The 144,179-nt window shown below is 40.7% G+C and overlaps 2 protein-coding genes and 1 long non-coding RNA gene across 7 annotated transcripts; 1 reads left to right on the top strand and 2 right to left on the bottom strand.

Annotated features, from left to right (window-relative positions):
• Positions 1 to 49,416: 49,416 nt before the first annotated feature.
• Positions 49,417 to 142,872, bottom strand: LOC6578233. 4 transcript variants are annotated; one of them, XM_044008125.1, is made up of 9 exons: positions 142,017 to 142,871; positions 117,032 to 117,175; positions 99,937 to 100,867; positions 82,539 to 82,666; positions 80,195 to 80,302; positions 79,897 to 80,131; positions 79,674 to 79,804; positions 64,123 to 64,283; positions 49,417 to 49,630 (listed from the first exon to the last, which is right to left on the bottom strand). In XM_044008125.1, exons 1-9 carry the CDS (start codon positions 142,665 to 142,667, stop codon positions 49,615 to 49,617), a joined length of 2,505 nt encoding a protein of 834 aa, XP_043864060.1. In that variant the 5' UTR covers positions 142,668 to 142,871; the 3' UTR covers positions 49,417 to 49,614. The 4 variants fall into 4 exon arrangements, with proteins under 4 accessions (XP_043864060.1, XP_043864080.1, XP_032585166.1 ...); XM_044008145.1 differs by lacking the exon at positions 49,417 to 49,630 and having other exon boundaries at positions 63,565 to 64,283; positions 79,897 to 80,086; positions 142,017 to 142,872; XM_032729275.2 differs by lacking the exons at positions 49,417 to 49,630; positions 142,017 to 142,871 and adding an exon at positions 127,244 to 127,435 and having other exon boundaries at positions 63,565 to 64,283.
• LOC122757063 lies at positions 114,754 to 116,434 on the bottom strand. The gene is made up of 2 exons (XR_006356964.1): positions 115,061 to 116,434; positions 114,754 to 114,988 (listed from the first exon to the last, which is right to left on the bottom strand). It is a non-coding gene; the product is annotated as an uncharacterized LOC122757063 (long non-coding RNA).
• On the top strand, positions 124,613 to 126,078 carry LOC116803961. Of its 2 annotated transcripts, XM_044008301.1 has the most exons (4): positions 124,613 to 124,847; positions 125,431 to 125,454; positions 125,523 to 125,686; positions 125,805 to 126,078. In XM_044008301.1, exons 3-4 carry the CDS (start codon positions 125,549 to 125,551, stop codon positions 126,030 to 126,032), a joined length of 366 nt encoding a protein of 121 aa, XP_043864236.1. In that variant the 5' UTR covers positions 124,613 to 124,847; positions 125,431 to 125,454; positions 125,523 to 125,548; the 3' UTR covers positions 126,033 to 126,078. The 2 variants fall into 2 exon arrangements, with proteins under 2 accessions (XP_043864236.1, XP_032585172.1); XM_032729281.2 differs by lacking the exon at positions 124,613 to 124,847 and having other exon boundaries at positions 125,254 to 125,742.
• Positions 142,873 to 144,179: the final 1,307 nt, after the last annotated feature.

Genomic DNA, 144,179 nt, shown 5'->3' with positions numbered 1-144,179 from the left:
GGCGGCTATGTGTGGATTTTCGACAGCTAAACAGCAGATCCATCAAAGATGCATACCCTTTGCCGCGTGTGCATCACATTCTGGACCAGCTGCGAGAGGCGCGCTACATCAGCAGCCTGGATTTGAAGGATGGGTATTGGCAGATACCGATGGAGAAGGCCAGCAGACCACTGACAGCATTCACGGTGCCAGGAAAGGGGCTCTATCAGTGGAAGATGATGCCGTTTGGACTCCATTCTGCACCGGCGACATTTCAGCGAGCGCTGGACCAAGTGATCGGCCCAGAAATGATGCCCCATGCCTTTGCCTACCTGGACGACATCATCGTCATCGGCCGAACGCGACAGGAGCATATGAACAACCTACGAGAGGTGTTCCGGCGACTGCGGGCAGCCAACTTGAAAATCAACATCGACAAGTGCGATTTTTTCAAGAAAGAGTTGAAATATCTGGGTCACAAAGTCACGGAGGATGGCATTTGTACAGATCCAGAGAAAGTGGCCGCTATCGCCGAGCTGAAGCCACCCACAAACGTAAAAGAGTTACGTCAATACGTGGGCGTGGCTTCATGGTACCGCCGCTTTGTGCCAGATTTTGCAGCCACAGTGCATCCGCAAAACGCACTGCTCAAAAAGGGCACGAAGTGGGAGTGGACTGAGGAGCGGCAGAGAGCGTTCGAGACAGTGAAGGCCAAACTGACGGAGTCACTAGTGCTGGCGTGCCCAGATTTCTCGAAGCCGTTTTGCTTGCAAACGGACGCAAGCAATTATGGGCTTGGGGCAATCCTGACGCAGACCTCGGAGGACGGAGAGCGCGTCATTTCGTATGCCAGCCGGACACTGAACAGTGCTGAAAAGAACTATTCAGCTACTGAGAAAGAGTGTCTGGCTATAATCTGGGGCATACGAAAGCTCAGGCCATACCTGGAAGGCTACAAATTTGTAGTGGTCACTGACCATATGGCGCTGAAGTGGCTCAATTCCATTGAGAGCCCAACAGGAAGGATTGCCAGATGGGCACTGGAGCTGCAGCAATACGACTTCGAGATTCGCTACAGGAAGGGTAAGCAGAACGTGGTAGCCGATGCGCTCTCACGGCAGCCTCTGGGAGAGGAGGCGTGCCGTCTGGTCAAGAGCAAGGACATGCCAGCTGGGACAGGATGTCGCTGGCTCACCAAGCTTCGACAGGACATAAAGAAGGCGCCACATAAGTTTCCAGACTATATGGAAGAGTCTGGAAACTTATATCGGCACATCCCACATCAAGCCGGCCACGAGGATGTGGCTGCATGGAAGTTGTGCGTGCCGGCGGACCGGCGCAAACAAGTGCTGGAGGAGAACCACGACGCAGCCACCGCTGGCCACCTTGGGAGCCGAAAAACTATCACTCGGTATGAGGTATGTACCGGGATGTAAGAAAATACGTACAGCGCTGCGAAGTGTGTCAGCGATATAAACCCAGTCAGCTGCAAGCTGATGGGCAAATGCTGACGCAGGTGCCCGAGGAACCATGGGCAAGTTTGTGCCGATTTTGTTGGCCCACTGCCGAGATCAGAGCATGGTAACACTATGCTTTTGGTTTTCATAGACCGCTTCTCGAAATGGACGGAGATGGTGCCGCTGCGGAGTGCGAATAGCACAGCTCTCCAGAAGGCATTTCGAGAGCGGATCTTGGCGCGATTCGGCACGCCAAAGGTGCTCATTACGGATAATGGTACCCAATTCACCAGTCGGGCATTCAAGGCGTTTCTGGAGGAGCTTGGGTGCGTCACCAGTTGACAGCGCCATACACGCCTCAAGAGAATCCCACTGAGAGGGCAAATAGAACTGTGAAGACGATGATTGCGCAGTTCGCTGGAGATGACCAGAGATGCTTGGACGACGCATTGCCGGAGTTGACGTTGGCGGTCAACAGCAGCGTGTCAGCATCCACAGGATATTCGGCCGCCTTCATCACGCAAGGGCGAGAGCCAAGGCTGCCCAAATCACTGTTTGATGCGCAAACTATCGGCACAGGCCAGGAGGCACAGACCCCAGTCTAGAGAGCCAGCAAGATGCGCGAAGTGTTTGAGATCGTGCGTCGGAACCTGGAGAGAGCTGGACAGGATCAGGCGCGGCATTACAACCTACGGAGGCGGCAGTGGAAGCCGGCAGTAGGTGACAAGGTGTGGGCAAAGGAACGCCACTTGTCTAATGCCGCAGAGGGATTCGCAGCAAAACTGGCGCCACGCTGTGGAGGCCCATATATAGTGGCCAGTTTTGTGTTTCCAGTCATCTGCCGGATAAGGTCGGAGGCAGAAAAGCGGATCGTGAGGTGGGCACTGGAGCTACAACAATTCCAGTTCGACATCCGTTATCGACGAGGGAAATTGAATGTTGTGGCCGACGCACTCTCTCGACAACCTGTGGAAAGTTGCCAGCGAATGATGGAGGCCAATCCCCCTTGCAAGTGGATAACGAGAATGCGTGGGAGGATCAAAGAGGATCCAGAGAAATTCAAAGATTACGTTGAAGAGAATGGACAGCTGTACCGTAATCTTGGCCACCGGGCGGACGATGAGGACTATATTCCCTGGAAATTGTGCGTCCCGACTCACCAGCGAAAAAGGGTACTGCAGGAATGCCATGATGCTCCCACGGCGGGGCATCAAGGCGTGAGGAAAACGGTTATGAGGCTGGCGCAACGATACTACTGGCCAGGGATGTTCAGGGAAGCGGCCAGGTATGTGAGGCGATGCGAGGAATGCCAAAAGTTTAAGAGCGAGCAACACAAACCAGCGGGTCAGATGTTGACCAGGCAAGTAGCGGAGCCCATGGCGATTCTGTGCGCGGACTTCGTGGGTCCCATGCCTCGATCGAAGCGTGGGAACACAATGTTGCTTGTGTTCCATGATGCGTTCGCCAAGTGGGTGGAACTGGTGCCATTGAGAAGGGCCACCACAGCGTTGCTGCAAGCGGCGTTCAGAGAGCGCATTTTGGCTCGATTCGGAGTCCCTAAGATGTTCATCTGTGACAACGGCGCGCAATTTGCGAGCAAAGGATTTCGATCGTACATGGAATCCTTAGGAGTGCGGTTACAGTTCAGTGCCCCGTACTCCCCGCAGGAAAATCCTACCGAGAGGGCTAATCGCACCGTAAAAACGATGATAGCCCAGTACATCGAGAGACACCAGAGTTCGTGGGATGTGCTGCTGCCGGAGATATCGCTAGCGATCAACTCTAGTGTTGCAGATTCTACCGGATTCACGCCCGCTTTCTTGATGATGGGTAGAGAGCCTCGTCTCCCGTTTGCTCTCTACGACGAGGTCACTCCCGGGTCGGCAACGAGGGAAGTCGACTTAACAACAAGGAAAGAAACGATGAAAGAAATCTTCGAAGTGGCCCGCAACAATCTACAAAAGGCGTCGAAGGACCAAAGCAAGTATTACAATCTGCGCCGACGAGAGTGGAGACCCGCGCTAGGGTCGATGGTTCTGCTGCGGCAGCACCAGCTGTCCAGCGCAGCGGAGGGCTTCACGGCCAGGGTCGTCCATTTCATTTCCCCTAACGTGGTGTGGCTCGCTCGAGCGGGCGAACGGAGAAAGAGGGTGGCCAACCTTTCCCAGCTTAAGCCTTTTTACACCGAGGAGGAGGTGACCGGCGGAACGGCGTTGAGAGAGGAAACCGAGGAGGAAGAAGGATTCGATCGGCCCAAATCGAACCAAGACGCGCCGCTCAAAGACTAGAAGAAACTCGCATGAACCCCGCTATCCCCTTTACCATTTTTTTTTTTTGAGAAACCTCACTAATCTCATACTAACGCACTAACCGTTCTGGTCAAGAGGAGATCCGAGAGTGGGCGAGTATTAATATTCTGATTCACACAGATAATCGAAATGGAAGACGAAGTGATCGCGATCAGCAGCGACGAGGAGTGGGAGGAGGCACTTCCCCAAGAGCCGCCGCGGGAGGACCAGCCATGCACCGGTCAGGTCCACTCCATCCACCACTCCACTACAAACATCTCGGTGGCCTTGGAGGACATGATGATGGTGCTGAGAGGAGAGTTTACGACGATGTACATACCAGCGAGCGAAGTGCAACGGACTCCGCCGCACGTGGAGGAACCGACGTCCCTTCCCGGTTCGCCGACCCCATCCCAGCCGGAGAGTCGCGATATCCCGACGGACGAGGAGTTGGAGAGGTGGGTCAGCCCGACACCGTGGGTCGCGAAAGAAGAGATCCCTGACCAGCTCCCGCCACGCGAGGTAGGAGGCGGCAGGGAGCACTGTCCCTCCGCCCCTAATCCTGCCTCGAGGGTGGCGTCGCGAGCGGAGGCCGGGGAGCCGGAGGAGCTGTGGACGAGGAGGAGCAATCGGCACGAGGGTGCGGGGCCGCGTCGATTGGCCCAACCAGTCTATCGTTCAGAGCGGACGAGTGGACGGCCTCGGGTGGACCGCCGAGACCGGCGTGCTGCATCCCCGGACGTCACTGGAGCATCGGGCCGTGTTGGAGCCACCCGACGGAGGCGACGAGATAGCTTCGCCGAATCCCAAACCAAGTGGCGAAAGCTGGACGATTCTCGTCTGAGGGGATCAAGCCACCAAAGGGAGCTCGATGACGTTCTCGAGGGTTGGCAGTCGGACGAGGCGTCCCGGTCAAGCACGGAGGATAACACAGAACGGGAGGCGTTCCCATCCATCCCGCGGAATTGGACAGTGCGTCCGGATGGCACGGATTTGGCGGAGGAGGTTGTGGAGCTAGTGAAGAGGGAAGCTGATGCCTGCAGTCGACGACACCGCCGCACGCGGTTCAAAGTGTCGTCGGAGAACGGCGTGTATAATTTCACGGTGGCGGCCACAGGAGCCGTGGTCGTCTCCTTGTTAAGTAAGGGGGGGTGTGAGGCGACTCGCCGGTCACCGCCTCACAATGATTAACAAGTTGGAGTTGTAGTTCTTAGTTTAGTTAAATTAATGAGTAAATTGAATTGCTAGTTTTAAGTTGGATTAATATGATTATCAAGTTGAAGTTGTAGATTTTAGTTTAGTCGAAGTAATGAGAGAGAAAAAATGAAGTATTAAATTGCAATTTTGGTTATAGAATAAGTTGCTTACGTTAAATTAGAGTCGTAGATTTTCTTTTAAGTTTAGTTTGTTAAGATCTAGACGTAGTAATTAGAGATTAAGCTAGTGAATTAAGTAGTATTAGTATTAGTATTAGTAGTGTTATTGCATTTAAATCTGCATTTGAAAAGGCCACCCAAAGCGCTGATGATTTATCGGCGATCGGCGGCACAACCCTGCGCGGAGAGTTGCGTCGCCGATGCCGAGCGCTTTGGGCAAGGCAAAAAGAAAAGGGAGGGAGTCGGGATCGAGCAGTGGAAGCCGTCGGATGGAGGAAAAAGCTAAGACTAAATTGTGAAAGTTACGTTATCTTTAAGTGCGGTTAAGTTAGGCAAAAAGTGAAAAATAAAGCGACTTAGTGGAAAACAAATAAAACGTAGAAGAGTTTTCATTAAGAGAGGCGACGGCGGAGCTAGCAGAGGATCGGACGGCGGCGAGGCGACGGCGAGTGTGGGGCTGGACTACAAAGCAAGCGGTGCACGTGAGTGGCGGTTCTCATAGTGAATTCCCCCCCCTCTTTCCCTGTTCCCAGTCATATTACTAACATCCCATCCCCCCCCCTGGTGTCACCCGATTCAAATAAATTTCTTGTGAGTACACCCTGGGCAGACTGAATCTGTCCCCGGCTAAAATTTTCTACCTTACAATCTTAGGGAAATCACTCACAATGCCCAGGCATAAGCATTGGCATACGTTTTTGCTGCTAATGTTGTGTTAATGATTTCTCAATTCTATTTTTGGCTCTTCCCTTACTCTTTTCTTTTTACTGTTTCTTATTCTTTTTATTAACTTTTCTTGCAACTTCTTTTATTACCGCCCTTTTTTTTCTATACTATAACTCTTCTTACTTTATCTTTCTTTCTTTTTTTTATACCCTGAACCCATTGAAAATGGAAAATCAGGGGTATAATGGTTTTGTTGAAATGTATGAAGGAGGCGTGGCAGACCCCACAAAGTATATATATTCTTGATCAGGGCGACGAGCTGAGTCGATTTGGCCCTGTCCGTCTGTCTGTCTGTCCGTCCGTCCGTCTGTCCGTCTGTCCGCATGCTTGAACGCGTCGATTTCCGAAGATATAAGAGACTTGAATTTTTTTTTAAATGACCGTATATACAGCGCGGACGTCGAGTTTGCTTTTAAAATTCGATAAATCATCCCGTTATGTTTTTATCGAGTAAAAACATTCAAGTTCAAATCAGATGCCACTATAGGTAATTGTGAATGATTTTTCTTTTTTTTTTTAATTCTCAACTACAATATAACATGTAGATCATATGCTGAAAGTTTCATTAAATTCCGTTCAGTCAAAAATTAATAAAAAATAATCTAGTATTTGGCCAATTAACAAACGCACGTGCAGCAGCTATAACAGCATCGTATGCGTGTGCACACATACATTTAAACTTCTTCTAGAAATATTTGTTGAATCACATCAGCTGTTAGTTTCGCTTAGTTTTGGTAGATGGCGCAGCAGCAGTGAATCTATTTGAGTTTTTCCAGCGCCACTAGCAGGAGTCAGGTGGCCTAGTGTGTTAGCTGCATGACGCTCGATCGAGAAGTTGCGGTTCGAATCCCGATCGATGCAACTGATGTTAACTTTTTTTAATTGTTTCAAAATATTTTTATATTTTATTAAATGAGTTTGGTATTTTATTTATATTTTTTAAATACATCGAAATTGAAATTTCAGCCATACTAAATGGGCATTTTTATTTGTTGGGTTCAGGGTAGTATCTAGTCGAGAACTCTCGACTAGAGTTTTCTTACTTGTTATACCCTGAACCCATTGAAAATGGGAAATCAGGGTATAATGGTTTTGTTAAAAGTATGTAACAGGCAGAAGGAGGCGTGGCAGACCCCACAAAGTATATATATTCTTGATCAGGGCGACGAGCTGAATCGATTTGGCCCTGTCCGTCTGTCTGTCCGTCTGTCCGTATGTCCGTATGTATGAACGCGTCGATTTCAGAAGATATAAGAGCTAGAGACTTCAAATTTTTTTTTAAGTGTTCGTAATTACAGCGCGCATATCAAGTTTATCATTAAAAATCGATAACTCATCCCGATCTTTTTTTTATCGATAAAAAACCTTATCGAAAACCAGTTATAAAATTATATCTTCTACACCTTTATTGCTAGAGTCTCCAAATTTTTAATGTATGCCTATATGCAAATTATAGAATTTCGGTTTTTGTTAAAATTTACCCCCCACCCTTAAATTCACCCCCTCACCCACACTTTTGTAAAAAGCGTATTTCAAACACTAGAGACTTGTGCTTTGGAAATTACATGCATATCCATGTTATAATTATAATCTGAAAGTTTCATGAAGATCGTACGTCCACAAAAGTTATTAAGCAATTAAATTCTCATTGTAAGCGCTCACTGCCGCCCATGCGTGTTTATGCTTGTGTGTGTATATGTATGTAAATGTTTGTGTATGTGTGTGTATGTGTTTGTGTGTGTGTATGTGTATGTGTGTGTGTATGCGTTTGTGTGTGTATGCGTGTGTGTGTGTATGTGTGTGTATGTATGTGTGTGTATGTTTTTATACCCTGAACCCATTTTCAATGGGAAATCAGGGTATAATGGTTTTGTTGAAATGTATGTAACAGGCAGAAGGAGGCGTGGCAGACCCCACAAAGTATATATATTCTTGATCAGGGCGACGAGCTGAGTTGATTTGGCCCTGTCCGTCTGTCTGTCCGTCTGTCCGTCTGTCCGTATGTATGAACGCGTCGATTTCAGAAGATATAAGAGCTAGAGACTTCAAATTTTTTTTTAAAATGTTCGTAATTACAGCGCGCATATCAAGTTTATCATTAAAAATCGATAACTCATCCCGATCTTTTTTATCGATAAAAAACCTTATCGAAAACCAGTTATAAAATTATATCTTCTACACCTTTATTGCTAGAGTCTCCAAATTTTTAATGTATGCCTATAAGCAATTTATACAATTTCGGTTTTGTTTTAAAATTTACCCCCCCACCCTTAAATTCACCCCCTCACCCTCACTTTTGTAAAAAGCGTATTTCAAATACTAGAGACTTTTGTTTTTCGCAATTACATGCATATCCATGTTATAATCATAATCTGAAAGTTTCATGAAGATCGTACGTCCACAAAAAAAGTTATTAAGCAATTAAGTTCTCATAGTAAGCGCTCACTGCCGCCCATGCGTGTTTATGCTTGTGTGTGTATATGTATGTAATTGTTTGTGTATGTGGGTGTGTGTGTGTGTGTGTGTGTGTGTGTGTGTGTGTGTGTGTATGTATGTGTGTGTATGTATGCCTGTGTGTGCGTGCGTGCGTGCGTGTGTGTGTGTGTGTGTGCGTGTTTCTTGTGTAAGCTGAAAGACGCGAAAAATTATTGAAATAGCTATTACTCCAAGGGTTCAGGGGATCTCGTAGTCGAGTAGTCTCGACTAGAGCTTTCTTACTTGTTTTTATTTATTTTTTTTTTTATATTCATTTATTGACAAAATAACAAATTGCAAGTTGCGTGGTGGCTAGGATAGCGCGCGGTGCTTGCGGGACGGCCGTAAAGCATTGCTTTGCAAGCACTATGCGCTACCTTAGCCTGGGACAGCTCGTCTTCTCAGTCGCTCGACTCTGCGGAGCTCCATCATCACCGTGGCCGCGAAGATGCTTGTTAGTTCCCAAGCTTCCTCCGATTCCAGCATGGCGTTGACTAAGTTGTCCGCTCTGATGGAGCGGCCCACTGCCTCTTCCAGACGACGCCTCTCCTCCAGGAACCGTCCACATTCGAAAAGAATGTGGTTGACGTCTTCCACATGCCCTCGCTCGCACCAGGGGCACTCGTCAGATACCTCGAGGCCAAAGCGCTTCAAATAGCTCCGAAAGCATCCATGACCCGAGAGGATCTGCGTAAGGTAGAAGTTAACCTCGCCATGTTTGCGGTTAACCCATGGATCAAGCTCCGAGATGAGCTTGTGCGTCCACCGCCCTTTAGCTGAGCTATTCCACCTTCTTTGCCATCGTGCGATGCTGTTCGCCCTGACAGCGTTGAGTCGCGTAGGCCCGTGCGAATTCCGCTCCACGGCTTCGGCGACCAAATACTCCAGTGGCACCATACCGGCTATGACGAGCGCCGCGTCATGGGAGATAGTCCTGAAAGCGCAGCTGACTCTGATTGCGCTCAGCCTGTAGATCGCGCAAATGCCTCGGCTGTAGCTCGGCGTTGCCATCGCTCTTGCCCATATTGGCGCAGCATAGAGGATGACAGACCTAATGACGCTCATTAGGAGGAGACGTCGTTGCTGTTTAGGTCCCCGCGTGTTAAGCATGATTCTCGAGAGAGCTCTACAAGAATCAGCTGCCTTTTTATGCACATATTCTAGGTGCTCGCGGAAAGTTAATCTTGTGTCTATCATGACACCAAGATATCTTATCGCCCTCTTTGACGCAATGGTGACGCTGCCGATCTTTATTGGCAGTTTCCACTCTTTTGCGACTGCTGACTAGTACAACTTCGGTCTTGTGTGCCGCTAGCTCGAGCCCAGCTCCTGTCAACCAGCTTCGTATGCGATTGATACTTTCGCTGCACAAATCCTCTGTATCTTTGAGCTCCTTTCCTATGGCTACGACAACTACATCATCAGCAAAGCCAATGGTGTGCGCGCCTGCTGGTAGTTAATAGGAGAGGCCCCAGCACTGAGCCTTGGGGGTACTCCAGCTGACACTGTATGAGTTTGGGGACCCTCACTCGTGTTGTATACCAGTGTTCTTCCTCTGAAGTAGCTCTTTATTATCTCTCTTAGATATTTAGGGATATTATATTGTGACAGCGCATTCAGTATCATATCCCAACTAGCTGTGTTGAAGGCATTCCTTACATCCAGGGTCGCGATGATGCAGTATTCCTTCGTCCCGTGCCTCCATCTGGTGCCTTGAATAGCGGAAGTGGCCAGACCGACAACTTTGTTAAGCGCGTCCGTTGTTGACCGGGCCTTCCGGAATCCAAATTGGTTTGGTGACAGACCTCCGGCGCTTGCAATCGCAGTCTCCAGCCTAGAGCAGATCAGTTTCTCAAACACCTTTCCCATGGTGTCTAAGAGACAGATCGGTCTGTACGAAGATGGCTCATCTGGTGGTTTGCCAGCCTTGGGTAGCAATACCAGATTCTGGGCTTTCCATTTTGCCGGGAACGTCTCTTGGATCAGGCATTCGTTAAATAATTCGGCGAACGTACTAGGGTGCAAGGCGAGGGCTAGCTTTAGCGCACGATTTGGGATCCCGTCCGGCCCTGGAGCTGTGTTGGTTCTAAGACCTCGGAGAACTACTGATATTTCTTCCTCTGTAACTAAAACAATTTCAGTGCTCGTTGAGCCCTGATCAGCAGACTCGGACTCAGGGGCGTGAATGGAGCTTAAACTTTCTGGAAAGAGTGTTTCCACAATCGATTTAAGCTCCAGACGATCCGTAGGCTGCACCTGTCTACCTGCGTATAGTCTTTTAACTACTATCTTATATGCCCTGCCCCAAGGGTCATATTCGGCTGAGTCGCACAACTGTAAAAAACATTCTCTTTTGCGTGCCCGAATGGCCTTCTTCAGCTATCTTCTAGCTACCTGGTAAGCTAACTGTTTCTCAAGAAACGTTGGCCTACCCCGAGCCCGTTGGTTGCTTCATCTCGCCTGGATGCATTTGCGACGAATGTCACCTATTTGCGTATTCCACCAATACGTAGGCTCATGTTGTCGCGTGAACTGCTTGCGGCGTAACATGCTGCTATTGCAGGCACTCTGTATTTGGGCTACCATTTGGAATGCTCTGGCCTCTGAAAAGACCGCGGGATCAAAAGTATTTAGCCGATACGACTCCCTCCACAATGTTGACGCCCTGGCAGGTGGCTCACCTATTGTGAACAGAAGTGCCGTATGATCGCTGCCTGTATAGCTATCGCAATGGCTCCATGTTGCTCCCCGAAAGAGGGATGAAGTGACAAAAGTAATGTCGATAACAGACCCGTATCCCGCCCGACTGAAGGTGTACTCATGGCCAGTGTTGAGCAGTGCAACATCTAGTGTCGCGAAGATCTCCAGTAGGATACGACCTCTGGCATTTGTTGTGGGGCTACCCCATTCTAGCGCCCAGGAGTTAAAATCTCCAGCTATAATGGCCTTCCGACCCCTAGCATCCTCGGCAAGCTCGTCGAGCACCGTCGTGAATTCACTGAGCTGCATGCTGGGGGCCAGATAGCAACTGTAAAGCCATAAGCTACCATATCGGCCACGTACGAACCGTACGTAGATTGAATGACTTAACATTCGAAAGTAAGTTCGTTGAGTTGCCGCATACCCACAACGCAGCTTTGCCATTAACGTCTGTTGACCATGTCCTAGGGCAGCTGGTTCTACAGTGGTGAGGCTCACTGAGAAAAGCTACATCTATACATTTTTCCCTAATGGTCTGCTCTAGAAGATCTTGGGCAGCAACACAATGATTTAAGTTAAGCTGCAAAAACCTTAACATTTCATTTTACGAGCAGCTTCACGGTAAGATGGGCACTTGAAGCTGCCTGCTGAATGGTCCGTCTGCTTTTCACCTTTCCGGATGCAGAGGCTACATTTTGGTGGCTTGGTGCATGCTTTGGCACTGTGACCCATCTCTCCACACCTGAAACAGACGCCCTTTAAGTCACAGTCGCTGCCGCAGTTAGCTGCCATATGACCGTAATCGAGGCACTTGAAACAGCGTTTAGGCCGCTCCACGGCTCGGATACGGCAAACTACCCATCCTATTCTAATTTTGGACAGCTCGAGCAGAGTTTTAGCTTTCCCAATTGGAAGAGCAACCGTAGCTCTTTGCTGTCCACCAAAAGCTGGCCGAAGCGATTTGATAGCCTCAATGGGGAGTGAGCTATCCTTCAACTCCACCCTAATTGCCTCCAAGATCTCCTCTTTGGTCGCTAACTCATCTAGATCGCGAATCTCAACTTGCGCCGATTCGGTAAGTGTTTTAACTACCGCTCGGTCTCCCAAGGCCTTGCCTATAGCTTCGTGCAGAGCCTCAGCGCTATGCTCCGGCTTCCTACTCAGTTGCAATAAAAGGTCCCCCTTAGCTTTCTTCCTAATGCCTTGAACGTCGCTGCTCAGATGCTTCAAATTTGGGTCGCTTTTAACTACACGAAGCATGTCCGCATAGCTGCAACCCCCTACGCCTGAAATCGCAATAGCGTCAGTCCTGGGACGTTTTTGCATAGGCTTTCGCCCTTTAACGATTGTCCAGCTGCTCTGGTTTGTCTGTCGAGCGGCCTGGTTTGAAGTTTCAGCTGTAGCCCGTAGAGCCATTGGTTCTTTTGGGTTCGCTGCACTTCTATTGGGCCTCGGCTTTTCTGAGGGAGTTTTCCTCTGTTCGGAGGCAACTTCCCTCGACCGCTTGGGAGTATTGCTACCTACTGTAGCACTAATGCTCGCTGCCTTAACGTTTTCGCCTACTTTTTTGAGTGGCGTGGTCTGCACCTCACAGTTTTTAACCGAACGGTTGCAGAACGCTTCGGCCGTCTTGTGAAGGCTGACCAGCCTAGCCAGCTCCTCTCTCATTAAGGCATTTATATGCCGCTGACCCCCAAATAAGGCAAACAAACCCTCTAGTGTAGCTCCTATTTGAGCTAACGCTTCTTTTAGTGACTTGGGTGCCTGGCACTCAGCCACTGGAGCCTGGTTAGAAGTCGACGGCTGCGCCAACGCCCTCTGTTGTTGCTGCGGCGATCGCTGCAACGAGGAACGACGCGCATTTATGCTCCGACTACCACGGCGTGAAGCCTGTAGTGGCAATGGCTACTAAAATAATCTGAGTTTACAACCCGCAGTAACTTAAACTCAACTTGACTACAGCGAGAGCCCGAAAGTATGCACTACTTTTTAATAACTGCTACTTCACTCCAGCAGCTAGGTTGCTGTCTTTGCTAAGGCTTAGCAACTCACCAACGTTAGTGAGCAGCTGATTGCCCGATGCAATTTCCAGCACAACTAACAGCTGTTAGAGTGAATGCACCTGATTTTTATTATTGCGCAAGTGTGACGCCTAAAGTAACAAAATTTACGCGCCCACAAAAGACAAGGAAAGGAAGAAGCCCTGACGCCAAAACAATGACGCTATCGCCCCCCTCTCTTGCACCACCGAATTATACCGCTTGGGAATTCCACGAACCGCCGCGCAGTAAGTCTCTGGTAGTTTTTTTGAGGTCGCTGGGTACGCCGCGCCCACAGCAAACACGTTGACTTCAGTTCTTTCCACTTTCACAGGGGAAAACACAGTTCAAGCTATTTTCTACGATGGATCACGATGACATCGACCGCACTCCGTGAAAACGCAACTCGAACTCCTATATGTGTGTATGTATGCCTGTGTGTGCGTACGTGCGTGTGTGTGTGCGTGTTTCTTGTGTAAGCTGAAAGACGCGAAAAATTATTGAAATATATCTGCCAATCCCACCAAACACACAGCATTACCTTTCGAGGCGTCAATCCTGGCTTTGCGACCATTTCTTGAGCTTCACCACTCTTGCACCATGATCTTTTCCGCACATTATTGTCGTAGTTGATCCATTTTTCGTCTCCTGTTACCATTCGTTTCAGAAATGGCTCGATTTCATTTCGTTTCAGCAAAGAATCGCATATCTTAATTCGTTACAATAAATTTTTCACACACAATTCATGTGGAATCCATACATCGAGCTTCCTTTTGTAGCCAGCCTTTTCTAAATGGTTCAGAGCCGTTTGATGATGATTGTTTAGTTCATTGGCGATGGCATGGCTGCTTATGTGATGGAGGTCAATCCTTTCCATAATTTCATCGACTTTTTCAAAGAGTGATCGACCAGAGAGGGAAGCCTCTGTCACATCGAAATTTCCAGAACGGAAGCGAGCGAACCATTGTTTTGCTACACGAACTGATACAGCATCTTAACCATAAATATCACAAATTTCATTGGTGGCTTGCGTGGCATGCTTCCCATGTGATACTCATTCACGGAAGTGAATCAGTATATGGGTCTTGTGCAATGTCCGTCTTGCTGTCCGTCCGTCCGTCTGTCCGTCTGTCCGTATGAACGCAATCTATTTCAGCGCTATTGAAGCTAGAGACTTGAAATTTGGAACACATACTCGTGTATATCTCCGATTTATAAAGTGTTAAAATTTTCCCGATCCGCCCACTAGGGGCGTGGCAAATCGGAAAATGCATTTTCCGATATACCAGAAATCATGTTAGTTAAAGAGCTAGAAAGCTGAAATTCGGTATGTAGGTCCGCGTTGACCACCCAAGATCACGAGCTATGGCGGATATATCTACGCCCATTGGGGGCGTGGCAAATCGGATAAAACTGTATCTCCTAAAGTTGTAAACCTAGAAGCTGAAATTTTGCACGTCAGCTAATGTTATGATTCTATAAAGTCTAAAGATAAATTATAAGTCTACGCCCAATGGGGGCGTGGCAAATCGGACCTGAAGATATAGTGATTTTTTAAATTCTCCTATATTTTGGACACTATTGATGGCAGAGACCTCAAATTTTGTATATATACTCGGACTGATCACCCAAGACTAAAAAGTTTTGTCGGATATATGTCCGCCCACAGGGGGCGTGGCAAACCACAAAAGTTTATATCTCCTAAAGTATAATAGCTAGAAGCTTCAAATTTTGATAGTTGAGTTACTGGTAGCCTCCTCTATCGATTCCCCAAAAATAATTTTTACGCCTCTTTAGGGGCGTGGTATATCGAAAAATACCCTGGAATTTTCATATTTCTTGAGGGTAAGCATTCAAACTTTGCAGTTAGGGTACTGTTATCTTTTTCTAAAAACTGACCAAAAATGAGGTGTCTACGCCCAGTTGGGGCATGGCAAATCGGAAAACCCTGTATATTCTACAGTATTAGAGTATTCCGCAGTCGGTAACGCCCGACTGCAACGTTCTTACTTGTTTTTTTTTTTTTGGGGCAAATGATGGTACCGATCGAAACCCATATGGTAGTACATAATGTGATTGGTAGCACTGGAGATATACGATTCAAACGACATCTATTGGCAAAATACGAAAGGACTTACTTTGACTACACAATATTATAACATTAACCATAGAACACATAGACCGGACAAGTAGTGTAGAGCGTTTTGCACACTTTTTTTCGAGCATTAGTTCCCAGACCACTTCGTATTTGCTCGGCTCCTCACTTTTAAGGTCGGGCTACGAAAATATGGGAACACAAAATCATTTCTCTTCATGCGCTCGACCAAGATGGTTGAACAAAAGATCCCTCTACGCTGAATGTTTTCCTTGCTCTCTCTCTCACGATGCTCTCTGCTCTCTCAAATATGTCTATGTATGTATGCATGTGAGCACAAGTACCAGCTCAAAAAAATTGAAATTTCTTCGCAGCGAGAACCCATGCCTTCCCTTCTGTGTGAAGAGTATACCAAACTTTTCAAACCGTTTGCCAAGCGTTTTCGTTATTATTTGTGGGAAGGGTTGGTTGAAAGCGTTGGTGCGCGTAATGAAAATGTTTTCGCGACGAGCATGCACACACACATTTACAGTATGCTACATGTACTATGAGCATTTGTATGCCTGTTTGTGAAGTCTGTCTATAGCAATTTTAAATCCCAGCATTTGCATTTGTCGATCTTGTGCAGTGCTCACATACAAGTTAAGCGCTCCCACACTAGAGTACTAGTGATTGGGGACGCTGTGTTGGGTTCTTGTGAATATATAACAACTTTGTGTTCAATGAAATAATATATTTTATACAATTTGGAACAATAGGTCTAAACTCTCTCTAGTCCGAATATAAAACGAACTAAATCTGTTCTACTGGTTAGGTTCTCCCCTTGAATGTCTGACTGGACTCTCCAGCCTCCTTAGATTGTCGAAAGTCTTAACTTACATATGTATGTATACATATACATATATACATACGTATATACATCTGATTGTGTGTGCGCATGGGATGCGATGCTCACAATTATGGGATATCACTTGTAGAAGCATTTGTGTGCCTTTACATGTGCGTGTGTGTATGTATGCATTGGACATGAACATTGGCATGTGCCTCCCTCAACTTAGAATGGTGTGAGCGATTTTGGGTTTTAATTGAAGAGGCGCGCTAACATTTAAGTAGATGGTTTTATTTCAATGATCGTGGGTTGGCCTATCAGAATGATTCTTTTTTTATACCCTGAACCCATTGAAAATGGGAAATCAGGGTATAATGGTTTTATTAAAAGTATGTAACAGGCAGAAGGAGGCGTGGCAGACCCCACAAACTATATATATTCTTGATCAGGGCGACGAGCTGAATCGATTTGGCCCTGCCCGTCCGTCCGTATGTTTGAGCGCGTCGATCTCATAAGATATAAGAGCTAGAGAAATTTTGTTCCTAGGTCCGTATATATCACGCGCATATCAAGTTTTTCTCTATATATAGATAACTACTCCCGATATTTTATTATCGATAAAAAACCTTATCGAAAGCTAGTTATTTATTATATCTCCTACACCTTTAGAGCTAGAGCTTGCAAATTTTAAATGTAGAATTATATGTATTTTATATAATTTCGATTTTTGTTGTAATTTACCCCCCTATATCCACCCCCTCACCCTTACCTTTGTAAAAGGCGTATTTCAAGTACTAGAGACTTGTGCTTTGGAACATACATTACAACATTATGATTATGTTCTAAAAGTTGTAAGGTAGCTCGCCCACGGCCCACCTTAGATTGCGTCAGATTTGTAGTAGATAGGATTTTGTAGCCAATAGTTGGTAGCGAGTAAGTTAAGTAATAAGTAGAACAAGTTGTTAGTTTGTAAGACATTGTTAATTAGTCGGTAAGTAGTCGTAAGTGTCATATCAATTAGCTTTGTAGGGTAAGCGTAATTTGAATAGGGCGCGCGATCAGCAATGCAACGCTGAGAAAGCTGCGCCGGGAAAAGGAGAAGAGCAGCAAAAGCTGCGAGCGGAGTTTTAGTGAGTTTTAGGTACGCGATCAAGGTGAGATTTTAGGCGCGCGGCGCGAGCGGCCGCGTGCATTCGGTAGTAGAGGTGTCGATTTGGACTTGTAATAAATAAAGTAAGCTTATATGAGAAAATCGTGTACTCAGCAGTAATTAGTTCCTATCGCTTTATTAACCTTTGCTACTAACGATGGGCGTGGCCGGCAAGATGTGCCCCACTTGGCCACCTAACCTTCCCCCTCTCCCATTTCTCTAACTCTATATGTCCCGTAATGACTTATAAATATCTTGTAAGTTATGGCCCTGGGCAGACTGAGACTCTGACCCCAGCTAAAATAATGTAACCTTACAAGTGGCGCCCGAGCAGGGACACGGGGCTGGAGAGAATGTGGTGCGGGCGGCATAAAATCCCGCCGGCATACACAAATAGAGGTGCTGGGTAATATAGGTGATTGTGAAGTTGTTGGTGGCAGTTATTTTGGATATATATATATAGGCAGTGTGCATGTAAAAGCAGTGAAAAATCGAGAACATTCGTAGCAAGTGTAAAAATTAGAAACGTGTATACCCTACGACGGCCACGGTGTCGGGAAGCGTCAAGCGAAGATGCAAAAACAGTTACGGCGCCGAAAAGTACAGTGCGCGCGAAGAACATCGCGCAGAAGCGCAAGTCGAATACGCACATGCACAAGCATGAGCACGTGCGGGGGCAGCATAACGTGCGACGCCGGAATCTAGCAAAAGATGAAGAAGGATGAGCAACGAGTAGTGGTAAGAGCAGAGCGAGTATATATGCACACCCCAGGAGTAAGTAACAGGAAAAAAAAAGTGGTTAAAGTGAACGAGATGGAAAGATCATTGAGTATTGATGCCTCTGCAATTGCATCAAGAAACTGATAATAGAGTATAAAAGTGGTTATAAATGAACAAAACGAAAGAAAACAACTAAGAAAGCTCTAGTCGAGACTACTCGACTACGAGAACCCCTGAACCCTTGGAGTAATAGCTATTTCAATAATTTTTCGCGTCTTTCAGCTTACACAAGAAACACGCACACACACACACACGCACGCACGCACAGGCATACATACACACACCTACATACACACACATGCACACACACACACACACACATACACAAACATTAACATACATATACACACACAAGCATAAACACGCATGGGTGGCAGTGAGCGCTTCCTATGAGAACTTAATTGCTTAATAACTTTTTTGTGGACGTACGATCTTCATGAAACTTTCAGATTATGATTATAACATGAATATGCATGTAATTGCCAAAGCACAAGTCTCTAGTTATTGAAATACGCTTTTTACAAAAGTGATGGTGAGGGGGTGAATTTAAGGGTGGGGGTAAATTTTAACAAAAACAGAAATTGTATAAATTGCATATAGGCATACATTAAAAATTTGGAGACTCTAGCAATAAAGGTGTAGAAGATATAATTTTATAACTAGTTTTCGATAAGGTTTTTTATCGATAAAAAAGATCGAGAGGAGTTATCGATTTTTAATGATAAACTTGATATGCGCGCTGTAATTACGGACATTTAAAAAAAAAATTTGAAGTCTCTAGCTCTTATATCTTCTGAAATCGACGCGTTCATACATACGGACAGACGGACACACAGACGGACAGGGCCAAATCAACTCAGCTCGTCAACCTGATCAAGAATATATATACTTTGTGGGGTCTGCCACGCCTCCTTCTCCCTGTTACATACATTTCAACAAAACCATTATACCCTGATTTCCCATTGAAAAGGGATTCAGGGTATAAAAATCTATTCTTGCACAGTTTCAGTGTACAACATGATATTATTTTCGGTTCCGTCCCGAGAAACTAGACATTATCGTCTGCTTCATTTACCTGTGTGTACTAGGGATTATTCTTTGCACAGTCGTTTCATGTTCTTTGTGTTGATTTTAATAAATATTATCACGTTTTTATACCCTGAACCCATTGAAAATGGGAAATCAGGGTATAATGGTTTTGTTAAAAGTATGTAACAGGCAGAAGGAGGCGTGGCAGACCCCACAAAGTATATATATTTTTGATCAGGGCGACGAGCTGAGTTGATTTGGCCCTGTCTGTCTGTCTGTCCGTCTGTCCGTCCGTCCGTCTGTCCGTCCGTCCGTATGTATGAACGCGTCGATTTCAGAAGATATAAGAGCTAGAGACTTCAAATTTTTTTTAAAATGTCCGTAATTACAGCGCGCATATCAAGTTTATCATTAAATCGATAACTCATCCCGATATTTTTTATCGATAAAAAACCTTATCGAAAACCAGTTATAAAATTATATCTTCTACACCTTTATTGCTAGAGTCTCCAAATTTTTAATGTATGCTTATATGCAATTTATACAATTTCGGTTTTTGTTAAAATTTACCCCCACCCTTAAATTCACCCCCTCACCATCACTTTTGTAAAAAGCGTATTTCAAATACTAGAGACTTGTGCTTTGGCAATTACATGCATATCCATGTCATAATCATAATCTGAAAGTTTCATGAAGATCGTACGTCCACAAAAAAAGTTATTAAGCAATTAAGTTCTCATAGTAAGCGCACACTGCAGCCCATGCGTGTTTATGCTTGTGTGTATACACACATACATATACGTATGTAAATGTTTGTGTATGTGTGTGTGTGTGTGTATGTGTGTGTATGTATGTGTGTGTATGTATGCCTGTGTGTGCGTGCGTGCGTGCGTGCGTGTGTGTGCGTGTTTCTTGTGTAACCTGAAAGACGCGAAAAATTATTGAAATAGCTATTACTCAAAGGGTTCAGGGGATCTCGTAGTCGAGTAGTCTCGACTAGAGCTTTCTTACTTGTTAATTATACCCTGAACCCATTTTCAATGGGAAATCAGGGTATAATGGTTTTGTTGAAATGTATGTAACAGGCAGAAGGAGGCGTGGCAGACCCCACAAAGTATATATATTCTTGATCAGGGCGACGAGCTGAGTTGATTTGGCCCTGTCCGTCTGTCTGTCCGTCTGTCCGTCTGTCCGTCCGTCCGTCTGTCCGTCTGTCCGTATGTATGAACGCGTCGATTTCAGAAGATATAAGAGCTAGAGACTTCAAATTTTTTTTAAAATGTTCGTAATTACAGCGCGCATATCAAGTTTATCATTAAAAATCGATAACTCATCCCGATCTTTTTTTACCGATAAAAAACCTTATCGAAAACCAGTTATAAAATTATATCTTCTACACCTTTATTGCTAGAGTCTCCAAAATTTTAATGTATGCCTATATGCAATTTATACAATTTCGGTTTTTGTTAAAATTTACCCCCCACCCTTAAATTCACCCCCTCACCCACACTTTTGTAAAAAGCGTATTTCAAATACTAGAGACTTGTGCTTTGGCAATTACATGCATATCCATGTCATAATCATAATCTGAAAGTTTCATGAAGATCGTACGTCCACAAAAAAGTTATTAAGCAATTAAGTTCTCATAGTAAGCGCTCACTGCCGCCCATGCGTGTTTATGCTTGTGTGTATATGTATGTAATTGTTTGTGTATGTGTGTGTGTGTGTATGTTTGTATGTATGTGTGTATGTATGCCTGTGTGTGCGTGCGTGCGTGCGTGTGTGTGTGTGTGCGTGTTTCTTGTGTAAGCTGAAAGACGCGAAAAATGATTGAAATAGCTATTACTCCAAGGGTTCAGGGGATCTCGTAGTCGAGTAGTCTCGACTAGAGCTTTCTTACTTGTTTTTATTTTGTTTTTTGTTTTTTTATATTTTTTTTTTATACCCTGAACCCATTTTCAATGGGAAATCAGGGTATAATGGTTTTGTTGAAATGTATGTAACAGGGAGAAGGAGGCGTGGTAGACCCCACAAAGTATATATATTCTTGATCAGGGCGACGAGCTGAGTTGATTTGGCCCTGTCCGTCTGTCTGTCCGTCTGTCCGTCTGTCCGTCCGTCCGTCTGTCCGTCTGTCCGTATGTATGAACGCGTCGATTTCAGAAGATATAAGAGCTAGAGACTTCAAATTTTTTTTTAAATGTTCGTAAATATAGCGCGCATATCAAGTTTATCATTAACAAGTAAGAAGACTCTAGTCGAGACCGCTCGACTAGGAGATACCCTGAACCCTCTAATCTGATATTCTAATCAGTCTGCACTTCTTTTCGACACACATACATACACACACGTATTAGAATGCGCTCTGCTAACTGCGCTTGGGCTGCGCTGTAGTGTAGTAACATTATAAGAATTTATTTGTTGAATAATTTAATTTCTATACGTACAATCTTAATGAAAGTTTCAGATCGTAATTATATGGTGAAAATGTATGTACATTCCAAAGCACATGTCTCTAGTACTTGAAATACGCTTTTTACAAAGGTGAGGGTGAGGGGGTGGATATAGAGATGGGGGGTAAATTACAACAAAAATCGAAATTATATAAAATACATATAAGTCTACATTTAAAATTTGGAAGCTCTAGCTCTAAAGGTGTAGGAGATATAATTAAATAACTAGCTTTCGATAAGGTTTATGATCGATAATAAAATATCGGGAGTAGTTATCGATATATAAAGAAAAACTTGATATGCGCGTGATATGCACGGACCTAGGAAAAAAAATTTCAAGTCTCTAGCTCTTATATCTTCTGAAATCGACGCGTTCATACATACGGACGGACGGACGGACGGACGGACGGACGGACAGACAGACGGACAGGGCCAAATCGACTTAGCTCGTCGCCCTGATCAAGAATATATATACTTTGTGGGGTCTGCCACGCCTCCTTCTGCCTGTTACATACTTTTAACAAAACCATTATACCCTGATTTCCCATTTTCAATGGGTTCAGGGTATAAAAATCGATAACTCATCCCGATCTTTTTTTATCGATAAAAAACCTTATCGAAAACCAGTTAGAAAATTATATCTTCTACACCTTTATTGCTAGAGTCTCCAAATTTTTAATGTATGCCTATATGCAATTTATACAATTTCGGTTTTTGTTAAAATTTACCCCCCACCCTTAAATTCACCCCCTCACCCACACTTTTGTAAAAAGCGTATTTCAATAACTAGAGACTTGTGCTTTAGCAATTACATGCATGTCCATGTCATAATCATAATCTGAAAGTTTCATGAAGATCGTACGTCCACAAAAAAGTTATTAAGCAATTAAGTTCTCAGAGTAAGCGCTCACTGCCGCCCATGCGTGTTTATGCTTGTGTGTGTATATGTATGTAATTGTTTTTTTTTTTTTTTTTTTATATTCATTTATTGACAAAATTATAACAAATTGCAAGTTGCGTGGTGGCTAGGATAGCGCGCGGTGCTTGCGGGACGGCCGTAAAGCATTGCTTCGCAAGCACTATGCGCTACCTTAGACTGGGACAGCTCGTCTTCTCGATCGCTCGACTCTGCGGAGCTCCATCATCACCGTGGCCGCGAAGGTGCTTGTTAGTTCCCAAGCTTCCTCCGATTCCAGCATGGCGTTGACTAAGTTGTCCGCTCTGATGGAGCGGCCCACTGCCTCTTCCAGACGACGCCTCTCCTCCAGGAACCGTCCACATTCGAAAAGAATGTGGTTGGCGTCTTCCACATGCCCTCGCTCGCACCAAGGGCACTCGTCAGATTCCTCGTGGCCAAAGCGCTTCAAATAGCTCCGAAAGCATCCATGACCCGAGAGGATCTGCGTAAGGTAGAAGTTAACCTCGCCATGTTTGCGGTTAACCCATGGTTCAAGCTCCGGGATGAGCTTGTGCGTCCACCGCCCTTTAGCTGAGCTACTCCACCTTCTTTGCCATCGTGCGATGCTGTTCGCCCTGACAGCGTTGAGTCGCGTAGGCCCGTGCGAATTCCGCTCCACGTCTTCGGCGACCAAATACTCCAGTGGCACCATACCGGCTATGACGAGCGCCGCGTCATCAGAGATAGTCCTGAAAGCGCAGCTGACTCTGATTGCGCTCAGCCTGTAGATCGCGCAAATGCCTCGGCTGTAGCTCGGCGTTGCCATCGCTCTTGCCCATATTGGCGCAGCATAGAGGATGACAGACCTAATGACGCTCATTAGGAGGAGACGTCGTTGCTGTTTAGGTCCCCGCGTGTTAAGCATGATTCTCGAGAGAGCTCTACAAGAATCAGCTGCCTTTTTATGCACATATTCTAAGTGCTCGCGGAAAGTTTATCTTGTGTCTATCATGACACCAAGATATCTTATCGCCCTCTTTGACGCAATGGTGACGCTGCCGATCTTTATATTGGCAGTTTCCACTCTTTTGCGACTGCTGACTAGTACAACTTCGGTCTTGTGTGCCGCAAGCTCGAGCCCAGCTCCTGTCAACCAGCTTCGTATGCGATTGATACTTTCGCTGCACATATCCTCTGTATCTTTGAGCTCCTTTCCTATGGCTACGACAGCTACATCATCAGCAAAGCCAATGGTGTGCGCGCCTGCTGGTAGTTACAAGCGCAGTACGCCGTCGTACATGATGTTCCATAGGAGAGGCCCCAGCACTGAGCCTTGGGGTACTCCAGCTGACACTGTATGAGTTTGGGGACCCTCACTCGTGTTGTATACCAGTGTTCTTCCTCTGAAGTAGCTCTTTATTATCTCTCTTAGATATTTAGGGATATTATATTGTGACAGCGCATTCAGTATCATATCCCAACTAGCTGTGTTGAAGGCATTCCTTACATCCAGGGTCGCGATAATACAGTATTCCCTTCGTCCCGTGCCTCCATCTGGTGCCTTGAATAGCGGAAGTGGCCAGACCAACAACTTTGTTAAGCGCGTCCGTTGTTGACCGGGCCTTCCGGAATCCAAATTGGTTTGGTGACAGGCCTCCGGCGCTTGCAATCGCAGTCTCCAGCCTAAAGCAGATCAGTTTCTCAAACACCTTTCCCATGGTGTCTAAGAGACAGATCGGTCTGTACGAAGATGGCTCATCTGGTGGTTTGCCAGCCTTGGGTAGCAATACCAGATTCTGGGCTTTCCATTTTGCCGGGAACGTCTCTTGGATCAGGCATTCGTTAAATAATTCGGCGAACGTACTTGGGTGCAAGGCGAGGGCTAGCTTTAGCGCACGATTTGGGATCCCGTCCGGCCCCGGAGCTGTGTTGGTTCTAAGACCTCGGAGAACTACTGATATTTCTTCCTCTGTAACTAAAACAATTTCAGCAATTTCTGTGCTCGTTGAGCCCTGATCAGCAGACTCGGACTCAGGGGCGTGAATGGAGCTTAAACTTTCTGGAAAGAGTGTTTCCACAATCGATTTAAGCTCCAGACGATCCGTAGGCTGCACCTGTCTACCTGCGTATAGTCTTTTAACTACTATCTTATATGCCTTGCCCCAAGGGTCATATTCGGCTGAGTCGCACAACTGTAAAAAACATTCTCTTTTGCTTGCCCGAATGGCCTTCTTCAGCTGTCTTCTAGCTGCCTGGTAAGCTAACTGTTTCTCAAGGAACGTTGGCCTACCGCGAGCCCGTTGGTAGCTTCTTCTCGTCTGGATGCATTTGCGACGAATGTCACCTATTTGCGTATTCCACCAATACGTAGGCTCATGTTGTCGCGTGAACTGCTTGCGGCGTAACATGCTGCTATTGCAGGCACTCTGTATTTGGGCTACCATTTGGCATGCTCTGGCCTCAGCATTACCAATTGTACCCAGAGACTGAATGGCCTCTGAAAAGACCGCGGGATCAAAAGTATCTAGCCGATACGACTCCCTCCACAATGTTGACGCCCTGGCAGGTGGCTCACCTATTGTGAACAGAAGTGCCGTATGATCGCTGCCTGTATAGCTATCGCAATGGCTCCATGTTGCTCCCCGAAAGAGGGATGAAGTGACAAAAGTAATGTCGATAACAGACCCGTATCCCGCCCGACTGAAGGTGTACTCATGGCCAGTGTTGAGCAGTGCAACATCTAGTGTCGCGAAGATCTCCAGTAGGATACGACCTCTGGCATTTGTTGTTGGGCTACCCCATTCTAGCGCCCAGGAGTTAAAATCTCCAGCTATAATGGCCTTCCGACCCCTAGCATCCTCGGCAAGCTCGTCGAGCACCGTCGTGAATTCACTGAGCTGCATGCTGGGGGCCAGATAGCAACTGTAAAGCCACAAGCTACCATATCGGCCACGTACGAACCCATTGAATGACTTAACATTCGAAAGTACGTTCGTTGAGTTGCCGCATACCCACAACGCAGCTTTGCCATTAACGTCTGTTGACCATGTCCTAGGGCAGCTGGTTCTACAGTGGTGAGGCTCACTGAGAAAAGCTACATCTATACATTTTTCCCTAATGGTCTGCTCTAGAAGATCTTGGGCAGCAACACAATGATTTAAGTTAAGCTGCGAAAACCTTAACATTTCATTTTACGAGCAGCTTCACGGTAAGATGGGCACTTGAAGCTGCCTGCTGAATGGTCCGTCTGCTTTTCACCTTTCCGGATGCAGAGGCTACATTTTGGTGGCTTGGTGCATGCTTTGGCACTGTGACCCATTTCTCCACACCTGAAACAGGCGCCCTTTAAGTCACAGTCGCTGCCGCAGTTTGCTGCCATATGACCGTAATCGAGGCACTTGAAACAGCGTTTAGGCTGCTCCACGGCTCGGATACGGCAAACTACCCATCCTATTCTAATTTTGGACAGCTCGAGCAGAGTTTTAGCTTTCCCAATTGGAAGAGCAACCGTAGCTCTTTGCTGTCCACCAAAAGCTGGCCGAAGCGATTTGATAGCCTCAATGGGGAGTGAGCTATCCTTCAACTCCACCCTAATTGCCTCCAAGATCTCCTCTTTGGTCGCTAACTCATCTAGATCGCGAATCTCAACTTGCGCCGATTCGGTAAGTGTTTTAACTACCGCTCGGTCTCCCAAGGCCTTGCCTACAGCTTCGTGCAGAGCCTTAGCGCTATGCTCCGGCTTCCTACTCAGTTGCAGTAAAAGGTCCCCCTTAGCTGTCTTCCTAATGCCTTGAACGTCGCTGCTCAGATGCTTCAAATTTGGGTCGTTTTTAACTACACGAAGCATGTCCGCGTAGCTGCAACCCCCTACGCCTGAAATCGCAATCGCGTCAGTCCTGGGACGATTTTGCATAGGCTTTCGCCCTTTGACGACTGTCCAGCTGCTCTGGTTTGTCTGTCGGGCGGCCTGGTTTGAAGTTTCAGATTCAGCTGTAGCCCGTAGAGCCATTGGTTCTTTTGGGTTCGCTGCACTTCTATTGGGCCTCGGCTTTTTTGAGGGAGTTTTCCTCTGTTCGGAGGCAACTTCCCTCGACCGCTTGGGAGTATTGCTACCTACTGTAGCACTAATGCTCGCTGCCTTAACGATTTCGCCTACTTTTTTGAGTGGCGTGGTCTGCACCTCACAGTTTTTAACCGAACGGTTACAGAACGCTTCGGCCGTCTTGTGAAGGCTGACCAGCCTAGCCAGCTCCTCTCTCATTAAGGCATTTATATGCCGCTGACCCCCAAATAAGGCAGACAGACCCTCTAGTGTAGCTCCTATTTGAGCTAACGCTTCTTTTAGTGACTTGGGTGCCTGGCACTCAGCCACTGGAGCCTGGTTAGAAGTCGACGGCTGCGCCAACACCCTCTGTTGTTGCTGCGGCGATCGCTGCAACGAGGAACGACGCGCAAAAGCTTGCAGCTCGTCCTCCATTATGGCATCCATTTCTGCTCCGACTACAACGGCGTGAAGCCTGTAGTGGGCAATGGCTACTAATATAATCTGAGTTTACAACCCGCAGTAACTTAAACCCAACTTGACTACAGCGAGAGCCCGAAAGTATGCACTACTTTTAATAACTGCTACTTCACTCCAGCAGCTAGGTTGCTGTCACTAAAAGAAGCGTTAGCTCAAATAGGAGCTACACTAGAGGGTCTGTCTGCCTTATTTGGGGGTCAGCGGCATATAAATGCCTTAATGAGAGAGGAGCTGGCTAGGCTGGTCAGCCTTCACAAGACGGCCGAAGCGTTCTGTAACCGTTCGGTTAAAAACTGTGAGGTGCAGACCACGCCACTCAAAAAAGTAGGCGAAATCGTTAAGGCAGCGAGCATTAGTGCTACAGTAGGTAGCAATACTCCCAAGCGGTCGAGGGAAGTTGCCTCCGAACAGAGGAAAACTCCCTCAAAAAAGCCGAGGCCCAATAGAAGTGCAGCGAACCCAAAAGAACCAATGGCTCTACGGGCTACAGCTGAATCTGAAACTTCAAACCAGGCCGCCCGACAGACAAACCAGAGCAGCTGGACAGTCGTCAGAGGGCGAAAGCCTATGCAAAATCGTCCCAGGACTGACGCGATTGCGATTTCAGGCGTAGGGGGTTGCAGCTATGCGGACATGCTTCGTGTAGTTAAAAACGACCCAAATTTGAAGCATCTGAGCAGCGACGTTCAAGGCATTAGGAAGACAGCTAAGGGGGACCTTTTACTGCAACTGAGTAGGAAGCCGGAGCATAGCGCTAAGGCTCTGCACGAAGCTGTAGGCAAGGCCTTGGGAGACCGAGCGGTAGTTAAAACACTTACCGAATCGGCGCAAGTTGAGATTCGCGATCTAGATGAGTTAGCGACCAAAGAGGAGATCTTGGAGGCAATTAGGGTGGAGTTGAAGGATAGCTCACTCCCCATTGAGGCTATCAAATCGCATCGGCCAGCTTTTGGTGGACAGCAAAGAGCTACGGTTGCTCTTCCAATTGGGAAAGCTAAAAACTCTGCTCGAGCTGTCCAAAATTAGAATAGGATGGGTAGTTTGCCGTATCCGAGCCGTGGAGCAGCCTAAACGCTGTTTCAAGTGCCTCGATTACGGTCATATGGCAGCAAACTGCGGCAGCGACTGTGACTTAAAGGGCGCCTGTTTCAGGTGTGGAGAAATGGGTCACAGTGCCAAAGCATGCACCAAGCCACCAAAATGTAGCCTCTGCATCCGGAAAGGTGAAAAGCAGACGGACCATTCAGCAGGCAGCTTCAAGTGCCCATCTTACCGTGAAGCTGCTCGTAAAATGAAATGTTAAGGTTTTTGCAGCTTAACTTAAATCATTGTGTTGCTGCCCAAGATCTTCTAGAGCAGACCATTAGGGAAAAATGTATAGATGTAGCTTTTCTCAGTGAGCCTCACCACTTTAGAACCAGCTGCCCTAGGACATGGTCAACAGACGTTAATGGCAAAGCTGCGTTGTGGGTATGCGGCAACTCAACGAACGTACTTTCGAATGTTAAGTCATTCAATGGGTTCGTACGTGGCCGATATGGTAGCTTGTGGCTTTACAGTTGCTATCTGGCCCCCAGCATGCAGCTCAGTGAATTCACGACGGTGCTCGACGAGCTTGCCGAGGATGCTAGGGGTCGGAAGGCCATTATAGCTGGAGATTTTAACTCCTGGGCGCTAGAATGGGGTAGCCCAACAACAAATGCCAGAGGTCGTATCCTACTGGAGATCTTCGCGACACTAGATGTTGCACTGCTCAACACTGGCCATGAGTACACCTTCAGTCGGGCGGGATACGGGTCTGTTATCGACATTACTTTTGTCACTTCATCCCTCTTTCGGGGAGCAACATGGAGCCATTGCGATAGCTATACAGGCAGCGATCATACGGCACTTCTGTTCACAATAGGTGAGCCACCTGCCAGGGCGTCAACATTGTGGAGGGAGTCGTATCGGCTAGATACTTTTGATCCCGCGGTCTTTTCAGAGGCCATTCAGTCTCTGGGTACAATTGGTAATGCTGAGGCCAGAGCATGCCAAATGGTAGCCCAAATACAGAGTGCCTGCAATAGCAGCATGTTACGCCGCAAGCAGTTCACGCGACAACATGAGCCTACGTATTGGTGGAATACGCAAATAGGTGACATTCGTCGCAAATGCATCCAGACGAGAAGAAGCTACCAACGGGCTCGCGGTAGGCCAACGTTCCTTGAGAAACAGTTAGCTTACCAGGCAGCTAGAAGACAGCTGAAGAAGGCCATTCGGGCAAGCAAAAGAGAATGTTTTTTACAGTTGTGCGACTCAGCCGAATATGACCCTTGGGGCAAGGCATATAAGATAGTAGTTAAAAGACTATACGCAGGTAGACAGGTGCAGCCTACGGATCGTCTGGAGCTTAAATCGATTGTGGAAACACTCTTTCCAGAAAGTTTAAGCTCCATTCACGCCCCTGAGTCCGAGTCTGCTGATCAGGGCTCAACGAGCACAGAAATTGCTGAAATTGTTTTAGTTACAGAGGAAGAAATATCAGTAGTTCTCCGAGGTCTTAGAACCAACACAGCTCCGGGGCCGGACGGGATCCCAAATCGTGCGCTAAAGCTAGCCCTCGCCTTGCACCCAAGTACGTTCGCCGAATTATTTAACGAATGCCTGATCCAAGAGACGTTCCCGGCAAAATGGAAAGCCCAGAATCTGGTATTGCTACCCAAGGCTGGCAAACCACCAGATGAGCCATCTTCGTACAGACCGATCTGTCTCTTAGACACCATGGGAAAGGTGTTTGAGAAACTGATCTGCTTTAGGCTGGAGACTGCGATTGCAAGCGCCGGAGGCCTGTCACCAAACCAATTTGGATTCCGGAAGGCCCGGTCAACAACGGACGCGCTTAACAAAGTTGTTGGTCTGGCCACTTCCGCTATTCAAGGCACCAGATGGAGGCACGGGACGAAGGAATACTGTATTATCGCGACCCTGGATGTAAGGAATGCCTTCAACACAGCTAGTTGGGATATGATACTGAATGCGCTGTCACAATATAATATCCCTAAATATCTAAGAGAGATAATAAAGAGCTACTTCAGAGGAAGAACACTGGTATACAACACGAGTGAGGGTCCCCAAACTCATACAGTGTCAGCTGGAGTACCCCAAGGCTCAGTGCTGGGGCCTCTCCTATGGAACATCATGTACGACGGCGTACTGCGCTTGGAACTACCAGCAGGCGCGCACACCATTGGCTTTGCTGATGATGTAGCTGTCGTAGCCATAGGAAAGGAGCTCAAAGATACAGAGGATATGTGCAGCGAAAGTATCAATCGCATACGAAGCTGGTTGACAGGAGCTGGGCTCGAGCTTGCGGCACACAAGACCGAAGTTGTACTAGTCAGCAGTCGCAAAAGAGTGGAAACTGCCAATATAAAGATCGGCAGCGTCACCATTGCGTCAAAGAGGGCGATAAGATATCTTGGTGTCATGATAGACACAAGATAAACTTTCCGCGAGCACTTAGAATATGTGCATAAAAAGGCAGCTGATTCTTGTAGAGCTCTCTCGAGAATCATGCTTAACACGCGGGGACCTAAACAGCAACGACGTCTCCTCCTAATGAGCGTCATTAGGTCTGTCATCCTCTATGCTGCGCCAATATGGGCAAGAGCGATGGCAACGCCGAGCTACAGCCGAGGCATTTGCGCGATCTACAGGCTGAGCGCAATCAGAGTCAGCTGCGCTTTCAGGACTATCTCTGATGACGCGGCGCTCGTCATAGCCGGTATGGTGCCACTGGAGTATTTGGTCGCCGAAGCCGTGGAGCGGAATTCGCACGGGCCTACGCGACTCAACGCTGTCAGGGCGAACAGCATCGCACGATGGCAAAGAAGGTGGAGTAGCTCAGCTAAAGGGCGGTGGACGCACAAGCTCATCCCGGAGCTTGAACCATGGGTTAACCGCAAACATGGCGAGGTTAACTTCTACCTTACGCAGATCCTCTCGGGTCATGGATGCTTTCGGAGCTATTTGAAGCGCTTTGGCCACGAGGAATCTGACGAGTGCCCTTGGTGCGAGCGAGGGCATGTGGAAGACGCCAACCACATTCTTTTCGAATGTGGACGGTTCCTGGAGGAGAGGCGTCGTCTGGAAGAGGCAGTGGGCCGCTCCATCAGAGCGGACAACTTAGTCAACGCCATGCTGGAATCGGAGGAAGCTTGGGAACTAACAAGCACCTTCGCGGCCACGGTGATGATGGAGCTCCGCAGAGTCGAGCGATCGAGAAGACGAGCTGTCCCAGTCTAAGGTAGCGCATAGTGCTTGCGAAGCAATGCTTTACGGCCGTCCCGCAAGCACCGCGCGCTATCCTAGCCACCACGCAACTTGCAATTTGTTATAATTTTGTCAATAAATGAATATAAAAAAAAAAAAAAAAAACAATTACACACAAGCATAAACACGCATGGGCGGCAGTGAGCGCTTACTATGAGAACTTAATTGCTTAATAACTTTTTTGTGGACGTACGATCTTCATGAAACTTTCAGATTATGATTATGACATGGATATGCATGTAATTGCCAAAGCACAAGTCTCTAGTATTTGAAATACGCTTTTTACAAAAGTGTGGGTGAGGGGGTGAATTTAAGGGTGGGGGTAAATTTTAACAAAAACCGAAATTGTATAAATTGCATATAGGCATACATTAAAATTTTGGAGACTCTAGCAATAAAGGTGTAGAAGATATAATTTTATAACTGGTTTTCGATAAGGTTTTTTATCGGTAAAAAAAGATCGGGATGAGTTATCGATTTTTAATGATAAACTTGATATGCGCGCTGTAATTACGAACATTTTAAAAAAAATTTGAAGTCTCTAGCTCTTATATCTTCTGAAATCGACGCGTTCATACATACGGACAGACGGACAGACGGACGGACGGACGGACAGACGGACAGACGGACAGACAGACGGACAGGGCCAAATCAACTCAGCTCGTCGCCCTGATCAAGAATATATATACTTTGTGGGGTCTGCCACGCCTCCTTCTGCCTGTTACATACATTTCAACAAAACCATTATACCCTGATTTCCCATTGAAAATGGGTTCAGGGTATAATTAACAAGTAAGAAAGCTCTAGTCGAGACTACTCGACTACGAGATCCCCTGAACCCTTTGAGTAATAGCTATTTCAATAATTTTTCGCGTCTTTCAGGTTACACAAGAAACACGCACACACACGCACGCACGCACGCACGCACACACAGGCATACATACACACACATACATACACACACATACACACACACACACACATACACAAACATTTACATACGTATATGTATGTGTGTATACACACAAGCATAAACACGCATGGGCTGCAGTGTGCGCTTACTATGAGAACTTAATTGCTTAATAACTTTTTTTGTGGACGTACGATCTTCATGAAACTTTCAGATTATGATTATGACATGGATATGCATGTAATTGCCAAAGCACAAGTCTCTAGTATTTGAAATACGCTTTTTACAAAAGTGTGGGTGAGGGGGTGAATTTAAGGGTGGGGGTAAATTTTAACAAAAACCGAAATTGTATAAATTGCATATAAGCATACATTAAAAATTTGGAGACTCTAGCAATAAAGGTGTAGAAGATATAATTTTATAACTGGTTTTCGATAAGGTTTTTTATCGATAAAAAATATCGGGATGAGTTATCGATTTAATGATAAACTTGATATGCGCGCTGTAATTACGGACATTTTAAAAAAAATTTGAAGTCTCTAGCTCTTATATCTTCTGAAATCGACGCGTTCATACATACGGACGGACGGACAGACGGACGGACGGACAGACGGAGCGACAGACAGACAGGGCCAAATCAACTCAGCTCGTCGCCCTGATCAAAAATATATATACTTTGTGGGGTCTGCCACGCCTCCTTCTGCCTGTTACATACTTTTAACAAAACCATTATACCCTGATTTCCCATTTTCAATGGGTTCAGGGTATAAAAACGTGATAATATTTATTAAAATCAACACAAAGAACATGAAACGACTGTGCAAAGAATAATCCCTAGTACACACAGGTAAATGAAGCAGACGATAATGTCTAGTTTCTCGGGACGGAACCGAAAATAATATCATGTTGTACACTGAAACTGTGCAAGAATAGATTTTTATACCCTGAATCCCTTTTCAATGGGAAATCAGGGTATAATGGTTTTGTTGAAATGTATGTAACAGGGAGAAGGAGGCGTGGCAGACCCCACAAAGTATATATATTCTTGATCAGGTTGACGAGCTGAGTTGATTTGGCCCTGTCCGTCTGTCCGTATGTATGAACGCGTCGATTTCAGAAGATATAAGAGCTAGAGACTTCAAATTTTTTTTTTAAATGTCCGTAATTACAGCGCGCATATCAAGTTTATCATTAAAAATCGATAACTCCTCTCGATCTTTTTTATCGATAAAAAACCTTATCGAAAACTAGTTATAAAATTATATCTTCTACACCTTTATTGCTAGAGTCTCCAAATTTTTAATGTATGCCTATATGCAATTTATACAATTTCTGTTTTTGTTAAAATTTACCCCCACCCTTAAATTCACCCCCTCACCCACACTTTTGTAAAAAGCGTATTTCAATAACTAGAGACTTGTGCTTTGGCAATTACATGCATATTCATGTTATAATCATAATCTGAAAGTTTCATGAAGATCGTACGTCCACAAAAAAGTTATTAAGCAATTAAGTTCTCATAGGAAGCGCTCACTGCCACCCATGCGTGTTTATGCTTGTGTGTGTATATGTATGTTAATGTTTGTGTATGTGTGTGTGTGTGTGTGTGCATGTGTGTGTATGTATGTGTGTGTATGTATGCCTGTTTTTGCATCTTCGCTTGACGCTTCCCGACACCGTGGCCGTCGTAGGGTATACACGTTTCTAATTTTTACACTTGCTACGAATGTTCTCGATTTTTCACTGCTTTTACATGCACACTGCCTATATATATATATCCAAAATAGTGAGCAGCTGATTGCCCGATGCAATTTCCAGCACTACTAACAGCTGTTAGAGTGAATGCACCTGATTTTTCTTATTGCGCAAGTGTGACGCCTAAAGTAACAAAATTTACGCGCCCACAAAAGACAAGGAAAGGAAAGAAGCCCTGACGCCAAAACACTGACGCTATCGCCCCCCCTCTCTTGCACCACCGAATTATACCGCTTGGGAATTCCACGAACCGCCGCGCAGTAAGTCTCTGGTAGTTTTTGAGGTCGCTGGGTACGCCGCGCCCACAGCAAACACGTTGACTTCAGTTCTATCCACTTTCACAGGGGAAAACACAGTTCAAGCTATTGTCTACGATGGACCACGATGACATCGACCGCACTCCGTGAAAACGCAACTCGAACTCTATGTATGTAATTGTTTGTGTATGTGTGTGTGTGTGTGTGTATGTGTGTATTATGTGTGTGTATGTATGCCTGTGTGTGCGTGCGTGCGTGCGTGTGTGTGTGTATGTGTGCGTGTTTCTTGTGTAAGCTGAAAGACGCGAAAAATTATTGAAATAGCTATTACTCCAAGGGTTCAGGGGTTCTCGTAGTCGAGTAGTCTCGACTAGAGCTTTCTTACTTGTTTAGAATTATTTTAATTATTATGTTAGATATCTTCTTCTATATATATAAAAGAGAGTTGTGTAAAAGTGTCTCAGCACTTATAACTCGAGATCTGATTTGTTGGATTTGTCTCCGGAACGAGTAGGTCAGTAGATCTTTAAAATACTGAAAAAATTTGACGAATACTTGAAAAACGCGGTTTTTTCCCTAAAGATTCAAATTTCCATTTATACTCAGTAGCCTTGACAACAGTGACAGTTTCGGTCCTGTATAGAAGTAAATAAACAAATAGTCAGTCAGTCTATGGCACAGCCTCGAGCAGACCTGACTATTCAACAAAAAAAAAAAAAAAAGACTATTCAACAAAAAAAAAAAAAAAACACAAATAAGAAAGCTCTAGTCGAGACTACTCGACTACGAGATCCCCTGAACCCTTGGAGTAAAAGCTATTTCAATAATTTTTCGCGTCTTTCAGCTTACACAAGAAACACGCACACACACACACACACACACACGCACGCACACACAGGCATGCATACACACACATACATACACACAAATATACACACACATATACACACACACACACACACACACACACAGGAGTTCGAGTTGCGTTTTCACGGAGTGCGGTCGATGTCATCGTGATCCATCGTAGACAATAGCTTGAACTGTGTTTTCCCCTGTGAAAGTGGAAAGAACTGAAGTCAACGTGTTTGCTGTGGGCGCGGCGTACCCAGCGACCTCAAAAAAACTACCAGAGACTTACTGCGCGGCGGTTCGTGGAATTCCCAAGCGGTATAATTCGGTGGTGCAAGAGAGGGGGGCGATAGCGTCATTGTTTTGGCGTCAGGGCTTCTCTCCTTTCCTTGTCTTTTGTGGGCGCGTAAATATAAATCAGCGCAATAATATAAATCAGGTGCATTCACTCTAACAGCTGTTAGTTGTGCTGGAAATTGCATCGGGCAATCAGCTGCTCACTAACGTTGGTGAGTTGCTAAGCCTCCAGCAACCTAGCTGCTGGAGTGAAGTAGCAGTTATTAAAAGTAGTGCATACTTTCGGGCTCTCGCTGTAGTCAAGTTGAGTTTAAGTTACTGCGGGTTGTAAACTCAGATTATTTTAGTAGCCATTGCCCACTACAGGCTTCACGCCGTGGTAGTCGGAGCAGAAATGCGCGTCGTTCCTCGTTGCAGCGATCGCCGCAGCAACAACAGAGGGCGTTGGCGCAGCCGTCGACTTCTAACCAGGCTCCAGTGGCTGAGTGCCAGGCACCCAAGTCACTAAAAGAAGCGTTAGCTCAAATAGGAGCTACACTAGAGGGTTTGTTTGCCTTATTTGGGGGTCAGCGGCATATAAATGCCTTAATGAGAGAGGAGCTGGCTAGGCTGGTCAGCCTTCACAAGACGGCCGAAGCGTTCTGCAACCGTTCGGTTAAAAACTGTGAGGTGCAGACCACGCCACTCAAAAAAGTAGGCGAAAACGTTAAGGCAGCGAGCATTAGTGCAACAGTAGGTAGCAATACTCCCAAGCGGTCGAGGGAAGTTGCCTCCGAACAGAGGAAAACTCCCTCAAAAAAGCCGAGGCCCAATAGAAGTGCAGCGAACCCAAAAGAACCAATGGCTCTACGGGCTGCAGCTGAAACTTCAAACCAGGCCGCTCGACAGACAAACCAGAGCAGCTGGACAATCGTTAAAGGGCGAAAGCCTATGCAAAAACGTCCCAGGACTGACGCTATTGCGATTTCAGGCGTAGGGGGTTGCAGCTATGCGGACATGCTTCGTGTAGTTAAAAGCGACCCAAATTTGAAGCATCTGAGCAGCGACGTTCAAGGCATTAGGAAGACAGCTAAGGGGGACCTTTTATTGCAACTGAGTAGGAAGCCGGAGCATAGCGCTGAGGCTCTGCACGAAGCTATAGGCAAGGCCTTGGGAGACCGAGCGGTAGTTAAAACACTTACCGAATCGGCTCAAGTTGAGATTCGCGATCTAGATGAGTTAGCGACCAAAGAGGAGATCTTGGAGGCAATTAGGGTGGAGTTGAAGGATAGCTCACTCCCCATTGAGGCTATCAAATCGCTTCGGCCAGTTTTTGGTGGACAGCAAAGAGCTACGGTTGCTATTCCAATTGGGAAAGCTAAAACTCTGCTCGAGCTGTCCAAAATTAGAATAGGATGGGTAGTTTGCCGTATCCGAGCCGTGGAGCGGCCTAAACGCTGTTTCAAGTGCCTCGATTACGGTCATATGGCAGCAAACTGCGGCAGCGACTGTGACTTAAAGGGCGTCTGTTTCAGGTGTGGAGAGATGGGTCACAGTGCCAAAGCATGCACCAAGCCACCAAAATGTAGCCTCTGCATCCGGAAAGGTGAAAAGCAGACGGACCATTCAGCAGGCTGCTTCAAGTGCCCATCTTACCGTGAAGCTGCTCGTAAAATGAAATGTTAAGGTTTTTGCAGCTTAACTTAAATCATTGTGTTGCTGCCTCAGATCTTCTAGAGCAGACCATTAGGGAAAAATGTATAGATGTAGCTTTTCTCAGTGAGCCTCACCACTGTAGAACCAGCTGCCCTAGGACATGGTCAACAGACGTTAATGGCAAAGCTGCGTTGTGGGTATGCGGCAACTCAACGAACTTACTTTCGAATGTTAAGTCATTCAATGGGTTCGTACGTGGCCGATATGGTAGCTTATGGCTTTACAGTTGCTATCTGGCCCCCAGCATGCAGCTCAGTGAATTCACGACGGTGCTCGACGAGCTTGCCGAGGATGCTAGGGGGTCGGAAGGCCATTATAGCTGGAGATTTTAACTCCTGGGCGCTAGAATGGGGTAGCCCCACAACAAATGCCAGAGGTCGTATCCTACTGGAGATCTTCGCGACACTAGATGTTGCACTGCTCAACACTGGCCATGAGTACACCTTCAGTCGGGCGGGATACGGGTCTGTTATCGACATTACTTTTGTCACTTCATCCCTCTTTCGGGGAGCAACATGGAGCCATTGCGATAGCTATACAGGCAGCGATCATACGGCACTTCTGTTCACAATAGGTGAGCCACCTGCCAGGGCGTCAACATTGTGGAGGGAGTCGTATCGGCTAGATACTTTTGATCCCGCGGTCTTTTCAGAGGCCATTCAGTCTCTGGGTACAATTGGTAATGCTGAGGCCAGAGCATGCCAAATGGTAGCCCAAATACAGAGTGCCTGCAATAGCAGCATGTTACGCCGCAAGCAGTTCACGCGACAACATGAGCCTTATGTATTGGTGGAATACGCAAATAGGTGACATTCGTCGCAAATGCATCCAGGCGAGAAGAAGCTACCAACGGGGTCGCGGTAGGTCAACGTTTTTTGAGAAACAGTTAGCTTACCAGGCAGCTAGAAGACAGCTGAAGAAGGCCATTCGGGCAAGCAAAAGAGAATGTTTTTTACAGTTGTGCGACTCAGCCGAATATGACCCTTGGGGCAGGGCATATAAGATAGTAGTTAAAAGACTATACGCAGGTAGACAGGTGCAGCCTACGGATCGTCTGGAGCTTAAATCGATTGTGGAAACACTCTTTCCAGAAAGTTTAAGCTCCATTCACGCCCCTGAGTCCGAGTCTGCTGATCAGGGCTCAACGAGCACTGAAATTGTTTTAGTTACAGAGGAAGAAATATCAGTAGTTCTCCGAGGTCTTAGAACCAACACAGCTACAGGGCCGGACGGGATCCCAAATCGTGCGCTAAAGCTAGCCCTCGCCTTGCACCCTAGTACGTTCGCCGAATTATTTAACGAATGCCTGATCCAAGAGACGTTCCCGGCAAAATGGAAAGCCCAGAATCTGGTATTGCTACCCAAGGCTGGCAAACCACCAGATGAGCCATCTTCGTACAGACCGATCTGTCTCTTAGACACCATGGGAAAGGTGTTTGAGAAACTGATCTGCTCTAGGCTGGAGACTGCGATTGCAAGCGCCGGAGGTCTGTCACCAAACCAATTTGGATTCCGGAAGGCCCGGTCAACAACGGACGCGCTTAACAAAGTTGTCGGTCTGGCCACTTCCGCTATTCAAGGCACCAGATGGAGGCACGGGACGAAGGAATACTGCATCATCGCGACCCTGGATGTAAGGAATGCCTTCAACACAGCTAGTTGGGATATGATACTGAATGCGCTGTCACAATATAATATCCCTAAATATCTAAGAGAGATAATAAAGAGCTACTTCAGAGGAAGAACACTGGTATACAACACGAGTGAGGGTCCCCAAACTCATACAGTGTCAGCTGGAGTACCCCAAGGCTCAGTGCTGGGGCCTCTCCTATTAACTACCAGCAGGCGCGCACACCATTGGCTTTGCTGATGATGTAGTTGTCGTAGCCATAGGAAAGGAGCTCAAAGATACAGAGGATTTGTGCAGCGAAAGTATCAATCGCATACGAAGCTGGTTGACAGGAGCTGGGCTCGAGCTAGCGGCACACAAGACCGAAGTTGTACTAGTCAGCAGTCGCAAAAGAGTGGAAACTGCCAATAAAGATCGGCAGCGTCACCATTGCGTCAAAGAGGGCGATAAGATATCTTGGTGTCATGATAGACACAAGATTAACTTTCCGCGAGCACCTAGAATATGTGCATAAAAAGGCAGCTGATTCTTGTAGAGCTCTCTCGAGAATCATGCTTAACACGCGGGGACCTAAACAGCAACGACGTCTCCTCCTAATGAGCGTCATTAGGTCTGTCATCCTCTATGCTGCGCCAATATGGGCAAGAGCGATGGCAACGCCGAGCTACAGCCGAGGCATTTGCGCGATCTACAGGCTGAGCGCAATCAGAGTCAGCTGCGCTTTCAGGACTATCTCCCATGACGCGGCGCTCGTCATAGCCGGTATGGTGCCACTGGAGTATTTGGTCGCCGAAGCCGTGGAGCGGAATTCGCACGGGCCTACGCGACTCAACGCTGTCAGGGCGAACAGCATCGCACGATGGCAAAGAAGGTGGAATAGCTCAGCTAAAGGGCGGTGGACGCACAAGCTCATCCCGGAGCTTTAACCATGGGATAACCGCAAACATGGCGAGGTTAACTTCTACCTTACGCAGATCCTCTCGGGTCATGGATGCTTTCGGAGCTATTTGAAGCGCTTTGGCCACGAGGAATCTGACGAGTGCCCCTGGTGCGAGCGAGGGCATGTGGAAGACGCCAACCACATTCTTTTCGAATGTGGACGGTTCCTGGAGGAGAGGCGTCGTCTGGATGCGGCAGTGGGCCGCTCCATCAGAGCGGACAACTTAGTCAACGCTATGCTGGAATCGGAGGAAGCTTGGGAACTAACAAGCACCTTCGCGGCCACGGTGATGATGGAGCTCCGCAGAGTCGAGCGACTGAGAAGACGAGCTGTCCCAGGCTAAGGTAGCGCATAGTGCTTGCAAAGCAATGCTTTACGGCCGTCCCGCAAGCACCGCGCGCTATCCTAGCCACCACGCAACTTGCAATTTGTTATATAAGTTTGTCAATAAATGAATATAAAAAAAAAAAAAAAAAAAAAAAAACACATACACATACACAAACAATTACATACATATACACACACAAGCATAAACACGCATGGGCGGCAGTGAGCGCCTACTATGAGAACTTAATTGCTTAATAACTTTTTTTGTGGATTATGATTATAACATGGATATACACTTAATTTCCAAAGCATAAGTCTCTAGTGTTTGAAATACGCTTTTTACAAAAGTGAGGGTGAGGGGGTGAATTTAAGGGTGGGGGGTACATTTTAACAAAAACAGAAATTGTATAAATTGCATATAAGCATACATTAAAAATTTGGAGACTTTAGCGATAAAGGTGTAGAAGATATAATTTTATAACTAGTTTTCGATAAGGTTTTTATCGATAAAAAAAGATCGGGATGAGTTATCGATTTTTAATGATAAACTTGATATGCGCGCTGTAATTACGGACATTTAAAAAAAAAATTTGAAGTCTCTAGCTCTTATATCTTCTGAAATCGACGCGTTCATACATACGGACAGACGGACAGACGGACGGACGGACAGACGGACAGGGCCAAATCGACTTAGCTCGTCGCCCTGATCAATAATATGATTTCCCATTTTCAATGGGTTCAGGGTATAAAAACCATGAAAATTGGTGCAGCAGATCTCGAATTATAAGTTTTGTAACAAACTGTACTTTGTTTTATATATATAGAGACTGTTAGGCGGTACGAAGTTCGCCGGGACAACTAGTAGTTAATAAATCTACATTTAATATTTTTTTTTAAGTTTTCTTACTAACACTTTCTTTTTATAGCGTCATTAGTATCACTGACCATATTTGGCTGTGAGACGTGGGCATAGCTGGCCAGACTGGCAAATAAAATATCCCCATCGGGTCGGTGTACTATTGAAATTATATTCTGTACTTAGTTTAGGCTTTTTTAATTTAATTGACTCTCGTTTTTGTCAATAGTTTTAAGAAAAATAAATAAATAAAAGGGTCGCGATAATAGTAAGAAGAAAAGTGAAAGCACTTAGAGCCGACTGCAAGTGAATATACCCGGTGATAAGAAAGCGTAATTGTGAAAGGGTATTCAATAATGCGCGCATAGACAAGTGTGCATATGTATATAGATTGTGAGGAGCAATATAGGTATGCACGTGTGAGTGTATATGAACGTACGTATTTGCTGTGCGTTTATATGCATATACGTGCATATACATGTTGCTCCACACAGCGACGCGATTACTGTAGGAGCAACCCTCGCATTGGAAAGGGGGTCAAAGTCCTGTTAGAGGCGGTCTCTACAGATTCCTACAGATTCAGCAATGGGTTCGCGTCGCACGCACGACGATCATCGGTGACCGTTAGCCGAGGTGCCGTTCGGGCCGGGTGTAGCAGTGAACATTTTCACTCGTATGGCAACAACGGTACTTCGGCCAATGGGAGGCTGCCCCGTTACCACACGAAACAGGGTATAAAAGGCCACCAGCAGCTCCATACGCGGCGGTCGAAACTATAGTGAAGAGAAGATATAAAGTGAAAGTCGAAGTTCACGCAAAAGTCATGCCAAAGTCAAGTGAAAGTCAACGCGAGTGGTAAATCAGGACTCCCAGGACATCGTGGGAACAGCAAGGACATCGTGGGAACAGCAAGGACATCCAGAGGGAATCCTTGCGGATCATCAGCGGCACCGATCAGGACATCGGTGCATATTAGCGGCTTAAGAGACGCCTGCACATCTGAGTAAGTTCACGTAGCCGTGCGCAAGAGAAGTGTTTGTGAGTGAAACGTAGCTAGTGTTGTGCTGTGAACGAGTGGGATAGTAGGAGAGGCCTGTATATCTGAGCGAACCGCCAGAGTTTACGGATCGAAATCCTGGCGTTTCCCGAATCGTCCCGGTGAACTAGCGTATTTTAGCACAACACTCTCCCAGCCGGAGTGCGTTGAACCAGCGCTCAGTAGGTGTGCTTTGCTAAAGCCAACCAGCGAACCAGCATAAATTTAAGTGACGTGTACATTTCAGACTTATTAAGAGAATATACATTTACGCTATAAAACCTAAATTCACAAGTGACTAATTAATATCGCAGGGGCTTCAACAAATAAATTTGTTGGCACGAATCCACAGTCAGCTGAAACTAGCCCAGCTTAGACTCGGGATAAACCGAAGGTTCGTTACAAGATATGTGCATGTGAGAATTGGCGGAGAGAGAATAAATAGTGAAGTGTATATATGTAAGTGCGCGGGTGCATGCGTGCGTATATATGTATACACATACGTAGCGCTCAGTTAAGATAGAGTGAATAGTGAAGAGTACTATGCGCGCATGGGCAAGCGTATATATGTATATATGTATGTGGGAGAACAGGTTGAGAGAGCAATCGGTCAAGTGTAGGTATGTAAAAATGCGCATATGACACTAGGCGATTTTTTGGTATGCTTGCACATGCGGGTGCGTGTAGGTATGTAAAAATGCACATATGACATTAGGCGATTTTGATATAATAAAATGAAATAAAATAAAATAAAATAATAAAATTAAAAAAATAAAATAAAAACGCACTAAATAAGATAAAGCGAAGCGAAGTAAAAGCAAAGAAGATAAAGCGAAGTGAAAAGTAAAGAAAGGTAGAGTTAAAGTCGAAGTAAAGTAAAAATATAGTAGAGACAAGTGAAATAAAGGCAAGACAAAGAAGATAAGGCAAAGTCAATCGAACTGAAATAAGAGTAAAGTCGAGCAAAGTAAAAGTAAAGCGTAAATAGGTAAAGTAAAGTCAGATAAAACGAGAGTGGAGAACGGTAAATGAGTAAAACGGAAATAAGATTAAGAAAATCGGGAGAAAGAGCGTAAAATAAGAAAAGAGAATGGAAACATAAAGAGAATAGAAAAAAAAAACGAAATAAAGAAAACAAAATAGATTAAGATGAAATAAAGAAGAAGAGTAAAAGAGAACAAAATAGATTAAGACGAATAAAGAAAAGTAAAGTAAGTGTATAAAGGCAGAAAGAGAATAAAGAAGTAAAATAAGATAGATTAAGACGGTAAAAGCAAACGGAATTGTATAGAATAAGAACATTTGGAAAAAAAAAAAAAAAAAAAATAAGGATAAGAAAATTTGGAAAAAAGAGAAGAAACAAAACAACAAAGAGAAAAAGGAGAGAGAAAAAAAAGATAGGGAAAAAAAGCCGGAAAAAAAATGAAAAAGTACAAATAAAAGAGAATATGCAAAAAAAAAAAAAAAAAAAAAAACGAAAAAAAAGAAAGAATAAGAGAAAGGAAAAGAAAAGTAAAGAGAACAAAACTAGAATAATATAGAATAAGAAAGAACGAAATAAAGAGAAGACGAAATAGAATAGAACAGTAAAATAAAGCGGAATAGATTAAGATGAAATAAAAAAAAATAAAACAAAGCGAAATAGAAAAAGATGAAGTTCGGAAAGAGGAGACGAAAAAGAAAGATGAGAAAAGATGTAAAAGATGTAAGGGATAAAAGAGGATAAAGAAATGAAAGGAAAATAATGAATGTAAAGGGACAAAGTCGAAAGGAAAATATAAGAGAATAAAAGATCAAGGGAATGAAAGGGTGGGATAATCCAGGGTAATAGAGTAAGACTAATGTAAGCGGAGCGGAGAAGCAGACTATGGAGACATCGAGGTGCGAAGAAGACGGCGGCACGACTGGCGCAGAGGCAACATTGGACGGGTATGTTCGGAGATACCACCAAGTACGCGACGTGCTAGAAGTTCAACAGCGCGCAACAAAAGCCGGCCGGGCAGATGCTGATCAGGGGAGTGGCGGAGCCAATGGCGGTCTTGTGCGCAGACTCCGTGTTCCATGATGTTCTCGCCGAGTGAGCGTTCTGGGAGCGCAATCAATCAATCTGGTGTGCAAAGAAGACGAGGGCTATCAAAGTTCGTGGGACGAGCTATTGCACGATGTAGCGCTGGCGGTCAATTCCAGTATGGCCGGCTCTACGGGCTTTACACCAGCACGTCTGCCTGCCGCACTATACGACGAGGGGAATGGAGCAGCAGATGGAGTTGAGGATCAGGCTGGCACACGGGCCAGCGCTGAACGTCTGAAAGAGAGAGACGGCTTCGACAGAAGGAGGGAGCTGGGCGTCCCGCAAGAGCTACAGAAAAGTAAGGATCTGATGGGTGGACTCAAGCGCGGCCACCGCAGATCAAAGTAAGGATCTGATAGGTGGACTCAAGGAGCGGCCACCACAGATCAAATTAAGGATCTGATGGGTGGACTCAAGGAGCGGCCACCGCAGATCAAAGTAAGAATCTGAAGCGGCCACCGCAGATCAAAGTAAGGATCTGATGGGTGGACTCAAGGAGCGGCCACCGGGATCAAAGTGAGGGTCTGATGGGTGGACTCAAGGAGCGGCCACCGCAGATCAAGGCATTCAAGTTGGAGAAGGAAGGCGAGAGGGTGAATTGAACGAGTTTCTAGAACGAGTTTCAGAAAGCAAGCACTGGCAGATCTCAACGGCGGCGGCTAGTCGAGCGTGCACCAGTCCATAGCGTCAAAAGAAGAGCGGTCCCAGTGGCGGATGATGCCGTTTGGGGAACTGTCTGCAGGCGCAAAGGAGCGATGTGTGACGAATCTGAGGAAGGTCACTCGTCGGCAGCGTGGAAGGACGAGTGACCTCAGAGATGGATGGAGATGGAGTTTGGCGAACCGCACAGAGGTATCGTGGATGGCGGCGCCTACAACGCGATGGTGGCGGCTTCAGGAGGCGAGATCGCCTCCTCGGTTAAGTAAGGGGGGGTGTAAGGTGGCTCGCCCACGGCCCACCTTACATTGCATAAGATTTGTAGTAGATAGGAGTTTGTAGCCAATAGTTGGTAGCGAGTAAGTTAAGTAATAAGTAGAACAAGTTTTTAGTTTGTAAGACATTGTTAATTAGTCGGTAAGTAGTCGTAAGTGTCATATCAGTTAGTTTTGTGGGGTAAGCGTAATTTGAATAGGGCGCGCGATCAGCAATGCAACGCTGAGAAAGCTGCGCCGGGAAAAGGAGAAGAGCAGCAAAAGCTGCGAGCGGAGTTTTAGTGAGTTTTAGGTACTCCCGCGAAGAGAGTTTTTTTTTGATTGAGCGGACGCGCTCAAGGTGAGATTTTCGGCGCGCGGCGCGAGCTGCCGCGTGCATTCGGTAGTAGAGGTGTCGACTTGGACTTGTAATAAATAAAGTAAGCTTATATGAGAAAATCGGGTGCTCATTAGTAGTTAGTTCCTATCGCTTTATTAACCTTTGCTACTAATGATGGGCGTAAGCGGCAAGATGTGCCCCACGTGGTCACCTAACCTCTAACTAATACCTTCCCCCTCTCCCATTTCTCTAACTCTATATGTCCCGTAATGACTTATAAATTTCTTGTAAGTTATGGCCCTGGGCAGACTGAGACTCTGACCCCAGCTAAAATAATGTAGCCTTACAAAGTTTCATTAAGATTGTACGTCTAGAAATTAAATTATTCAACAAATAAATTCTTATAATGTTGCCCACACTGCAGCGCAGCCCAAGCGCAGTCGCTGCTTACTGCGCAATTAGCAGATCGCGTTCTAATACGTTCGTTTGTATGTATGTGTGCCGAAAAGAAGTGCAGAGTGATTAGAATATCAGATTAGAGGGTTCAGGGTATCTCCTAGTCGAGCAGTCTCGACTAGAGTTTTCTTAATAGTTATACCCTGAACCCATTTTCAATGGGAAATCAGGGTATAATCGTTTTGTTATACTAATTCCCGAAAGTGAATCAGTATATTGGTTTTGTGCAATGTCCGTCTTGCTGTCCGTCCGTCCGTCTGTCCGTATGAACGCAATCTATTTCGGCGCTATTGAAGCTAGAGACTTGAAATTTGGAACACATACTCGTGTATATCTCTGATTTATAAAGTGTTAAAATTTTCCCGATCCGCCCACTAGGGACGTGGAAAATCGGAAAATGCATTTTCCGATATACCATAAATCTTGTTAAAGAGCTAGAAAGCTGAAATTTGGTATGTAGGTCCGTGTCGACCACCCAAGATCACGAGCTATGGCGGATATATCTATGCCCATTGGGGGAGTGGCAAATCGGATAAAACTGTATCTCCTAAAGTTGTAAACCTAGAATGCTGAAATTTTGAACGTCAGCTAATGCTATGATTCTATAAAGTCTAAAGACAAAATTATAAGTCTACGCCCAATGGGGGCGTGGCAAATCGGACCTGAAGATATAGTGATTTTTTAAATTCTCCTATATTTTGGACACTATTGATGCCAGAGACCAAATTTTGTATATATACACGGGCTGATCACCCAAGACCAAAAAGCTTTGTCGGATATATGTTCGCCCACAGGGGGCGTGGCAAACCGCAAAAGTTTATATCTCCTAAAGTATAATAGCTAGAAGCTTCAAATTTAGATAGTTGAGTTACTGGTAGCCTCCTCTATCGATTCACCAAAAAATCATTTTTACGCCTCTTTAGGTGCGTGGGGCGTATCAATGTATATATACTCGGGCTGATCACCCAAGACCAAAAAGCTTTGTCGGATATATGTCCGCCAACAGGGGGCGTGGCAAACCGCAAAAGTTTATATCTCCTAAAGTATAAAGTATAATAGAAGCTTCTAATTTAGATAGGTGAGTTACTGGTAGCCTCCTCTATCGATTCACCAAAAAATAATTTCTACGCCTCTTTTGGGGCGTGGCATATCGAAAAATACCCTGGAATTTTCACTTTTTTTGAGAGTAAGCATTCAAACTTTGTAGTTAGGGTACCGTTATCTCGTTTTAAAAACTGACCAAAAATGAGGTGTCTACGCCCAGTTGGGGCGTGGCAAATCGGAAAAACCTGTATATTCTACAATATTAGAGCGAAACTTAACTACTAAATTGTTGATGGGATGTGAATGAGTATTCCGCAGTCGGTAACGCCCGACTGCAACGTTCTTACTTGTTATTAAATTGTAGTACTTGATTGATCCCAGTGGGCAAATTGGAATGCTATTTTCGATCCCTTGCACCTGCACATATACAGGTGAAATTTACCTATTTGAAAAGAAGCATATGTATGTACATACATACATATACTGGCTAAATTTACCCATTTTAAAGGGTGCATCTGTTAGATGTCATAAAAATCATGCAATTAAAAATACCTATAAAAGTAATGGAAAGAATAAAATGTATATACATACATACATACATATGTATGTGAGCACTTCATAAGATCGACAAATGCAAATGCTGGGATTTAAAATAGCTATAGGCAAAGAGAGCTTCGCACACAGGAATACAAATGCTCATAGTACATGTAGCATACTGTAAGTGTGTGTGCATGCTCGTCGCGAAAAAATTTTCATTATGCGCACCAACGCTTTCATACCCTTCCCACAAATAATAACGAAAATGCATGGCAAACGGTTTGAAATGTTCGGTATACTCTTCACACAGAAGGGAAGGCATGGGTTCTCGCTGCCAAGAAATTTCAATTTTTGTGAGATACTGCTTGTGCTCACATGCATACATACATATACATATTTGAGAGAGAGAGAGAGAGCAAGGGAATAATTCAGCGTAGAGGGATCTTTTGTTCAACAGCCGACCATCTCGGTCACGCGCATGAAGAGAAATGATTTTGTGTTCCCATATTTTCGTAGCCCGACCCTAAAAGTGAAGAGCCGAGCAAATACGAAGTGGTCTGGGAACTAATGCTCGAAAAAAAGTGTGCAAAACGCTTTACACTACTTGTCCGGTCTATGTGTTCTGTGGTTAGTGATTATAAGTAATTAATAATTAAATATTTGATATGATAACAAAATTGCAGTTATCGATTTTTGGAAAATATCCCGATATGCGCGTGATATACACGGACCTAGGAAAAAATATTTACGTCTCCATCTCTTATATTTTCTGAGATCAAAGAGTTCATACATACTGATGGGCGAACAGACAGACGGATAGGGCTAAATCGACTAAGCTCGACGCCCTGTTCAAGAATATATATACTTTTAACAAAACCATTATGCCCTGATTTCCCAATTGAAACGGGATGATTGGGTTCGGGGTATAAAAGATAGAATTATTGTTTTGTTCTTTGCTTACTTACTGAGTCTCATTGTAGGAACGTCCATAGAATCACTGTCGACAAACTGTTTGTTAACGAATGATTTGATTATTTTCTGTTGATTTGGCAACCGTAAGGTGTAAATTAACGAAATTTTAATTTTGAAAAAAAAAAAAATACTAACCACAATTGTTTGTAATAAACTATCAGATATCATACATTGACTTAAAGTTAAAGTAATAAATACAAGTATTTTTATAATATTCCTTTTTTATTGTAACTGTTAGAGAAGTTTGTAATTATTAAATTCGAAAAAATAAATGTATAACTTTTTCTTAGATTAAATATTTTACATATTTTATTATGATAAAAAAGCTGTTATCGTTTTTAAAATTTGTCTTATTTGAAATATAAATATTTGTTCAATTGTTGCTTGAAATTCTTGCTTGGTATTATGAATATTGCTTTGAATTGCATAGTATTACTATTTAAAAATTGCGGAGATTTTTTTATTATCACATTATTTTCATTTACAGGCAAGAGATTTTACAAATGTTTTCTAGCTATAGAATTGTGCGGAATAAACAATAAGCTCTTTAAAATAGTGTCTGGATCAAAACAGATAATTGCCAAATATTTCGAAATATATTATATTACTATTCGTAAATTACTTATCAAAATGCTGTCCTTCGGGTTTTATGACTTATAAATGTATAAATACTCAGAATAATCAAAAATGTATTATATTCGAACAGTCTTGCCAACGATTAATACCTAATATTACTAATCACGGTTATTTTTTTAATTTGACAGCCCTATTGAAAAAGATATTACATTGTTACAGAAACAATGGATTTTAAGACATTAAACAATTCTTTTAACTATTTGAAATTTTTGAATAGTATCATTTCAATTTAGTTTAATTTAAGAATTTAGCTAGAAATCTGATAATAAGTAAAAACTATACAGGAATCCTGCCAAATAAAATAAAGCTAAGCCCTTTTAATTAAAAAAAAAAAAAAAAAAAATATATATAAAAATTAAAAAAAAAAAAATATATACGATATGCCTGAATTTATGTTAAAAAGACATACCCTCGAAAAGTATCAAAATAAATAAACGATATGCCTGAATTTATGTTATTAATGTATTACTTTTTAGTATTAAGTGGTGAATAAAGGTAATGACTATTTAAATATAAAGATTTATGTAGATGAATACATTAAAAATGATACGAAAATGAAAAATACAAATGAAATAAGCAATTAAAATAAAATATTACAGCGTGTATATTATGTAATTAATTGCTTAGGGCAATCATAATTGAATGTTTTGTTTAGTACTCAAGCGGAAAAATTAATATATTTGGTTTGTGATATACTTGTATGAATTTGATGATTTTTTTATGTCAAGCTACTTAGAAAAGACTTTAAATGTTAAAAATACTGAATCATGTATTAGAAGAAATATAATTATTATATAATAGAATTATTACTGTACGTTTAAATAAAATTAAGTAATTATTTCCGCGCTTAATAATTCACACCATAAAAATAAAACCTTAATTTATTTAAAAACAATTTTTTTTTAGTGTGAATATATATTATGGTTTAATGGTTTTATAAACTCATTTAAAGTTATATAGGCGTGATGGCTTGATTACTTGAATTTTATTTGGCGTCGTATGTTAACTTTGTATTATTTTCACTGGAAACAAGCGTTTCTGTTGTTTTAACCGTGTCATATAGTTCTGTTTTGTATTTCTGAAAATAGAAAAAATAAACATACCTTAATTTTATTTATTATATTACAAATTAAATAACTGATCATACTTTACAAAAATATAGTCAGCAAATAAAGTTTTTGGAGTATACATTTGTAAAATATCTACAATTATTGAAAATATCCTTTAAATTATATGAAACAAGTAAGAAAACTTTAATCGAGAGTGCTCGACTAGATACTACCCTGAACCAAACTAATAAACAAGAAAGCTCCAGTCGAGACTGCTCGACTATGAAATTCCTGAACCCTTCTAAGAATTGATATTTTAATAATTATTCGCATCTTTTTCTGCTTACACAAGAAACACACACAGAAACACTTAGGTATGCTGTGCATAATGACGCATAGACTGCAGTGTGGGATATTGCGATAGCAACACGAAATTAACGACTACGCTTCCTCAGAGCGGTAGTCGAAAAACGAGAACGAGATGAGTGCAGAGCAAACGCAATTGATTTTTTTGCAATTGATCAATTGCACTAAGATACACCCCGTTGGTTCATTAATAGTTTATTAACAGTTTTCGTCTTTAACGAAGTATTTTTTTTTTTGCCATTTTTGAAAAGTCGTTATCACAGTCAAATGGTTCAACCCCCGCCGCGCCTCAAACACACAATCTATAAATCCATGCCTTTCCAATAAGAGATGCAAATGGTACTTACGTATTCTGCATAAAATTGATCCATTTTTATACTCATTCGCGAAAGTGAAATGAGTATATTGGTTTTGTGCAGTGTCCAGCTGTCTGAATCGTAGTTTATTTCGGCGCTATTGAAGCTAGAGACTTGAAATTTGGAACACATACTCGGGTATATCTCCAATTTATAGTGTTAAAATTTTCCCATTAGGAGCGTGGCAAATCGAAGAAGTAAGGAAGCTCTAGTCGAGACTGTCCGACTACAAGATCCCCTGAACCCTTCGAGCAATAGCTGTTTCAATCACAGCGCACGTAGCGAAAGTATCAATCGCATACGAAGCTGGTTGACAGGAGCTGGGCTCGAGCTTGCGGCGTACAAGACGGAAGTCGTCCTAGTAAGCAGTCGCAAAAAAGTGGAGACTGCCAATATAAGGATAGGCAGCGTCAGCATCGCGTCAAAGAGGGCGATTAAGTATCTTGGCGTCATGTTAGACACAAGATTAACTTTCCGCGAGCACTTAGAGTATGTGCATAAAAAGGCAGCTGATTCTTGTAGAGCTCTCTCAAGAATTATGCTTAAAACGCGGGGACCTAAACAGCAACGACGTCTTCTTCTAATGAGCGTCATTAGGTCTGTCAAGAGCGATGGCAACGCCGAGCTACAGCGGGGTATTTGCGCGATCTGCAGACTGAGCGCAGAGTCAGCTGCGCTTTCAGGACCATCTCCGATGATGCGGCGCTTGTCATAGCCGGCATGGTTCCACTGGAGTACCTGGTCGCCGAAGCCGTGGAGCGGAATTCGCACGCGCCTGTACGACACAACGGAATCATGGCGAACAGCATTGCACGATGGCAAAGAAAGTGGAATAGCTCAGCTAAAGGGCGGTGGACGCACAAGCTCATCCCGGAGCTCGAACCATGGGTTAACCGCAAACACGGCGAAGTTAACTTCTACCTTTCGGGCCATGGATGCTTTCGGAGTTATTTGAAGCGCTATGGTCACGAGGAAACTGATGAGTGCCCCTGGTGCGGGTGAGGGCATGTGGAAGACGCCAACCACATTCTTTTCGTATGTGGATGGTTCCTGGAGGAGAGGTGTCGTCTAGAAGAGGCACTGGGCCGCTCCTTCAAAGCGGACAACATAGTCAACGCCATGCTGGAATCGGAGGAAGCCTGGGAATTACCAAGCACCTTCGCGGCCACAGTGATGATGGAGCTCCGCAGAGTCGAGCGAATAAGCAGACGAGCTGCAAAGCAATGCTTTACGGCCCTCCCGCAAGCATCGCGCGCTATCCTAGCCACCACACAACCTGCTACTTGTAATATAATAAGATTGTCAATAAACGAATATAAAACAAGTAAGAAAGCTCTAGTCGCTCTAGTCTAGCTCTAGTCTAGTCTACCCTGAACCCTCCAATCTGATATTCTAATCACTGTGCACTTCTTTTCGGCACACATACATACACACGCACGTATTAGAGCGCGCTCTGCTAATTGTGCAATAAGCAGCGACTACGCTTGGGCTGCACTGTAGTGTGGGCTACATTATAAGAACTTATTTGTTGAATAATTTAATTTCTAGACGTAAAATCTTAATGAAACATTTAGAACATAATCATAATGTATGTACATTCCAAAGCACAAGCCTCTAGTATTTGAAATACGATTTTAACAAAGGTGAGGGGGTGGAAATAGAAGTGAGGGGTAAATTTGAACAAAAATCGAAATTGTATAAAATATATATAAGTCTACATTTAAAATTTGGAAGCTCTAGCTCTAAAAGTGTAGGAGATATAATTAAATAACTAGCTTTCGATAAGGCTTTTAATCGATAGTAAAATATCGAGAGTAGTTATCGATATTTAGAGAAAAACTTGACATGTGCGTGATATACACGGACCTAGGAAAAAAAATTTCTCTAGCTCTTATATCTTCTGAGATCGACGCGTTCATACATACGGTCGGACGGACAGACGGGCAGGGCCAAATCGACTCAGCTCGTCGCCCTGATCAAGAATATATATAGTTTGTGCGGTCTGCCACGCCTCCTTCTGCCTGTTACATATTTTAACAAAACCATTATACCCTGATTTCCCATTTTCAATGGGTTCAGGGTATAAAAATAAAACAAGTAAGAACGTTGCAGTCGGGCGATACCGATTGCAGAAGACTCATTCACAGCCCATACGCTGTCAACCAGAGTATATAGTGGAATTTTCAAGTCTAGTGCGCAACATCGATAGCTATTGCTATGATCATTGCATCATTGCATTCAAATTACATACATATATAATTTATACAATTTTGACTTTTAATAATATATATTTATATCCATATATTGGATACTGGCTTCAAGCTAGCAGCAGATCAGCACGATTTTCCTATACATGTGCACACACTCATCGTCTGTTCTATGCGTACAGACAGAAGCGCGCCTTTTCTCACATTCTTAGAATTTCGATTGATTTCTGGACTTTCTAGCCGTTACTGTAGTTTTGTCTGATGACGCTCTCTCAATAAGCTATTCTATTTTAGCAACTAGTTGGTCAAACAAAGCAGTGGTGCGGGTGCTAAAGGCGACGATAAAGTAATGTTAGAGAAGGAGGTTCGAACCTCTTCGGTGTTATTTTATTTTTTTTTTTTTTTCATACATATTTCGTTTTTTATCAAATAGATATTTTATTGGAAAGGTGCGAGCTTGAGCTCTTTTTCTTAGTCAAATAATTTTATAAGTTTAAAATTGTATTGTTGATGGGATGTGAATGAGTATTCCGCAGTCGGTAACGCCCGACTGCAACGTTCTTACTTGTTATTAAATTGTAGTACTTGATTGATCCCAGTGGGCAAATCGGAATGCTATTTTCGATCCCTTGCACCTGCACATATACAGGTGAAATTAACCTTTTTGATAAGAAGCATATGTATGTACATACATACATATACTTTCCAAATGTACCCATTTTAACGGGTGCATCTGTTAGATGTCATAAAAATCATGCAATTAAAAATACCTGTTGTAGTGTTGGCGTCGCCGATAAGTAAAAAGACCGGGTGGTAATTTCCTCGTCTTTATTTGTAGGATGGTAGCTGTTCAGCTCGTATAATGGTGTTAAATATATGTGTGTATGCCAGGATAGGCAAGTGACAAGTAGTCGCGAGACGAAGTACTCAGCGGGCCCTAAGTACCGCGGACCAGTAGGAGAACTGGGTTATGTTATTAACAGAATGCTGTTAATAACATAACATTGTGTGGTGCGGGAGGAGCAATTCTTGTTAGTGAGATCTGGCATTAACATACTCCCCCCCTTGCAAGGATTGCAAATTAGGACGTCGCGTTGGAAGCTGGAGACCCTTTGGTGTGCGGATCAAGACCGTCAGCGGAGCAGTGACCGCCTTTTTGAGAGTCGAGGCGGAGTGACGTGCTGATCCCTGGAGATGCAGGAGCGTGTGGTGATCCTGGCCACACGTTTTGCAACGTCCCTTGTTGCGGCAGGATTGCCGGAGTGCTCGTGACAGCACAAGGAGGATGAGGATCGGGTCGGAATAATGGGCCTGAACGAAGAATATTATTCAGGCTGTCAATCAGTGCTGGACGGAGAGCATTGAAACCGACCCTCACTTTCGGAGTGGTGCTGTTGGGAGCTCGGAATGGAAGAGCTTCGTCAGATGATACGGTTGGCAGAGACTCAAGTTTCGCCTCTTCCGAAACAGAAACTTGAGTTGTGAAGGAGGAGACCGTTCCTGGTATCGCCTGTGAAAGTGGGCCTGTCAGTACCCAACCGAAAATAGTCTCCAGACCTATAAGAGGCCCACAAATATTAGGGTGATAACCTCCCTGAATGATAGTCGGAAGGATATCCGCGCCTATCAGGATATCAATTTCCGCACTCTTGTAGAACTCGGGGTCAGCTAGCTGAACTTTCGGAAGTTTGTTTAACAAGAGTTGCGGAACTGGGGACGAAGGGATGTTACCAGCCAGATTTGGAACGACGAGAGCAGAAGCTTTGATTTGCAGTCTCGGCTTCAACGGAGAACCAATATCAAAGTTGCATAGCTTGTGTGCCTCAGCTGTCATTGCTTGATTCAGGCCGGATACCTGAGTATGCACGGATTTGAAGGGCAACTTGATATTATGGAACAGTCGCTCAGAAATGAAAGTCGCTTCGGACCCTGAGTCGACTAAAGCATGGGCGGGATAGGTTGCACCGAAATGGCATATATTAATCACCGCCGTGCCGAGGAGGACACCTCGCGTGTTGGCAGCCAGATACGTTTGGACGTTGGACATAACTGGAGTACGAGTCGGAGCTATAGCTGTTGCGGAGGCAGCAGCGGTCCGAAGAGTATTGTCCCTATGGAGTAGGGTGTTATGTCGACCATTGCACGTGAAACAGTTGTGAGTACTGGTACACTCTCGTAACTGGTGACCTTTAGCGAAACAGTTTAGACAAAGCTTCTTCGATTTTATGTAAGTTTCTCGTTCATGAATGGATAGTTGGAGAAACTGATGGCAGAATCGGATTGGATGATTCTCTCTTGAACACAGATCGCACCTTGTGCCGATTGTGTCCACTTGCGTTCTGAACGAGTTCAGTCGTTCGGGAAGGGCAGGCTTCGCAGATCTCGGAATTGAGTTCGGAACTTTTGGAACAGAACGGTCACCTTCCATACCTTCAAGAGCACGAGCGCGCTCGCTAAGGAAGTGACTGACGTCCTGCCAGGCTGGGATTTCTGTTTTTCGTGTCAATGAATGCTCCCAGAGAAAAACGGGGTTTTTCCGGCAAATTTGAAGTGCACAGGAACACAAGAATGCAATCCCAACTTTCAGTGGATATCTGAGCATGCTCGATTGCCGTGACACATCTGTGCATAGTGCTATGCAACTCTCTGAGAGCCGAGCCTGACTCCTTGGTGATCTTGGAAAGGTTGAGAAGAGTTTTAAGCTGGCTGTTGACTAACAGCCGCTTATTCTCAAACCGATCACACAAAGAGACCCAAGCCGATGCAAAGCCGTCGTTTGTGAGAGGATACTCTGCGACTAGTGCGTTTGCATCGCCTGCTGTTTTCGAATTAAGGTGGAATAGCTTTGCCACCGGAGTTAAACACGGATTGTTTATGTAGATCGCAGTAAAAAGATCGCGGAATGTTGGCCAGCGCAAGTAATCGCCGTGGAACACTTCCATGTCAACAGGTGGAAGGCGACAGCCTTCAGACGTGGCGAAAGGAGCGGGCGGTGTACTCGATGCGGAAAGTGCGTCGATCTGTACACCCAGATGGGTCGTACACCGCTCGTAGACAGTGTAGCAGTTGTCGAATTTGGCCTCCGTGGCTTCAACTTCGCCACTGCCCTTGGCTCAATGCTCTGGCACAGACCTTATATTGCTGCTCAGCATCATCCCACAATGCCTTGACCCGATCTCGACGGATCTCGAAGGCCCGGAGCTGAGCCGCCTGGGTGGCATTAGAGTCTCCGGGACCGTCAATGCGCGACTCAAACTTGATGAGCCTATCCGCAGCCGAGATGAAGTCAGACAACGACATTTTAGACGGACTTGCGGGCTTTATGCTGGATCGGGTGACGACCGGACTACGCTTGAAAGTCATGCTTGTCTGCGGTTTCCCGGACGGAATGGGTGATGCAGAGGCACTGCGCTTGATCAGACGCGAAGCTGGTACACTAAGTTGCGCTCTACCCGAACGATCAGACATGGATGCTAACTAGAAGTTAGCTGCTGCAAATTTCTGATATGGAGACAGAAATTCACTCAAAGAGCAAAGTTGACAAGAGCAAGAAAGTTGTCAACTGAACGTGGAAAAGAATTATTGCCTTGTTAAGCAAGTAAAGCGAAAACCAAGAAGAAGAAGAGGCAAAAAAGTTTAATTTATTTAATTAGGATAAATTAAATAACCAAATTCTTAATTTGAAATTCGACTTTGTAATTAATTATTGTAATTAGGATAAATTTAATAATTAAAAGGGTGGCTTTATATTTTGCTTTACAATGGCTCTTTGAAATACGATAAATACTGATCGTGACACAACTATCGTCAGAAATTGTGGCGGCCGGTGATAGTTATGGAAAATGTTATCGATACTAGTGACGATCTCAGCTGCTTGGACACAAAACAAAACAACCAATTTAAGTTTATTGTTTAGTAAATGTGTCGTGTATATGTATGTGGAAGTTGCTATTGTGAATTTGTATGTTAATTGTGTTGCTGGGCTGTTTGTACGCGAGTGAAATATAAAGTTACAAGATGCTCATATGTGCATACATGGATGTATGTATGTATGTATGAGCGTATGTGCGTACAAACAGAAGAAAGCGGACACACAATTAGCAAATACATAGATAACTAAAACAAGTAAAAATAATTATGCTTGGAGGATTAGATATTAAATTACAAAATAAAACTATTAAAAATAAAAACGGATATTGTTTTTGATTTAATAGATCGAGTGAGGAGCATGTATATATGTACATATATGTCACTCTGCAGCCGGCGACTAGTTATAAATATGAGTATGTGCGGATGTGTGAAAAGGCAGAATATGTAAATAAATTTATTAAACGATCAACAAAGGATATTGCTCTTTTCGTGTTAATAAATATTAATCGGATTTAAACACAGCGTAATACATATCTATATATATAAGAATATATACATATAAGCATGTAGTCGAAATATTGCTAGATTAGTACATATATATGTATATACAAGGGAAGGCGGATGAGAGGTGCCAGCAGTGTTGCCGAATCAGCTATTTTGTAGCTAGATCTGGCTACTTTTTAAGGCCGATTGCTACAAAAATTTTCAAACAGCTATTAGCTACAAATCTGGCTATTTTCAAATATTAAATTTAGCTAAAATGCAAGCGAACTTATAACAAAATTCGCTTCGATACTTTTTAAATGTAAATGATTTAAATGTACTGAGCTTTGTGTAGCATTAATACTACAACTGAAGAATAGGTAAGCTTTCTAATATGCTATGCAAAATTCATTTCTTATCAGTTTTTATACCCTGACCCATTGACGCCATCATTTTGTAAAAAACGCATTTCAAGTACTAGAGACTTGTGCTTTGGAATGTACACACATTTTAGCCATATGATCACGTTTTGAAAGTTTCATTAAGATTGTATGTCCACAAAACATATGGATTACGCCGATATGGCAAATGTTGCTATGAGTATAGCGTTCCACCCAACTACCTTAAAAAGGCAAATTATAAAAGCGACAATGGTGAAAATGACGAGCTGGTGGTCATAGATGAGATATTATCAGAATTAAATTAATAAAGTTGACTTTTTATGAAAAAACAGCACTGTTTTCTTTTTTGCTACTTTTTCAGCTATTTTAGAAGAAAGTTGGCTACTTCTAGCTACTTTCAGCCTTCGGTTTTGCTACTTTTGCTGAAAAAGTTTCGGCAACACTGGGTGCCAGTGTATTTATGCATATATATATGTATGTACTACTCTAGACAAGAATGGGGTACTGGTGTGAAGGTGGATGAAGATCCGGCTCGAAGGACCAAATGTTGTAGTGTTGGCGTCGCCGATAAGTAAAAAGACCGGGTGGTAATTTCCTCGTCTTTATTTGTAGGATGGTAGCTGTTCAGCTCGTATAATGGTGTTAAATACACTTCGCTTCATCAGGTTAGCGCCCCCCCTTACACTCATTTTCTTTTACGTTTTTCTCCTTGCCTATTGCACACAACTTCTTGGTTTTTTTTTTATTTCATTATCATCATATGAGATGTCTCTCATACCAAAAAAAAAAAAAAACGCGAGTGAAAACCCGTTATGTTTTATTTTCTATCCTTCTCTATTTTCGCAAAAAATGTGTGCACTTATTTTGCGTCATCAGATTAGCGCCCCCAAATGCAATTGTAATTATCTTGCTTATTTTGGCAATTACACTCACCAAATTTTTTGTGAAGCTCAAAGTATTCAATATATTTATAGTATGGGTAAAGAAACAGTTTTATATTTGGTTGAAAATCAAAGATTGAGGCATACTTTGAATCTAGACTATGCAACCATAAAATTGCTGAAAAATCAGGAAAAAAAACAGAAAACTAAATGGCAATTTTCTTACAAATAGGGAAAACTATGGAAAAAACTATATAAGCGGCAATAATCAAGTGATTTCAGAAGGAAATAGAAGAGCATTAGTTCGAGAAGCTTCGAATTCCCACGAATCGACCACCAAGATTAGGGTTAAAATCAGTGTTAGGACGAGCTTATCAACGGTCTAAAGAGCAATTAAGAAAGTTAATTACTTAAAGAAACAGAATGTAAAAAAAAAAGACACCAGTCGATATGCTGAGAAAAGAAATACGCATTAATTTTGGCCGGGCGAATATGACGTGGTCTACACGATGGCAGCATGTTGTCTTTTCTGATGAGAAAAATTGAATTTGGAAGGAACTGATGGCTATAATTATTATATCCATGACCTACTCATAGAAGAACATTATTTGGAACGGTTTCCAAGCCGCTGCGGCGGGGGGGTGGTGTGGCATTTGTGTAGGTATCAATATCTTACTACAGCACTTGCAAGGCTCAATTTTTGACATCGCGCATGAACGCATAGGACCATAATATCGTGTTTAAAACTGCTGTTCCGCATTTCTATAACCTGTCTGAAAACCGGCATTAGATTTTCCAGCATGATAATGCCCCAATTCAGACCGCCCGATCCCTGAAGTCCTGGATTCAGGGCCAAAAAATTGATCTCATGGAGTGGCCACCATACTCACTCGACCTTAATATCATTGGAAACGACTGGGGATGGTTGGTCAGGAAAGTATATGAGTCCGGAAAGCATTATAGTACAAAGACAGAGTTAATCGAAGGTACTGAACACGCTTAATCAACCATATCCTTGAATAATATTGAACAACTTTATAATTCCATTCCTAATCGAATTTTTTAAGTAATTTCAAACAAAAAACGGCACTACGCACTACTAATATTACTTAAAAATGACAATAGCTTAAAATACAGGTGTTATTTTTGGTAATTAACTTAAATAAATTGAATTTAGCGCAGGGGGCGCTAATCTGATGACCAAATTTTTGTTACATGTTTTTTGTACATTTTACAAAAAAAATTTTTAAAAAATAATCCTTATTGTTACAGTAGCCATTCTTTTTGTATTTTAAAGAGAAATAAATGGAGTATAATGTAAAAAAATTTCAAAGATGGAGCTCTGCTGGTTTAGATTTTATTTAGCTTTGAGGTTGAGTGTAAAGGGGGGCGCTAACCTGATGACGCGCAGTGTATATGTGTGTATGCCAGGATAGGCAAGTGACAAGTAGTCGCGAGACGAAGTACTCAGCGGGCCCTAAGTACCGCGGACCAGTAGGAGAACTGGGTTATGTTATTAACAGAATGCTGTTAATAACATAACATTGTGTGGTGCGGGAGGAGCAATTCTTGTTAATGAGATCTGGCATTAACAATACCTATAAAAGTAATGGGAAGTGCACTTGCGACTTTAGTTAGTCAGCTACTTATATGAAAGCGCGCCTCTTCAATTAAAACCCAAAATCGTTCACACCATTCACCAGGAACACGCCAATGTTCATGTCCCATGCATACAGTGGCCCCAACGCCAAATCGGACAAGACTATTTATTTATTTCAATAAGTAAGTATTTATTTCAGTAAGTTAACTTTTTACCGTTTTCACATTTTTTCTCAAATCTATTATGTATTAGCCCCCTAAAACAAAAAAAAATTTTTTAAATTTCAAATGGCAACATTTTTTTTATTTTAAAAAACGAACCACAAGTCCGATTTTGAGCTTCAACGCCAAATCGGACAAAAGAAAACTTTAATGAAAAATAAGAGAAAAACTTAATATTTAATATTTTGTTGCAAAACCTTTGTTTGCGACAACAGCCTGCAAGCGATTGGGAACTGATTTGACCAACTTTTTGCAGATCTCTGGCTCTATGGAGTTCCAAGCTGCAAGTAATCCCATTTTCAATTGGTCCAGATTGTTATACCGGTTTTGGTAAACTTTCCTCGCCAAAATTTCCCACAGATTTTCTATTACGTTTATATCCGGGCTCTGGGCAGGCGTTTGGATCAATTTGGGACAATTATGGATTAGCCAGAGCCTAGCTAGCATTGAAGTGTGCTTGGGGTCGTTGTCTTGATAGAAAGCAAAGTCTTCAAGTAGCCCCAATTTCTCCGCACTCTGCTTAACATTTTTTTTCAAAATATCAAGGTAGCCAAATTTATCGAGTATGCCATCAATAAAGTGCAAATGGCCAACTCCCGCACTCGACATACAACCCCAAACCATGACTGAACCTCCTCCATGCTTAACAGTGCCTATTGTGTTCTTGGGCTCAAACTCAGTATTTGGTTTACGCCACACATACACCTTACCATCGGACCCATGCAAATTAAATTTACTTTCATCAGTAAACAACACCTTTAAATAAGATAATTAGCAAAAAAAGAAAGGTATTTAATATGATATACAACCAACTAACATGATTCCAAAAGTCATCCGTTTTTAGCAAGTACTCTTTCGCGAATTTTACCCTAAACGCTTTGTTCTTAGGGCTAATATAAGGCTTTTTTTGGGCAACTCGGCCATGCAAATCATACCGATGCAAAGTATTGCGCACTGTGTTGTCACACACATCCTTTCCAAAGTTTGCTTTTAATGACATCCTTAGTTCCTTTGCGGTTTTAAAGGGATCAACCTTAATTTCCCTTATAATCGACTGTTACTGTACGCCTATGAGCTTGAGAACATAACGAAATGCAATAAGCAAAACAAAAACGAAAATCTCCGCCAAATAACGGATCTTTTTCTTGCAGTTTTCTTTTGTCCGATTTGGCGTTGAAGCTCAATATCGGACTTGTTGTTCGTTTTTTAAAATAAAAAAAATGTTGCCATTTGAAATTAAAAATTTTTTTTTTTGTTTTGGGGGGCTAATACATAATAGATTTGAGAAAAAATGTGAAAACGGTAAAAAGTTAACTTACTGCTAAAGAAAATACTTGTTGAAATAAATAAATAGTCTTGTCCGATTTGGCGTTGGAACCACTGTACATACAAACACATACACACACGCAAATGTAAAGGCACACAGGCACACAAATGCTTCTACAAGTGATATCCCATAATTGTGAGCATCGCATCCCATGCGCACACACAATCAAATGTATATACATACATACATACATATGTATGTGAGCACTTCATAAGATCGACAAATGCAAATGCTGGGATTTAAAATAGCTATAGGCAAAGAGAGCTTCGCACACAGGCATACAAATGCTCATAGTACATGTAGCATACTGTAAGTGTGTGTGCATGCTCGTCGCGAAAAAATTTTCATTATGCGCACCAACGCTTTCATACCCTTCCCACAAATAATAACGAAAATGCATGGCAAACGGTTTGAAATGTTCGGTATACTCTTCACACAGAAGGGAAGGCATGGGTTCTCGCTGCCAAGAAATTTCAATTTTTGTGAGATACTGCTTGTGCTCACATGCATACATACATATACATATTTGAGAGAGAGAGAGAGCAAGGGAATAATTCAGCGTAGAGGGATCTTTTGTTCAACAGCCGACCATCTCGGTCGAGCGCATGAAGAGAAATGATTTTGTGTTCCCATATTTTCGTAGCCCGACCCTAAAAGTGAGGAGCCGAGAAAATACGAAGTGGTCTGGGAACTAATGCTAGAAAAAAAGTGTGCAAAACGCTTTACACTACGTGTCCGGTCTATGTGTTCTGTGGTTAGTGATTATAAATAATTAATAATTAAATATTTGATGTGATAACAAAATAGCAGTTATCGATTTTTGTAATAAATCCCGATATGCGCGTGATATACACGGACCTAGGAAAAAATATTTACGTCTCCATCTCTTATATTTTCTGAGATCAAAGCGTTCATACATACTGATGGGCGAACAGACAGACGGATAGGGCTAAATCGACTAAGCTCGACGCCCTGTTCAAGAATATATATACTTTTAACAAAACCATTATGCCCTGATTTCCCAATTGAAACGGGATGATTGGGTTCGGGGTATAAAAGATAGAATTATTGTTTTGTTCTTTGCTTACTTACTGAGTCTCATTGTAGGAACGTCCATAGAATCACTGTCGACAAACTGTTTGTTAACGAATGATTTGATTATTTTCTGTTGATTTGGCAACCGTAAGGTGTAAATTAACGAAATTTTAATTTTGAAAAAAAAAAAAAATACTAACCACAATTGTTTGTAATATCATAAACATTGACTTAAAGTTAAAGTAATAAATACAAGTATTTTTGTAATATTCCTTTTTTATTGTAACTGTTAGAGAAGTTTGTAATTATTAAATTCGAAAAAAATAAATGTATAACTTTTTCTTAGATTAAATATTTTACATATTTTATTATGATAAAAAAGCTGTTATCATTTTTAAAATTTGTCTTATTTGAAATATAAATATTTGTTCAATTGTTGCTTGAAATTCTTGCTTGGTATTATGAATATTGCTTTGAATTGCATAGTATTACTATTTAAAAATTGCGGAGATTATTTTATTATCACATGATTTTCATTTACAGGCAAGAGATTTTACAAATGTTTTCTAGCTATAGAATTGTGCGGAATAAACAATAAGCCCTTTAAAATAGTGTCTGGATCAAAACAGATAATTGCCAAATATTTCGAAATATATTATATTACTATTCGTAAATTACTTATCAAAATGCTGTCCTTCGGGTTTTATGACTTAAAATGTATAAATACTCAGAATAATCAAAAATGTATTATATTCGAACATGCTTGCCAACGATTAATACCTAATATTACTAATCACGGTTATTTTTTAAATTTGACAGCCCTATTGCAAAAGATATTACATTGTTACAGAAATAATGGATTTTAAGACATTAAACAATTCTTTTAACTATTTGAAATTTTTGAATAGTATCATTTCAATTTAGTTTAATTTAAGAATTTAGCTAGAAATCTGATAATAAGTAAAAACTATACAGGAATCCTGCCAAATAAAATGAAGCTAAGCCCTTTTAATTAAAAAAAAAAAAAAAATATATATATATATATATATATATATATATATATATATATATATATATATATATATGTTAAAAAGACATACCCTCGAAAAGTATCAAAATAAATAAACGATATGCCTGAATTTATGTTATTAATGTATTACTTTTTAGTATTAAGTGGTGAATAAAGGTAATGACTATTTAAATATAAAGATTTATGTAGATGAATACATTAAAAATGATACGAAAATGAAAAATACAAATGAAATAAGCAATTAAAATAAAATATTACAGCGTGTATATGATGTAATTAATTGCTTAGGGCAATCATAATTGAATGAATGTTTTGTTTAGTACTCAAGCGGAAAAATTAATATATTTGGTTTGTGATATACTTGTATGAATTTGATGATTTTTTTATGTCAAGCTACTTAGAAAAGACTTTAAATGTTAAAAATACTGAATCATGTATTAGAAGAAATATAATTATTATATAATAGAATTATTACTGTACGTTTAAATAAAATTAAGTAATTATTTCCGCGCTTAATAATTCACACCATAAAAATAAAACCTTAATTTATTTAAAAACAATTTTTTTTTTAGTGTGAATATATATTATGGTTTAATGGTTTTATAAACTCATTTAAAGTTATATAGGCGTGATGGCTTGATTACTTGAATTTTATTTGGCGTCGTATGTTAACTTTGCATTATTTTCACTGGAAACAAGATTCAGAGGAACATATAGTTCCTCTCCTGCATGAGTTTCAGGAAATGATTGGGAGTTGGCTCTCTTCAAAATAACATTTTTAAGCGTTTCTGTTGTTTTAACCGTGTCATATAGTTCTGTTTTGTATTTCTGAAAATAGAAAAAATAAACATACCTTAATTTTATTTATTATATTACAAATTAAATAACTGATCATACTTTACAAAAATATAGTCAGCAAATAAAGTTTTTGGAGTATACATTTGTAAAATATCTACAATTATTGAAAATATCCTTTAAATTATATGAAACAAGTAAGAAAACTTTAATCGAGAGTGCTCGACTAGATACTACCCTGAACCAAACTAATAAACAAGAAAGCTCCAGTCGAGACTGCTCGACTATGAAATTCCTGAACCCTTCTAAGAATTGATATTTTAATAATTATTCGCATCTTTTTCTGCTTACACAAGAAACACACACAGACACACTTAGGTATGCTGTGCATAATGACGCATAGACTGCAGTGTGGGATATTGCGATAGCAACACGAAATTAACGACTAAGCTTCCTCAGAGCGGTAGTCGAAAAACGAGAACGAGATGAGTGCAGAGCAAACGCAATTGATTTTTTTGCAATTGATTAATTGCACTAAGATACACCCCGTTGGTTCATTAATAGTTTATTAACAGTTTTCGTCTTTAACGAAGTATTTTTTTTTTGCCATTTTTGAAAAGTCGTTCTGAAAAAATTACATCGTTACCGAAAAAATTATATTTGTTATTATTCCTTATCACAGTCAAATGCTTCAACCCCCGCCGCGCCACAAACACACAAGCTATAAATCCATGCCTTTCCAATAAGAGATGCAAATGGTACTTACGTATTCTGCATAAAATTGATCCATTTTTATACTCATTCGCGAAAGTGAAATGAGTATATTGGTTTTGTGCAGTGTCCAGCTGTCTGAATCGTAGTTTATTTTGGCGCTATTGAAGCTAGAGACTTGAAATTTGGGACACATACTCGGGTATATCTCCAATTTATAGTGTTAAAATTTTCCCATTAGGAGCGTGGCAAATCGAAGAAGTAAGGAAGCTCTAGTCGAGACTGCCCGACTACGAGATCCCCTGAACCCTTCGAGCAATAGCTGTTTCAATCACAGCGCACGTAGCGAAAGTATCAATCGCATACGAAGCTGGTTGACAGGAGCTGGGCTCGAGCTTGCGGCGCACAAGATGGAAGTCGTCCTAGTAAGCAGTCGCAAAAAAGTGGAGACTGCCAATATAAGGATAGGCAGCGTCAGCATCACGTCAAAGAGGGCGATTAAGTATCTTGGCGTCATTTTAGACACAAGATTAACTTTCCGCGAGCACTTAGAGTATGTGCATAAAAAGGCAGCTGATTCTTGTAGAGCTCTCTCAAGAATTATGCTTAAAACGCGGGGACCTAAACAGCAACGACGTCTTCTTCTAATGAGCGTCATTAGGTCTGTCATCCTCTATGCTGCGCCAATATGGTCAAGAGCGATGGCAACGCCGAGCTACAGCGGGGGTATTTGCGCGATCTGCAGACTGAGCGCAGAGTCAGCTGCGCTTTCAGGACCATCTCCGATGATGCGGCGCTTGTCATAGCCGGCATGGTTCCACTGGAGTACCTGGTCGCCGAAGCCGTGGAGCGGAATTCGCACGCGCCTGTACGACACAACGGAATCATGGCGAACAGCATTGCACGATGGCAAAGAAAGTGGAATAGCTCAGCTAAAGGGCGGTGGACGCACAAGCTCATCCCGGAGCTCGAACCATGGGTTAACCGCAAACACGGCGAGGTTAACTTCTACCTTTCGGGCCATGGATGCTTTCGGAGTTATTTGAAGCGCTATGGTCACGAGGAAACTGATGAGTGCCCCTGGTGCGGGTGAGGGCATGTGGAAGACGCCAACCACATTCTTTTCGTATGTGGATGGTTCCTGGAGGAGAGGTGTCGTCTAGAAGAGGCACTGGGCCGCTCCATCAAAGCGGACAACATAGTCAACGCCATGCTGGAATCGGAGGAAGCCTGGGAATTACCAAGCACCTTCGCGGCCACAGTGATGATGGAGCTCCGCAGAGTCGAGCGAATAAGCAGACGAGCTGTAAAGCAATGCTTTACGGCCGTCCCGCAAGCATCGCGCGCTATCCTAGCCACCACACAACTTGCTACTTGTAATATAATAAGATTGTCAATAAACGAATATAAAACAAGTAAGAAAGCTCTAGTCGCTCTAGTCTAGCTCTAATCTAGTCTACCCTGAACCCTCCAATCTGATATTCTAATCACTGTGCACTTCTTTTCGGCACACATACATACACACGCACGTATTAGAGCGCGCTCTGCTAATTGTGCAATAAGCAGCGACTACGCTTGGGCTGCACTGTAGTGTGGGCAACATTATAAGAACTTATTTGTTGAATAATTTAATTTCTAGACGTAAAATCTTAATGAAACATTTAGAACATAATCATAATGTATGTACATTCCAAAGCACAAGTCTCTAGTATTTGAAATACGATTTTAACAAAGGTGAGGGGGTGGAAATAGAAGTGGGGGGTAAATTTGAACAAAAATCGAAATTGTATAAAATATAATAAGTCTACATTTAAAATTTTGAAGCTCTAGCTCTAAAAGTGTAGAAGATATAATTAAATAACTAGCTTTCGATAAGGTTTTTAATCGATAATAAAATATCGAGAGTAGTTATCGATATTTAGAGAAAAGACATGTGCGTGATATACACGGACCTAGGAAAAAAAATTTCAAGTCTCTAGCTCTTATATCTTCTGAGATCGACGCGTTCATACATACGGTCGGACGAACAGACGGGCAGGGCCAAATCGACTCAGCTCGTCGCCCTGATCAAGAATATATATACTTTGTGGGGTCTGCCACGCCTCCTTCTGCCTGTTACATATTTTAACAAAACCATTATACCCTGATTTCCCATTTTCAATGGGTTCAGGGTATAAATATAAAACAAGTAAGAACGTTGCAGTCGGGCGATACCGATTGCAGAAGACTCATTCACAGCCCATATGCTGTCAACCAGAGTATATGTCTGATGACGCTCTCTCAATAAGCTATTCTATTTTAGCAACTAGTTGGTCAAGCAAAGCAGTGGTGCGGGTGCTAAAGGCGACGATAAAGTAATGTTAGAGAAGGAGGTTCGAACCTCTTCGGTGTTATTTTTTTTTTTTTTCATACATATTTCGTTTTTTATAAAATAGATATTTTATTGGAAAGGTGCGAGCTTGAGCTCTTTTTCTTAGTCAAATAATTTTATAAGTTTAAAATTGTTTCTTCTTAAAGAGCCCTCAAACACATATACGCAAATACATACATATGTATATATGTAAGTCTGCACGCTTAGCATCAAGCATTCCAGCCTTATACACGCGCTCATTTGTATGTGTGTATGTATGTACACATCTAACATATTCTAAGAATCCCGTTGCGATTGATTTGTCCTTGCATTGTTTTTGAATTTCCAGCCACCACACAGGCTTTTCTTTGCTATGTGGCGTCATAACAATAATTTGATTTCGTTTTAACTAATGTTGGTCGAAACGACGCGGTGGTGCTGTGGGCTGAAGCGCCGGCGATCTTTTTTTTACTATTTTGACAAACATGCTGTTTGGGTTGGGTGCGAGTTCAAATCCCGCGGAAACACTTTTTTGTAAATTGCAATTTTTATACCCTGAACCCATTGAAAATGGGAAATCAGGGTATAATGGTTTTGTGAAAAGTATGTAACAGGCAGAAGGAATCATCGCAGACCCCATAAAGTATATATATTCTTGATCAGGACGAGCTGAGTCGATATAGCCCTGTCCGTCTGTCCGTCCGTCCGTCCATCCGTATGAGCAAAAGGATCTCAGAAGATATAAGAGCTAGAGAGCTGAAATTTGGCATGCATACTCGTGTATACCATAGGCAGTACGAGTTTGCTTTATTTTTTCGATAACTCATCCGATAACTTTTTTATCGAGAATAATCGAGAAATCGACTTGGTTTTTTCAGCCTAGTTTGAACACTTTTAAACCTGGAGACTTCAAATTTGCGTTGTATATAGAGTTAATGGACACAAAGATTTTGTAATTTACAGATTTTGGATACCACGCCCCCTTCGCCCCCAATTTGTAAAAGACGCATTTCAAATACTAGAGACTTGTGCTTTGGAATGTACACACATTTTAACCATATGATTACGGTCTGAAAGTTTCATTAAGATTGTATGTCTACAAAAGAAATTATTCAACAAATAAATTGTCATATATTGCCCACATTGCAGCGCAGCTCAAGCGCAGCCGCTGCTTACTGCGCAGTTAGCAGAGCGCGTGCTTATAAGTGCATGTGTATGTATGTGTACATAGAAGAAGTGCAGTGAAGTGATTAGAAATTCTAATTTAGAATATCAGCTTGGAGGGTTCAGGGTATCTCCTAGTCGAGCAGTCTCGACTGGAGCCTTCTTACTTGTTTTTGTTATTTTAGCTTTTTTATATTTTATTAATTTTATAAAAATGTTTCCTTCCGTGCTATCAATGCCCATTAAGCCTATTTATGTGAACAAATACATAAATAGATGGCTGACGCATATAAATGCCGCAATATGGACACTGTAAATGCCGATTGCCACGCCCCTAGTGGCCGTAGACTCCTCATTTTTGGCCAGTTCTTTGAACGAGCAACCGGTAACCTATATGCAAAATTTAAATTCTTAAGCTCAAAAAATGTGAAAATTACAGGGTATTTTTCGATATGCCATGCCCCTAAAGAGGCGTAAAAATTATTGTTGGGGCATCGATAGAAGCTTCTAGCTCTTAAACTGTAGGAGATATCAACTTTTGCGGTTTGCCACGCCCCCTATGGGCGGACATATATCTACCATAGCTCGTTGGACTTGGGTGGTCAACCCGCGTATATATACAAAATTTCAGGTCTCTAGCATCAATAGTGTCTAAAATAAAGCCGAATTCGGAAAATAACTATATCTTCAGGTCAGTTTTGCCACGCCCCTAGTAGGCGTAGATATAATTATAATAATTTTTTTCACCCATCTTTATAGAAAAAAAGCATCAGCTTACGTGCAAAATTTTAGCATTCTAGGTTTATAACTTTAGGAGATACAGTTTTCTCCGATTTGCCACGCCCCCAATGGGCGGAGATATATCCGCCATAGCTCATGATCTTGGGTGGTCAACGCAGACCTACATACCAAATTTCAGCTTTCTAGCTCTTCAACAAACATGATTTCTGGTATATCGGAAAATGCATTTTCCGATTTGCCACGCCCCTAGTGGGCGGATCGGGAAAATTTTAACACTTTATAAATCGGAGATATACACGAGTATGTGTTCCGAATTTCAAGTCTTACACACTATGTTCTAGCTTACGCTTTCGTTGCTACAACCGTAAACTACCGTTATTTTTCATTCCTTCTTTTACACATCGCTTCGTTTTGGTTGTTGCACGTGTTTGCAATAACTTCTAATCGAAAATTTAAGAGAGCAAGAGAAAAATGGCTAGAGGTGCAGAAATTTCTTTGGAAATACGGAAATTAATCATTAAACTGTATTTAGAGAATAAATCTTATCGTGAAATTGGCTCTCTTGTAGACAGATCATGGTCTAGTGTGAGAAATATTATTATGCATTACACACAAACGGGAAAAATAGCTCCAGTACGCAGATCAGGCCGGCCTAAAATATTAACAGAACGCCAGGAACGGATTGTGGTGTCCACAGTTGCCCAAAATCCACATACTTCGGCTGTGAAATTATGCGAGAGCCTACAAGAATCTTTTGACAGTAATTTCACCCCACAAACTGTTCGAAATACCCTGCATAATGCCGGGTATCATGGTCGTGTTCCTAGGCGCAAGCCTTTTATTTCGAGGGTGAACAAGAAAAGGAGGCTAGAGTTCGCCAAACAACACATAAATCAGCCGGATTCATTTTGGAACACAATTATTTTTAGTGACGAATCTAAATTTAATCTCTTTGGGTCTGATGGAGCGCAAAAAATTTGGCGGAAACCTATGAAGGAGCTTCAAGAAAATAACTTGCTCAAAACTGTTAAGCACGGTGGAGGCAATGTGATGGTTTGGGGGTGTTTTGCTGCTTCAGGAGTTGGAAACTTGGTATTTATTGATGACACTATGGACAAACATGTTTATAGAATTTAAGTCCAAGTGTTCAAAAACTAGGTCTCAGTGGCACTGATTGGCAGTTTCAACAAGATAATGACCCAAAACATTCGTCATATCTTGTGCAGGAGTGGCTCATATACCACTGCAAGCAGTTTAAAACACCACCCCAATCACCGGATTTGAATCCCATTGAGCACGTACGGCACCTGTTGGAAAGGAAGATTCGATCACACCGAATAACTTCGAAGAATTCTCTAAAAGAGGCCCTGCGCGCTGAGTGGGCGAAAATCACCACCTTTGAAACGTCAAGGCTAATAAGTAGCATGAAGAGACGTTTGCAGGCAGTTATTAAGTCAAACGGAGGACCTACCAAGTATTAGGGTGATTTGTGACGATGGAAAAGATTGTTTACGTCAATTGTGCCAATACTTTTTTTACGAAAATTCGTGCCTATATTTATATTTTAGTTCTCTGCAAGTGAACCAAACAAGAAATTTAATTTTTTTTTGTTAAATATTATTAGAAAACATGGATTTAATAAATGCCGTTTTTAATTTATTTATAGCTGTGTTCAAAAAAAAATTACAGCTCTTAGAAGTTCGATTTTTCAAGTGTGCCAATACTTTTTTGGCCCACTGTATGTATTTGCCAAAACACAATTCTCTAGTATTTGAAATACGCCTTTTACAAATGTGAGGGTGGGTGGGTGAATTAGGGGTGGGGGTAAATACTGACAAAAACCGAAATTGTATAAAATGCATATTAGTATACATTTTGTAGACTCTAGCTTTAAAGATGTAGGAGATATAAATTTATTACTGGTTGTCGATAATGTTTTTAATCGATAACATTTTGTAGACTCTAGCTTTAATGATGTAGGAGATATAAATTTATTACTGGTTGTCAATAATGTTTTTAATCGATAACAAAATAACGGGGCAATTTATCGATATTTAAAGCAAAACCCGATATGCGCGTGCTATACACGGACCTAGGAAAAAAATTTCAAGGCTCTAGCTCTTATATCTTCAGAGATCGACGCGTTCAAGCATACGGACAGACGGACAGAGCTAAATCGATTCAGCTCGTCGCCCTGATCAAGAATATAAATACTTTATGGGGTCTGCCACGCCTCTTTCTTTCGTTACATACATTTAACAAAACCATTATATCCTGATTTCCCATTGAAAATAGGTTCAGGGTATAAAAATGCATTTTTCGCAGAAATCATATTTGTTGAAGAGCTAGAACGCTGAAATTTACAATGTAGATAAGCGTCGACCACCCAAGATGAAATTGCTTAAACTAGGCAGCAAAAAATGTGATTTTCCGATTATTCTCGATAACAAGGTCATCGGATGAGTTATCGAAGAAATAAGATAAACTTGTACTGCGTATGGTATACACGAGTATGCATGCCAGCATTTCAGCTCTCTAGCTCTTATATCTTGTGACACCGGTTTGCTCGGACGGACGGACGGACGGACAGATGATTAGGAATGCAATTATAAAGTTGTGGAGAAAGCGACCGCTAGTGCGATCTCAGGTAGCAATACGCCCAAGCGGTCGAGGGAAGTTGCCACCGATCAGAGGAAAACACTCTCAAAAAAGCCAAGGCCCAATAAAAGCGGAGCGAAGCAAAAAGAACCAATGGCTCTACGGGCTACAGCTAAAAATTCAAATCAGGCAGGTCAACAGACAAACCCGAACAGATGGACAGTCGTTAAAGGACGCAAGCATATGCCAAAACGACCCAGAAGTGACGCAATCGCGATTTCACGCGTGGGTGGTTGAAGCTATGAGGACATGCTTCGTGTAGTCAAGAGCGACCCAAATTTAAAGCTTCTGAGCAGCGACGTTCAAGGCATTAGGAAGACAGCTAAGGGGGACCTTTTATTGCAACTGAACAGAAAGCCGGAGCATAGCGCTGAGGCCCTTCTCGAAGCTGTAGGCAAGGCCTTGGGTGACCGAGCGGTAGTTAAAACACTTACCGAATCGGCTCAAATTGAGATTCGTGACCTAGATGAGTTAGCGAGCAAAGAGGAGATCTTGGAGTCAATTACGGCGGAGTTGAAAGATAGCTCACTCCCCATTGAGGCTATCAAGTCGCTCCGACCGGCTTTTGGTGGACAGCAAAGAGCTACAGTTGCTCTTCCAATTGGAAAAGTCAAAATCTGCTCGAGCTGTCCAAAATCAGAATTGGATGGGTTGTATGCCGTATCCGCGCCGTAGATCAGCCTAAACACTGTTTCAAGTGCCTCGATTATGGACATATTGCAGCCAACTGCGACTGTGACCTAAAGGGTGCCTGTTTCAGGTGTGGAGAGATGGGTCACAGTCCAAAAGCATGCACCAAGCCATCTAAATGTAGCCTCTGCGTCCGGAAAGGTGAAAAGCAGACGCACCACTCAGCAGGCAGCTTTAAGTGTTCATCCTACCGTGAAGCTGCGCGTAAAATGAAATGTTAAGGTTCCTGCAGCTTAACTTAAATCACTGTGTTGCATTGACGTAGCCTTCCTCAGTGAGCCTCATCACTATAGCACCATAGGACATGGTCAACAGACGCCAATGATAAAGCTGTGTTGTGGGTATGTGGCAACTCAACGAATGTACTTTCGAATGTTAAGTCAATCAATAATGGGTTCGTACGTGGCCGATACGGTAACTTATAGCTCTACAGCTGCTACCTGGCCCTCAGCATACAGCTCAGCGCTTGACGAGCTTGCCGAGGATGCTATGGGTCGGAAGGCTATTATAGCAGGAGATTTTAACTCATGGGCGTTAGAATGGGGTAGCCACACAACCAGAGGCAGTATCCTACTTGAGATCTTCGCGACACTTGATGTTGCACTGCTCAACACTGGTCACGAGCTCACCTTCAGTCGGACTGGATACCGATCTGTTATTGACATTACTTTTGTCACTTCATCCCTCTTTCGGGAAGCAACATGGAGCCATTGCGATAGTTATACGGGCAGTGATCATACGGCGACAACATTGTGGAGGGAATCGTAACGGCTGGATACTTTTGATCCTGCGGCCTTTTCAGATGCCATTCAGTCTCTGGGCACAATTGGTGATGCTGAGGCCAGAGCATGCCAAATGGTGGCCCAAATACAGAGTGCCTGCAATAGCAGCAACGCCGCAAGCAGTTCACACGACAACAAGAGCCTACGTATTGATGGAATGCACAAGTAGGTGAGATTCGACGCAAATGCATCCAGGCGAGAAGAAGCTATCGAAAAACAATTAGCTTACCAGGCAGCCAGAAGACAGTTGAAGAAGGCCATTCGGGCAAGCAAAAAAGAATACTTTCTAGAGTTGTGCGACTCAGCCGAATATGACCCTTGGGGCAGGGCATAAAAGATAGTAGTTAAAAGACTATACACAGGTAAACAGGTGCAGCCGACGGATCGTCTGGAGATTAAATCGATTGAGGAAACGCTCTTTCAAGAAAGATTAAGCTCCATTCATGCCCCGGAGTCCGAGTCTGCTAATCAGGGCTCAACGAGCACTCAAATTGTTTTAGTTACAGACGAAGAAATCTTAGTAGCTCTCAGAGGTTTTAGAACCAACACAGCTCCAGGGCCGGACGGGATCCCAAGTGCGCTAAAGCTAGCCCTCGCCTTGCACCCTAGTACGTTCGCCGAATTATTCAACGAATGCTTACTGCAAGAGACGTTCCCTGCAAAATGGAAGACCCAGAACCTGGTATTGCTACCCAAGGCTAGCAAACCACCAGATGATACTTCTTCGTATAGACCAATCTGTCTCTTTGACACCATGAGAAAGGTGTTTGAGAAACTGATTGGCTCTAGACTGGAGGCTTCTATTGCTAGCGCCGGAGGCCTGTCACCTAACCAATTTGGTTTCTGGAACGCTCGGTCAACAACAGATGCGCTAGAAAAAGTTGCTGGCCTGGCAACTTCCACCATCCAAGGCAACTGCATCATCCCGATCCTGGATGTAAAGAATGCTTTTAAGAAAGCTAGTTGGGATATGATACTGAATGCGCTATCACAATATAATATCCTTAAATATCTAAAAGAGATAATAAAGAGCTACTTCAGAGGAAGAACACTGGTAAACAACATGAGTGAGGGTCCCCAAACTCATACAGTGTCAGCTGGAGTACCCCAAGGCTCAGTGCTGGGGAATATGGAATATTATGTACGACGGCGTATTGCGCTTGGAACTTCCAGCAGGTGCACACACTGCTGATGATGTAGCTGTCGTCGCCATAGGCAAGGAGCTTAGAGATACAAAGGATATGTGCAGCGAAAGTATCAATCGGATACGAAACAGGTTGACAGAAGCTGGGCTCGAAGTCGTCTTAGTAAGCAGTCGCAAAAGAGTGGAAACTGCCAATATAAAGATCGGCAGCGTCACATTTGCGTCAAAGAGGGCAATAAGGTATCTTGGCGTCATGATAGACACAAGAATAACTTTCCGCGAGCAAGTATTCTGCTTAACACGCGGGGGCCAAAACAGTAACGACGTCATTAGGTCCGTCATCCTCTATGCTGCGCCAATATGGGCAAGAGCGATCGCAACGCCGAGCTACAGCCGGGGCATTTGCGCCACCTACAGACTGCGCGCAATCAGAGTCTGCTGCGCGTTCAGAACAGTCACTGACGACGCGGCACTCGTCATAGCCGGTATGGTGCCTCTGAAGGACTTAGTCGCCGATGCCGTGGAACGGAATGCACACGAGCCTCTACGACGCAACGATATCAGAGCGAATAGCATTGCACGATGGCAAAGAAGGTGGAGCAGCTCAAATAAAGGGCGGTAGACACATACTCTCATACCGGAGCTTGAGCCATGGGTAAACCGCACAGATTCTTTCGGGACATGTGTGCTTTCGGAGCTACTTAAAGCGCTTTGGCCACGAAGAAACTGATAAATGCTCTTGGTGCGGACGAGGTCTGGTGGAGGACGTGAGGGACGCCAACCACGCATACACACACACACACACATACACAAATACATACATAAACACACACAAGCAGCCACGCCTAAACACGCATGGGCTGCAATGTGCGCTTACTATGAGAACTTAATTGTTTCATAACTTTTTTGGGGACATACGATCTTCATGAAACTTTTCGATCGTGATTATAACAATGCAATGCGTGCATTTGCCAAATTATAAAATACGCCTTTTACAAAAATGTGGGTGAGGAGGTGGATATAGAGGTGGGGGTAAATTTTATCAAAAACCGAAATTATATAAAATGCATATAAGCATACATTAAAGATCTTGAGAGTATAACTTTAAAGTAGGAGATATAATTTAATAACTGATTTTTGCTAAGGTTTTTTCGATAAAAAAAAGAATGGAATGAGTTATCGATTTTTAGTGATAAAATCGATATCCGCGCTGTAAATACGAACATTTAACATTTGAAGTCTCTAGCTCTTATCTTCTGAAATCGACGCATTCAAACATACGGACAGACGGACGGACAGGACAGGTCAACTCGTCGCCCTGGTCTGCCACGCTTCCTTCTGCCTGTTACATACATTTCAACAAAACCATTATACCCTGATTTCCCATTGAAAATGGGTTCACGGTATAAAAAGATAAGTACTTACGCATCATTTAAAGTGCAATTTTTATACTCATTCAGGAAAGTGAATTATTATACTCATTTACGAAAGTAAATTAGTATATACACTTCGCGTCATCAGGTTAGCGCCCCCCCTTACACTCATTTTCTTTTACGTTTTTATCTTTGTCTATTGCACGTAACTTCTTGGTTTTTTTTTTATTTCATTATCATCATATGAGATGTCTCTCATACCAAAAAAAAGCGCGAGTAAAAACCCGTTATGTTTTATTTTCTATTCTGCTCTATTTTCGCAAAAATGTGTGCACTTATTTTGCGTCATCAGATTAGCGCCCCCAAATGCAATTGTAATTATCTTGCTTATTTTGGCAATTACACTCACCAAATTTTTTGTGAAGCTCAAAGTATTCAATATATTTATAGTATGGGTAAAGAAACAGTTTTATCTTTGGTTGAAAATCAAAGATTGAGGCATACTTTGAATCTAGACTATGCAACCATAAAATTGCTGAAAAATCAGGAAAAAACACAAAACTAAGTGGCAATTTTCTTACAAATAGGGAAAACTATGGAAAAAACTATATAAGCGGCAATAATCAAGTGATTTCAGAAGGAAATAGAAGAGCATTAGTTCGAGAAGCTTCGAATTCCCACGAATCGACCACCAAGATTAGGGTTAAAATCAGTGTTAAGACGAGCTTATCAACGGTCTAAAGAGCAATTAAGAAAGTTAATTACTTAAAGAAACAGAATGTAAAAAAAAAGTCACCAGTCGATATGCTGAGAAAAGAAATACGCATTAATTTTGGCCGGGCGAACATGACGTGGCCTATCCAATGGCAGCATGTTGGCTTTTCTGATGATAAAAATTGAATTTGGAAGGAACTGATGGCTATAATTATTATATCCATGACCTACTCATAGAAGAACATTATTTGGAACGGTTTCCAAGCCGCTGCGGCGGGGGGGTGGTGTGGCATTTGTGTTGGTATCAATATCTTACTACAGCACTTGCAAGCTTCAATTTTTGACATCGCGCATGAACGCATAGGACCATAATATCGTGTTTAAAACTGCTGTTCCGCATTTCTATAACCTGTCTGAAAACCGGCATTAGATTTTCTAGCATGATAATGCCCCACTTTAGACCGCCCGATCCCTGAATTCCTAGATTCAGGGCCAAAAAATTGATCTCATGTAGTGGCCACCATACTCACTCGAGCTTAATATCATTGGAAACGTCTGGGGATGGTTGGTCAGGAAAGTATATGAGTCCGGAAAGCATTATAGTACAAAGACAGAGTTAATCGAAGGTACTGAACACGCTTAGTCAACTATATCCTTGAATAATATTGAACAACTTTATAATTCCATTTCTAATCGAATTTTTTAAGTAATTTCAAACAAAAAACGGCACTACGCACTACTAATATTACTTAAAAATAACAGTAGCTTAAAATACAGGTGTTATTTTTGGTCATTAGCTTAAATAAATTGAATTTAATGCAGGGGGCGCTAATCTGATGACCAAATTTTTGTTACATATTTTTTGTACATTTTACAAAAAAAATTATTAAAAAATAATCCTTATTGTTACAGTAGCCATTCTTTTTGTATTTTAAAGAGAAATAAATGGAGTATAATATAAAAAAATTTCAAAGATGGAGCTCTGATGGTTTAGATTTTATTTAGCTTTGAGGTTGAGTGTAAAGGGGGGCGCTAACCTGATGACGCGCAGTGTATATTGGTTTTGTGCAATTTTATTTTGGCGCTATTGAAACTAGAGAAATTTGGAGCACATACTCGTGTATATCCCCGATTTATAAAGTGTTAAAATTTTCCCGATCCGCCCACTACGGAAAATGCATTTTCCGATATACCAGAAATCATGTTTGTTGAAGAGCTAGAAAGGTTTTTTATCGATAAAAAATAAGGGATGAGTTATCGATTTTTAATGATAAACTCGATATCCGCGCTGTAAATACGGACATTAAAAAAATTGAAGTCTCTAGCTCTTATATCTTCTGAAATCGACGCGTTCATACATACGAACAGACGAACGGACAGACAGACGGGCAGGGCCAAATCTACTGAGCTCGTCGCCCTGATCAAGAATATACTTTGTGGGGTCTGCCACGCCTCCTTCTGTCTGTTACATACATTTCAACAAAACCATTGTACCCTGATTTCCCATTGAAAATGGGGTCAGGGTATAAAAAACGTGTAATTTGGATTTTATTGACTTTTGTCTGCCGCAATTTAAAGTGCCTGACCGGGCCAAGGCAAGTATAGTATTCATTCCGGCTGCTTTGTTATGTAGTATTATCATGAAGTCCATACGAGTTTTGCTTTAAAAATCGATAAATTGTCCCGTTATTTTGTTATCGATTAAAAGGATTATCGAAAACCAGTAATAAATTTATATGCTCAAAAATCAAAACATATTTATAGATAATTTTCGATAAAAAGGAAAACGGATGAGATATCGGAATAATATGAAAAAAATCATATTAACGAGCATGCATGCTATCTAGGTATTCACTAAATTGTTGCAATCATTCACTAAATTATTTTCTTATTTTCTCTGTTAAGTTGACAACTGCTTTCTCGGCAGGACCTTCCCATAGCTAACTTCCAGTTAGCATCCATATATGATCGCTCGGGTCAACGCAGTTAAGTGCCTTCGTTTCGCGTTTTATAAAACGCATTGCCTCTGCATCTCCCTTTCGCCTTATTAGTTCTTATTAGTTCTCCAAGACGCCTTATTAGAATCGCAGAAGCTTTGCCTAAACTGTTGCAAGTTATGTCTAAAGTCCAAACGTATTTGGATTTCAACACGCGAGGTGTCATCCTCGGCACGGCGGTAATCCATACATGCCATTTCAGAGCAATCTATCGCTTTAGTCGACTCAAAGTCTGAAGCGACTTTCATTTCTAAGCGACTTTTATGTAAGATGAAGTTGCCTTTCAAATCTGTGCAGACTCAAGTTTTATAAACTGGTTTGTAACATTCCATTCAGAAAATTTAGATCGAGGTCAAGAGCACGGAAAGTGATGTCCTGATAGGCGCGGATATCCTTCCATATTCAGTGAAGTTACCATCCTAATATTTTTGGACCCATTCTAAGTCTAGAGATTACTTTTGGTTGAGTACTGACAGGCCCACTTTCACAGTCGATACCAGGAGCGGTCTCCCTCTTTACAACTCAAGTTCATACTGTCGATCTCAGAAGATATGCGAGCTAGAAAGTTAAATCGGTTTCCGAAAATCGATACCTGCTCCCGTCACTTTGCTCCACCATATAGAAAATCTGCTATAAAATTATATCTCCTACATATGTAGGAGAGGAGGGCTTAGTTATAATATAATATAAATATAATCTACTCTCCTTCCACTACATTTACAAAAAGGGTATTACAAATACTAGATCCACCCCATCCCCAAATCGCACCCTTATCAAAGACCGTATGTCAAATACTAGACACTTGTGCCTCAACAGACAATTCAGTCTTGTTCTAATAAAGTAGTCCAATTATATTAAAAGTTATGAAACAATTAATATTTAATAAACAATTAATTCTCTTTTTAAAAGTTATTAAACACCTATATTAAAAGTTATGAAACAATTAATATTTAATAAATAATTAATTCTCTTATTAAGCCCACACTGCAGCCTATATGTGCATATGCGCGTGTGTGTGAACAGGACATCAACTACCGCAATTACAGCCCAACACAAAAAAAAAAAAAAATTAATAAATAAAAAACAAAAACCTACTTACCTTAAATACTAAATCAGAATATGTTGAAGTCTCCTGGGTCAGAGGCACACTCATTTTTTTGCATTCTACTGGGTCATTTATATTATCTGTCTCATAATCAACTATTGTGTTGATGGGTGTTGACCTGTTTCCTATCAGTCATTTAAAAAATCGTAGTATTTTTTTTACATTATTGATAAATCAATTTGATGAAAAAGGAAATGTTTATGTTGTGACTACTTACTTTTTTTAGATTTTTCGCACTCTTTTGGACGCCTGCGCCGTGTATGAATTGTGTCACGTCTCATAGAATGTGGTCTATTGACGCCATGAAGTTTGAAATATAATCCACAAGCGTTACAAACCATTTCTCCTCTTACACTACGTCTCCAAATTGTTGTTGTCAAAGTACCACAATTAGAACAAGACATATCCTTTTGAGAAGTAGATAGAGATGATGTACTGCTACATTTTTGACTCTATAAAAATTATATTTATACCTATAAATTTATTGTATCAATGTATAATTCTTTTAGCTATACCTTTTTATCTTTTAATCCGTCAACCGCCACTGGGGATTCCATACAATCTGATTTAGTGGGAAAACTTTGCTTTCTTCTACATATTTTAACATTTGAATCAGGCATGTCCTGTTAATTAAAATGTTAATCTTTCTGTTAAATGCTTAATATTTTTATACACATTAACATTGAAAATGGGAAATCTGGGAATATTGATTTTGTTAAAAGTATGTAACAGGCAGAAGAAGTATATATTCTTGATCAGGGCGACGAGCTGAGTCGATTTGGCCCTGTCCGTCTGTCTGTCCGTCCGTCCGTATGTATGAACGCGACGAGCTGAGTCGATTTGGCCCTGTACGTCTGTCTGTCCGTCCGTCCGTCCGTCCGTCCGTCCGTATGTATGAACGCGTCGATCTCAGAAGATATAAAAGCTAGAGACTTCAAATTTTTTTTCCTAGGTCCGTGTATATCACGCGTTGATCGAGTTTTTCTCTAAGTATCGATAACTACTCACGATTGTTTATTATCAATTAAAAACCTTCTCGAAAGTGAATTATTTGATCATCTCCTACACTTTTAGAGCTAAATCTTCCAAATTTTAAACGTACACTTATATGTATTTTATACAATTTCGGTTTTTGTTAAATTTTACCCCCACCTCTATATTCACCCTCTCACCCTTACCTTTGTAAAATTTGTATTTCAAATACTGAACACTTGCATATTAATTTATAATCATAATCTGACAGTTTCATGAAGATAGTCCATCCAGAAAAAAAGTTATTGAACAATTAAGTTCTCATAGTAAGCCACCACTGCAGCCAGTGCGTGTTTATGCGTGCGTACGTATGACTGTGTGTATGCATGTGCGAATAATTATTCAAATATCAGTTGCTCGAAGGGTTCCGGGGATCTCGTAGTCGAGCAGTCTCGACTAGAGCTTTCTTACTTGTTCTTTTTATACTCAAAGTGAATGAAATAATGAGTATATTGGTTTTGTGCAATGTCCATCATGCTGTCCGTCCATCTGTCTGATTGTCCGTCTGTCCGATTGTCCGTCTGTCCGATTGTCCGTCTGTCCGATTGTCCGTCTGTCCGAATGAACGCAATCTATTTCGGCGCTATTGAAGCTAGAGACTTGAAATTTGCAACACATACTCGGGTCTATCTCCGATTTATAAATTTTCTCGATCCGCACACTAGGGGCGCGGTAAATCATATTAGTTGAAAATGTAGAACGCTGAACTTTTGAATGTAGATCCGCGTCGACCAACGAGCTATGGCGGATATATCTACGCCCATTGGCGGTGTAGCAAATCGGATAAAATGATATCTCCTAGAGCTTTAAAGCTAGAACGTTAAAAATTTGCAGGTAGGCTAATGTTATCATTTATATTATATTCTTACGCCTACTAAGGGCGTGCCAAATCGGACCTGATGATATAGTGATTTTTCAAACTCTGCTATATTTTGAGCACGATTGCTGCTAGAGACCTCCAATTTGGTATATATACTCGGGCTCACCACCCAATACCAAAAAGCTAAGGCGGATATATGTCCGCCCACAGGGAGCGTGGCAAACCGTAAAAGTTTATACCTCCAAAACTATAAGAGCTAGAGCTCCAAATTTGTATAGTTAAGTTACTAGTAGCCTCCTTTAGTATTGAGCCAAGAATAATTGTTACGCCTCTTTGTGGGCGTGCAAAAATTCCCTGTAATATTCACATTAAGGGTCCAAATTTAGCAGTTAGGTTACCGTTAGCTAGTTCTATGAACTGACCAAAAACGAGGTGTCTACGGCCACTAGGGGCGAATTTGAATTTTTTACAGTATTAGAATTAAACTTAGCTAATAAATTGCTAATCGGGTGTGAATGAGTATTCCGCAGTCGGTAACGCCCGACTGCAACGTTCTTATTTGGACACCGTGAGCCCATTGAAAATGGGAAGTCTGGGTATAATGGTTTTGATGAAATGTATGTAACAGGCAGAAGGAGGCGTGGCAAACCCCACAAAGTATATATATTCTTGATCAGGGTGCCGAGCTGAGTCGATTTGGCCCTGTCCGTCTGTCCGTATGTATGGACTCGTCGATTTCAGAAGATATGAGAGCTAGAGACTTCAAATTTTTTTTTCAGAAGACAAGAGCTAGACTAGACTTGAAATTGTTTTCAAGATAGTCTATTCACAAGAAAAGTTATTAAACAATTTAGTTCTCATAGTAATCGTAAACTGCAGCCTATGCGTGTGAGTGTGTATCTTTAGTAAGCAGAAGGACGCGAAGAATTATTGAAATATCAATTATTCGAACGGTTCAGGGAATTTCGTAGTCGAACAATCTCGACTAGAGCTTTCATACTTGTTACCTTTAAAAGTGGCAACGGTTCCTCAGGTACTTTTGTCAATGCTATAGTTGATGCCACAGGAAATACAAAAGTTTGAGTCATCATATTCCGTAAGAGTTGTGTTGCCCGACTATCGTCTTTATTTTTAGCTGAAAATGAAAAAAAAAAAAAAAAAAACTATACATTAAAGCATAATAGTGCAAAGTATTTAAGAAGTCGCTGAAGAGATTGATTAGACTATATAATTATACCCTGAACGCTTTAAAAATAGGAAATCAGGGTATAATGGTGTATGTAACAGACATAAAATATATACATAATTACATGTTTAAACAATGCGGTTGGTTAAATAGAAAGATAAATTTATTTTAATAGCATTGGAGCCGAACAAGTTTCTTCTTGTGATACCAAATTACAACTGAACTTTAATTCTAAGCATCGGCACTGGCAGCTATGAAGCTTCAGCGTCATCCGATGCCGTTATAATGTTCTAGGTGGCCTGATCATGTATCTACTCTTATGAAGTAAAGCTTCGGGTGACCTGATTATGCAGTTAGATTTCTTGTAAAAGCTTCAAGTGGTGATTCTGCGAGCTTTGAGAGTCGTAAGATTAAGCTGCAGAGTGGCTTAAACTATCTCTCTTAAGTATGCATACTGCCTCCATTACCAGTACTAGCCATTGAAAATGGGATATCAGGGTAAAATGGTTTTGTTGAAATGTATGTAACAGGCAGAAGGAGGCGTGGCAGACCCCACAAAGTCTATATATTCTTGATCAGGGCAACGAGCTGAGTTGATTTGGCTCTGTCCGTCTGTCCGTATGCTTGAACGCGTCGATTTCCGAAGATATAAGAGCTAGAGTCTGATTTTTTTTAATGATCGTATATACAGCGCGGATGTCGAGTTTGCTTTTAAAATTCGATAAATCATCCCGGTGAGTTTTTATCGATTAAAAACATTCAAGTTCAAGTCACGATAGCTAATTGTGAATGATTTTTCTTTTTTTTAAATTTCTCAAATATTCAATATAATATGTAGATCATATGCTGAAAGTTTCATTAAATTCCGTTCAGTCAAAAATTAATAAAAAATAATCAAATATTTGGCCAATTAACAAACGCACGTGCAGCAGCTACAACAGCATCGTATGCGTGTGCACACATATATTCAAACTTCTTCTAGAAACATTCGTTGAATCACATCAGCTGTTAGTTTCGTATAGTTTTGGTGGATGGCGCAGCAGCAGTAAATCTATTTCAGTTTTGCCAGCGCCTCTAGCAGGAGTGGAGTGGCCTAGTGTGTTAGCTTCATGACGCTCGATCGAGAAGTCGCGGTTCGAATCCCGATCGATGCAACTGATGTTAATTTTTTTTAATTGTTTCAAAATATTTTTATATTTTCATAAATGAGTTTTCTATTTAATTTATATTTTTAAATACACCGAAATTGAAATTTTAACTATACTTTATGTGCGTTTTTAATATTTTGGTTATTCTAGCAGATTCTTAGAATCACATCAGCAGTTAGTTTCGTTTAGTTTTGGTAGATGGCGCTGCAGCAGTGAATCTATTTGAGTTTTGCCAGCGCCACTAGCAGGAGTGAAGTGGCCTAGTGTGTTAGCTGCATGACGCTCGATCGAGAAGTTGTGGTTCGAATCCCGATCGGTGCAACTGATGGTAACTTTTTTAATTGTTTCAAAATATTTTTATATTTTATTGAATAAGTTTGGTATTTTGTTTATATTTTTAAATACATCGAAATTGAAATTTCAGCCATACTAAATGGGCATTTTTATATGTTGGGTTCAGGGTAGTATCTAGTCGAGCACTCTCGACTAGAGTTTTCTTACTTGTTATTAGTTAGGTTCAGGGTAGTATCTAGTCGAGCACTCTCGACTAGAGTTTTCTTACTTGTTTTTAAATGTCCGTATATACAGCGCGGATACCGAGTTTATCACAAAAGATCGACAACTCGACCCATAATTTCTCATGGATAAACTCTTTTATTAGAAACTCTAAATTTTAAATGTATACTTATATGCATTTTATACAATTTCGATTTCTGTTAAAATTTACCCCCAACTCATTGAAAATGGGAATTCAGGGAATAATGGTTTTGTTAATAGTATGTAACAGGCAGAAGGAGGCGTGGCAGACACCACAAAGTATATATACTCGACGAGCTGAGTTGATATAGCCCTGTCCGACTGTACGTCCGTCTGCCGTATGTTTGAACGCGTGGATCTCAGAAGATATAAAAGCTAGAGACTTGAATTTCCTAGGTCCGCGTATAGCACGCGCATATCGAGTTTTGCTTTAAATGTCGATAAATTGCCCCGTTATTTTGTTATCGATTAAAAGCATTATCGAAAACCAGTAATAAATTATATCTCCTACAGCTTTAAAGCTAGAGTCCAAATTTTATATGTATACTTATATGCATTTTATACAATTACATGTTTTGTCAAAATTTACTCCCCACCCCTAATTCAGCCCCTCACCAATACCTTTGTAAAAGGCGTATTTCAAATACTAGAAACTTGTGCTTTGGCAAGTACATGCATATCTATGTTATATTCATAATCTGAAAGTTTCATGACGAATGTACATCCACAAGAAAAGTTATTGAACAATTAAGTTCCCATTGTAAGCAACCACTGCAGCCAATGCGTGTTTATGCATGCGTACGTAAGTCTGTGTGTGTGCGTGCATGTGTGCATATAAGCACGCGCTCTGCAAACTGCGCAGTAAGCAGCGGCTGCGCTTGGGCTGCGCTGCAATGTGGGCAATATTAAGAATATTATATTTATTTGTTGAATAATTTCTTTTGTAGACATACAATCCTAATGAAACTTTTAGAGCGTAATCATATGGTTAAAATGTGTGTACATTCTAAAGCACAAGTCTCTAGTACTTTAAATGCGTTTTTTACAAATTGGGGGCGAAGGGGGCGTGGTATCCAAAATCTGTAAATTACAAAATCTTTGTATCTATTAGCTTTATATACAACGCAAATTTGAAGTCTCCGGGTCTAAAAGTGTTCAAATTAAGCTGAAAAAACAATGTCGATTTTTCGATTATTCTCGATAAAAAAGTTATCGGACGAGTTATCGAAAAAATAAAGCAAACTTGTACTGCCTATGGTATACACGAGTATGCATGCCAAATTTCAGCTCTCTAGCTCTTATATCTTCTGAGATCCTTTTGCTCATACGGACGGACGGACGGACGGACAGACGGACAGGGCTATATCGACTCAGCTCGTCGTCCTGATCAAGAATATATATACTTTATGGGGTCTGCGAGGATTCCTTCTGCCTGTTACATACTTTTCACAAAACCATTATACCCTGATTTCCCATTTTCAATGGGTTTAGGGTATAAAAATGCCCATTTAGTATGGCTGAAATTTCAATTTCGATGTATTTTAAAATATAAACCAAATACCAAACTCATTTAATAAAATATAAAAATATTTTGAAACAATTAAAAAAGTTAACATCAGTTGCACCGATCGGGATTCGAACCACAACTTCTCGATCGAGCGTCATGCAGCTAACACACTAGGCCACTTCACTCCTGCTAGTGGCGCTGGCAAAACTCAAATAGATTCACTGCTGCAACGCCATCTACCAAAACTAAACGAAACTAACTGCTGATGTGATTCTAAGAATTTGCTAGAATAACCAAACTATTAAAATCGCACATAAAGTATAGTTAAAATTTCAATTTCGGTGTATTTAAAATATAAATTAAATAGAAAACTCATTTATGAAAATATAAAAATATTTTGAAATAATTAACAAAATTAACATCAGTTGCATCGATCGGGATTCGAACCGCGACTTCTAGATCGAGCGTGTTGCAGCTAACACACTAGGCCACCCCACTCTTGCTAGTGGCGCTGGCAAAAACTCAAATAGATTTACTGCTGCTGCGCCATCTACCAAAACTAAACGAAACTAACAGCTGATGTGATTCAACGAATGTTTCTAGAAGTTTGAATGAATGTGTGCACACGCATACGATGCTGTTGTAGCTGCTGCACGTGCGTTTGTTAATTGGCCAAATATTTGATTATTTTTTATTAATTTTTGACTAAACGGAATTTAATGAAACTTTCAGCATATGATCTACATATTGTATTGAATATTTGAGAAATTAAAAAAAAAAGAAAAATCATTCACAATTAGCTATAGTGGCATCTGATTTTAACTTGAATCTTTTTACTCGATAAAAACATAACGGGATGATTTATCGAATTTTAAAAGCAAACTCGACGTCCGCGCTGTATATACGGTCATTTTAAAAAAAATTCAAGTCTCTAGCTCTTATATCTTCGGAAATCGACGCGTTCAAGCATACGGACAGACGGACAGGGCCAAATCGACTCAGCTCGTCGCCCTGATCAAGAATATATATACTTTATGGGGTCTGCCACGCCTCCTTCTGCCTTTTACATACATTTCAACAAAACCATTATACTCTGATTTCTCATTGAAAATGGGTTCAGGGTATAAAAAGAAGGTACACATTGTAATTGACCTTTGATCTGCAAATAATTGAATCTCTGTTGCCTCGCATAATCCAAGCTTTCTTTGGCGCCGTTAGTGTGTTACAGTTTTTTTTGCTCATTTTTTCGTCTCGCACTTTCGCTTTGCGCGCATTGCTTGCGCTCTCGCATATAAAATTTCGCTCCCGCTGGCGCAGATAATTTCTCTCTTGCCTTGCGCTTTTCATTTGCATGCGCGCTTGCAATATCGCTCTTGTTTCACTGTCTCGCTTGCACATATTAGTACGTGCTCACTTTGCCCTCATTGCATGATTACTTGCAATATCGCTTGCACACACAGTAGCGCTCTTGCATTGTGCTCACTAGTTGCTCTCGCCACTTGGATTTATTGTCGGTCAAAACTTTCACTCTCGCTTTGCGCGTATGATCTGCACTAATCTTTGGCATTGTAGCTTGCAATATCGTTGAGTTCCCACTTGCACATACCGGCGCGGTCTCGCTTTTGCATGTGTATGTGTGAATGCATTGCACTCAATTGCTCTACACAGTTAAGATTCACTAAATATATCACTTACACTAATAGTCTCTCAACATTCTGGTTGTTGTTTTCGCTATATCGTTAACAGCTGTCTGTAACAGTCACTCAAATATAGTTTAACACTGCCTGCGTAATATATTGAGATTTATTACGATCGCGCGCATTTGTTAACATTCTTGACTTGCTCTGCGCTTGTTGCCATACATTAAGTGAACTTTTATTTGTTTCGATTGAAATCGGTTTCAACTGAGCATCACTTATAGCATCATGACTCGCAACCATAGCTCGCCAATAACTGTTAACACTTTTTCGTTGTCTGCAAAAAAGTGTCTTTCAGTGACACAATCAAAAAAACTCAGACAGAAACTGTTTTTGTCGCGTCTGCCTTAGCTTGCTCGCGCTCTGAGGGAGACAGTTATTTCTGTTTTCGTTTCGCTCAAGTCAAACACTGATCGTTTGCTTGAGTTAAATGAAGCAAACTGTCAGTTGCGTTTGTATGGGTAATCACGTGCGATTGTTGTGTTCTTTTTGTGTGTATGTATGCATGTATTTACATGCACACGAAGGCAAAGACAATTTCTGTTGAGTTTTTTAGTCAAACTGTTTTTTTACTGTTTACGCGACACTCATGTGAGAGCGTCACACGAATGAGTCATTGCATTGCGTCTGACCGAAACAGATTCTAAAGAAAACAAAGAGTGTCGCTCAGAGCGAGTCGTGTCTGCACAATTTTTTCGGTTATGATGCGAAGCAGAGCATAAACGAAAAAACGATGAACTCTCATTTGCGAGCTCTGCTGGCAACCGAGGAAAGAATCGGTCTATGGACGAGTCATCATCGGAGCATGTCGAAGCTCTGTTGGCCGTATACAAAAATGTTACAAACGATATAACTCGCATAAACATATCATTGAAAGATATTGAACCATTACATAGAATAGGCCTTTAAGACACAACAAGAGTTAGAAGACATTAACGCAGATTTAGTGCCTCGGTCAACGTTAGAGGATTTGTGGGTGTCGACAAAGGCACTTCTAATGAAGCGAGGTAGTGATAGCTAACCTAAAAGTGAGAGTCCCCCTAACTCTACAATGATTAGCTCAGTGTCACACTCTAGGAATCTACCGAATATAAAGTTGCCAAGGTTTAACGGTGAATATTCAGAATATAAGAATTTCATCGGATTTTTTGAGAGTTTAGTCGACAACGAGCTAGGGCTAGCTATCAAATATAGAAAAGTTTAATCACTTGGAAGCATTAGGTACTGTCAAGGCATATCAGGTGACAGATGCTAATTATTTGACCTCCTACACATGTCTGAACCATCAGCGTCAACTTTGCGTATACTGATTGACTCAGTACGTGCCATTTACGAGTCTCTATTATCGCTAGGATCTGATAAGCAGATTTCGAATGCCATGCTCATCCATTTAGTAATGATTAAAGCGGACGCTGGCACGCGCTCTAGGTGGGAAGACGGTATCAGCTTTTAAGTGCTGAAGAATCATCTGGTCCAAGTCCTAAGGTAGCTCAGGATAATAAGAAAAGAATTGGGAAAACTTCACTGGCTGTCGCTCTGCCAAGCCAGCCACAGAGTTTCAAATGCATGTTTTGTAAAAAGAATGATCCCGTCATTCACTCGTGCTCGTCATTCGCAGCAATACCCTGTCAGAAACGTTTTGCGTTCGCAAAGAGCTATCCGCACTGTTTAAATTGTTTGCGAACAGGACACTCAGTGGCTGCGACGTTTTCTGGCCTTGGAAAGAAGAATGAGCAAGCAAGAAGACATTCGGCCAATGTACATTAATTTTATGAAATAGTACTTGGACTTGGGACACATGAGCGAGCCCAACTGATAATAAAATTTCGATTATTATTATTTCATTCCATATCAAAACGTGCTAAGACCGCACAGCGCATCCACTAAACTTCGAGCAGTGTTTGATGCCTCTAGCAAGTCCTCATCTCAATTGTCGCTGAATAATCTACTCATGATGGGTCCCACCATCCAGCCGCAGCTGTGGGACACTTTGTTAAGATTTCGACTTCGTCCTTGGCTTGCTACAGCAGACATCGCTCAAATGTAGCGTCAAATTGAACTTGACGAGTCCCACCGCAATTTTCAACTTATTGTGTGTACCAATGAAAGATAACCCAGCAGATATTGTATCTCGGGGATGTTCAGTTGAGCAGTTTAAAACATCACGGTGGTTTTGCGGACCAGGATTTCTAAAGTTTCTGACACGTTGTGGCCAACCAACCCACAAGTCACCTTATCAAAAAAATTAGAGCTGCTAGAGAAGCGTAGAACTGCAATTACTATGATCGCGGTCGATGAGGTAACAAATCCCATCGTACAACTTATTGAATCAACTTCCTCATTCTCTAAGGCAATCCGCCTAGTTGCATTATCAATGGAAAACAAGACAGTCATTCTTCACTGATTCCTACAGCTTCTGAGTTAAGTTCCGCATTCCTTGCAGTCATATCTGTAATTCAACATATTGAATTCAGCGAAGAAATGAAATAAATAAAGAAATCAATCTTGCAATACGATTTCATTGCAAAATCTACACCGTTTTGGCACCCCCATCAGCATGGCAGGCGTGCGTTGTGGTTGCTCTCATTGCCACGCCAATCCACTAATGGGCCTGCTTCGTCAGCAGGTTTGGCTGGTCAATGGTCGAGGGGCTTGCAGTGCAGTAGTTCGAAAATGCGTACTTTGTTTTCGCTACAAGCCGAAACTCCTATCCCAAATAATGGGCAGTCTTCCCGCTGATCGCTTACATGGAAATAGGCCGTTTGAGATCAGAGGAGTGGACTTTTGTGGTCCAATACTAGTTTCGCTGGGAATTAGTGGCAAATCGCCAGTTAAAATGTATATTGCCATATTTGTTTGTTTTACCTAGAAGGCTGTGCATCTAGAATTAGTCACCGATTTAACCTCAAATTCATTTTTGATTGCTGCTGAAGGCAATGGGCATCGCAGTCTTGCGTCAGGACGTGGCCACCGTGCTGGTCGAGGTCAAGGCTGTGCTCAATTCGCGGCCAATGGTCGCTCCCAGCAGCAACCCCAACGACGGCGAAGTGATCATGCCAGGGCACTTCCTGATAGGAGCAACGCTCGTGCCGCTGCCAATCGTGTCCACAGAGCCAGTCGACGACGTCAAGCTGACATGCTTAAAAAGATGGCATCTGACATCAAGCATCAAGCGTCGGTTCTGGATCGACTGGTCAAATCGCAGTCTTGCGTCAGGACGAGGTGGCCACCGTGCTGGTCGAGGTCAAGGCTGTGCTCAATTCGCGGCCAATGGTCGCTCCCAGCAGCAACCCCAACGACGGCGAAGTGATCACGCCAGGGCACTTCCTGATAGGAGCAACGCTCGTGCCGCTGCCAATCGTGTCCACAGAGCCAGTCGACGACGTCAAGCTGACATGCTTAAAAAGATGACAGCTGACATCAAGCATCAAGCATCGGTTCTGGATCGACTGGTCAAGGGACTACCTGCTCAGCCTCCAGCAGAAGTCAAAATGGACGAAGGAGAGACAGAACATAGAGGTCGGAACAGTCGTGCTCGTGGGAGAGGACAATGTTCCTCCACAACAGTGGATGATAGGCGTGGTAATAGAAGCCATAGCCGGCGGAGTTGTCATTAAGACAAAATATTTATTTATTTATTTATTTATTTTCTTAAAGCTATTGACAAAAATGAGAGTCAATTTTAATTTAAAAAAGCCTATACAAAGTACACGATATAATTTCAATAGTAACACCAACCCGATGGGGGTATTTTATTTGCCAGTCCGGCCGGCTATGCCCACGTCTCACAGCCAAATATGGTCAGTGATACTATTGAAGCTATGAAAAGAAAGTGTTAGTAAGAAAACTTAAAAAAAATAAAATATTAAAATGTAGGTTATTAAACAATATTTAGCATACTTAAAATAATTCTTAAAATAATAATAAAAAATAAAAAAATAATAATAATATTAAAAAAAAATAAAATAAAATAAATAAATAAATAAAAGGAGTTAAAAAAAAAAAAATAATAATAAAAAAAGAATAAAATAAGAAGAGGTAAAGTATAGAAAAAGAAAAAGGCCGGTAATAAGAGAAGTTGCAAGAAAAGTTAATAAAAAGAATAAGAAATAATAAAAAGAAAAGAGTAATGGAAGAGCCAAAAATAGAGTATAAGAATAGAATTGAGAAATCACTAACACAACATTAGCAGCAAAAGCGTATGCCAATGCTTATGCCTGGGCATTGTGAGTGATTTCCCTAAGATAAGCTGATAGTACACTTTTTATTTTAGGAGGAGAGAGCTCTAAGGAAAAAACGTGATAATATTTATTAAAATTAACACAAAGAACATGAAACGCACTGTGCAAAGAATAATCCCTAGTGCACACAGGTAAATGAAGCGGACGATAGTGTCTAGTTGCTCGGGACGGAACCAAAAAATTTAGACGACCCAACAAAGAGGACGAATCAATATCACCACTAATCAATTTATGCAGAAAAACAATTCCTAAAATTGTTCTGCGATTGGTTAGCGATGGAAGATCAATTAGCTGGAGCCTACTATGATAAGACGGTAATCGTAAATTACTGTCCCATCTAAGGTCTCTTAAGGCAAAGAGAAGAAACTGTTTTTGGACCGATTCGATACGATCCTGATACAGTTTATGTTGCGGAGACCATACGACAGAACAATACTCTAGGATAGGACGCACAAGCGAAGTAAATAAGCGCTTGGTAATAAAAGGATCTTTAAATTCCTTAGACCAACGTTTAATAAAGCCAAGCGCACTTTTGGCTTCATTAATTATGGTAGAAATATGAAGATTAAAGTTAAGTTTACAGTCAAAGAATACACCAAGATCTTTGACTGTAAAGATGCGTCGTAAGGAATTATTGCTAATTTTATAATCAACAATTAGAGGAACGGTACGACTGAAGGTCATTGTCATACACTTTGAGCAATTTAGGTCAAGCTGGTTTGCCACACACCAAAGTTGAAATGCATTTAGGTCATCTTGAAGGTGAAGATGTCCATTTGCCCTGGAGTATGGAAGGCAAAGTTTTACATCATCAGCATACATAAATATAGTGGAATACGAGATACAACTAGGAAGGTCATTTATAAAAAGGGAAAAGAGCAATGGGCCCAAATGGCTACCCTGAGGTACACCAGACGAAACAAAGATAAGTTTAGACATAGCTGTTCTCAGCAAGACTCTTTGGGTTCTACCCGTTAAATAGGATGAAATCCAAGAGACAAGACTGGGTGAAAATCCTAAGCGTTCAAGCTTAAGAATTAGTATGTAATGATGTACTGAGTCAAATGCTTTACTGAAGTCCGTATAAATAACATCGGTTTGCATTTTTTTGGAAAAGCTGTCATTAACAAGCGACGTGAACTCAAGTAAATTAGAGGACGTAGATCGATTTTGAACAAAACCATGTTGAGATGGTTGAATAATCGATTTGCAAAAATGCTGCAAGGCCGATGTTATGATTTTCTCAAATAACTTCGGAATAGCAGATAATTTCGCGATGCCTCTATAATTGGAAATATCAGATCTTCCACCTTTTTTATATAAGGGAATGATGAAAGATTCTTTCCAAATTGAAGGGAACACAGAAGTATCCAAGGACAAGTTAAACAATTTTAGTAATTGTGACTGAAGAGAAACACTGCACTCTTTAATCACACAACTAGGAATATTATCAGCACCAGGAGAGAAAGATGATTTCAATGTCTTAATGGCTGCAGCCAGAGAGGATGCAGTAACTTTGGGAGTATTTATAGATCCATATTCAGGAAGAGAATAAGGATATGAGTTGCTGTAGAGATCAGCAGAAGAATAAGTGGATTGAAAAAAATCAGCAAATAGATCAGAGGAATCCTGATCATTGCATGTTTTTTCACCTCCAAGGACAAATGAGGACGGCAAACCAGAGGATTTACGCTTCGAGTTTACAAATGAGAAAAATTGTTTGGGATCACGAGTAAACTGACGTTTGCAACGTGTAAGATAATTCTCATAACAGCTAGAATTTAAAAGATTGAAGTTTGACTTGGCAATGGAATATTTGGACCAGTCAATACTTGAACCAGACTTTTTGTAATTTTTAAAACATTTAGTTTTAATGTTTCTTAAGTTCGAAAGAGTTTTGGTGAACCAAGGTGGCTTATTTGAAACTGGCGAAATACGGCGGAGAGGGACACAAACATCCAGAATAGAGTTTAAGGTAGAATAAAAAAACGATGATGCTAAATTAATATCAACCGACTCATATAAAATAGACCAGTCTGTTGAATTAATTAGTTCGTTAAGCAAAACGAAATTGCATTTACGATAACAGCGACTAAGTTTAGAAGGCATTGGAGTATTAGAGGGAGGATTGTCGATAGTTAATAAAACCTCTAAAGTGGGATGATATATATCCTCAGGTAAGGAGAAAGGAGTTGATCTCGCGACATTAATTAGCGAATCATGATTAACAAACACAAGATCAAGAGTGCGATTAAGATGGTTTGAAATAGAGTTCATCTGAAACATAGACAGGTTAAACAATTCATCAAAAAGATAGTGATCAATTGTCGGAATAAAGTAATTTGCATTACAAGTTGAAGACCAAGAAGTGTTCGGAATATTAAAATCACCCAACACAAGAAGACAATCTCTATCATTTACATGTTCATTAACTTGTTTAATACAATTTATGTGGTGTGCATAAACTTGTACATCAGAAGAGGGAGGGATATAAGAACATGTGATGTATAATGAGCACGATGGCAGAGTTAATTTAACCGCTATAATCTCCACATCATAAAGGGACGAAAAGGTAAACAATTCAGAGTGGATAATGGACTTAACCGCAATTAACACCCCACCACCTCTGCGCGACGAACGGTCGAGTCTATAAATAGTGAAATTACTTGAAAGAATTTCACTATTATGAATATTACTACTTAGCCATGTTTCAGTGAAAGCGATAATATCATATTGTACACTGAAACTATGCAAGAAAAGACTTTTTAAGTTTTGAGTTTAAGCCACGTACATTTTGATAAATCAGGGACAGCTGAGAAGAGGTTTGTAAGTAATTTAGTTTTTTGGTACAACGTTTGATGAAGATTGCACCGAAGGTAAATTTACTGAAATAGGCATCGATCTGTTACGATTTTTGGGTTTAAATTCATGAACAACTACATGAGGTGGCCAGAAATTAGGGTCACAAAGGGTTTTAAAGTGTTCTACAGGCACATTGATTTTGAACGAAGCAATTTCACGCGGTGTCGCGAAACTAAACTTCGATATAAAAACATTAACCGGAATCTTATTTGAGATAAAAGCCGATACTGCCTCAATGGTAGTGTCAGATGAAAGCCTAGATAAGAAAACTTGCTTTCTAGGAGAGACAACAGATAAGGTAATGCTATGAGAGGCTGACTTATTGTCACTCTTTGTTTGAGCAACAATAGAAGTAGCATCCAAATTTGGGACAGGGGCTTGAGTTTCAATAGAAGCGTCAATAGGAGAAACAGATATGGGACAAGGTGAAGGAGGATCTAGAGAATTGGGAGCCGACGACAAAACAGAAGCGCAAGGTGAGGGAGGAGCAAGCGAATTAGGTGACGGTACTATTACAGAAGGAGTTACCGACAACAAAGGAGTATCCAATTGAGAGAGAGGACTTTCAAAGCCGTACTGATTTAAGATTTCCTCAGCAGCAGCCATGTCACTGGTCAACTGCATAGAAATCTTCTTCAGTTTTAAAAACTGAGACCTCACAGCACTATACATTTTAGAAAAGTTTATTTGTTTTTCCAAACAAATCGGACAAGACCAGCGTATGCCTCCACTACCAGCTTTAGTAGTAGACATAATCTTGTCATATTCACGCCCAGTAAGACCTGCACACTTAGTATGCATCATGTTATCACACAGCCAGCAACTTATAAATTGCGCTTGTGCAGAATCAACTGTTTGCCTGAAAGTGCAAGCTTTTTTGCAGCAACTCATATTGGCAATCGGGATAGATCACAAAATTACTGAATGTAAACAGAAATGTCACAACAAAGAGAGGTATAAATGTGTTGAGAGCGAGTCCAACAACAAACAGCCGTTACAGAGCGCAACGAAAATATATGTTGAGAGAGCGAGTCAACAACAAAAACAGCCGTTACGGAGCAGATCAAAAGTCCTCAGCGAGAGAGTATACTTGCACACCACAAAAATCAAAGATTCAAGAGAGGCAAATACAACAACCGTAGATAGTGAGAGCAACTTATGCACACACTCACACAAACTTAGAAAGAGTGAACTGGGGAGAGCACCAACAAATAGAAACACTAAAGCAAAAATGCAAATAATGAAACTAATGAACACTGCACACAAAGCTTCACAAATTAAAAAAGCAAATTATTAAAAACGCAGTGAACAACGGATCAAACCTTGCACAGGATAATATAGATATTTGCTATATACAACCGAACCGCAATTATGTGAAATTTAATAAAAATAATTAACTAAGAAAACAAGAATAATTGAAGAGCACAATAGTAAACACGTCTGTTAACTCTCACTGAGAACTCACCCTGAACCCATTGAAAATGGGAAATCAGGGTATAATGGTTTTGTGAAAAAGTATGTAACGGGCAGAAGAAGGCGTGGCAGACCCCACAAAGTATATATATTCTTGATCAGCGCGATGAGCTGAGTCGATATAGCCCTGTCCGTCTGTCCGTCCGTCCGTCCGTCCGTCCGTCCGTCCGTCCGTATGAGTGCGTCGATCTCAGAAGTTATAAGAGCTAGAGAGCTGAAATTTGGCATGCATACTCGTGTGTACCATACGCAGTACGAGTTTGCTTTATTTTTTCGATAAATAATCCGATAACTTTTTTATCGAGAATAATCGAAAAATTGATTTTGTTTTTTTAGCCTAATTTGAACACTTTTAGACCTGGAGTCTTCAAATTTGCGTTGTATATAAAGTTAATGGATACAAAGATTTTGTCATTTACAGATTTTGGATACCACGCCCCCTTCGCCCCCAATTTGTAAAAAACGCATTTAAAGTACTAGAGACTTGTGCTTTAAAATGTACACACATATTCACCATATGAATACGCTCTGAAAGTTTTATTAAGATCCTATGTTTACAAAAGAAATTATTCAACAAATAAATTCTCATAATATTGCTCACACTGCAGCGCAGCCCAAGCGCAGTCGCTGCTTACTGCGCAGTTAGCAGAGCGCAGGCTTATGCGTGCGTGTGAATGCATGTGTATGTATGTGTGCATAAAAGAAGTGCAGAATGATTAAAATATCAGCTTAGAGGGTTCAGGGTATCTCCTAGTCGAGCAGTCTCGACTGGAGCCTTCTTACTTGTTTTTATATAATGGTTTTGTTGAAATGTATGTAACAGGCAGAATGAGGCGTGGCAGACCCCACAAAGTATACATATTCTTGATCAAGGTGACGAGCTGAGTCGATTTGGCCCTGTCCGTCTGTCTGTCCGTCCATCCGTCTGTCCGTCTGTCCGTATGTATGAACGCGTCGATTTCCGAAGATATAAGAGCTAGAGGCTTCAAATTTTTTATACTCATTCACGAAAGTGAATTCTTTATACTCATTCACGAAAGTGAATTAGTATATTAGTTTTGTGCAATGTCCGTCCGGCCGTCCGTCTGTCCGTATGAACGCAATCAAATTCAGCGCTATTGAAGCTAGAGAAATTTGGAACACATATTCGTGTATATCTCCGATTTATAAAGTGTTAAAATTTTCCCGATCCGACCACTAGGGGCGTGGCAAATCGGAAAATGCATATTCCGATATACCAGAAATCATGTTAGTTAAAGAACACCGACCACCCAAGATCACGAGCTATGGCGGATATATCTCCGCCCATTGGGGGCGTGGCAAATCGGCTAAGACTGTATCTCCTAAAGTTGTAAACCTAGAATGCTGAAATTTTGCACGTCAGCTAATGCTATGATTCCATAAAGTCTAAAGTCTAAAATTATAAGCCTACGCCCATTAGGTGCGTGGCTAATCGGACCTTAAGATAGTGACTTTAAATTTTGCTATATTTTGGACACTATTGATGCCAGAGACCTCAAATTTTGTATATATACTCGGACTGATCACCCAAGACTACAAAGGTTTTTCGTATATATGTCCGCCCACAGGGGGCGTGGCAAACCGCAAAAGTTTATATCTCCGAAAGTATAATAGCTAGAAGCTTCAAATTTGGTTAGTTGAGTTACTGGTAGCCTCCTCTATCGATTCCCCAAAAATAATTTTTACGCCTCTTTAGGGGCGTGGCATATCGAAAAATACCCTGTAATTTTTACTTTTTTGAGGGTAAGCATTCAAACTTTGCAGTTAGGGTACCGTTATCTCTTTCTAAAAACTGACCAAAAATGAGGTGTCTACGCCCAGTTGGGGCGTGCCAAATCGAAAAAACCTGTATATTCTACAATATTAGAGCGAAACCTAACTACTAAATTGTTGATGGGATGTGAATGAGTATTCCGCAGTCGGTCAAGCCCGACTGCAGCGTTCTTACTTGTTTTAATTGGTTCAAAATATTTTTATACCCTGAAAATGGGAAATCAGGGTATAATGGTTTTGTGAAAAGTATGTAACAGGCAGAAGGAATCATCGCAGAACCCATAAAGTATATATATTCTTGAAAAGGACAACGAGCTGAGTCGATATAGCCCTGTCCGTCCGTCCGTCCGTCCGTATGAGGATCTCAGAATATAAGAGCTAGAGAGCTGAAATTTGGCATGCATACTCGTGTATGGTATACACAGTACGAGTTAGCTTTATTTTTTCGATAACTCATCCGATAACTTTTTATCGAGAATAATCGAAAGATCGACGTGGTTTTTTCAGCCTAGTTTGAACACTTTTAAACCTGGAGACTTCAAATTTGCGTTGTATATAGAGTTAATGGGCACAAAGATTTTGTAATTTACAGATTTTGCCACGCCCCCTTCGCCACCAATTTATAAAAAACGCATTTCAAGTACTAGAGACTTGTGCTTTGGAGTGTACACACATTTTAACCATATGCTTACGCTCTGAAAGTTTCATTAGGATTGTATATCTACAAAAGATATTATTCCACAAATAAATTGTCATAATATTGCCCACATTTCAGCGCAGCCCAAGCGCAGCCGCTGCTTACTGCGCAGTTAGCAGAGCGCGTGCTTATAAGTGCATGTGTATGTATGTGTGCATAGAAGAAGTGCAGAATGATTAAAATATCAGCTCCTAGTCGAGCAGTCTCGACTGGAGCCTTCTTGTTTATATTTTATTAAGTGAGTTTTGTATTTCATTTATATTTTATATATAAACTTTTACGATTTGCCACGCCGCCAATGGGCGGACATATATCTATCATAGCTCGTTGAACTTGGGTGGTCAACCTGCGTATATATACCAAAGTTCAGGTCTCTAGCATCAATAGTGCCTAAAATATAGCAGAATTCGAAAAATCACTATACTATTCAGGTCCGATTTGCCACGCCTCTAGTAGGCGTAGATATAAATTTATTTCACCCATCTTTATAGAATCGATGTGTAAAATTTCGTGAAATGCATTTTCCGATTTGCCACGCCCATAGTGAGCGGATCGGGCAAATTTTAACACCTTATAAATAGGAGATACACACGAGTATGTGTTCCACATTTCAAGTCTCTAGCTTCAATATACTTTTATACCCTGATTTCCCATTTTCAATGGGTTCAGGGTAAAAAACTGAAATGGCTATTCTTGAATTTGATCTAGCCATTTCTAGCAGGCTTGAAAGATTAATTTACCATTTTCTATCCCGGAAAAGTTGGCAGCACTGACTAATGGACATGGACATATAATTTATCTTTATAGAATCATAACATTATCTAACACGGAATTTTTCAGCGATATAGCTTTAAAATTGTAGAAGATACAGTTTTACCCGATTTGCCACGCTTACATATATCCGACATTACGGAAATCAGGTTATAATTGTTTTGTTAAATGTAACAATGCATATCGAGTTTACTCCCGTTGTTTTGTTATCAATTAGAAAACAGCACCTTTTCAGCTGTATTCGCCATATATTAATGGTTTGTAAAAGGAGTATTTCAAATATTAGAGACGAACTTTAATGTTATTTGAAAGATTCATGAAGATAGTCCATTTATAAGAAAAGTTATACATATATGTATCCAGTAAAAATTAATGAATTTCTGAACGAAAAATAATTACATTATTTCTTATTTCAATACAAAGGATAGAATATATTCCTTCTAACCAAAACATTTAGATAAAATATTTGCAATTATAATTATTTGAACTTACCTGCAGAACGAGCTAATGCTTGCCAGAGTTGAGTTGTAGCAGCATCTGTGGCATGATCCGAATTTACACTTTCAGGAGTCTTTCTGTCATACATAGTAGATGCAATGTCCATCTCTAATTTATTAGAATCAGAACTGTCTTCCGAGGCCGATAGACAAGACGCAGCAATACTTTCAGGTTGTAGGTTTTTTGTATTCAATTGGTAGTTAGACGGTCCAACTTCATTAAGAGTAATACTACACTTCTTAAAGCTGTCATCGGTGATTAACGGATTTATATCAGCAGCAAGTAAATGGGGATGGGAAAAGTTACTTGTTGTAGGGACTATATTCAGTTTACTGCTATATGAACTTTTCGGTTTTTTAACAGATAAGTCTATTTCAACACCATCCTGTATATCATTATTAATAGATGGACGTTTTGATTTTATCACAGAACTTTTAATACTTGTATTTACAACTGCAGAAAGACATGGAGATTGACGATTCGAGCATGGAGGTGATATGACAATTTTTTTACTTATAGTCATAAGCACTGCCGCAGTTTCTAATTGCTGCTGCAAATTCTTATATTGCTCAATATCTGAATCATTGTTATGTAAGTCCAGATTTTTATCTACTTCAAAACTACCATCTGCTTCTTTGGGATTCTGTGTGACAGCTTGAACTAGTGACTCAGATTCATTTTTTTCAAAAGACTGTTGTGGGTTTTCGATCAAATTAGAATATATTTTATGCTCTCGACTGTCTTTAATTTCTTTTCCAGTTCCTTTTTTTATACTACTAGACTGAAAACCATCGTCATGAATGGCTTGTTGTTGGCTGTATCTAGTTTTTGATGATTTGCTCAATTCAGTCAGTGCTTTTGCAGCAATTGCTTCTGATGAAGACTTCAAAATCTCATCCAATTTTAATTCCAAAATATTTGAATTCTAAAAAAAAAAAAAAATAGGATTGTTAGATGTATTATGTTAAACAAAATCAAATCCAAAATTTGTGTCTTAATACAAATGCCTTGCTTTAATGAAGACCGCTCTTGATATCCCTGAACCCTTTTAATAACGGATAATACATTTGCCGGAACACACACGCCTACAAACGTAGTAGTAGTTAAAGCAATACTACGCTATTATTTTGTTAAATAACTATTATTATATTCCCTGATTTTCACAATAAAATTCATAAATAAGTTATTTGCAAATGAGACCGGCATCCAAAATATAACAAATTTACACCTCACCTTACTCTATAAAATTCACATAAAATATGAACACTCTAGCTCGTCAAATGTACAAGATATGATTATATTCAAGCCCAATGAATTCAGATATCTAATATTAATAGGACCCAAAATATAGCGGAATTTGGAAAATCATTATATCTTTAGATCCGATTTTCCACACATAATTTAATCATCGATCTTATAGAATCGTCCAATATAAGCGTTCTAACGTTCTGTAGAAGACACAGATCTACCTGATTTGCCGCCATTGCATTTTGATTCATATTCCAAATCTCAGATTCATATCTTTTCAATAACTTTGATTTCTGGCATATTGGAAAACAAATTTTCCAATTTGCCACGCCCTTATTGGATAGATCAGGAAATTTTCAACACTTCATAAATTGAGGGTAAATACGAATATATGTTCCAAATTTGCCAGGAGAGAGACGTGTTTATTTTTTTCCCCTGCAAATTTGCTTATTATACCCTGAACCTATTTTCAATGGGAAATCAGGGTATATTGGTTTTGTTGAAATGTAACAGGAGGCGTGGCAGACCCCATAAAATATATATATTCTTGACGACGAGCTGATTCGATTTGGCCCTGCCCGTCTGTCCGTATGTTTGAACGCGTCGATCTCAGAAGATATAAGAGCTCGAGACTTGAATTTCCTAGGTCCGTGTATAGCACGCGCATATCGAGTTTAGCTTTAAATGTCGATAAATTGCCCCGTTTTTTTTTCTTATCCATTAAAAACATTATCGAAAACCAGTAATAAATTTATATATCCTACATCTTTAAAGCTAGAGTCTCCAATTTTAAATGTATACTTATATGCATTTTTTACAATTTCGGTTTTTGTCAAAATTTACCCCCACCCCTAATTCACCCCTCACCATCACATTTGTAAAAGGCATATATCAGATACTAGGGACTTGTGATTTGGCAAATACATCCATATCCATGTTATATTCATAATCTGAAAGTTTCATGAAGAAAGTACATCCACAAGAAATGTAAATGAACAATTAAGTTCCCATAGTAAGCCACCACTGCGGCCCATGCGTGTTTAGGCGTGTGTGTGTGTGTGTATGAAGTGTGTATATGTGTGTGTATGCGTGTGTGTGTGTGTGCGCTTGTGTGTCTTGTGTAAGCAGAGAGACGCGAAAAATGATTGAAACAGCTATTGCTCGAAGGGTTCAGGGGATCTCCTAGTCGAGCAGTCTCGACTAGAGCTTTCTTACTTCTTTTTAAATGTCCGTCTTTACAGCGCGAATATCGAGTTTATCATTAACAAGTAAGAAGACTCTAGTCGAGACTGCTCGACTAGGAGATACCCTGAACCCTCTAATCTGATATTCTAATCAGTCTGCATTTCTTTTCGACACACATACACACACACGCACGTATTAGAACGCGCTCTGCTAACTGCGCAGTAAGCAGCGACTGCGCTTGGGTTGCGCTGTAGTGTGGGCAACATTATAAGAATTTATTTGTTGATTAATTTTATTTCTAGACGTACAATCTTAATGAGCGTAATCATATTGTGAAAATATATGTACATTCCAAAGCACACGTTTCTAGTACTTGAAATACGCCTTTTACAAAGGTAAGGGTGAGGGGGTGGATATAGGGGTGGGGGGTAAATTCGAACAAAAACCGAAATTATATTAAATACATATAAGTTTACATTTAAAATTTGGAAGCTCTAGCTCTAAAGGTGTAGGAGATATAATTAAATAACTAGCTTTCGATAAGGTTTTTGATCGATAATAAAATATCGGGAGTAGTTATCGATATAAAAAGAAAAACTTGATATGCCCGTGATACACATGGACCTAGAAAAAAATTTCAAATCTCTAACTCTTATACACACATACCTAAACACATACACACACATACACAAACACATACACACACAAGCACCCACGCATAAACACGCATGGGCGCAGTGTGCACTTACTATGAGAACTTAATTGTTTAATAGTCCCGATCTTTTTTATCCATAAAAAATTATCGAAAATCAGTTATAAAATTATATCGTCTACATCTTTGGAGCTACAGTGGCCAAATTTTAAATGTATGGTGATATGCATTTTTGTTAAATTTTACCCCTATATCCACCCCCTCACCATCATGTTTGTAAAAGGCGTATTTCAATTAGTAGAGACTTGTGCTTTGGCAAATGCATGCAAGTTAAGCGCTCCTACACTAGAGTACTAATGATTGGGGACGCTGTATTGGGTTCTTGTGAATATATAGCAACTTTGTGTTCAATGAAATAATATATTTTATATAATTTGGAACAATAGGTCTAAACTCTCTCTAGTCCGAATATAAACTGAACTAAATCTGTTCAACTGGTTAGGTTTTCCCTTTGAATGTCTGACTGGACTCTCCAGCCTCCTTAGATTGTCAATGGTCTTAACTCTTCCCCATCTACATATCTGCGTCCCGCAGATCAGGGTGCATATGTCCATTATAATGATATTCATCCAATATAAATTGTACAATATAATGGTATTTATCCAATATAAATTGCCCAATATAATGATATTTATCCAATATAAATTTACTATCTATAGTCGATACTTCCATAGTCCATAAATTAGCATAAAGAGGGCCATCGATATCCACCTTCAAGTTAATTCAAAGCATTCATAGTTCCATACATTTAGTATTCATTTGTGGTTATGACAATATATTTATTTCATTCATGGAAGTTAAGGAAGTTAAAAGAGGATTATTACAATTTCAGATTATTACATTTTCCCTTTTTATACCCTGAACCCATTTTCAATGGGAAATCAGGGTATAATGGTTTTATTGAAATGTATGTAACAGGCAGAAGGAGGCGTGGCAGACCCCACAAAGTTATATATTCTTGATCAGGGCGACGAGCTGAGTTGATTTGGCCCTGTCCGTCTGTCCGTCCGTCCGTCTGTCCGTCTGTCCGTATGTTTGAAGGCGTCGATTTCCGAAGATATAAGAGCTAGAGACTTCAATTTTTTTTAAATGTTCGTAATTACAGCGCGGATATCGAGTTTATCATTAAAAATCGATAACTCATCCCGATCCTTTTTATCGATAAATAACCTTATCGAAAACCAGTTATAAAATTATATCATCTACACCTTTATTGCTAGAGTTTTCAAATTTTTAATGTATGCTTATATGCAATTTATACAATTTCGGTTTTTCTTAAAATTTACCCCCCACCCCTATATTTACCCCCTCACCCACACTTTTGTAAAAAGCGTATTTCAAATACTATAGACTTGTGCTTTGGCAAATACATGCATATCCATGTTATAATCATAATCTAAAATTTTCATTAAGATCGTATGTCCACAAAAAAAGTTATTATTACTAGAACTGTTGCTGCGAGTATTTTCGACAGTCGCAGTCGCAGCAAACGCAAAAACATTTCTTGATCAGCAGCGCAGCGCTTCGGGAATCGAAAGCTTCGGCAGTTTTGAGAATGCTAGAACTGTTGCTGCGAGTATTTTCGACAGTCGCAGTCGCAGCAAAAGCAAAAAACAATTGATCAGCAGCGCAGCGCTTTGGGAATCGACAGCTTCGGCAATTACAGTTACAAAAGTTACCAAAACAAAGCAAAGCAACAAGTAAGAAAGCTCTAGTCGAGACTGCTCGACTACGAGATCCCCTGAACCCTTGGAGCAATAGATATTTCAATAATTTTTCGCGTCTTTCAGCTTACACAAGAAACACGCACACTCACACGCACGTACGCACACACAGGCATACATACACACACACGCATACAGACACACATACACACACACACACGCATACACACACAAACGCATACACACACACATACACAAACACATACACACACAAGCACCCACGCATAAACACGCATGGGCTGCAGTGTGCGCTTACTATTAGAACTTAATTGTTTAATAACATTTTTATGGACGTACGATCTTCATGAAACATTCAGATTATGATTATAACATGAATATGCATGTAATTGCCAAAGCACAAGTCTCTAGTATTTGAAATACGCTTTTTACAAAAGTGTGGGTGAGGGGGTGAATTTAGAGGTGGGGGGTTAATTTTAACAAAAACCGAAATTGTATAAATTGCATGTAAGCATACATTAAAAATTTGGAGACTAGCAATAGAGGTGTAGAAGATATAATTTTATAACTGGTTTTCGATAAGGTTTTTTATCGATAAAAAAAGATCGATTTTTAATGATAAACTTGATATGCGCGCTGTAATTACGGACATTTAAAAAAAAATTTGAAGTCTCTAGCTCTTATATCTTCTGAAATCGACGCGTTCATACATACGGACAGACGGACAGACAGAAGGACAGGGCCAAATCAACTCAGCTCGTCACCCTGATCAAGAATATATATACATTGTGGGGTCTGCCACGCCTCCTTCTCCCTGTTACATACATTTCAACAAAACCATTATACCCTGATTTCCCATTGAAAATGGGTTCAGGGTATAAAAACTGTGTAAGCTGTCTGCTGTGCTGTTGGGCAGCCGACAGTTTTTGCTCTAGCTGCGACTGCGACTATCGCCAGTGAACGCAGTTCGAAGCGCTGCGCTGCTGATCAATTGTTTTTTGCTTTTGCTGCGACTGCGACTGTCGAAAATGCTCGCAGCAACAGTTCTAGCATTCTCAAAACTGCCGAAGCTGTCGGTTCCCGAAGCGCTTCGCTGCTGATCAAGAAATGTTCTTGCTTTTGCTGCGACTGCGACTGTCGAAAATGCTCGCAGCAACAGTTCTAGCAATAACAGAACTGCGAAAACTGTTGGCTGCAGAAGCACAGCACAGACAAAATTTTACGACTGTTGCTGCTGTGACTGTCAGCTTTTCAAACACTTGTATTGAACTACGTGTTGTATGTGTATTACTACGTGTGTTATTGCGTTGTCTGTTATAGAATTACTTGAATTACCAATTACTAGTTGTATTATCTTTTGTTACCGAACTGGCAAACAGTTTTTATTATTTTATATAGCTTGGGAAGCCCTCAGGATCCTTTTTGGTGTAAGACCTACTTAGGTGAGGGAGGTTCCACAATCATCTGGTCTCTCTCTTACTTTCGTTTTATTTATTTATTTCTTTTACTTTTTATACCCTGAACCCATTGAAAATGGGAAATCAGGGTATAATGGTTTTGTTAAAAGTATGTAACAGGCAGAAGGAGGCGTGGCAGACGAGCTAAGTCGATTTGGCCCTGTCCGTCTGTCTGTCCGTCCGTCCGTCCGTCCGTCCGTATGTATGAACGCGTCGATTTCAGAAGATATAAGAGCTAGAGACTTGAAATTTTTTTCCTCGGTCCGTGTATATCACGCGCATATCAAGTTTTTCTTTATATATCGATAACTACTCCCGATATTTTATTATCGATCAAAAACCTTATCGAAAGCTAGTTATTTAATTATATCTTCTACACCTTTAGAGCTAGAGCTTCCAAATTTTAAATGTAGACTTATATGTATTTTATATAATTTCGATTTTTGTTGTAATTTACCCCCACCCCTATATCCACCCCCTCACCCTCACTTTTGTAAAAGGCGTATTTCAAGTACTAAAGACATGAGCTTTGGAATGTACATACATATAATTACGCCCTGAAACTTTCATTAAGATTGTACGTATAGAAATTAAATTATTCAACAAATAAATTCTTATAATGTTACCTACACTACAGCGCAGCCCAACCGCAGTTAGCAGAGCGCATTCTAATACGTGTGTGTGTATGTATGCGTGTCGAAAAGAAGTGCAGACTGATTAGAATATCAGATTGGAGGGTTCAGGGTATCTCCTAGTCGAGCAGTCTCGACTAGAGTCTTCTTACTTGTTTCTTTTATATATTGTTGCCAGACTTATTCATTTCCGATTGGGAAGCCCAAAGTATTCCTCTGTGGTTCTAAGACCTACTAGGGTAAGGGTTATTCCACGATCGAATAGAAGGTCTCCTGCAATTCATGTTTTTATTTTTGCATATTTATGCTTTGCTTGTTGATTAGAGATTTCCAGACAACCGCCTTTTAATTTTGTTATATAGTTAGTGCTTTAAACTCAACTTTGACCACTAGTTCCTTTTAATTTATACGGAAACCCATCATTCAACACAGGTGGAAATTGTGACGTTTACTTTTTATGACATTTGTCTTACGGCAAGGATTTGAGCCACGATACGAGAATCAATCTCGTACCACCATTATGCCTGCAAATTTCTTGTATTTTCGTTTTAAGACTCGTCTCGGCACGGATTTGAGCCTAGGTATTGCCAATACCACCATTTAGCCACGATTTCTTTTATGTTATAGAATTATCTAGTGCACCTACACTTGCTAGAAATTATTTTATTATTTATTGTATTATGTTATGGCAAGGACTTTCACCCCATTACTTTGCAAATCACAGAAGTACTTCGTAATTTTGATAACAATTGCCGAATTGGATTGGAACAAATTATTTGTACTTGCTTTTTTTAATAAGTTATTTTTATAGAATTATTGACACGTCACCATTTCCCTTTACTAGTACTTTACTAGTATTAGTGATTGGGGACGCTGTGTTGGGTTCTTGTGAATATATAACAACTTTGTGTTCAATGAAATAATATATTTTATATAATTTAACAATAGGTCTAAACTCTCCCTAGTCCGAATATAAACTGAACTAAATCTGTTCTACTGGTTAGGTTCTCCACTTAAATGTCTGACTGGACTCTCCAGCCTCCTTAGATTGTCGAAAGTCTTAACTACAGTTCAGTGCTCCCACACTAGAGTACTAGTGATTGGGGACGCTGTGTTGGGTTCTTGTGAATATATAACAAATTTGTGTTCAATGAAATAATATAGTTTATATAATTTGGAACAATAGGTCTTAACTCTCTCTAGTCGAAAGTCTTAACTTGCATATCCATGTTATAATCATAATCTGAAAGTTTCATGAAGATCGTATGTCCACAAAGTTATTATAATTTAATTAAGTTTCCATAGACACCGCTGCAGCCATTGCATGTTTATGCGTGCGTGCGTATGGCTGTATGTGTGCATATGCGAATAATTATGGAAATATCAGTTGCTCGAAGGGTTCAGGGGATCTCGTAGTCGGGCAGTCTCGACTAGAGCTTTCTTACTTGTTGAATTTCCAGTCGCGACACTGGCTTTTCTTTGCTATATGGCATCATAACAATAATGTGATTTCGTTGTTCGAAACGACGTGGTGGTGCTGTAGCCTGAAGCGCAGGCGATCTTTATTTTAGTTATTTTGACAAACATGCTATTTGGCTTGGGTGCGAGTTCAAATGCCGCGGAAAACACTTTTTTGTAAATTGCAAATATTTGTTATTTGAGCTTCTTTTATATTTTTAAATTTCATAAAAGTGTTTCTTTCCGTATTATGAATATCTATTAAGCTTATTTATATGTACAAATACATAAATAGATAGCTAACGCATATAAATGCCGCAATTCGGACACTATAAATGCCAATCGCCACACTAGTAGCCGTAGACTCCTCATTCTTGGCCAGTTCTTAGAAGGAGCAACCGGTAACTCAAATGCAAAATTTGAATTCTTACGCTCAAAAAATGTGAAAATTACAGGGTATTCTTCGATATGCCACGACCCCTAAAGAGGCGTAAAAATTATTTTTGGGGCATCGATAGAGGAGGCTACCAGTAACTCAATTATCCAAATTTGAAGCTCTAGCTCTTAAACTGTAGGAGATATAAACTTGCCACGCCATCTACCATAACTCGTTGCATTTGGGGGGTCAACCAGCGTATATATATCAAATTTCAGGTCTCTAGCATCAATAGTTTTCAAAATATAGCAGAATTTAAAAAATCACTATATGGGGGTATACATATTATTATACCCTGAACCTATTTTCAATGGGGGAATAATGGTTTTGTTAATAGTATGTAACAGGCAGAAGGAGGCAGACCCCACAAAGTATATATATTCTTGATCAGGGCGACGAGCTGAGTTCATTTAGCTCTGTCCAACTGTCTGTCCGTCCGTCTGTCAGTATATTTGAACGCGTCGATTTCAGAAGATACAAGAGCTAGAGACTTCCATTTTATACCCTGAACCCATTTTCAATGGCAGAAGGAGGCGTGGAAGACCCCACAAAGTATATATATTCTTGATCAGGCGACGAGCTGAGTTGATTTGGCACTGTCCGTCCGTCCGTCCGTATATTATATATTAGTGAAGTGTAAAATTTATAAAACCTATTCAAGAAAATAAATTTTAAGTTTTGTACCATAAATCGCAAGTGACTAATTATTATCGCAGGGGCTTCAACTAATAAATTTGTTGGCACGAACTCACAGTCAGCTGAAACTAGCTCAGCTTAGACTCGGGATAAACCGAAGGTTTCGTTACAACTGGCGCCCCTGTGATAAGAGTTTAATTAGTATGGTGCGAACGTGGGTATATAATTTGAAAAAGGATGAAGTGCTGCGTTATGGTGATGAGTTCGGAGTGAGCTTGTCAGACACACTGGACGCGATGCGGAGGCAGTTTGGCGCATGTGGCGCAGCTTTGTGTGTCCTCCATGAGCGCAGCAACCCGACTGCAGAACATGCGACAGGGTGAGATGAGAGCCACATCCACCCCGCAACTTGAAATAAGGCCAAGAGGACTCGGCAGCACAGCCCAAGAATATCCAAAGGTGGCCAAACAAGTGTGAGAGTGGAGCTTCTGCTTTGATAGCACCACAAAGCTATTGGAGTTCATGGACCAGGCGGAGTGGTCGGCTGACACATATGGCCTGGATCTGGATATGATCCCGAGGGCGATGCCAGAGCCGCTGTCCTTAGTGGACGGCGTGGGCGACGTTTGTGCGCAGCTTCCAGGAATTCTTCTTGCCCAGAGGCTATCTGGAGAAGCTGGAGGATGACGTCAAACGCCGGAGGCAAATCGTAGATGAGAGCTTGAAGGTCTACATGGTTGAGATGCAGACTCTCATGCGGCCCCTGCGCTTTGGAGCAGACCGCGAGATGAAGCTCATCTACAACAACAGCCTGCCCGATCTGCGTGCCTACGCCCGCCCGTATCAATTCCATAGTCTGGTGGAATTAATGCACCTGGCAGACGAGTTCGAGGAGTTGGAAAAAGATCGGGTGAGACTGCGGCAGCAGCCACGGCCAGGCTTTTGCGTGCCGCAACAGGGCGCTGGACTTCTGCTGGCAGTGTGGGCGCATCGGAGTGCGAACTGCTAGCTGCTGTCAGTCGGGAAACGAGCAGCGGCACCCGCCATCCAGGGGTGAGCGGGAGCAGCAGCCAGGAACCCCCCAGGTATTAATGGGCAGTCTTCAGGACGAAGGCAGCCGGCTGACGGCGATCGTGGCCATTGGAGATTCACAGCAGAAGGCCACGATTGATACGAGACCCTCGAGGAGCTTCATCAGCGAGAGGCTCACTGGAGTGGCGCCTGCCACACGGCGGCGCATACGCTTAGCGGACGGCAGTTGCAGTCAGGTGGACTCGCAGCTAGAGACGACGATCAGCCTGGGAAATCAGCAAATCCAGATACCGTTGCTGATCCAGGAGTGATCGATGATTTGGTGCTAGGCTGGGTTTTCTTGGCTAGTATAGGCACCACACTGGAGTGTGGCGGTTTGTCGCTGAAAATTAGGCCAAGAGATCCCAAACCCAGCCGCCAACTGGAAGCGAAGTTATCGATAGTTGCTGTAAGCATGGAAGCGGGTCTCAAGACGCCATTGGAGGTGACTACGGATAGTCAAGAACCGCTTCATGTGGATAAGGAGGTGAAGGGCACCAACTGGACCAAAAAGCAATGGTATCTTCGACGCAGGCGAAATGTGGTAGCAGATGCACTCTCACGGCAGCTTCTGGAGAAAGAGGCGAGCCGCTTGGTCGCTAGTAAGGAGACGCCAGCTCATTAACCTGCGCCAGGATCTACGCAAGGCACCACAAAAGTGGCCAGACTATCACGAAGAGTCTGGAAACTTATATCAAGCAGGCCACAAAAAGTGTGGCGGCGTGGAAGCTGTGTGTGCCAACGTAGCGGCGCAAGCAACTACTGGAAGAGCCACGATGCAGTCGCCGCTGGCCACCTTGGGAGTCGAAAAAAAATTGCTAGGGTAGCCGCACGATACTACTGGCCCGCTATGTATCGAGGTGAGCGGGCGTACGTGCAGCGTTGCGAGCTGTGTCAGAGCTGCAAGACCCGTCAGCCGCATGCAGCTGGGCAGAGGCTGAATCGAGTGGAAGCCAATATATAGTGGCCAGGATCAGGTCGGAGGCCGACAAGCGGATCAGGACGGCGCATGTGACCGATCTCAAGCCGTGGAGAGGAGACACGGGTGAGCAATAGAGCAGTTTATTTATTTATTTATTTTTATTTTTTTTTTTTTTTTTCGAAAAAAGGGAGTCAATAAACAGCGAAGTTTATTGCTTCTCATCTAGCGAAGAAAAAGAAGAGAAATCAAGTAAGAAAGCTCTAGTCGAGACTACACACACAGACATACGTACGCATGCATAAACACGCATTGGCTGCAGTTTCTTCATGAAACTTATTATTTCTTCATGAATCAGATTATGATTATAACATAGATATGCATGCATTTGTAATTGAAATACAACTTTTACAAAGATGATGGTGAGGGGGTGAATTTAGTGTTCGGGGGTAAAAAAAAATTGAAATTGTATAAAATACATATATGTCTACATTTAAAATTTGAAAGCTCTAGCTCTAACGGTGTGAGATGTATAATTAAAAAACTATCTTTCGATAAGGTTTTTAATCGATAATCAAATATCGGGAGAAGTTATCGATATTTATAGAAAAATTCGATATGCGCGTGATATGCACGAACCCAGGAAAGTCTCTAGCTTTTCTATCTTCTGAGATCGACGCGTTCAAACATACGGACAGACGGACGTACGGACAAATGGACAGGGCTATAGCGACTCAGCTCGTCGCCCTGATCAAGAATATATATACTTTATGGGGTCTGTCACGCCTCCTGCTGCCATTGAAAATGGGTTCAGGGTATAAAAATGGAAGTCTCTAGCTCTTGTATCTTCTGAAATCGACGCGTTTAAACATACTGACAGACGGACGGACAGACAGCTGGACAGAGCTAAATGAGCTCAGCTCGTCGTCCTGATCAAGAATATATATACTTTGTGGGGTCTGCCACGCCTCCTTCTGCCTGTTACATACTTTTGACAAAACCATTATACCCTGATTTACCATTTTCAATGGGTTCAGGGTATAAACAACGAAAGAAAAGAGCAAAGAAATGAAAACTAGACTAAGCGAATGAAATAAAGCGAAACGTAGAATAAGTGGATACAAGTAGAATAAACCAGAGTAATATTGTAAGACTAGTGTAAGCGGAGCGAAAAATAGACGATCCAGATATCAACGATGGAGGGTGGAGTATCCCAAAATCAGGGATTAAGCGTCGGCTGGGTTTACCAGGATGAGCTAATATCGATAGCTCGGGATCTTGGGTTCGACGACGAAGGCCGTGTCGACGACCTGAGGAAGACTTTGTCCTCGTTCATTCAGGGCGGCAATTATTCGGCGGAAATCAAGGGGCGGCTAGCTCAGTGGAAGGCGCGTTTCGCAAAAGAGTCAGGATTCTCGTTGAGAGGCGCAGCGACGAGCTTGGGCAGCGTGGCTGCGTGGCTATCAGAAGTCAGAGCCGGACCTACGGAAAGTTCAGGAACGCGACCCCCTCTCGGCAGCGTCGCTGAAGCTGAGCGTACCCACAGCGAGTGGTGCGGCTGGTAGCCGGAGGGATGAGAGGCCGCGGGAATTCTACGGTGGCGACGAAAACAAGGTGCTCGCAGCGGTACCGAGGGCTGATCATCGGATTCCCATCTCCTCACCGCTGCCAGAAAGGCTCCCGCCTGGCAACCAGCACCTCGAAATAATTTGATGATCTATAAAATCTAAACAATTGGGGATATCGAACAAATTTTAGCGCAGGTCGTTAGTGTTGATGATCCGCCCACTAGGGCCCACTATGGCGGATATATCTACGACCATTGGGGGCGTGGCAAATCGGATAAAACTTTATCTCCAAGAGTTTTACAGCTAGAGCGCTGAAATTTTGCACATCAGCTAATGTTATGATTCTATAAAGTCCAAAGATAAAACAAGTAAGAAAGCCCTAGTCGGGACTGCCGTCTAAGAGATCCCCTGAACCCTTCGAACAACTGATATTTTAATAATTATTCGCACACACACGCACACAGCCATAAGCATGCACGCATAAACACGCATTGGGTCAGTGGTGGCTTACTATGGGAAGTTACTTGTTTAATAACTTTTCTTGTGGATGGACTATCTTCAGATTATAAATATAACATAGATTTACATGTATTTGTCAAAGCACAAGCCCCTAGTATTTGAAATACGCTTTTTACAAATGTGAGGGTGAGGGGGTGAATTAGGGGTGGGGAGTAAATTTTGACAAAAACCGAAATTTTATAAAATGCATATAAGTATACATATAAAATTTTGAGACTCTAGCTTTAAAGATGTAAGAGATATCAATTTATTACTGTTTTTATTAGTGTTTTTAGTCGATAACATAATAACGGGGCAAGTTATCAATATTTAAAGCATAGCTCGGACTTAGGAACAAAAATTTCAAGTCTCTAGCTCTTATATCTTCTTAGATCGACGCGTTCATACATACGGACGGACGGACGGACGGACAGGGCTATATGGACTCAGCTCTTCGTCCTGATCAAGAATATATATACTTTATGGGGTCTGCCACGCCTCCTTCTGCCTGTTACATACCATTATACCCTGATTGATGGGTTCAGTGTATAATTATATGTATACGCCCATTAGGGGCGGGCAAATCGGTCCTGAAGATATAGTGATTTTTTTAATTCTGCTATATTTTGGAAACTATTGATGCTAGAGACCTCAAATTTTGTATATATACACGGGCCCAAAACCAAAAAACAAACAGCAAAAGTTTATATCTCCTAATGGCTAGTAGCTTCAAGTTTATATAGTTAAGTTACCAGTAACCTCCTCTATCGATGACCCAAAAATAATGTTTACGCCTCTTTAGGGGCGTGGCATTTAGAAAAATACCCTGTAATTTTCACATTTTTTTAAGGGTAAGCATTCAAACTTTGCAGTTAGGGTACCGTTATCTCGTTCTAAGAACAGACCTAATATTAGGTGTCTACGCCCAGTAGGGGTGTAGCAACTGCAACGCTCTTACTTGTTTTTTCCTAGGTCCGTGTATATCACGCACATATCGAGTTTTTCTCTAAATATCGATAACTACTCCCAATATTTTATTATCGATTAAAAATCGTATCGAAATTGCGTTATTTAATTATATCTCCTACACCTTTAGAGCTAGAGCTTCCAAATTTTAGATATATTGTATACAATATCGATTTTTGTTGTAATTTATCACCCAGTAAAAGGCGTATTTCAAATACTAGAGACTTGTGTTTTGGCAAATGCATATCCATGTTATAATCATAATCTGAAAGTTTCATGAAGAAAGTACATTCACAAAAACAGTTATTGAACAATTAAGTTCACATAGTAAGCCACCACTGCATTGTATTTGCGAATGTTTATTTCCAAAATCGACTACAAATTTTCGATTACATTTATTTCTGATGACTGGGCTGGAACATTTCCATATCAGCCATTTCTGGATAATTTCCGCAGTGCGTTTCGAGACATCATCTTGGTCAAATCTGAAGTCATCCTTTATGCCCAGTTTCAATTTGAATTAAATTGGACTTCACAATATCAAGCTCCAAGCTGCAACACCGGCTCAGCTAGAGTCCCTATATTTTAAATATAGACTTATATATATTCTATTAATTTCAATTTTCGTTAAAATTCAGCCCTAACCGTACATTCTGTCAAAGAAGTTCCCGTTGGAAATGTTGAAAAAAAAAAAAACATTTGGTGATTCAACCACGTCAAAAACTTTAGGTATAAATCGTTCAAAGGGCGAGGAGAAGTGAACGATTTACCACGTTCAGGACAACCTTCGACTTCTTCAACTGAAGAATTCGTGGTGTTGTTTATTCTTACTGAAGGGCCAAATATTATCTTGGCGTTATGAGGCGTTTGAGCAAGAATCTTCGTCGCAAAAGACCAAATTTGTGGCAGAATATCAGTCTAATTTTGCACCACGGTAATGCACCAGCGCACAAAGCGAACATTATGAACGAGTTTTTGAACAAGAATTTAACAAATATCATCGAACAACCACCGTACTCTCCAGATATGGCCCCGTGTGAATTTTTCCTGTTTCAAAAACTCAAATTACTACTTTGTGGATCCCGTTTTGAGAGCATTAAAGACATGAAAACTAATTCACAACGAGAACTGAAGGCCATCCCGGAATATAGCTTTAAATAGTGTTTCGATGATTAGATTTCCCGTTGGAAGAAGTGTATTGTCCAGAAGGGGCCTATTTTGTTTTTGTTTGTGTTTTATTTGAAATTTCCGGGTACTTATTTGACAGATTGTACAGTGGGCCAAAAAAGTATTGGCACACTTGATAAATCAAACTATAAATAAATGAAAAACGGTATTAGTTAAAACCATGTTTTCTAATAATATTTAACAAAAAAAATTAAATTTCTAGTTTGGTTCACTTGCGCAGAACTAAAATATAAATATAGGCCCAAATTTTCGTCAAAAAAGTATTGGCACAATAGGCGTAATCAGTCATTTTCATCGGTAGTCAATCACCCCAATACCACCACTTATGAAACGTCAAGGCCAATGATTAGCACGAGAAGACGTTTGCAGACGGGTATTCAGTCTAAAGGAGGACCAACAAAGTGATTGACTACCGATGAAAATGACTGATTACGCCTTTTACCTAGGTTCGTGTATACCACGCGCATATCGAGTTTTGCTTCAAATATCGATAATTGTCGCTTTGTTTTGTTATCGATTAAAATAATTATCGAAACCAGTGATAAGTTTAGATCTGCTACATCTTTAAAACTAGATACCCTAAATTTTTAATGTAGATTCATATGTGCTTTATAGAATTTCGATTTTTGTCAAAATTTACCCCTCACCTATAATTTACCCCCTCAACATCACATTTGTAAAATGCGTATTTCAAATACTAGAGACTTTGTGCTTTGGAAAATACATGCATATCTATTTTATATTCAGAATCAATCAGAAGTCCAACCACAAGAAAAGTTTTTAAGCAATTAATTTCCCATAGTAAGCCACCTCTACAGCCAATGCGTGTGTATGCGTGCGTGCGTATGTCTGTATGTGTGCGTGTGTGTGTCCATATGCGAATAATTATTGAAATAGCAGTTGCTCAAAGCGTTCAGGGGATCTCGTAGTCGAACAGTCTCGACTAGAGCTTTCTTACTTGTTCAAGTTGTTCTACGTTCAGTTGACAACTTCCTTATTCTTGTCAACTGCATTACTCTGTTGTTTGAGTGATTTTCTGTCTCCACATCAGAAATTACCATCATCTAACTTCGAGTTGGCATCTATGTGTGATCGTTCGGGTCGAACGCAGCTGAGTGTATCTGCTTCGCGTTTAATTAAAAGCAGTGCCTCTACATCTCCCATTCCATTCGGAAAACCTCGGACAACAAGCACGTTCAAGCGCAATCCGGTCGTAACCCGATCAAATTTAATATGTGTTAATATAATCATTCTATCCCCATTTCAATATCATTTTAAATATGTTATCCGGTCCTTACAATATTATGCACTTAAAGATTTTATATCAAATTCGCAAAAAAAAGATTTCAATTACTATGGACAGCAAATGCATATACATAAGAAAGTAAAGAAAGAAATACAAATATTTACAAAATCGCAACGCAAACACTTACAATATCGCTCGATTTTGATAATGCCAAAAATTCCTTTAATGCAAAGTGAGAATTATGTGCCATATTTCGAAACTTCCAAAACGATTCAAGTTTTATTTGGCAGTCGTAGCAGATAACAGAGGGAAAGCCATCATTTGGAAAAGGCTGAAATATACAAAAAAAAAAAATATATATATATATATATATTTATGTATATACATATAATATTAATAATAATAATAATAATAAATTAAAGTATTTAAAAAGGTTAGAATACTTAAGCGGGTTTGAAGGATATGTAATTCCATGAAGCCCGGAATAAATACTGTTCGTCCTGATCAAGAATATATATACTTTAGAGTTCTGTGATCATTGCTTCTGCCTGTTACATATTTCCTGCCTATTTCCCATTTTCAATGGTTTCAGGGTATAATTGTTTTGTGAAAAGTATGTAACAGGCAGAAGCAATGATCACAGACCCCTAAACTATACAGTGGCTCACAGCTTATTTCAACCAGCACCTCAAAAAATGTTTGTTGATCTATAAAATCTAAACTATTGGGGATATCGAAAAAATTTAAACGCAAGTTGTTGTGACTACCATTTTGGTTAACTACCATTTTAAATCATTTTGGGATAGATTCCACCAACTTTTTAGTGACTTCTGCAATCATTTTATCCCATTCCTAAACCAATGCAGATTTTGGGTCCGATTTGTTTGATATTTTGTGTTTGCGAATGTTTATTTCCAAAATCGACTACCAATTTTCGATTACATTTATTTCTGATGACAGGGCTAGTGGTTTCATAATGTTGAAACATTTCCAGATCAGCCAAATCTGGAAAATTTCCGCAGTGCATTTCGGGTCATTATCTTGGTAAAATCTGAAGTCATCCTTTATGTCCAGTTTCTGAGCACTTTGAATTAAATTGGACTTCACAATATCAAAATATTTGCCTTTATCTCTATAAACTCCAAGTTCCCAACGCCATGCTTTACTACAGCCCTCAAATTAATTGCGTCAAGCTCTGTGTTAGGCTTACGCCAACAATATGAGGGCCCTTTCGAGCCAAATAAATTGAATTTGGACTCATCGCAAACTATGACAGTGTTCCAGAATCCAATGTCCTTGTGCAAGTGCTCCTCGGCAAATTTTTGGCGACACTTCTTTATTTTATCGCTTATAAAAGGCTTCTTGCGTGGTACTCTGTTATTAAAGTCATGTTCCCGAAGCATACGGCGAATAGTTTCTGGGTGGCATGACTTGCCAACTCCTCCTTGACATCATTGGCTACTTGTCGTACCGATAGCCTTGGGTAGTCTCGGATTTTTCTCACAATTCAGCGCTCGTCCGTGGGTTTCAAAATTTTGTTCGGAGCATTTCTACATATATTGTGGTTCTATTTTCACGGAAAAATCGGTATATGATGCTTTTAACTGTAGAATCACTAGATACAACCACCTCATCGATTTTTGTACGGGAATAGTCATTATCATAGAGTTTGAGAACAAGTTCCCGCTGCTCAATAGTTGTGCGTGCACTTTGCTAAATTCACTTTTCTGCAAGTTGAGCTCTCCAAATCCAACAAAAGCTTATATCATCACATTGCGAAACCATTGAATAAAGCATAATCCAAGAATCTACATCTGCGAAATAACGTACTTTAATCAGCTGCAAATTTTGTGGTTGAAATAAGCTGTGGAATTGTTTCGGTCTAATTTTTTAGTTTTTAAGCAACTTTAAATATTAAAAAAATATTTTACAAATATATGAATTAATTTTGTATTATTTCAAACATCACACTAAAAACTTGCGTTTAAATATTTTCGATATCCCTAATAGTTTAGATTTTATAGATCAACAAACTTTTTTTGAGGTGCTGGTTGAAATAAGCTGTGAACCACTGTATATATTCTTGATCAGGACGAAGAGCTGTGTCGATATAGTCCGTATAAACGCCTAGATCTCAGAAGTTATAAGAGCTAGAGACTTGAAATATTCATACTCGTGTATACCATACGCAGTATTAAGAATAAATTTATTTTCTTCTAATTTAAACACTTTTAGAACCCGAGCTTTGAGATGTACTGTGTATATACTTTTGATGAATACAAAAATTTTATAACAGTGTTTGCATTTGCTGCTACATAGCAGCAATTTCAATCAAGATATTGCTCTGCTCTCGCTATTGCTCTGATTTCGAACGGCTACGTAGCATAGCAGAGAGCACAAAAACAAAACGAATGCTATTCTGCTCTGCTCCATAGCTTAGAACATCGGAGCAAAGAGCAATAGCAAAAGCAAAAAACTTGCGTTCCGTTATTTGTAGTTGTAGCAATAGCACAAGCATTGAAAGCGAGATGAGAGCAGAGCAAATGGAAAACATTTTTTTTTTTTTGTTTCTGCTACGGAGCATTTCCATTGTTTTTCTCTTTTCCTTTTCTGTTGCTTTCGTAGTTGCTCTCGTAGCTGCTCTCATATTTGCATTTCGCACTTGAAAATGGCCAGATCTGGCTAAGTTGGCAGCCCTGCTTCCATAGCAGCTCTGTACGAAATATTGCCCTTTAAGACGTTAATTTCAAATTATAAGAATTCATTTATTTTTACATTGTGCTATAAAATATATATGATTAAAGCATATTAAAAAAAATTAAATTTCAAACAAGCAGTAATTTGTGTTTCTAATTCTGATTGTTTTCTTCGTCTTCAAATGAAGGGAAGCTGTCGATGGCACCGTCTAAATGGGATGAGTTTAGTTTCACAAGTAAAATATTTTCCAAAGTGTCGTGGTTTAACCTATTCCTATTGTCGGCCAGTACAAGTTTTAATGATGAAAATGCGCGTTCTATTGTGACCTACATAAATAAAATAAAAATATGTGAGCATATGCCTTGCAGCAAAAACAATCATTCTTACTTGTGTTGGCGGAATGGCGAAGCATACTTTGCTCAGTGGATACAGTTCAGGATCAGTAGACTTTCTTTCTCTCCAGAAGTTCAATACATTAACATTTTCTTTCATGTAAGGAAGCTTCAGTGTTTCGATTTTTGTATAAACATCCGTGCAGTCATCTGTAGGCGATATTGTAGCTCCCAAGTAGGTGTCTAACAAGTCAAACTCATGATTTTCCAGCCCTTTTTCAAGAATCATAGAACTAATTGAAGTTATTGAGGAATTAACTTTTGGGTTATTTGTTTTAATTTTATCCCATAAAGTCTTCAAGAAGTGTACAGCATTTTTTTCTGAGAATTTGTTGAAACCTCGGATCTAAGTATAGGCATGCATCAAATCCCACATTCGATATAAGTTTTTCCGATCGAGTATCTATGCTTTCAATGAGGGTTTTACCAATTTTAAAACTAATTGAATTTTCGCCGTCTGACCGGGATAATAAAATTTGATTTGTAGTCAGCTTACATGTGAGCCACAAAGCGTAAAAATTGCCGTAGTGCAATTGCTTTTCTTGGAATCTCACAATAGTTTTTTGCAGTGGATTCATTATACAGGTGTAGCAATCTATAAACTCCCACAACATAGAGCTAGCGTCGAAATTTTCATCATCCGTTTTATTTTCGATTGCTTCAATGTCGCACAACACGTCCTTTGCTTTGTTCAGTCGATCGATCATTTCATATGTTGATCCCCATCTTGTGGGGCAATCCAATTGAAGCAGTATTAGTTTACAAAAATCAAATACCTCACGATAACCATTTGATGACTTACGAATGTATTTCGTCATATTGCGACATTGAAGTAAATAGCTTTTAATTTCTGTATTTTTTAAAACGTCAAGTGCACAAAGTTGTGCAGTATGTGCTGCACACCGGCATATTTGTATATTACCCACATGCAATTCTTCTGGGGTAAAATTATCAATTTTCTCAGTGTAGTCTATGTTTTTTCCACTTCCTCCGTGCCTTCAAAATCATCATCAGATATATAACTATGTGATAAAATTTTGGTTGTTTTAATCATATTAGCTCCATTGTCTGATGTAATTGAAACTATTTGATTCAATCGGATATTGTACTTGTCCAAAGTGGCTATAATTTCTTTGGCCAGATTTTTAGATGTACTTCCACTAGCGCCTTTAATTTCAGACAAGCCTAATATCCGGGATATAATTTCATTTTCATTAATAAATTGCGCGCTAATTCCAAAAATATTACGGTTAAGCCGAGTTGCGCTGTCAATTTTTAAAGACAGTAATCGGCCGTGCATTTCACGTTGCATTTCACTGCGAATGTTTTCAGCCACATGTTTTAGCATGTTTTTGCATTTACTGCCATTTAGTTTAAAACTTTTTCCGCTATTTTCTGTAAGACCGTCAAATAGGATCTATTATGTTTTTCATGTTTTCCGAATTTAAAACATTGAAAGGTACACTTTGTTCTGTCACCAGTCCTATGTACGAACGAATGAACTGTTTTTTGTTTATTTTAACTTTGATTGTTTCTTTTCTGGGTTGGGATATATTTTCTGAACAAGAGGACTCATTATCTTGATAATCTATTTTTATTTTGTGCACACCAGTAATATGTTTTTTCAAATTAAATGTACGATCTTTCTTTAAAACCCGATCACAAGATTTGCACTGCACATATGACGACCCATCGTCTTCAAAATATTTTAAAATATTAAACGAGTTTTTTCGAGGAGGCATATTTACACAAGAACTCAATTAATATTATGCGCTTGCACTATAGGAAAAAAAAACCCGAAATTTTGGCATAAATACAATTTTTTTTTTTTATCAATTTTTAATTTTTTTTTTTATTTTCCAATTATAAATATTTTAACTAATATAAAACGAATTTTTAAAACATTTTATGGACTGCCCCTACTATATAACGCTGGGCTGCAAGTCAGCCGACCCAGAGTTGCTTTGTATGCAAAAAAAAAAGCGCGGGAAAAATTGTGCAACTTTCAAGTTTAGTACTGCGGTAAATAAAAATAAAATTTATAACTTTTAAAATGGAAAACATTACTGATGGTATGTACTATAAATTATCAATTCAAATTTTTGAGTACATTTGTTTACTTGTCTAATTGTTCAATGTTTTGTTGTTGTGTATTTTAGCTAAAAAATAACAAAATAGTTCGTGTTTCGTGGAACATAACTTACAAATAGAGGAAAGTAGTGATGAAGTTTAATTGCAAACGTGTTGTCTGAAACCTCTATTATTAGAGACTTTTAACCGTTTTTGCTCCTTTTTGCTCCATTTCGAAAAAATTAAGTCCTCGCAAGATAAAGCTGGCCGTAAAGAACTTACTTATGAAGAAGCAGTCAGTCGGCTGAAGAGAAAATTAGCTTCTGATCTTGCAAGTCAAGAAGAACACACAACCTAACTGTTTATACAGGCCGCATCGGTTTCAGCAAAAAAATGCAAAGAAAATGATATGGCATTCGTTTTGCATTATGAAGTTATCTGGAACTTTCATATAATATTAATTTCTATCTCCTCCGAACATTATATAAATAGCGATAAATTTAGAGCTTTCTGCGTCCGTACATTTGAAATCTATATGAATAACTATTCTTGGTATCCCATGTCCCCAACTGTGCACAAAGTTTTGATCCATGGATACCAAATAATGGATAGCTGTATAGTTCCTGTTGGTGTTATCGGAGAAAACGCATCAGAAGCTCGAAACAAAATTTATAAAAATGACAGAAGGTCACATGCCAGAAAGAGCAGTAGGCTAAACAACATCACTGATGTTTTTCACAGGGCATTAGATTCATCTGATCCGCTTTTGTCAAGTCTCTATCTTAAAACAAGTAAGAAGGCTCCAGTCGAGACTGCTCGACTAGGAGATACCCTGAACCCTCCAAACTGATATTCTAATCATTCTGGACTTCTTTTATGCACACATACATACACATGCACGTATAAGCAAGCGCTCTGCAAACTGCGCAGCTAGCAGCGGCTGCGCTTGGGCTGCACTGCAGTGTGGGCAATATTGTGAGAATTTATTTGTTAAATAATTTCTTTTGTAGACATACGATCCTAATGAAACTTTTAGAGCGTAATCATATATGTGTGTCCATTCCAAAGCACAAGTCTCTAGTACTTGAAATGCGTTTTTTACAAATTGGGGGCGAAGGGGGCGTGGTATCCAAAATCTGTAAATTACAAAATCTTTGTATCGATTATTCTCGATAAAAAAGTTATCGGACGAGTTATCGAAAAAATAAAGCAAACTTGTACTGCCTATGGTATACACGAGTATGCATGCCAAATTTCAGCTCTCTAGCTCATATCTTCTGAGATCCTTTTGCTCATACGGAAGGACGGACGGACGGACGGACGGACAGACGGACAGGGCTATATCGACTCAGCTCGTCGTCCTGATCAAGAATATATATACTTTATGGGGTCTGCGATGATTCCTTCTGCCTTGAGCCTCCGCAAATCGCGCATCAAGATGATACAAATGAAACTGAAAGTTTAGAAGCTGAAGATGAGGATGAGGATGATGCAAACAATTTCGACCCGAATATCGAATTGGATGAAGAAAATTATGATTATTGATGTTAATTTTTTGAGTATGTGGTAATTATTGTAAAATAAAAATACATTTTTTTTTTAATTTTTTTTAATTTTACAGGGTATAAACGGAATGATAATACACATTTTAATTTTTTCATTATATAATAAGCTATATACATTCATTTTTATCTGAATGTAAGATATATATAATATATTTAAAAAATTTATGTCTAAAGTACACATGGTTTCATTAATGGGAGAAGGCGTGGTCAAATCGTTAAAAAAAAAAATTCGAAATTCTAACATAGTCTATCTTAGGTGTATGTAAAACCTCCTAGCTCTATTTTTAGAATTGATGCCAAAATTTCGGGCTTTTTTCCTATAGTGGCTTGTAAAAAAGACTTAGCGAAATTCAAACAGAGCTGCTATGGAAGCAGGGCTGCCAACTTAGCCAGATCTGGCCTTTTTCAAGTGCGAAATGCAAATATGAGAGCAGCTACGAGAGCAACTACGAAAGCAACAGAAAAGGAAAAGAGAAAAACAATGCAAATGCTCCGTAGCAGAAACAAAAAAAAAATGTTTTCCATTTGCTCTGCTCTCATCTCGCTTTCAATGCTTGTGCTATTGCTACAACTACAAATAACGGAACGCAAGTTTTTTGCTTTTGCCATTGCTCTTTGCTCCGATGTTTTAAGCTATGGAGCAGAGCAGAATAGCATTCGTTTTGTTTTTGTGCTCTCTGCTATGCTACGTAGCCGTTCGAAATCAGAGCAATAGCGAGAGCAAGAAAAAATACTCCGTTGTAGCATAGCATTTTCAATCACTGTTTTGTAATATACAAATTTAGGATATCACACCCCCAATCTGTTAAAAAAAAAACATTTCAAGTACTAGAGACTTGTGCTTTGGAATTTAATATATATATTTTTTATACCACGCCCCCTTCATTCCGATTGCAAAAAAACGTATTTCAAATACTAAAGCCTTGTGCTTTGTGATATACACATTTTGTATGTGTATATAAAAGAAGTGCAGAATGATTAGAATATCAGCTGGCAGGGTTCAGGGTATCTCCTAGTCGAACAGTCTCGACTAGAGGACTCTTACTTGTTTTCTCTATAAACATTTTGCATTTTAGCAAAAAAGAAACTACCACTTTAACTGCTGATGTGATTCTAAAAATCTGCTAGTTTAACCAAACTAATGACAAGTAAGAAGACTCTAGTCGAGACTGATCGAATTTCAATTCAAATGTATGTACATTCCAAAGCACAAGTCTCTAGTACTTTAAATAAGCCTTTTACAAAGGTGAGAGTGATGGAGTGGATATAAGAGTGGGGGGTAAATTCCAACAAAAATCGAAATTATATAAAATACATATGTATAAGTGTACAATTAAAATTTGAAAGCTCTAGCTCTAAAGGTGTAGGAGATATAATTAAATAACTAGCTTTCGATAAGGTTTTTGATCGATAATAAAACGTTGGTCTAAGGAATTTAACGATCCTTTTACTACCAAGCGCTTATTCACTTCGCTTGTGCGTCGTATCTTAGAGTATTTCTCTGTTGTATGGTCTCCACAGCATAAACTGTATCAGGATCATATCGAATCGGTCCAAAAACAATTTCTTCTCTTTGCCTTAGGAGATCTTAGATGGGACAGTAATTTACGATTACCGTCTTGTTGATCTTCCATCGCTAACCAATCGCAGAACAATTTTAGGAATTGTTTTTCTGCATAAATTGATTAGTGGTGATATTGGTTTGTTCTCTTTGTTGGGTCGTCAAAATTTTTCGGTTCCGTCCCGAGCAACTAGACATTATCGTTCGCTTTATTTACCTGTGGGCACTAGTGATTATTCTTTGCACAATGCGTTTCATGTTCTTTGTGTTAATTTAAATAAATATCACGTTTTTTCCTTAGAGCTCTCTCTTCCTAAAATAACAAGTAAGAAAGCAAAATTCGAAGTTTGATTGACAACTCTACAGCACTGTACAACACGCTAAAATCACTAGGCAACGAGTCACAAATCGCACAGGCAATGTTAATAGCTATTGTTGTGGATAAGATGGACATGGAAACCAAGTGCAAATGGAACGAATCATTGGATTATTCGCAGTTTCCTGGGATTTGTGTGTACAGGTCGTTGAGAGGCTTTGCCAATATTTGGAATCATGCGGTAAGTCCGAATCGAGGCAGGCTCAAACTGCGACTACTAGCAAATTACGAAGCCAGGTAGCCACGCGACATGGTTTGTCTTTTAATTGTTCAACTCACTCATGTCCTCTTTGTCTTAGAGCATCGAGTTTCACGGCAGTCGACTACAGGAGATGCCGGTTGTAGAGCGCTATGAAGCAGCAAAACGACATGGTCTGTGCCTAAACTCTCTTGGTAAGGGCCACCAGGCATGCAAGTCCCTTTACTCAAAGATGTCGATTTTGCTCGAGACCTCATTACATTACTACATTGGGAGGAGATCGGGAGGAGACTGTAACTCCACAGATGTAGGAGATATAATTTTATAACTGATTTTCGATTTTTATAGATTTTTAGTGATAAGCTCGATTTGCCTGTTACATACATTTCAACAAAACCATTATACGCTGATTTCCCATTAAAAATGGGTTCAGGGTATAAAAACGCACATTTAGAATGATTAAAATTTTCATTTCGATGTATTTAAAGATATAAGAGAAATAGAAAATAAATATATAAATATTTTGAAACAATTAAAAAAATTAACATCAATCTCAACGCCACCTCACCTCACACAAACGTTGGAGGCAAGACTGAAATACTTTAACTGCTGCAGCGCCATCTAGCAGAACTAAACCACACTAACTGCTGATGTGACTCTAGTATGTACTAGATAAAGTTGGAATGTATGTGTGCACACGTATAATAAAACTGTTGTAGCTACTGCACGTGAGTTTGTTAATTGGCAAAACTTTTTATTTTTTAACGTCGATTGACTTAACGGAATTTAATGAAACTTACATGGGCGTAGACATATAATTTGTATACCCTGAACTCATTGAAAATGGGAAATTAGGGTATAATAGTTTTGTTAAAAGTATATAACAGGCATGAGGAGGCGTCGAGTTTTTCTCTAAATATCGATAACTACTCCCGATATTTTATTATCGATTAAAAACCCTTTCGAAAACTAGTTATTTAATTACATCCTACGCCATTAAAGCTAGAGCTTCCAAATTTTAAATGTAGACTTATATTTATTTCATATAATTTCTGTTTTTGCTGTAATTTATCCTCCACCCCTATATTTACCCTCTCACCCTCACCTTTATAACACCTCGTAGAGATAGTGTTATCCGATTTGCCACGCCTCCAATGGGCGTATATATATCCGCTTGTGATCTTGGGTGATCGATGCGGATCTACATTCAAAATTTCAGCTAGTGGGCGGATCGAAAAAATGTTAACACTTTATAAACCGGAGATGTACACGAGTATGTGTTCCAACTTTTAAGTCTCTAGCTTCAATAGCGCCGAAATAAACGGCGTTCATACGGACAAACGGACGGACATTGCACAAAACCAATATACCAATTCACTTTCGTGAATGAGTATAAAAAAGTGGAAGATCTGAAGTTTCTAATTATAGGGGTAATAAGAAATTATTATATTGCAACATTTTTGCAACTCGACATGGTTTTCTTGCTGTAAGTTCCGTGAAGCTACATTTGCGGCGAGTGATCGGAAACACAGTAATTACCTTTGAACAGATGCGCACTCTGCTTACACAAATAGAAGCAGTGGCAGGTAAGCTAGCCATAAGCTGTTGTGTAGTATGATGACGCTGCTTGAAACAGTTTAGGCATCCGTGCGTGATTCGTCGGATGAGGTTTCTGGATCCAAGTATCCTGTACTTCTGACGAATTATAGCAAACATTGCCAAAACCCCAGGACGAAGGTTGAACTGATGCTCATGCTTCAGTAATAGCTCAACTAGTCGATGATGGTTAGGTAGTACAATTGGGTGTTTGGCATCCCTAGATAGGTAAGAGTTCCCTAAGCGTCCTCCAACTCGAATAAGGCCAACCTGGTCAACAAATGGAGCTAGCTTGCTCAACTTGAAACGGTGCTGCAGCGGTTGCTACTTCAACAAGCGCTGCCGATCAACATCAAATGCGTTTCGTGCATGCCCTAGACAAAACTTTCGTGCTGCGTCAATTTCATAGAACGTCAAGGCTGCTGAATGAAGTGAGTTCCTTGATCGGACGCGATATACAAAGCGCCAGATGTATGCGATGATTCGAATCAGTCGCAGCCATGATGATACTCTAATAAGTAAAGCATCAAAGGGGGACGATGCCATGTCCTCCGTTGCCGTCAGAATATTGGCCTTGAATTCCGCTTCTTCATGTAGCCAGGACGGTCCCTTCCACCATAAGTCAAATTTAAGAAGGTCACCGGCAAGCATTCCTCGGGATGCACAATCTGCAGGATTTTCCTTGGTACTCACATGCCTCCAAGCGTCCCGTGGGATTGTCTCGAGTATTTCTGCCGTACGATTGGCTACGAACATCTTCAATTTACAGGGTTGATTGGACAGCCAGGACAACACGATTGTAGAATCGCACCATGCATATACCTTCACTTCCTTCTTGCCCAAACTAGCTTGAATTGCCTTAGCAAGTCTAGTCAGGAGTAGAGCTCCACAGTTCGAGGCGTGGCAGCGTTGCTAGTTTTAAAGGTGCGACGCGAGTCTTAGCAGCAACAAGATATACTCCTATAGAGCCATCACTATACTCAACTCTGCTGTAGACGACCGCAGAGTATGCCTTAAGCGAAGCGTCTGAGAATGCATGTAACTCGATGTGATCCATGTCTCTATGAAGCGGGGTATCTTGAGCTGTTGTAGCGACGAAATTTCCTTGCGATACATCTGCCAAGAGTGCGCCTGTTTCATCGGAAGTTCAGAGTCACAATCCAAATCAAGCAATCAAAGTTCTTGCAGTAGAATCTTGAATTGGACTACCATTGGCGCCAAAATGCCCAGAGGATCAAAAATGTATGCTACACGGATAGCACTTGTCACTTTATACAGCTTGCAGTCTCCGATAATACAATGTTGTATGCAAGGTTGTCTTCTCCAGGATCCCAGTGTAGTCCTAATACCTTCGATGTTGCTGTTGACTCTATCACCTTGCTTAGTCGTGTGCCATTTGAGATCCAGCTCAGTTTGAATGTTTATAAGTTTGTCTCGGTCATGGCTCCTGTTTATACATCGTCCACGTAGAAATCCTGAAGTAATATCTTAGCTGCTCTAGGAAACTCATGCTCGTGGTAGCAAGTTGTTCTAACACCCGGACTGCGAGGAATGGCGCAGACGCAGTCCCGTATGTAACTGTGCAGAGTCTGAAGTGTTTCAATAGTGCTGACGGATGTTCTCTCCATAATATTCGTTGAAAGTCCTGGTGTTTAGGTGCAACCAAAATTTGTCTAAACATCTTCACCATATCATGGACCAATATGAAGCGCATCGTTTAGAGACCGACCATCTTGATCTTGAAATGAGCCATTAAATATCACACGCAGCTTTGTCCATAGCACCGGATGGTGCGGCATGTAGAAAACCTTCTTCCAAGTGGAGTCTTCTTCTGCATCAACCTCATTCATGTGATCCAGTTGTATGTACTCCCTCATGAATTGCACATACTTCGATAGTAAAGCTGCATCCTTCATTAAACGACGTTCAACTGCCAAGAAGCGAGACTTGGCTCCATGATAGGTGTCTGCAAACTCTGGGTTCCCTTGCTTGAATGATAGCTCGACTATGTATCTACCTTCGGCATTACGGGAATCTGTTTGGAAGAAATGAGTCTCCACTAACTCATCTTCTGTATTGGCAGACGTGAACGATGGAAGTTCTTCCAGTTCCTAAAACCGTTGCAACAATGCGTTGATGTCCATGGTAGCTAAGAGTGACGTAGTTGTAGTTGTACACGCTCCTCCCACTGACGTGATGATCCATCCAAATATTGAATCAATAGCAATTGTGTTCCCCTGGTGCCTCATTTGACTCATCCTGCTGGTGTTCCTGTGGCTTACCTTTGTCCTTAGTATTACGTTGGTCGAAGTGGAAGAGTGAGTGATGTTGGCGCTTGCACTGGTTACAAGATGACTTCGATGTGCAAGCGCTCACTCCATGACAAAGTCTCAAACAATTAAAGCACATGTGTTTGGACTTTGCAAAGGCATATCGCTGCTGAATAGATAGATCCAAAAACTGTGTACATGCCATCAATGCGTGTTCCTTGTTGCACTTTGCACAGCGCTCTGAAGTGGCGAGTAGCGCATGTACGTTCCTGGTAGCTCAGTCCTGTCTAGGCTTGCTGCTTATCGTAGTTGCAGATTGACTGAGCTCCAGTCGATCACAACGTGCATCCAGGAACTTGAGCAACTGCGTTATTATAGGATTTGCTATATCTTGACTCTTTTCATACCATTCACGACGTGTGGTGTCATCAACCTTTGCCATGAGCAAGTAAATCAGCTGGATCTTCATCCACATCAAATCAGCATTCCAACGGCCGTCGAGATAAGTACCCCATACTTCCGTAAAATAGTACATACATATATACACTGGCACTTCTGATCCGCCATATTCCCTTGTATATACATACATATATATGTATGTACTAATTCTCGCCGATTACTTGCCTTATATCCTTATAAATTTAGACACTTAATAATCTGTTCAATTACTTTGCTTGCATGAGCAACTCTTTTACGTTTTACTAATATATAATACACAATATCCTTTGCGTTTTGTAGTAAACTCACGTCCGCACTCATTGTAATCCGGTCATGCAAATTTATTTGCTATTCCACTGCAATTTCATACACACTGGATTCACATAAATATCCCATTTCTTGTACATATGTACAATATATACATATGTACATACATATGTGCAAATACAGTGACGAGCAAAGCTGTAACACAAATTCAATGTTGCAACTTCAAGAGTCTATATTTTTGCTTCTACTCTATGGATGTTTAAAATCTTAATTTTATGTTGTTAGTATGATATTTTGCCGTGTTACCTGAAAATTTGAAATCATTCTGTTGGCTGGAACAAGTAAGAAGACTCTAGTCGAGACTGCTCGACTAGGAGATACCCTGAACCCTCTAATCTGATATTCTAATCACTTTGCACTTCTTTTCGGCACACATACATACACACGCACGTATTAGAGGGCACTTTGCTAACGGCGCAGTAAGCAGCGACTGGGCTGCGCTGCAGTGTGGGCAACATTATAAGAACAATGACTCAAAGAACACGTCTAATTTGGTAAAAAAAGTGGACAATATGGCAAGGATTCAAGTCCCTTGAGTGTCTTGAATATTCTTCAGACATGAATATCATTGAAAATATATGGAGTCATTTTAAATCGCAGCCTGCGAATTATAGGTGGCTCCAAGTGGAATGATAGAGCTATGGGATAGGAACAAGGACATTTGGTGCGCGATTCTTGCTGAAATGGTGCGACGGTACACAAAAATGATAGCAAATGACATTAATGACCAAAACAAGTCAAAAGAGCTATGCATTAATTATTAAAAAATAATTAATAAATATATTTGTTGAAAAATGACTTGGGTGCAAAACTTTAACATTTGACTATTTTTACATTTTTATTTCTTATAATTATTCCAGCCAACAGAATGACTTCAAATTTTCAGGTAACACGGCTAAATATCATACTAACAAAATAAAATTAAGATCTTAAACATCCATAGAGTAGAAGCAAAAATATAGACTCTTGAAGTTGCAACATTGAATTTGTGTTACAGTTTTGCTCGTCACTGTATATATTTCATATCAAAACAAAAATGTATAAAGAAATATAAATATGAAAAATAATCTTTGTTTTTCTTTCATCCATTTATTTTTCATTTTTTAAATTATATCTATATTTCTACTTATTTTACTTGTTTATGTGCTGATTGTGTCTCCGCTTGCCTCTGTCCACACGAACATTCTAGCATCCGCATGTACGCATACGTAGGCACATATATCCATATGAATGTTCAAACAGAGCAGCACCATAATTGACACAAACTCACAATAAAATATTTCACATATCTATATATATTTCTCACAGCACTTATAAATCAATAAAATTATTTAATTTGCTACTTCGTGTCCAAGCAGCAGTAATCGCACGATTTAATTTAATTTTAATTTTAATGTATATTTCATTTAATATTTGGCCATGAATTGTTTATCTTATTTTCTTTTATTTTCTTCTAGTCGTGCACTTTTTTAAACTTTTGGTCCAATTATTTTTAGTTTAAAGTGGGGGAATGTTAAACAAATCAGAGAAATCGAACAACAAGACAATAATTGTTGTTCGATTTCTCTGATTTGTTTAATATTCCCCCACTTTATTTTTTTTTATTTCAAAATTACTTTTTCCTACGTGCTCAAAAACGAAACTCGTTTTATTTTGTCTATCGACTTTCGCCTTCGCGCCATTCCAAGATTTGCATCACGCGCTATCTTAGCAGAACTCCATGTCTGATCGTTCGGGACGAGCGGAACTTAAGGTACTCACCAGTTAGGAGAGTGTACCAGCACGCACGGATGCTGATGCATCCGCAACAGCTATAGCCCCAATTCGTACGCAAGTTATGTCCAACGTATTTAAACGTATCTGGCTGCCAACACGCGAGGTGTCCTCCTCGGCACGGCGGTGATCAGCATATACCATTCCGGAGCAATCTATCCGGCCCGTGCTTTAGTCGACCCAGGATCCGAAGCCACTTTCATTTCTGAGCGACTATTCCGCATAATCAAGTTGCCCTTCAAATCCGTGCAGACTCAAGTTTCCAGCTTGAATCAAGCAGTTATAGCTGAGGCATATAAGCTATGCAGCTTGGACATTGGTTCTCGTTTGAAGCCGAAACTGCGAATCGAAGCTTCTGCCCTCGTCGTTCCAAATCTGGCTGGTAACATCCCTTTGTCTCCAATTCCGCAACTTTTGCTAAACGAACTTCCGAAAGTACAGCTAGCAGACCCCAAGTTTTACTAGAGTGCGGAAATTAATGTCCTGATAGGCGCGAATATCCTTCCGACTATCATTCAGGGATGTTATCATCCTATTATTTGTGGACCTCTTATAGGTCTGGAGACTGTTTTTGGTTGGGTAGTGACAGGCCCATTTTCACAGACGATACCAAAAACGGTCTCCACCTTCACAGCTCAGGTTTCTGTTTCGGAAGAGGCAACCGTATCATCTCTTCCATTCTGAGCTTCCAACAGCACCACTCCCAAAGTGAGGGTCGGTTTCAATGCTCTCCGTCAATATTCTTCATCCAGGCCCATCATTCCAACCCGACCCTCTTCCTCCTTGTGCTGTCAACCTACCTTTGTGCCAGATCCCATTAACAATAATTGCTACTCCCGCACCATACCATGTTATGCTATTAACAGCATTCTGTTAATAACATAACCCCAACAAGTCGCTCCGAAGCCACTAAGCTACCAGAGGTGGATAGGCTTCGTAATGCGATCTTAGATACTTAAGGCATAGCCGCCTTATGACCAATCCAAAAAATCCGAAAAGTTCGAGCCAAGTTGCGGTCCATCTCAAGCTCCTTCTTTTCCGCACACTGTACTGCAGTGTAAGCATCATAGTGCTTGTTATTTGACCACTTGTTATACCTTGAACCCATTAAATATCAGGGTTTTGTTAAATGTAATTTTGTTATTGATTATAAACATTATCGAAAATTAGTTTTAAAATTGTATCTCCTACATCTTTAAAGCTAGAGTGGAGACTGCTCGACTACGAGATCCCCTGAACCCTTGGAGCAATAGCTATTTCAATCACTTTTCGCGTCTTTCAGCTTACACAAGAAACACGCACACACACACACAACTTGAAACTTGTAATATAATAAGATTGTCAATAAACGAATAAAAAAAAAGCGCACGCACACACACGCATTCACACACAAACGTATACACATACACACATCCCTGCAGCCTGGAAAGCCCAGAGCTTGGTATTGCTACCCAAGGCTGGCAAACCACCAGAGAAGCCATCTTCGTATAGACCAATCTGTCTCCTAGACACCATGGGAAAGGTGTTTGAGAAACTGATAAGCTCTAGACTGGAGGCTTTTATTGCTAGGGCCGGAGGCCTGTCACCTAACCAATTTGATTTCCGGAAGGCTCGGTCAAAAACAGATGCGCTAGAAAAAGTTGCTGGCCTGGCAACTACCGCCATCCAAGGCACCAGATGGAGGCACGGGACGAAGCACTACTGCATCATCGCGACACTGGATGTAAAGAATGCCTTTAACACAGCTAGTTGGGATATGATACTGGATGCGCTATCACAATATAATATCCCTAAATATCTAAAAGAGATAATAAAGATGATCTTCAAAGGAAGAACACTGGTATACAACACGAGTGAGGGTCCCCAAACTCATACAGTTTTAGCTGTAGTACCCCAAGGCTCAGTGCTGGGGAATATGGAATATTATGTACGACGGCGTATTGCGCTTGGAACTTCCAGCAGGTGCACACACCATTGGCTTTGCTGATGATGTAGCTGTCGTCGCCATAGGCAAGGAGTTTAAAGATACAGTGAAAAAGTTTCGAACAGGACCTTTCTTTAAATTTAGTGGTTTAAGTAGTTTAGAGGTTACTAGTAACTTAACTATCTAAATTTGAAGCTTCTAACAATTATACTTTAGGAGATATAAACTGTTGCGGTTTGCCACGCCCCCTGTGGGCGGACATATACCCGACAGAACTTTTTGGTCTTGGGTAGTAAGCCAGAGTATATATACAAAATTTGAGGTCTCTGGCATCAATAGTGTCCAAAATATAGCAGAATTTTAAAAAGCACTATATTTTCAGGTCCGATTTTCCACGCCCCTAATGGGCGTAGACTTATAATTTAATAATTTGACTTTATAGAATCATAACATTAGCTGACGAGCACTATTTCAGCGCTCTAGCTGTAAAACTCTTGGAGATACAATTTTATCCGATTTGCCACGCCCCCAATGGGCGGAGATATATCCACCATAGCTCGTGATCTAGGGTGGTCGACGCGGACCTACATACCAAATTTCAGCTTTGTAGCTCTTCAACTAACATGATTTCGGGCATATCGGAAAATGAGTTTTCCGATTATTTTCAAATGAGTATAACAAGTAAGAATCCTCTAGTCGAGACTGCTCGACTACGAGATCCACTGAACCCTTGGAGCAATAGCTATTTTAATAATTTTTCGCGTCTTTCAGTTTACACAAGAAACACGCACACACACATACACACACTCACATACACAAACATGCATAAACACGCATGGGCTACAGTGTGCGTTTTCTCATAGTAATTAATTGTTTAATAACTTTTTTTATGGACATACGATCTTCTTGAAACTTTCAGATTATGATTTTAACATGGATTTGCTGAAATCTACGTGTTGAAACATACTGACAAACCAAAAATGTATACTTATACGCATTTTATACAATTTCGGTTTTTGCTCAAATTTACCCCTCTCCCCTATATCCAGCCTCTCACCATCACCTTTGTAAAAGGTCCATCCATGATCGTTATCTGAAAATTTCATGAAGATCGTATGTCCACAAAAAAAGTTATTAAAGAATTAAGTTCTCATAGTAAGCCACCACTGCAGCCAATGCGTGTTTATGCGTGCGTGCGTATCTCTGTGTGCATGTGTGTGTGTGCGTGTGTCTTGTGTCAGCAGAAAGGCGCGTAAAATTATTGAAATAGCTATTGCTCTAAGGGTTCAGGGAATCTATCTCACAATCTAGCAGCCTCGACTAGAGCTTTCGTACGTGTTATACTCATTCACGAAAGTGAAATGAGTATATTGGTTTTGAGCAATGTCCGTCTTGGTGTCCGTCCGTCTGTCCGTCGTCCGTAAGAACACAAATTATTTCAGTGCTATTGAAACTAGTGACTTGAAATTTGGAACACATACACGTGTATATCTCCGATTTATGGTGTTAACATTTTCCCGATCCGCCCACTAGGTCCGTGGCAAATCGGAAAATGCATTTTCCGATCCATCCAAGATGACAAGCTATGGCGGATATCTCCGCCCATTGGGGGCGTGGCAAACCGGATAAAACTGTATATCCTAAAGCTGTAAATCTAGAGTGCTGAAATTTTGCACGTGAGCTGATGTTTCAATTCAATAAAGATGGGTGAAATAATTTTTATACCTGAAGATATAGTGATTTTTCCAAATCTGCTCTATTTTAGGCACTATTGATGCTAGAGACCTGAAATATGGTCTATATCTGCGGGTTGACTACCCAAATACAACGAGCTATGGTAGATATCTGTCCGCCCGTAGGGGGCGATGCAAACCGCAAAAGTTTAGATCTCCTACAGCATAAACACACATTGGCTGCAGTGGTGGCTTGCTATTAGAACTTAATTGCTTAAAAATATTTCTTGTGGATGGACTATCTTCATGAAACTTTCAGCTTACGAATATAAAATGTATTTGCCAAAGCAAATTTTGAAAAACGCCTTTTACAAATGCGAGGGTGAAGGGGCGAATTAGGGGTGAAGGGTAAATTATGACAAAAACCGAAAATCTACATTAATTTTAAATTAGGTGACTCTACCTTTAAAGATATAGCAGATATAAATTTATTACTGGATTTAGACGATTTTTTACATACATACATACACAAACGCATACACACACACACATACACACACGCATACACAAACACATACACACACGCATACACAAACACATACACACACAAGCAACCACGCATAAACACGCATGGGCTGCAGTGTGCGCTTACTATGAGAACTTAATTGTTTAATAACTTTTTTTATGGACGTACGATCTTCATGAAACTTTTAGATTATGATTATAACATGAATATGCATGTAATTGCCAAAGCACAAGTCTCTAGTATTTGAAATACGCTTTTTACAAAAGTGAGGGTGAGGGGGTGAATTTAGAGGTGGGGGGTAAATTTTAACAAAAACCGAAATTGTATAAATTGCATATAAGCATACATTAAAAATTTGGAGACTCTAGCAATAAAGGTGTAGAAGATATAATTTTATAACTGGGTTTCGATAAGGTTTTTTATCGATAAAAAAAGATCGAGATGAGTTATCGATTTTTAATGATAAACTTGATATGCGCGCTGTAATTACGGATATATAAAAAAAAATTTGAAGTCTCTAGCTCTTATATCTTCTGAAATCGACGCGTTCATACATACGGACAGACGGACAGACGGACAGGGCCAAATCAACTCAGCTCGTCACCCTGATCAAGAATATATATACTTTGTGGGGTCTGCCACGCCTCCTTCTCCCTGTTACATACATTTCAACAAAACCATTATACCCTGATTTCCCATTGAAAATGGGTTCAGGGTATAAAAATAGAGACAATACTCGATAACCTGCGCGTTATCCGACACAAAGTAATAAATATGTCATCCCTTAGTTGCAGCGACCAATGCGGCGACTAATATATGTAAATGTAACGTGAGCCTGGGCCCAGCTATCCAAAAAAGGGACACTTGAATACACATCTGTGCACTTGTTTGTATAGGAAAATGCACCCTTCCAGTGACTGGAAGTAGTTTTAAGAGTCTCTGCTAGGTATATAAGAACCAGGATTTTAAGCAAACAGTTCAGTTTTAATCTTGAATTCGGCAAATGTGGCGTTGTTTTTATTTAACGCTCTAACAATACTCGTGAGTACCATACGCAGTATCATGTTTTTTCGATAACTCATCCGATAACTTTTTTATCGAGAATAATCGAATATTTGATTTTTTTTCAGTATAACTGGACCACTTTTAGACCTAGAGACTTCACATTTACTGTGTATATACATTTGATCGATACGAAGATTTTGTCGTTTACTGATTTTGGATACCACACCCCTTCGCCAGCAATTTAAAAAAACGCATTTCAAGTACTAGAGACTTGTGCTTTGGAATGTATTATTACTATAAGATTACGCTCTTTCTTTCATTAAGATTGTATGTCTACAAAAGAAATTATTCGACAAATAAATTCTCATAATATTGTCCACACTGCAGCGCAGCCCAAGCGCAGTCGCTGCTAGCTGCGCAGTCAGCAGAGCGCGTGATTATACGTGCGTGTGGATGCATGTGTATGCATGTGTGCATAAAAGAAGTGCAGAATGAGTAGAATATCAGCATAGAAGGATCAGGGTATCTCCTAGTCGAGCAGTCTCGACTGGAGCCTTCTTACTTGTTATACCCTGAACCCATTTTCAATGGGAAATCAGGGTAAAATGGATTTGTTGAAATGTAAATAACAGGCAGAAGGAGGTGAAAAGCAAAACTCGATATCCGCGTGGTATACACGGACATTTTACAAAATCAGCTCTTGTATCTTCTGAAATCGTCACGTTCAAACAGAAGGACAGACGGATAGACGGACGGACGGACAGACAGACAGACGGACAAAATCAACTCAGATATTTCAAATACTAGAGACTTGTGCTTTGGCAAATACATGTATATCCGTATTATGATCATAATCTAAAAGTTTCATGAAGATCGTATGTCCACAAGAAAAGTTATTAAAAAATTAAGTTCTCATAGTAAGCCACCACTGCAGCCCATGCGTGTTTAGGCGTGGGTGCCTGCGTGCGTGTATGTGTGCTTGTGTGTGTGTCTTGTGTAAGTAAAAAGACGCGAATATTATTGAAATAGCGATTGCTCGAAGGGTTCGGGGGATTTCGTAGTCGAGCAGTCTCAACTAGAGCTTTCTTACTTGTTTTTATACTCATTCACGAAAGTGAAATGAAAGCTATGGCGGATATTTATCCGCCCATTGGGGGCGTGGAAAATCGGATAAAACTGTATTTCCTAAAGTTGTAAATTTAGAATACTAAAATTTTGCACGTAAGCTGATGTTTTGATTCTATAAAGATTAGTGATATTATATATCTACGCCTACTAGGAGCGTGGCAAACCGGACCTGAAGATAAAGTGATTTTCCAATTCCGCTATATTTTAGGCACTATTGATGCTAGAGACCTGAAATTTTGTATATATACGCGGGTTGACCACCCAAGTCCAACGAACTATGGTAGATATATGTCCGCCCGTAGGGGGCGTGGCGAACTGCAAAAGTTTATATCTCCTACAGTTTAAGAGCTAGAAGCTTCTATCGATGCCCCAAAAATAATTTTTACGACTCTTTAGGGGCGTGGCATATCGAAAAATACCCAGTAATTTTCACATTTTTTGAGCGTTCTAAGAACTTGCCAAAAATTAGGAGTCTACGGCCACTAGGGGCGTGGCAATCGGCATTTATAGTGCCCGAATTGAAACATTGATGTGCGCCAGCCATCTAAATATGTATTTTTACATATAAATAAGCTTAATAGATATTCATTCAAAATTGTATAAATTTTTTGTCATTTGAATGCAATGATGCAATGATGATAGCAATAGCTATCGATGATTTAACAATTTTAATGGGATCCTAATTGAAAATTGCACTATATACTCTGGTTGACAGCGTTTGGGCTGTGAATGAGTATTCTGCAACCGGTATCGCCCGACTGCAACGTTCTTACTTGTTTGTTATAAATTTGCAATTTATACTACATTTTCAGATTCTGCAGTACGACTTATTGTTGTCGTCTTCATCTCGGGCTATCCACGTCTTGAAATCTGGATGCTGTAGTCAGCTATCCCGAAGTTTTTGCCTATAAGTCTCCTTGGGCATTTTATCACTCTTTTCGCATTCAACACAATGACAAACGACAATTCAATTTATCACAATTCAATTTATGACTGTTTTTAACAAATTATCGGTACACAATTTAGTATATTTAATGCTAAAGCTATGTTCTATTCTGCAATGTTAATTAATAAAATTCTGTTGCATCCACAAATGATCAAATGGAAAACCAACCAACCAACTTGGAAAATATGAACATGATTCGTATTTACACAAACATGATCGAATTTCGGATAGAGGATGTATGATATTTTTCCGGACGTAGCTCTTAAAAACAGGACAGATCTGTCCGGAAAAACGATAAACTGGTATCACTAATTTTAAACATCCATAGGATAGAAGCGAAAATACAAACCATCGAGATTATAATATTGGTATTACAGTTTTGCTCGTCGAATATATACTAATATAGTCGTACTAATATAATCGACTACGAGATCCCCTGAACCCTTCGAGTTTCATTAATTTGCGTATTTCCTGCTTACAAAAGAAACAGCACAATCACACACGTACACACGCATAGGCATATGTAGGCACGCAAATAAGTTCACGTAGTTAGTCCACGCTGCAGCCCATGCGTGTTTGTGTGTGCATGCGTATATGTGTATGTGTGTAAGTGGAAAGACGCGAAGAATTAGTCAAATATCATTCAGGGTTCAGGGGATTTCGTAATCAAGCAGTCTCGACTAGAGCTTTTTTATTGCGACCGATAATGCCCTACTGCAACGTTCTTATGTTGTGTGTTCATGTATTGAATTTATGGATTTCTTGTAGGTGCTGCCACGTACTTTTGCCAATTGACTAAGCGTTCATTTAATAATTTCTCCACAAACAATTGATTAGCTTTTAAATTTTCCACATTTAACCCTCATATCGATTTGATAAAAATGCAAACTCTTTCGCTTGAAATTGAATAATTCAGTTACTGCTGACTATCTATGTATACAGTGCAGTGATGCCAATTTGTCCTTTTTCCGGAAAGATCTGTCCTGTTCTTAAGGGCTTCGTCCGGAAAAATATCAAACATCCTCTATCCGGAAATCTGTCCGTTTAAAATATACTAAATTGTGTACCGATATTAAATGTTAGTTATTATTTATTTGCTACAAATATTCTTGGATTTAGATTGCCGGACAACTATAAAATTCTTAAGCAAGTTGACCTGTTTTCTGTCGATCGTGCTCTGCGAGCGAAAAAAAATTCCATTTTTCCCATTTTGAAACTGTTTAAACTCGGGGACGAAACTAAATCTCAAAATAGTTTCCCAATATGGCAACACACATACAGCTAGTAAAATAGGAGAATGTAGATGACAGCTTGAAATTTTGGACAGAAGTTAAACAATATCGAGACTCGGCAGGCAATAACCCGTTTTCGGAGCTGGTAGAACTCGCGCTGACAATGCTTTCGTTGCCATAGTCGAACGTGGAGGTCGAAAGGGTGTTTAGCCAAGTAAATTTGGTTAAAACAAAGTTAAGGAACCGCCTTGACATAGAAACGTTAAAGTGAAGAGGACACGGATTGCATACTTGACAATGCCTTGAAATGTTTGGAATAAAAAAGAAAAAACCCAAATTAACAAAAACTAAACTTTTGTCCTGTTTTCAGTCCTTTTTTTTCAGACTTTTTTCGTATTTTCTGGACATTTTTGCTTTTCCAAAAAAAAATTGGCATCACTGATACAGTGGCTTTCAGCTTATCTCGTTCAGCGGTATAGTACAATTTTAAAGCCCGCTAAAGCAGTAAAGATATCCAACAAATTTAAATGGGGTCTTATTTATAAGTCATTCATTATGTATTACCGCACATCATTATTTTTCTGTTTTAACAAATAACATTTTCAACTAAATAAAAACTAAAATAACTGACACATTCCATGTCACAGCTTATTCCGTGCACTTCACTTTCAATGACTTTATTGCCCAAAAATTCTTAAATTAGGTTTTTACCTCCTTTTTGTTGATTCAACTAGAATTTTTTCGCAATAAAGTCATTGAAAGTGAAGTGCACAGAATAAGCTGTGACATGGAAAGTATCAGTTATTTGAGATTTCTTTAGTTTTAAATGTTATTTGTTAAAAAAGGAAAAATAATGAAGTGCGGTAATACATAATGAATGACTGATAAATAAGACCCCATTTAAATTTGTTGGATATCTTTACTGGTTTAGCGGGCTTTAAAATTGTACTTTACCGCTCCTAACTCCTAACTCCTCCCAAAAACAGGTAATGAGAATATTCACTACGAGAATACATGACAACAATCGATTGCAAAGTGTTTGTTTTTTCATTGAATACATTATGTCGTTACAGTGTGTACTGAAAAATTTGTTCATATAATTTTTTAAATGGAATAATTTTTAGATGCTTATATGAGACTATTCCAAAATTGTAATTAAATTTACATAAACTTTAAAATACATTTTATTACATATGTTATATCCGTTATATATTGTACTCTTGTATTTTTTTTTATATATACATGCATACATACAAACATATGTATGTAAACAGAATTTATTGTACTCATCTGGATTTTTACTTTGCAGGAGAAGACAATTCTATCAGTTCTTTTTTTTTAATGTAATGACGACGTGTATATAATTACGAATTACATACATGAACGGAAAACACACAACTTTAAGCATATGTATGTATACAAGTGTACGTACGAGTGTAGGTTTGTGTATGGAATTAAAACTACTTCGGCTTACCTTAATAGAGAGACAGTTTAATATCTGAATTGTAATGTGTGGTGATGAATCATCTTTATGCTCTTGAGTGCTCTCATCGTTTGTTGAAGTATTTTCGTCACATTTATAAAAATCATTTTTTGTCGGAGTCGATTTAACAGTGTTAACTAAACTATGCAAAATTTTCTGCTCTCCATGATTGATCGATGTGGATGTTATGTCCTTTTTTAATTTTTCATTATTGCTCGGCAATGAAGATTGAAAATGTATTGGTGTCGAATTAGTTTGTTGCCTCTTTTTATTTGAAAACAAGGGATCAAAGATATTTGATTCAATAGTGCATGGCGGGCTAGTGGAAGCAGAAGGCACACTCGGTGTGTAATAATTTTTTTGAAACTTATTAAATGAATCAGTTTCATTATTATTTTGCACTGCTGATAACGAGTTATCACATTCACAGCAACATGTTTTTGGGTCAAATACAGTACATTCACATTTTGATACATTTTCATTTATATTGCACTGTTTCACGTCGTGACTATAATATTTTTCATGTGATTCGTTGGAAATATTTTCCTTTTTATAAATTTGTAAATCTGCAATATCGCGCTCATTGACCAAAGTGAGACACAAACGACAAACTTGGTGATACTTATGTGGTACATTATACATTATTATAAATAACTAGTATTTTTTACACTGTTTTTATGGAATAAGTAAATCTGGTCTGTTTTTTGTTATATTTTAAATTATAACTTTAAACCAAATTAGAAAACAAAGTTAAAGACAACTTATCAGTTTTTCATCGTTTTACAACCCATGTTCAGATCACCGAAAATAGCTCACTTCAATAGTTCTTTAAACTTGCGATTACTTTCCGAACTACTAGTTCTTTCATTAATAGGGCTGCATAATCAACATTATTAAAATACAAATCGGAATATATACTAAACTTTCCACATTTCAATACGTTTCCATCCCACAATTAACGAAGACCACTATAGCCATGTAACTGTTAGCAAAATATTTAATTTGTGTTAAATAACTTATTAAAAGTTAAAAGCATTTTATATATTGCTAATATTCATATATATTAAATCTTAAAAAAATAATAGAGATATAACAAAATATCAATACATCGATATTTTTGTATAAAATGAAATGAAATGAAAAATTTTGTTTGCCTTAATATCATATTTATATAATTGCGTTGGTTAATCTTGTAATACATAAGTAAAAATATCGCAAATAAACAAAAATTAGAATTTGATGAAAACATATTATAGTCACTTTAGAACGGAACAGCCAAATATAATTTTTGCTTTGGATGAAATAAACAGCTTATATAATTTATATAAAAACAAGTAAAAAGACTCTAGTCGAGACTGCTCGACTAGGAGATACCCTGAACCCTCTAATCTGATATTCTAATCAGTCTGCACTTCTTTTCGACACACATACACGCACGTATTAGAACGCGCTCTGCTAACTGCGCAGTAAGCAGCGACTGCGCTTGGGCTGCGCTGTAGTGTGGGCAACATTATAAGAATTTATTTGTTGAATAATTTAATTTCTAGACGTACAATCTTAATGAAACTTACAGAGTGTTATCATATGCTGAATATATGTGTACATTCCAAAGCACAAGTCTCTAGTACTTGAAATGCGCTTTTTACAAAGGTGAGGGTGAGGGGGTGGATATAGGGGTGGGGGGTAAATTACAACAAAAATCTAAATTATATAAAATACATATAAGTCTACATTTAAAATTTGCAAGCTCTAGCTCTAAAGGTGTAGGAGATATAATTATATAACTAGCTTTCGATAAGGGTTTCAATCGATAATAAAATATCGAGAGTAGTTATCGATATATAAAGAAAAACTTGATATGCGCGTGATATACACGGACCTAGGAAAAAAAATTTCAAGTCTCTAGCTCTTATATCTTCTGAAATCGACGCGTTCATACATACGGACGGACGGACGGACGGACGGACGGACAGACAGACGGACAGGGCCAAATCAGCTCGTCACCCTGATCAAGAATATATATACTTTGTAGGGTCTGCCACGCCTCCTTCTGCCTGTTACATACTTTTAACAAAACCATTATACCCTGATTTCCCATTTTCAATGGGTTCAGGGTATAAACAGTTATTATAGATGCATATTTATTTGAAAGCA

The sequence above is a fragment of the Drosophila mojavensis genome, unplaced genomic scaffold, assembly GCF_018153725.1.
Source record: "Drosophila mojavensis isolate 15081-1352.22 unplaced genomic scaffold, ASM1815372v1 contig_108, whole genome shotgun sequence".
Classification (NCBI taxonomy): Eukaryota; Metazoa; Arthropoda; class Insecta; order Diptera; family Drosophilidae; genus Drosophila; species Drosophila mojavensis.
This window is presented reverse-complemented; position numbering and strand designations above follow the sequence as displayed.

Coding starts and splice junctions, on each gene's coding strand:
- LOC6578233 (XM_044008125.1), bottom strand. CDS start 142,667: ATGTATAATGTACCACATAAGTATCACCAAGTTTGTCGTTTGTGTCTC. Junction 80,303..82,538: donor AACCGTTGCCACTTTTAAAG/GTAACAAGTATG, acceptor TTTAATTAACAG/GACATGCCTGATTCAAATGT. Junction 64,284..79,673: donor ATTCTGATTTAGTATTTAAG/GTAAGTAGGTTT, acceptor TTCTATTTTCAG/AAATACAAAACAGAACTATA.
- LOC116803961 (XM_032729281.2), top strand. CDS start 125,599: ATGGAACGAATCATTGGATTATTCGCAGTTTCCTGGGATTTGTGTGTA. Junction 125,743..125,804: donor CTAGCAAATTACGAAGCCAG/GTAGCCACGCGA, acceptor TCTTTGTCTTAG/AGCATCGAGTTTCACGGCAG.